Source organism: Bemisia tabaci, chromosome 1 (genome assembly GCF_918797505.1).
Source record: "Bemisia tabaci chromosome 1, PGI_BMITA_v3".
Taxonomy (NCBI): domain Eukaryota; kingdom Metazoa; phylum Arthropoda; class Insecta; order Hemiptera; family Aleyrodidae; genus Bemisia; species Bemisia tabaci.
In genome coordinates, this window is record NC_092793.1 from 48,607,508 (window position 1) to 48,751,686 (window position 144,179).

General features: G+C 37.0%; 5 protein-coding genes across 12 annotated transcripts; 2 read left to right on the top strand and 3 right to left on the bottom strand.

The window, feature by feature from the left end:
* Window positions 1–2,013: 2,013 nt before the first annotated feature.
* On the bottom strand, window positions 2,014–35,830 carry LOC109038829 (zinc finger RNA-binding protein). 5 transcript variants are annotated; one of them, XM_019054037.2, is made up of 21 exons: window positions 35,520–35,830; window positions 33,135–33,277; window positions 32,531–32,686; window positions 31,153–31,370; window positions 28,086–28,367; window positions 26,785–26,923; window positions 25,953–26,149; window positions 25,314–25,493; window positions 24,147–24,312; window positions 23,517–23,696; window positions 22,531–22,765; window positions 21,072–21,270; window positions 20,455–20,623; window positions 19,718–19,859; window positions 18,698–18,878; window positions 16,339–16,486; window positions 7,862–7,962; window positions 5,764–5,859; window positions 4,523–4,732; window positions 3,979–4,150; window positions 2,014–3,423 (listed from the first exon to the last, which is right to left on the bottom strand). In XM_019054037.2, exons 1-21 carry the CDS (start codon window positions 35,564–35,566, stop codon window positions 3,227–3,229), a joined length of 3,558 nt encoding a protein of 1,185 aa, XP_018909582.2. In that variant the 5' UTR covers window positions 35,567–35,830; the 3' UTR covers window positions 2,014–3,226. The 5 variants fall into 5 exon arrangements, with proteins under 5 accessions (XP_018909582.2, XP_018909583.2, XP_018909581.2 ...); XM_019054038.2 differs by having other exon boundaries at window positions 28,164–28,367; window positions 32,531–32,692; XM_019054036.2 differs by having other exon boundaries at window positions 20,455–20,620; window positions 32,531–32,692.
* A 2,251-nt stretch (window positions 35,831–38,081) lies between these two features.
* IntS3 (integrator complex subunit 3) lies at window positions 38,082–63,082 on the bottom strand. Its single transcript, XM_019054040.2, has 18 exons — window positions 62,889–63,082; window positions 61,316–61,483; window positions 60,517–60,779; window positions 59,451–59,722; window positions 57,824–57,969; window positions 56,702–56,933; window positions 55,708–55,787; window positions 55,226–55,418; window positions 53,835–53,975; window positions 52,745–52,874; window positions 50,972–51,118; window positions 49,589–49,789; window positions 48,792–48,873; window positions 47,222–47,381; window positions 46,271–46,481; window positions 45,439–45,623; window positions 42,177–42,508; window positions 38,082–41,499 (listed from the first exon to the last, which is right to left on the bottom strand). The coding sequence occupies exons 1-18, from the start codon at window positions 62,964–62,966 to the stop codon at window positions 41,425–41,427; spliced, it is 3,096 nt and encodes a 1,031-aa protein (XP_018909585.2). The 5' UTR covers window positions 62,967–63,082; the 3' UTR covers window positions 38,082–41,424.
* Window positions 63,083–65,211: 2,129 nt separating this feature from the next.
* LOC109038832 (diphthine methyltransferase homolog) lies at window positions 65,212–80,865 on the bottom strand. Of its 3 annotated transcripts, none has more exons than XM_072302282.1 (6): window positions 80,714–80,865; window positions 79,381–79,487; window positions 70,939–71,281; window positions 69,636–69,890; window positions 67,979–68,117; window positions 65,212–66,610 (listed from the first exon to the last, which is right to left on the bottom strand). In XM_072302282.1, the coding sequence occupies exons 3-6, from the start codon at window positions 71,279–71,281 to the stop codon at window positions 66,235–66,237; spliced, it is 1,113 nt and encodes a 370-aa protein (XP_072158383.1). In that variant the 5' UTR covers window positions 79,381–79,487; window positions 80,714–80,865; the 3' UTR covers window positions 65,212–66,234. The 3 variants fall into 3 exon arrangements, with proteins under 3 accessions (XP_072158383.1, XP_072158394.1, XP_018909587.2); XM_072302293.1 differs by having other exon boundaries at window positions 79,381–79,548; XM_019054042.2 differs by lacking the exon at window positions 79,381–79,487.
* Window positions 80,866–81,042: 177 nt separating this feature from the next.
* Window positions 81,043–89,682, top strand: LOC109038833 (uncharacterized). Of its 2 annotated transcripts, none has more exons than XM_072302300.1 (5): window positions 81,043–81,201; window positions 83,261–83,475; window positions 85,306–85,458; window positions 86,893–87,069; window positions 88,710–89,682. In XM_072302300.1, the coding sequence occupies exons 2-5, from the start codon at window positions 83,275–83,277 to the stop codon at window positions 89,118–89,120; spliced, it is 942 nt and encodes a 313-aa protein (XP_072158401.1). In that variant the 5' UTR covers window positions 81,043–81,201; window positions 83,261–83,274; the 3' UTR covers window positions 89,121–89,682. The 2 variants fall into 2 exon arrangements, with proteins under 2 accessions (XP_072158401.1, XP_072158406.1); XM_072302305.1 differs by having other exon boundaries at window positions 81,043–81,195; window positions 83,259–83,475.
* A 1,982-nt stretch (window positions 89,683–91,664) lies between these two features.
* On the top strand, window positions 91,665–100,558 carry LOC109038918 (uncharacterized). Its single transcript, XM_019054189.2, has 5 exons — window positions 91,665–92,013; window positions 93,576–93,798; window positions 95,008–95,154; window positions 96,348–96,521; window positions 97,886–100,558. The coding sequence occupies exons 2-5, from the start codon at window positions 93,745–93,747 to the stop codon at window positions 98,375–98,377; spliced, it is 867 nt and encodes a 288-aa protein (XP_018909734.2). The 5' UTR covers window positions 91,665–92,013; window positions 93,576–93,744; the 3' UTR covers window positions 98,378–100,558.
* Window positions 100,559–144,179: the final 43,621 nt, after the last annotated feature.

The window sequence follows — 144,179 nt, forward strand, 5'->3', positions numbered from 1 at the left end:
ACCAGTTTCTCGAAAGAAAAATAAAATTTCTAAGGAAGTCTGCAACGTCGCAAATGGAGAAACGTCGTCTCTCATTTTGCCCAAAAATATGTATGCATAGAATTGAAGGCATCATGACTGGCCTCTCTCAACTTATATTCGTCTGTAACGATAAGCAATGGGACGCGCTTGCTACGGCACCCAGATACAACTTTTGTCGAACGTTTGTCGATCGAATCAACTACAGGCATTATGCGTAGGAAGTCAAAACGCCTTCAATTTTTTGAACGCAATACGGACATCCGTCGAGGTTGTATAGTTGTATGAAGGCGCCGTAGCAAGCGCGTCCCATTGTTTATCGTTACAGACGAAATTAAGTTGAGAGAGGCCAATCATAATGCCTTCAATTCCATACATACATATTTTTGGGCAAAATGAGAGACGACGTTTCTCCATTTGCGACGTTGCTGAGTTCCTTAGAAATTTTAATTTTCTTTCGAGAAACTGGTCAACATAAAACTTAAATTCTCCATGATTTTTCGTATTCGATAGCAGAAGATTTGGTTCAAAATTTAAAGTCGTAAATTTGGATTGTTTTTCATGGATGAGATGAATTAAGAACGTAAATTTTGAAACACCGCAATGGAGATACGTGGTTTCGCACTTCAGTCGACGATACGGACATCCAATGAGCTTAAATAGTTGCATCAAGTCCCCGTCACCGCCGACCAACGCGTTTGTCGATCGAATCAACTATAGGCATTATGCGTAGGAAGTCAAAACGCCTTCAATTTTTTGAACGCAATACGGACATCCGTCGAGGTTGTATAGTTGTATCAAGGCGCCGTAGCAAGCGCGTCCCATTGTTTATCGTTACAGACGAATGTAAGTTTAGAGAGGCCAGTCATAATGCGTTCAATTCTATGCAAGAGACGAAACGATGATATTCGTATTCGAAAAACGTTTGAAGCACTGAGGAGTTTCTTAATCCATGACTGATTCCTTGATACTTTTCTAATTCTTTCTAATGACATCGAATATTCTGATATTTTCCAGGGTCTAGTAAACACCGGATAATACAGTCCGATTTCATTATTAATTTTTATTTTCATTGTTTCTACTGGCTTATTCATCCAACTTTCTAAATAGACTGATAGATGCAGTATGCAATCCTTCAAGAATTAAATTCCAATTTCCACAGTGCTGTTGCTCTGAAATAATAAAAGGAATTTCTCATCATTGGCAGCAGTGTTATAATTTAATGAAGTACACAATATGTTCTTATCAGCTCTCATTTTAGTGATGGATACGGAGGACTGAGGTAGGAAATTGAGCTATGAGAAGGTTTGGCAATATTCAACAGATCAAGTAAAAGAAATTCAAACAGAATAACTGGTATATTTCAGAAAGGATACAATGCTAAAAGCTACATCTCCAAGTGCATTTACTGGAGAATTGACTGAAACATATGTGGATACTCCTCCACTTAAATTACTTGCAGGTATTGTTTAAGGTATTCAACACTTCTGACAAAGAGGCAAAATACATGACCAAAATGTTTCCATTGGAAAAGTGCTCAAAAATAAAAAAAAGGAAAAAATAAAAAAAAAACCGAATAAAAAGTGGCAAAAAAAGAAGTTAATAGCAGGAGTTTTGAGGATAGTAAGATGACCTTCTTCAAAATACCTATTATTTCCAGGATGGTAAAAATATTGAGTAGCCAGATGTTGAGTTACTTTAAATTCTTAGGTTATGAAATCGGGTATAAAGCATACCTAATTAAACACAGCACAATGAGGCAAATGTGAGGTCTGAGTTGATTAAATATTGTTGAATCTTTTCCAGACGTTTGAATTTTGTCTATGAAAGTCCCAACTCCATAAATTTGCAAAGTCCAGGAAAAGGATACAGAAATGTTCATCATACCTTTAGCTCAAGATTCAAGTTACATATTCAATGAGTATGGGAAACTGTAGCCACAAAGAAGGTCAACAGTAAAGCAGGCTACGCTCAGGAATAAAGCAAAATTCAAGATTTCAAATAAAATATGCATATATTTCTTCTAATTGCAGTAATTTAAACATCCATTACAATGCTATTGGAGAAAAAATAAACAAGACAGGGGGAAAAACTTATAAAAAGAAAACGGAAGGAAAACGTGATTTGCCAAGGAGAGAAGAGCATTAAAAACATAAGAACCTTGCCCAAAATTTCTGTTCGCACACTCAACATAACACACTACAAATTAAACATACAGGACGCTTTGACAAACATAAGTTTTGCAAATGGACTGAGTGTGAATTAAAGTTTAAACTTGACTAAGACTAAATCTTTGTGTATAAATACTGAAACCAAAAAGTAATAATAAGAAATTCAGACGTCAACTAAGAAGCGCTTACAAATTACCAGGGCATTTGTACTTAACTTTAAGAGTTTCTCATCGATTGCTAATTTGAAATCCAGAAATTAGCTAGAATGCCCAGCCAGTGCAATTTGTATTCAAAGTGACTCATAGGTAGCTCTGAGACACTAAAGAGCACTCCAACTTCAGAATTCATTATTCTGAATGAGTTGCCTTACACAAAAGAGCGAAAATTGATGGATCACTTGATTTCGATTTGAAGCTACCTTTCACACTTGAAGTTGCAATAAACAATAGAATGATGAGGTAAAGCGCTCATTAGAAAGTATCCAAAGAGAGTGAGAGAGAGTTGCGTAAAAGACATATAAATGTGATAACTAAAATTTGATCTTTCATTTAGAAACCAACAGAGGAAAAGTTGTTGTTAATACCCATCTCCTTGTGCAAGAGTAACACAAAATTACAAATCCTTAGAGACATGATTCATATGAACCATTCCTAAATTCTCTTCATACAAGGAGTTATCTTTGATAAAAGTATTTGGCCATCCAATGCCAACATGGAGGTTACATAGTTATGATTCAAAATAAATAATAACAATTAAGGAAAATAATATGATAGATCATAGTTGTTGCTTGTTGTTTAATCAAAACTATCGATTTAGGGGAGCACGTCAACATTGATAAAAAATAGAAGGACATGGGTCAAAACTCAAGGGACAATACATATGAGTGACTACTAGAAAATAAATTTTTAGAAAATATTGATACCAAAGGATGACAGCTTAGAAACTGTAAAAAACATGAACAAAACTGAATACTTTGAGAAGTCAAAATTCAAACTGGTGAGGGATACTTATACAACTAAACACTATCAGATAGTTAATTACTTTTTCACTGCCGGTTTGGCCGCGGCAGGACTTTTAAGAGATCCTTTGGCAGCTGCGGGCGTGGCAGCTGGTGCTTTGGCGGCTTCAGCAGGCTTTGCTGGGGTTGTAGCTGCTGCAGGGGTGCTAACTTTAGCCCCTTCAACTTTGATCACTACATCCGTATCCTTCTTGTCCTTTTTTTCATTCACTCCCGCTATAACAAGAGTTCAACCAAGTCAAACATGATAACTAGCACAATGTAAAAATCATATTTACTAAGCTTCGTTCTACAGAACTTAAAAATACCAACTGAATCTCAAAAAAAGTTCTACGGTTTGTAAAGAAATTGTGTAAATGTTAGGTATTTTCATTTAAAGTTTACATGAATACTGCCCTTCAGATACCATGAAATCTAATAGACCTGGCAAAATAGTTCAAGCCAAAAACCTTCATTTGATTTAAAAAAAAATGCCGGTAAAAATAAACTGATGCTTAGATGAAATCAGCCATCTTTCCTGGGAAAAAAGTGTGAGTAAGACGAATCTTTATAAGAGATAGATCAGAATGCCAATTAATCTGGGTAACTGCAAAGAAGGATCAGCGCTTACAGAGGACTAGCAAAAAACTTGCAAGCCCAGCAGCGAGGAAACTTCAAACACAGATACTCATTCTCGTCATCGGATTCATCATTTCATTCAACAAGATCAAGTACAAAAGAAAATTCCAAATGCTTGAGATCATTCCAAATACCGGCGAAACAAGTGCTTACCATCTGAGTCCGTGTTTTCACCACTGGAATTATCTCGTCTGCGTTTGCGACCAAATCTATTGTAACCTCCACGGTTGTTGAACTTGTTGGTCGGCATTGGCGGAGGAGCTGGGAGCGGCTCCATTCCTAGCACCTTGTGAATTTGGCGGAAAGCCAATAATCGAAGCGCATGCTGAAAAAATAAATACATAAAATTAATAAGATTGTTAATGAAAAAAGAAGAATGGTCTGGAGCAAGACTTATATTCCTTCACGGTGGAGAGTATGATTCAATTTTTGAAAGATTGGAATTCTGTCTCAGTAACAAGGGGCGGTCACAAATTTTGAAGACTTTGGTCTTAAATTAAAGTTATCTGAAGTTCAAGTTGATGATTTGCACATCACATGACGATTTGAGTTGTACATTAACGTATGTACTGTGGATTTCTTAATATCCCAGGGTCTTTCCAGCCAAAGAATTTTAAAGATACACATTATTTAAAGTTCTGACAACCAAGAGTATTTACGATTAACAAATGCATTGAGATTTGAAAAGTTTACGTACCTGAGCAGAGGCAGTGATATCTTCTCGCTGCTGCGGAGTAAGATTGGCAGCAGCATCCACTGGCTCTTTCTCGCACGGATCCAGTATTCCAGGTCCATTCTGGAGTATGACTCCGCTGCTCACTGCTTCCAAAACGCGTCGTAATGAATCACCCGGAGAGAGCGGCATTCCAGCACTACTCAAAGCTTTCTCACACAACAATTCCATTGCCTGAAAAATCGATCATTTTACATTTTAAGTAAACTACTTAGGTATTTCCTTGACTTGATTATCAGACATCTCTAATCTGCGTGTATGCTATTGTTTGTCAACAATAGCACTACCTTATAGTGTGACAATGAAGTAATCCTGGAAGACTTTTGACATGCAAAACATGATGAGCCCTGGGCTTGCCTTACCGAAATTTCAGATTTAAATTCCTACATAATTTCAAAAGCGTATTTTCGTTGATGATCGGTCGAACCAAAATGGGTGGATCATTCGGTTTCGTATTTTGTTTTGACGCGATCATAATTTTTCGGAACAACATCGGAACTCGCCACACAGATAGAAGGTGGAATTCGAGCAAACATTGGGGCCAAAATATAATCCTAAAACAAGTAGGGTTTAGAAATGACCTGATGAAGATGATGGCATCCGACCAGCATCAATTTCGAAAGTCTAACCTCAAATGTTTACCAGCCCAAAAATTATCTCGCCGCCATCATTGCGGCATTTTGGCTCGACCGATCACTGACGAAAATGCGCTTCAAGACTCTCTTTGAAATCTCATAGCAATTGGATGCATTTGTGCAAAAGAGATCTGACTCCATAAAGAGCCTATGGAAGATAAGACTTTTATTTGCATAAGTTGGTGTGGGTAACTTGTCAGGGTAATTACTTGGTTTAATTAGACCTTTGAAGGGGGAATTGGAGGCTTTAGACAAGAAATTTGAATCATTCTGTGGAGCACCACGTACTAATATAAAAAATTTGATGATGAAACAAATTTAAATAACTGTCAGCAGGAATAGCAATTACATATATGAAGCTAAATCAGTCTACTTGATTCTAGTGCTCTTATGAGTTATTCAGAAATTAAAATACTGGATGTTCTAGCAGGCATCTTAAATTTTAGTGATCTTAGGAGAAAAAAGATTACAAATAAAAAATTAATCACTCAACTATCACACAAATTCTACTGCTGTTGTATGTTAATCTAATAAAAATTGAAAGAATTTTCGCACAGTAGTCAAACTTACCCAAGGACTAAAAGGCGCCCACGTAGGAACTCGTTGACATAAGTCTCTGAATATTCTGATAATCATGAGACAATTTTGCATGCCAGCGACACGAGCCTATATGGGAGGATGAAGAAAAACAAAAGAAATTTAAAAAGGAGCGAATTAATAATAATAATAATAAAAATCATTCTTGTAGACTCCTACTGGATATTTACACTTGAAAAAGGATTTTTAATAAAACACGGCCTTCAAGAGCAATGCATGACCCAGTTGGATTCTCATTTTAGAGTATTTCCTTGGAAAGTGTTGAACTGTTAATCTTATATTAGCAAACTTATCAATTAGATGAACCAAGACTTCCTCATGATTTCTAAGGATGAGATTTGAATAAGAAGACACCGATCAACTAGTTCTTCAACAGTTGTGGAAAGAGCCAATCAATTTTATTAACATTCAATGGACAAATCTAGATCATTCCTCAAGTTTGGAGGAATCAAACTGAAGGAAAGAATGGATCAAAACACAAACAGTTAAAGAACTAGCGGATTCACACTCTTCTTGGGATAATAGTCTCGTTTTTCAGTTGGTGAGTTGTTGCACCGCTCTTGTAATAATGCCCTCTAGATAGACTTTTAAAACTTTGAGGATTAGGAAAATATTACAGAATATCCTGCATGACAATGTTCATTTTCTGTTACTTCAGTCATTGACTGGATCTTCGATACAATTTCAACTGAATTAATTCAGAGTTTAATTCATTTAAAAAAGCATCAAAACTATCATCTAATCTAAATACAAAACATAACTTTGATTGAAAAAAGAAAATATCTGATATTTAGGAAGTGGAAAGATGAATGTTCTATTTTGATATCTCATTTTGACGGACATGATATCAGGCCAACTGATCATAACTGGCAAGAAAATTCTCAGTAGAATTCCAGGATTGCAGGATTGAATTTTGGGTTTCGTTGCAGTTTTAAGTGCAGCAGTAAAGGTGGTTGTCATCCTGGAGATTCTGATATGACTTTAGCTTAACATGTTGCCTACCACTTTGGTGATCGAAAAAATCCGCAAGCACCACGCCGGTCATTTCGAATCGATGTGGTCACTTGCATTGAACACTTCTATGAGACCAGCGTTCATCAGAGCTGAGTATAAGATTATGGCTCACAACTTGCACGGCCCAAAGCAGGAGAATGCACCACTGAAATTATTGGGGGGAGGGGGAAGACAAAACTCTATAGCATTAGGAAAAATATGTACTCAAGACACCATGGCAGGCAATGTGTTAAAGTGCATCTTCGTTACATTGTAAGCATGAAAACTTGCTTTACAAGTTTATGTTTTGGATGGCAATTTGGTGAAATTTCATTCTTGCATTCATGTCTTCATCATTTGAAAAATCAAAATAAAATATTCAGCTTGCCACAACTATGACTGTAGCTGATCAAAACTATAGAATCAATTGTTATAGATGAAAGAGGGAGGATATCTTATTAATAAGTAATGAACTGTGATTAAATTACAAGACAAACATGAGTTTTGTACGAACAGTGCCTTTTAAATTAAATTGATATCTAACTTAGGTTGACTTCACAGAGGAAATTTCCTGCTGCGACTATTACGAACTTCTAAGTATGTTCATGACACTTGGTTGTTCAGAGGTGTTGCATGAAGGGAGCTATCCATCAAAGTCTCACAAAACTTACAAGCTGAGTACAAAATGATCAAAATGTGAAAATGTTTTGGTTCTCAGATAAATATTTTTAATGTGCAGTTTAGTGGCTTGATATTTTTATCATCAACTCATTTAAATGATGGTTCTAATGAGCGGTTGATTTGAAACATACCATTGAAATTTATTTTGCCTCACATACAATTCTAAAGTTTTTTATCCCCCCCCCCCTTTAGCTGGTCGAGATATTAGAGTTAACTTTGGTTTTTTTATCATCTGTTAATAATACTCCTTTCTCATCCAGAATTAAATTTGAAATTCCAATCAGCAGATAAGCTAGCTATTCCAGCTTCATTAGGACGTTCGTGCAAAAACTCATGTTTGGAAGGACGAACTGGTAAAAAGAGAAAAGAAAAGGAAATTAATATTGTAGAAGCCAACCTGAAACCACTTGGCATGCCTCAAGGCAGCCAGAGCGTCCAAACATTTTTTCTTGTTGAGAAGATCGGGGGGATCTGGGGTCGACTGTGCTGCAGGAGCATCTGTCAACCAAAGGGTGTTTGACCATTAGATAGGACGACCACATTTTATTTGACAAGAACTTAATTAATAAACAGCAAAATAAGACCTTCACAAAAGCTAACATTTCGTGAAATGATTCCCCTTTAACTCCATTGTTAGATTGATATGTTGTCCACACATTGCCTGGCTTTCATGATAATGAATGGATAATCCTAACCTGCTATACTGCGCGAAAGACCTGTACCGAACAGATTTTCAAAACTGAGCTTTCTCCAAAATTTGACAGATGAAAGTCCTAAGAATAGATTTCAGTGGTAGGTACTATCAATTTCCACCATGTTAGACACTGTAGCAGTGCGTGTGGAGAGAGCTTACACAGAACGTACTTCCGTTTTGTGTGTTGTGGAACGCCTATTTGTCTAACTTACCCCCAATCATATTCATCAAAGAGAGCAGTATGGCACGCGTCTACTCTAGTTTGAGTCGCACGCAGCTATCCTCCCATTACTTCAAATAAAAAGGTTCTTGTTCTATCAGTTAAAATGAACAGGAGTGGGTGTAGAGACAGAGAAATCAAAGTTAAGTCACAGTCTTTGGTGCTCATATTCGTCATGAAGGGGGGGGGGGGAATATGATTTAAGTAAAATTTACCATTTTAGAGCTGCGCTGTTTAAAGCAACACAAGTAACGATCAATCAGAGAAGCAACTGCATGCACATTTCAGGTCTAGTTAGACCCATTATCAGTGCAATGCAGTAGAGCCTTCAGCATTTCTGTTTCAAAGCTCGAAGGCATCGTTAGGAAAAAACCAATGAATACAAGCACCGAAGGCTATGACTTTGCTTCAACTTCTCTATCTTTCTTCGTTGAAGGTGAAATCAACCAATTCTCAATGATAGTGACAATGTTTGAGCTAGACGCACCTAATTTTTTTGGTAAAAAATGAAGGATATGTTAAATATTATTAATCACTTAGATACTGAGAAGTCAATGCCTCAAAATTCAAGTTTTGTATGTACTGGACTCTTCGGGTGAACTCTTGCAATGATAAAAATATTCTTCCACCAACGACTAGTTACCTGAAGAACTCACAAGCACAATATCATAGAGCAGTCAACTGCTTGTTTCAATGCAACTGTAAATGTTCGTGTTTTCTGCTATTGAAAAATGAAATAATACTATCGAATATAAACTTCAAAACACATCTGCACCATTTGTTTGAAATGGACCTTTTTATTGTGGAATCAAAGACAGAATTTATAACTTTCTCCCTTCTCTTTTGGTCCCACATTAACACAAAATTTTCCTCTCCCCGGTTTTCAAAATATGGAAGTTTCAGACTAAAAAGTCTAAGAGAGGTTGTTGTATGTTTTTGGTATAATTTATTGAGATTCCTTATTCCCAAGTTGGGTTTCCTGGAGCTCCAGCTATTGATTTTCTTTTTCTTTTTCTTTTCCTTTTTTCATAATTTCTTTCTTTCTTTCTGGTTTCATATTCTACTGGTATCCTTTAAATTATTCATTTCATTTTTATTAAACGAGACCAGTTAGATTATTAAACAAGTCAAGGAATCCTAATTGTCCTATAGCCATTTGACAACTGAGGGCTTTAATGAGTGGCTATCAGAACAACTTGACAGAATTTAATAGATTAAATCAGAAACACATGACCCATGTAGAACTGTGTTGAACCTTTTATACCTGACTTAGGATCAAAGAGAGTTTGAAGTTGTGTGGAGATTGTGGTATGAACCATTTTCTACACAGTTAATGCTACATATTTTTCAGACTCAAGACTTGAATTAGTACTAAAACTTTCAATGATGGAAAAATAGTGATTTGATTAAATGAAAGAGAGCAGATGTAACAACCACATATAGATGGGAATCCGATTCTTGCAGTGAAATTAGAACATCAAAAAGACAGCCCCATTTTCATCAATGTCAACTCAACAGAAATAATGGAAACCTTAGGTGAATAGATCTTTTTTACATGGATGCATCCTACTGTAATTTTTAAAACATCAAGTAAGAGTTAATTTTTAGGCTTTCCAGTTGTGAGCGTTGGATTCGGAGACATTTTTAAAAAGGAACAAATTGTTGCAGTTTGATTTGTACCTATTTAGTATTTTAACCCTGAATTCCGAACTTTTTTGTAAGAAGCTGCCTTTCACATAAAAGCAATATTATCCAGTATTAGTGATGAGTCTACAACATTCCAATAGCACGCTTCCAATGAACAAAGGCTTCAGTAGAAAACTTAAGATGCAAGATAACCCGAACTTGTGGATACCTAGAATGTGGACACCAATTCATTCTTCAAAATGAAACAACGAGTGAAACCACTAATGGAGTGGTGTACCAAACTACCTTCGATAGGTACTACCTTATGTTAACTACAAATTCAAGTATTCGAGACGAAATTTACTGAAAAGCATGATACATTAAGAAACAAAATGTGATCCTCCTTAAAGGTAATGGAAAATCATGGTCAAAAACCCTTGTGTTACGCAAAAATCTCTTCGGATGAAAGATAAATTAAAACCTATCAACTATACAAAGAACACACAGGCACATGAAGGAACACAGTAAGTCACGAATAGTCTAACTTGCAGAATATGAATTACACGTCACCTGCATGATCAGTTCTGGTAGGACTGACCGATGGAGTTCTTGCAAGAAGCAGGGGTTTTGAGTTTAACTATTTTTTATTTTAAAAAATCTTTTAAGTGACCTAATAAAGCCACTGCTTATTTCTAAAATAAATTCTTGATGTCAAAAAAAGTTCATCAAGTATAGGCCGTGATCATGGAGCAACTCTATCTGATAACCATGTCCTGAAACCTTAAGTGGAAAAGCGTGTACCTCTGATTGCCACATTGCAACTTGCAGCTCAATTTTTACTTTTCACAACATAAACTAATCAACAGATTTTCTTGCAATTTTCTTCAATCATTTTAAAGTACCTACATACAGAAAATTAAAAGGAGGTCAATTCTCTTTAAAAAAATAAATAAAATAAATCTAATAAATTAACATTAACTGTCACATACTGCAATAGAAATACACATTTTTCGACTTTGGCCAGAAATAAAAACCTGCTCATGTATAAAGCCCTTCCTCTGAATGGAGGATTTGAATTCATTACAGGTTCTGTAAGAACTTTAGTAAGCTTGGAAGTTGCCTAAAAGGTAAATCAGAGACATCATTGGAATTCTCAAAAAATTTCACAGCAGAACAGACGACTGAAACAAAAAATTCTGCTGCATACAAGAGCTCCATTCCTTGAAATGTAGGCACAGGGGTGAAGGTTACTTTTTTGTCCACGCTAAGTTAACACCAAAAATTTATGACAACACCCAGCTAAAACACATCTGAGCGAGACAGATAAATAATACGAACATATTAAGGAAGAATGCTATATGAACATTCAAATTTTGCCAAACTTCCTTCACAAAAATGACTCTTTATTAGAAGAGTTATGAACATTATTCTTTCTTAACATTTTCGGAAACTCCAAATTCAATTGTGAGTATATTTCCAAAAAAAAATTCAAAGAAAAAGATTCATATGTTTTCCTAAACATATCACATTTTACGAGAGGAAGTTGGGAGAGAGTCCAAAGGTTCAAACAGCGTTTTTCCTTAGCACGGCAGTACATTCATCTCTACAAATCTTACACCCTGCCACTGACTTGTTCCATACAACAGAAGCTGAATGCTCTTCAGCAACTAGCATTTTAAGAATTTTATTACATAGATAAATGGTAAATTTGATGGAGAGGGTTACACCGTCCAATCCGATGAGAAATGTTTCTTTGGAAACAGCAGTGATAGTTTGGTAAATCATAATTTCTCATTAGCAATATAAAATCAGCCCTTGTTGAATTCTACATGAAGAGTACTCGTGACTCAAAATAATTATGCCTTTGGTTCGGATTAAAATATCATGGAATGTCATCAAAATTTACCATTGAGCCAGCCTTGAGTCTAGACGCAAGAGAAATTGGTACTCTGCATTATGCCACATGCGACAATAAAATAGGCCATTTGAATTAAGGCCATAAAACTGCACGAGATAGAGCAGTTGAAAATATTTTAAAAAACCGGCGCATGACTCCAAATAAATAATATTCGCCGAGCTGGCTGGTTGAACTGAGTCAACGGTAACTTTGACTCACTCCAGCCTTGTGACCAACTAAGGGATGAGAAAAAGAGAAATGCCGACACCAAAAGAGAGGGAAAAGAACGTGAATAAAGTAAAGGACTAGAGCAAGCACATCAACAAAACAGTGTAAAAACTAACTGTAGATTTGCTTACTGCAAAAAGCTCAGGATGGATAAGAAAAGACAACTCAAAAGAGGCAGACTTTTTCCTTCCTTTTTTTTTCTTTGCCATTGCAAAAGTTATTTGATATGTGTTACCTGACTGACTTGAGGCATTATTTTTTTTTTACTTGGGTACATGATATATAAGGCACAAAAGCAAAAAAAGATACACAATTTTTCTCAATTTTCCAAAAGATGACTTTAAGATCTGCGCCAATTTTCAGTGCTACTCTGAGGGAGTCGTCAAGAACTAAGTAAATTGCTTTTCCTATTTTTTCACCTCTCTCATACCTCATAAAACCAACCAAAACCACAATAAAAATGGTGTAACTTCCCATTTTCCGACTTTTTTCTGGATTTGGTCAAAAAATCTTTCCTCCAAAAAACTTGGCAATACTTGAACTTAAGAGGCTATTTTAGACCCTGTTTTCCATTTTTAACAAATTTCTTTGATGGCACTGCCCCCTATATTACACTCTCTATGGAAAGGTTCCCTTTCTGTTTTGTGCTCTTTCGGTTGTCAAGTCACTAGTGTAATTTAGGTAATCTGCAATTTTTTGACAAGAATCTGGCGAATGAAACCTGATAAAGGAAGCCATGAGCTTTCATAATACTTGGTCCTTCACTAATGCGGTTACGCAAAGTTTCGGAACAGTATGTTGAAAGTAATCATATTAAATCAATGTTCATTCTAGCATTTGCGTTGGTAGAAAAAAAAAAACGTTTCACTCTCCAAAACTGAAATTACAACCCCTTTGCACTGATTAAACATGCTGAAAGAAAATAAAATTCAGGACACTGAATTTTTTAACTGAGAAAAGGAGCGGAGGTTGACCCAAACACTGAAACTTCAAAGCTTACAAAATCATATTTTTCCATCAGGAATTCTCGTTTTCTATGTCAAGGGTAAAACTGAGATGACTTCAGAGTCAGCCCGACTGCATATCATGTTGCCACACTTTATCTCGTGATTTATTTTTTGTAACGGAGAACTGAACTAACTACTCAATTCTTTGAAACTTTCTGTGAATTACTCCTGGATTGAGGAGAATATTCTCACGAAAATTCTGTACTGCTTCGTTTTCTGCTTAAAAAATAAAACATCATAGAAAACTAGGCAACGTCTGATGCAGTTAGCTAATGCTAATTAAATTTGTCCAACTGGACTGCATTTGGCAATGTGGAATTACAATTCTTGACTCATGTGTAAAACACTTATCTGCATGAGAAAACTAGTGGCACATGTTATTTCTAAAATGAGCAAGACATTGTAGTTCCTGACTGCAAAATGAAGTCCAAATATTCTCCTACTATTCCATCTTCAGTCCTCAGAACAAATACCAAGTAGACGGTATCAAACTTGATTTCAGGTGTTTAGATAGCCTCGCGGTTACTGAGGAAAGACAACTGGACTTAATTTTGCAATTAGGAGCTACAATTTTTGGCTCATCCGTAAAAACACTTATGTACATGAGAAAACTAATGGTAAATATGTAGTTTCTGTATGAATCAGAAATTTTAGTTCCTACTTGCAAAATGTGGTCCAACCAAACGAGAAATGTAAGCACTTGCGTTTGTTATCAAACAAGAGCTAGCCAGACCTAAGTTTTCTAGTTTTTGTGACTGTAATATCATTAAAATACATTCAGAACTACTGAGCTCAACTACCAAGTTGAATGACCAAAATCTACAAAACCAAGTCTGACTATATTGCTCTCATGCAAGATTAGGAAATGAATGAAAAGAGGATTGCATACATTTGAACACACATTTTAGACTTGCTAAAATAAATGGTCCAAAATTTTCAGTGTTTCAATTTTGACTGAAAATTGTTTTATAGTATTATCCAGAGAAATCTTTGAGATGAGTAATTTTAACTTGCCCCATGGCAGAAATGATGCTTTAGGATTGAAGTCACAAGCTAAAAATTGCTGAATGGGATGCAGACACAGGAGGAAAAAATGTAGTGAGTTAATCCATCATGTCACAGAATCATGTTTCGATGGTTTAAGTTCGTGGATTTGTAAAAAGTAACTAAGATATCACCCCCTAAAAAACACAGTTGAAGACATTATAATTGGCATAAGTATGTACTACTTATGCTACGCCTCTTTTACAGATTGGCAAGACAAAAGAGGAAGACACCGCACGAGTTCTAATGCAATGGCAGGCATCATCAACTGTATTTTCCATCTCTGCCAACACTAAATCTCAAAACCTGGCATTCAGACTGATCTTGTTTTTTTGCTAATCTACAAAATTCAACAATCAAAATATCATACTGTGACATCCACAACTTCACTATTGAATAATAAAAAAATGGGCGAGAATACGAGGAATGATTAAGAAACAGAAAAATACAAAATCCCTTTCCTCCTACTCCTTGGCATTCTCATAATCACTGCTTTGGAGCCTCTGTTAAGAGGGCACTCTTTGTAAGCTAGATGAGGCGAATGAATCTCATCTCAGTTCTTGCACATTTTACAGGCTAGTACTGGCGCAAGAGGTTTTTGTCACAAAAGCCCGTATCATACGATTAAGGTAGAGTTCTCAAAGTGGCGTCACATGGGGTCACATGACCCTCCATTGCCCTCATAGATTGTCGAGACGGCAATCTTTGAGGGTCAGGTGACCCCACATGACGCCACTTTGAGTGCTCTACTTTGATAGTCTGAAACGGGCTATAGAGTCAACTGACAGACATTCACTAGAGGAATCAAAATCCACTGATGGCCTATTCAGAAAATTCCCAGCAATGATTTGAAAAACGATAAAACTTCAGAGGAACAAACTTGAACAATGCTACAAAAACAACTGAACACCAGACAGTCTTCTCATTAAATTAGTTAAGCAGTTATTGAACAAAATATGTATACGTTAGGAGGAGTAAAATGCCATTCTAGAAAAAGTTAATGTTCCGAGTCAGCAGTTTAGCAATTAATAATTTAAATAAAAAAAAAAAAAAAAAAAAAAAAAACCTCAGATGTACTTGCAATTAAAAAAATTTTGCTAAATACCCACTTCTCACACAGAATGGAAATACATACTAAATACTGATTAGGTAACACCATCTTTTGATACTTTTTTTGGGTGCATTAAAACTGCTGGCAGAAGAGTCGGATGAAATTGGGCGTGTTAAGAAAAACTGTAGCCAAAGTGATTACTACGGCAAGCATAAAGACTCTCATGATACAAAATAAAAAAAAATTAAAACTTGTGATTTACTTGAAATGGGATGCACTGCAAAATAAAAATAAAAAGCCCTTGACCTTGACTTCTCTGTTTTAACTGACAAAAAAAAGATAAAAAAAAAAAAAAAAAAAACAACAAAAAATGAAAAAAGGGGGAGGAAGTAAAAAAAAGGAAAAAAGTAAATACAAATTTTTGGAAAAGGGGACTATTCTTTTCATAAAAAAAAGAAAAAAAATAGAGAAAACAGATGAAAGTTGCCACTGTTCCTTCAAGAGACTGATAGAGATTTGAGTCATGGAAATGCATCACATCAATGAATCAGATAAAAATGTAGCTTGTAGAGACAAAAATTACCCAACTACCAGCTCCCTCAGTGCGGAAGGAAAAACTGGGGATGAACAGCGATGCATCCGTTGACATCTACTTCTTACAGAGCTTGTTTTTTAAAACTTAGTTCTTCCGAAGCTAGCCTGTTTTAAAGAATGTGTATCCTATTTATCAAGACTTTTAAAAAATATTACTTTTTAGATGCATGATTGCTTAGCATTGAACAAGTTTTAAATCCACTTGTTAAGAAGCAAGAGGATTGATTATAGAATTGATAGTTGAAGGATCGATGATACAGTTCACAGGAGCATTGAATAATATGAGCAGTCATTGTGGGAAGAGATAACGATTGTCAGAGGTTGGGTCTGCGAAAGAGGTATAAATATTTTGTGCAACTATCGCGCTTGAAAAACGAAGACTACATGGTACAGGCTTGCAATCAGTTTTTTTTCACTAGCATCATTGATAAGTGACTAGGGATTTTGTTGAAACATTGGCTTTGATTCGTCTAGTGTATGAATGAAGTAAAAGCAACGAAGGCAAAACCTTACCAGAGCCAGCAGCATTAACTTGTTCCCGGAGAAGCGGCGAGGTTAGGATGACAGAAACAGTCAGTTTTGGTTCCGTTTTAGTTTGGACGGTGATTGCGGCTTCCTCACTCTTCATGTTAGTTAGATATGAATCTTCCGGAGCAACAATCTGAAAAAGATTCACGCTAGAGTTTGAGCAAGCCGTAGAAAAATAAAAAATCAATGAGAACTCCATGTGGTTCAGAAAAAAGAATTAAATTTTAGAGTTAGGAAAATATCGTTTCTGGAGATATAATTGGTTTTTCATCATCGATTTGTTCAAGTTCTTTATCAGAGAGCAATGAACATCCTGAAAATAAAAAAAAAACAAAGGAAACACTTTTTAAATTTTGAAGGATGAATGTTAAATTTCAGAAATGAACGTGAGGAACAAATTTTCTTCATCTGATCAACATCCAAGCGAGCTGGGATTAGAGTTAGTCATCATATAAATTAACAGTCATCCTGTAAACTGTGTGAGATTTTTAAAGGGAAAAGTTCTTGAATTCCATTTTTTCTTAATAGATTAAATAGATTCATGTTGGAAAACTACAAAAACTTGGAGATTATTTACAAATCACAATTCCATTCTTGACTTATCAGGTAGGTCAATTGCAGATCGTTCAGGAGTGGAGTGGAGGAAATTACGATGATTTTAGACAGTAAAAGACTGTAATCAGAATGCCAAATAATCTTAAGTGCCAGTCCGAAAACCATCTCCGCTTGTGAGTCAACAAAAAACATGTAATTCACAAGGGAGAAAGTCTGATAGACAGGCATTCAGTCTCGTCATCAGGCTCATCATTTCAGTCCAGTAGATTAAGAAAAGCAGATAAAAACAAAAACACTGTGAGTGGTTTAAAAAATCCGTGAAATTCTGACAGGTTGAAAGGGGCAGATATTCCTGAATCTCAAAGAGCGTATGAAATAGCAAGAAAAACATTCGTAAAACAGCAAATAGACTACACTTTGCAATAAGGAACTAATACTCCTTGCTCATTTAGAGACATTGTGCGCACCATTTGTTCCCCTACCTAGCTAGGTGCTTTGATGGATAAACCAGAAATGCTAGCTCCTTGCTGCAAAATGCCGACCAAAAATGGGAATGTTTCAGTTATGAGGTGATATTTCTTCCAACCGGTAGTCACCATCAGTGTTAACTATAATTCTACATGTGCCTGTGAGCAGACCAAAAAAGCTCAACATCTTCTTTAATGTTTCTTCACGGAAGAAAACCATATTAAAGAAAGAAAAAAATTGAAAAGAGAGCTCCGATTTGCCGGGAAATAACACTGTTTCTCAGCCTTAAGCAGTCAGCCACTGAGTATCATTTATTAGAAATCTAGTTGATTCGGGAATAGGATACCAAAATTGGTGAAATAGATCAGATAGCCAAGTCATCTGGATATATACCAAGAATAATTCAAGTTGAGTGGATTAACAAAATACTTGCAACCCGCTCAACAAGAAAATTCAGCGGTACATGATCAGTCTCGTCATCAAATTCATCATTTCAGAATGAGCAGAGGAATTTAAACAATAAAAAAAACCTCCATGAGAAGTTGAAGATAAATATTCCAAGGAAAGAAAAAACCCGGATTAACAAACGCAATCTATATTTTTTCTTAAAAATGCAAGATTGAGCAGATACCTTGAGGTCATGACAATCCCTCATTTTCAAAAACGTATTTTCAGAATTTTTAAAAATCTCGAATAGGTAACAGTATAATGAGAAAATGATCAGAATAGATTGTCATCTAAGTAAAAGTCACCGTCGGTTCTATGCACAAAGGATTACAAAATACTTGCAGTTTCCTCAGTGAGAGAACTTCCACGGATAAAACTCAGTCTCGTCATCTGATTCATCACGTCACATTGCCGAATTACAATTAAATGAAACAAATTTTGATACCAAATCAATAGAAATTTAATACACTCGCCTCAGTTCTAATAAATTTTTAAGTCAAAGAAAATTATCTATATAGTGAATCGATCATTCCAAAGGAGGGCAATCTGTAATAAGGCTTGGCTAAATGTGATTAATTTTCTTCCAAGCCAGAATACTTTTGTCTTAAAATTCTACACAGATAAGTTTCCTTGACAACTGCTGAGGTTTCCATCAAGATATTTGATAATTTTACATACGAGGGACAAAATAGTACGAGCCAACGCTAGATTCGGTTCATTGAACTTCTGATGTTCTTACATAGCATACAAAATAAATGGCTTCTGCGTTTAGCTTTTGAGGATGCGGTACAAAAATGCTATTCATGAGAAGGGTGGTAAAATTAGCTATCATACAGGCATATAAAAGGGGAGACAATTTTAAAGAGGTAATTACCGATAGTTGTGAGGGTAAATTAGCTGCTACTTTGACAAGAAGAGCGCGGGTGGGCTTTTCAGAGCATAACACAACTAATTTAACATGTGTATCTCCATGGAGCAAAAGACCTTTGGCTAGGCTTTCCACACGCATCACTCCCTTCAAAACCCGTTCCTCTGTTTCTTTTTCAAAAGAGAACCTAAAAATGAAAAAAGGCTCGATGAAAATTTGAAATAGGTTAAAAAAATTAAAATGAAACTAATTTTAGTGTTAAAAGACATTATTCCGGTTTCCAACTTTTTTATTTTTTTAATTCCCCATGTTTTCCCTGCAGCGTTAGCAGAAAATAACTCTCTACTGAAACGCATCTATCACAGAGGTGTAATTTGACCAATCTGCCAAAACTCTGATTGCTAATGACTTGAAAAAGCTACCTGCCATTCGTAAAAATCTTGTCCAACTTCACTATTACACAATATTATTCTACATTGGAGTAGTTACGCATGAATGGACAAAACTCGCCGATTTTAAAGCAAAAATTTCAGAATTAACGTCTACTTCCGTGGATTTCTCCTGTAAATTCCCTCTTTTTTCAGTAGTAGAAACCTGGATTATTGTTTTACCTTCAATAAAAACGTTTGTGAGATTCTTCAGAAATGAACAGCGAAAATGTAGTTCTAGATACAACTTATCTTTTTTTGGGGAAACCAAATGAACTTAGCAAGTGTTTCAACAAAATTTATACTGTCTCTTGATATGCTGAATATTGATTGTAAAAGTTCAATTAATTTTATGAGAAGACAGGCGTATCAAAAATATGTCAAAATTAATATCAGATAAAAGCTTGCGAAAATTTCGAAGGTATCTGTTAACCATGTTAGGTATTGCAACTTTTTCGAGATGAGTTATCCCTCATATTTTTGACTTAGCAGCATAATTTTCCAAGTAAATGATTTTAGTGCGGACAACACAGCAATGTTTTTCTGAAAACATGGAATCTTGGCCTTAAAATAACGAGACAAAACATGCTTCACTTACAAACTGCCGTCGCGTCCATCTTCTTTCGTCTTTTGAGGTCCCTTCTTGTTGGGTGTCGCGTTTGGTTTAGCCGGTGACTCAGCTGTTTTTGGTTCAACTTTAACTTCCGTTTTGACTTCAGAAGTTCCATTCTTCTTGTCAGCTGTTAAGGTACAAAAATGAGAGCCTTTAGTTAGAAGAAAAGAGAAGAAAAAAAAAAAATCTGCCTGTTTGTTTGTGTGTTTATAAAGCGAAGATAATTTTCTCCTTCACACATTGTTTTAATAAGGAAAATGTACCCTTGAATCTGGCTTCTGAATTTTAAGATTTTTTTTTATTTTTGTTAAAATTACAGGCATTTGAATACTATTTCTCAAAACTAATATTTCCATTCTACACACTTGTTTAAAAAAACATTTCTGCTAAGTATAGAGAAAAAGTTGGAGAAATGTTTGCGAACGTACCAAGTCCTTGTTTCTTCAAAATGCATTGTATGCAGTTCATGTATGATAATAAACCAAAAATTTCATAGGTCTCCTTGCAGTGAGTAATTCGTTTTATTTTTCATTGCTGATTGTGTATTCTTTTCACGATTTCACAAGTTCAATGTTTTGAATCTCCTGTCATTTCATTCAGGCTTTGATTCATAAAATATGAGTGGTGTAGCAGGGAAATTATGGAATAATTGTATAGAGCAAAAACGAAGAATGTAATAATGTGGCAATTGACAATTTAAGAAAAACATACTCTGAACTTACTTGTAGACTGCGCATTCTCTGTTAGGAAGTCAGATACTAATTTAAGAGCTTTCTCAGTGTGCGATACAATTTTTTGAAGGGCCTTCAGTTCTTGTTCATTAGGGTAGACAGCTGCATGTCTCGCGATTACATGCCTGTCGTCAGAAGTATCCAACCTTCTAGGGAACTGCTGTTTTAACAAAAATAAACAAAAGGCGTATTAAAAATTGAGGTCAATATTCATTAATCCACAATACATGAAAAAAATAAAACCTTATTTTCCCTTGATACTTCGAGCTTTCCTGCAATAAGGTTGTCACCACATTGCATATAATTCTGGTTGCAAAAAAATTCAGCGTTCTTGTGATGGAGTTGGTTCCTCTAATAATAAATTCAATTACTTATCTGAAAATGTTAAAAAACCTAATGACATTTTCTTCTTTCCTATCTGTGAGGCTTCAAGTAAAAATTAATGTAAAGAGCTGGTTATATGAAAATTTTTAAAGAGCTGTGGAAATAATCCACAAAAAATTGCCGGACTCCTAACTGGGATGAAGGAAAAGGGGGTTTCAGAAACAGGAAATTTGCAATTCGTAATTTACAAACAACCTCCTATCTTACAAATAATAATTGCTTACGGGTGGTGGAGGAGGAGGCATGAATGGTGGCCCCATCATGCGTGGCCCTGGACCAGGTGGGAAGGGTGGCGGCATCATGCCCGGACCATGGAACCGTCTGCCCCATTCCATGAACTCCATTTCTTCCTCGAACCTCCGACGCTCGTCCCAGTACATACGCTCTTCCACTTCCATCATACGATCTTGCCAGTGCATATTTCTGAGGAACAATTAAAACAAGAACACTGGTAAAACAATCACATGTGAATGGTCGAATTGATACTTTAAAAAATTTAAAAACGTTCAACGTTAGCTTAAAGATGTTATATTAACTAGATTTTGGATTTCCTTTGGACAAGATATTAAGGGTTGGGATTAACATTGATACCTGATTCAAAGAACGTCTGAAATCCAGCAATCCAAAGTCTTTAGAAACATGGATGAAAGTGGTCATGCCATAAACAACAGTAAAAAATCAATGAATTTCAAACTTTAATGGAGACAAAAATCTCCCTCGCATCTTGGAGACATTTGAAACTGCGAGAAAGCACTTATCTGCCCAAAAGATCCTCTTATGAAAAAGCAAATTTACAGAGGCTCATCTGAAGGTTTCAATAGATGAATGCTGTACTTTCAAGGGTTTCGTAGATGTTCCATTTTATAAGTTCTTGACTTTTCACAAATATCTTATGGCATCTTCTGGACGCCAAAATTTTAAAACTCTTTTACTTTTCCCTGATCTTCAAACAAGACTTGGATACAGTTAAGGGTGTTTTTTTTTTTTTTTTTTTTTTGTGGGGGGGAGGGGGAGTTAATACTTCCTTTCATTAAAGTTGGAACAATATTTTAATTTTTAGGGGTTCAAATTAGGAAGCAACGCACTCAGAAATTGTTCTTCCTCACCCAGATGGCACCAACTGAAGTCAAGGTTGCCACAAAATTAACAAATTGAAATCCACTGCTTTTACTGACACATTTTGGTGAAATTCCTTGAGGATTGAAAAGGTGCCAAATAGTTAAATAGATATAATTTGAAATAGTTTTCAGGCAAACTTTGTTGTTCAAAACGTCAAACCCATTCTAGCAGTAACTAAAGGTGACTTAACAATTTTCTCCTGACTATTTAAGATCCCGACTGTGGCAACCCTTTAAAAATGTCAAACGGACACGCTACTTGTGAAAATCCCTGACTTCAGCCAGTCACTGCAAAATTTTCTGATTTTCATAGTTTTCCAGCCTGCCAGAAACCCCAGATTAGTAAGTAGTTCTAGATGCTTTTCTAGTGCGATCGTTCACAGGTTAGCTGACTTCGTTTATTCTGCTGCACCAGATTCATTATTTCCAAGTTAGATTTTAAATTTCATTTGTTTTTGGCATCATGTTGTTCTTCAAAATTGCACATCACCATATTTCGTTACGTAATTAATACCAAATAAGGATTTCAAGTGCAGGGAATGAAGGGACGTTTTATCAAACAAACCTTTGGTTGCCTCTCATGAATTCTTCTCTGGGCCCTCCACCTCCGCCAGTCCTCCTGGTCTTCTCTTCGAAATGTTTCTTTTTGTTGAAAGACGGCTTGACGTCGACTTGGAGGTTTGGATTCACTTTTTTCTTGAATGCTAGCCTGTGCCGACGACCTTTCATGTGCATTTCCTTTGCATTTGGATCATTGAATTTACACTCGCACAATTTACAATTGAAGCTCACCAATTTTCCTGAAATTAAGCCATCAAAAATCAATAAATTCACATAGAGTTAAAGCTAATCCGACAGAGTTCAATCAATTAATTAATTCTATCACTGAAAGACATAATTTTCTCTGAAATTTTCAGAGCAATGATCAACTTTGCCGGACAAAAAGATCTTTGTAATTTATCTTTTGGAGGTTGCTAAAATTTGATTTTCAAAATTTCTGTAATTTCTTCATTTTCCAATTTCCTGCATGCCCGACTTTATAATTTCAGGATCCCTCGACTCACAATCTAACCTTCACTTGGCTTTTTTTTCCCTCCATTTTGCTGACTTTTGTTTATGGATTCAATCTCACCTTCTAGAGTTGCAGGTTGCAAATTGAGGAAAATAGCACTTAGAAGTAGTTTCCGCTTTCTTGAATGCTGTCAGCAGAAGTTGTAAAGCTGACATGATCGCAAAATTCCCTTAATTTTTTAGGAATTCTAATATGCTCTGTCAATAGGTACCTTAACTATCCAGGTTTTCCAGATTGCCAGAAATCCTGATTTCTTGGAATTTTTCTAACTTCTCTCTGAAATCTAGCTCTTTGCATGTTTCCTAGATGACTACCAATTTAATAGATCTTTTCAAATTATTTGAGTTCCGGAGCAGGAGAACTTGATTCTCACCTAAGCAAATGTCGTAATGAACTCAAGCTTTCAAATTTAAAATACGATTATTAATGAATACTTAATACAAATTCATGATTCTTTCTACTTCTTTAATGACACTAACCAAGTTCATCCTTGATTTCTTCAACAAACTCATGACCAACAGGAGTTACTTCGTTTTCCAACAAAGTCGCAGCAGCCATTTCAATATCTTCAGTTTTTGGTTCCGGAGTGGACTCAGATTTTGTGTTCTCTTTGCCTTCAGCTTTCGGCTCTGGTTTCGTTGTAGTTGAGAGGGATCCAGCTGAGAAAGAAAAGGAACATTATGGAATCATACAAAATATTAATTCAAAACTAATTGAGGATAGAGGTTTTTTCCATGCTTCTTATACAGGACTGCTTATTGAGATAATTCAGGGCTAGTTATATTGACAATTTTTAGAGAGCTTTGGGAATAATTGGCAGAAAATTTTAAAATACCGAAAGCAACAGATTGAATAATACCGGATGAAATATTTTGAAATCTTTCCTGGTTTTTCCTCTCTGAAAGTAAAATATTTTGTGAAAATGTTATGCATTTTCATTGGATTTTTCCTCTTTGATGAAATAAAATTAGAGCACAATGAAATACTCCTTCTTGCAGTTGTACTGTTGATTTGCCTTGGCGTTGATCACATTCCTGATAAAAAAAGTTCCATACCAACTCCATAGTAAAACAGAGAGAGAGAGAGAGAGGAGAGGGAAAGATCCTTACATTGAACAAAATTGACTTTGGGAGGAACAACAACAGTTTTCTTTCCGTCAGGAGCAGTAGTGTTCTGATTGGCTTTTGCTGCAGCTATACTTTTGGCAACAACGATTTTGGGATCCTCTGGAATATCCGGAACTGGCTTTCCAAGCATTGCATGTAATTTCAAGACCTGCAAGTAGAGAGGACACAAATGTTTCACCGATAAAAAAATATTGATCATTAGATTTTCTTAAAATATTGACTGCCATCTTAGCCCCGAGGGTACATAGTTGCCACTTCAGAAAATGAAATTCCCTGATACATTTTGGTAAAATTTCCTGACAACTGAAGATGGAACAAAATTCATAACTTGAAATAGTTTTCAGGCAGAATTTGTTGTTCAAACAATCAAATTAATTCTGAAAAGCAAATAAAGGAGATTTAACAATTTTCCCCCTACCCTTGCATCTCCCTGAAATTTCGCGCGCAAAAAAGTCGGATTTGACTGTTATTAAATCAGATTTAATGTTCAAACTGAGCAAAATGCATTATTAGGGACCCTTGAGGGTCGCTGAGTCCAGAAATTACAGATACTTCCAAAAAATTCACGTTTTTAAAATTACAGCTCCGTACAGGACCACTGAGCGGCCGGTCGGCGCTCAGTGGGCCTCTAAAATAGCGCTACGGAGCTGTAATTTTAAAAACGTGAATTTTTTGGAAGTATCTGTAATTTCTGGACTCAGCGACCCTCAAGGGTCCCTAATAATGCATTTTGCTCAGTTTGAACATTAAATCTGATTTAATAACAGTCAAATCCGACTTTTTTGCGCGCGAAAATCGGTCGGCGCGCGTTGAGCGGAAACTTCAATCGATCATAACTCCGGAACCGTTCGGTTCCCCAGCTTATACGACCACTCGTTGGATGCGGAAAAAGACGAACAATTTAAAAAACTGGTTTTGGTTCAAATCAAAAAATGTGAAATTTTTCCAGGTTTTCCCTTACATATTCCCAGTATTCCCTGACTGTGGCAGCAACCCTGCATAAAGGAGGAAGAACTTTCTCAGCTATTTTCAATATTAAAGCTTTTAAAATTATTTATAGGGTTTTAATACAATTCCAAATCTATACTTGAAAAACATGACACTTGTCTTGGTATTACATAAAATAGAACTGTAGATGACATGAAATACCTTTTGATGCTTATTTCCTCTGATGTGCGCACCATACGCATCCTGGCCTGTACAGGTAACAGCGCACAGATCACAGTGTAAGGAAATGGGACCTCGCGAAATTGTTGGAGCCGGAGCATCGCTCTTCAGCGCTGCTTCCTTCTTTTTGTGCTTCTGTCCCTCTAGATGTTCCCTATATGTCTGCAAGAGAAAAAAAATACAATGAAAATTATTAATTTCATGTTCCAATAATTGGAAGCAACTTTTGGGACAAGAAGCAATAGTAGATTTATGTTGCTAACAGTGCTTCTTTTGGTAGTGACAGCAAATTCGAGTTTCTACTATATTTCAACTTTCAAATTCTCTGTGTTTTCCTTGTACTTTCCCTAGCTGATTGCATAAAATGACTCTTTAAAACGTATTTATCAAAGAGGTGTAACCTCTAACACAATCACTCTCCCGAGGTTCTGATAGCTGATGATTTAAAATGGTTTCCTCTGTCTTTAAAATTTCTTGTCCAGCTTCACTACCACAAAATTCTATGCAAAAAAAATATTGGACATAATAATATTCATGTTATTTTGGTCGAGAGGCCAAGTAAGGAGATATTAACATCTAAAATAGTCTTAGTTGGACTTTTAAAGTTTCCTAATCACTTACCAAAGGTCCAGCACAGCTGATCTTGCATACTTCACAATAATGAAGTTGCTGACTTTTGGGAGGAGCTTTTGGTCGTAAATTTTTAAGTCCTGATGCATTGTTGCCAAAACTCTTCTTGTAAAATGGTTTGTTCTGATTGGGGCCACTTTGCTGGTTAATATAATGAGAGGCAGCATTAAACAGCGCAGTGTCATAGCCTGTAACATATTCGAGCACAAGTAAGAATTGAATTCAATGGACATAATTGCCACAAAATAGCAAACCTTTCCAGATGAAGAACAATCTGAATAAATTGGGGGGATGATTGTATTTTTCAGTATGCCTTTTCTCTTTCAACATTGAACATTCACTGATTGATTTGAAAATATGTTGATTTCAATGCCTAATTTGGCCTACGGTGACTGTGGTTATCTAGCGAGCAGGAAGTTTGAATTTACTATTTAAAATGTCAAATACAAATGTTTATTTCTCACTAGTGAGTTAAAAAATGATTTTGAAAGTTTTAGATACATTCAACAAGCTCTGTATTGTATTAATTTCTAATACTATCCCGTGATCCGCTAAATAAAAGTCTATGGCAGATGGAAAAATTATATCTGTTTCATCCGCTTTTTTCTGGTGGTGTTTTTTTCTTTTAACATACAAAGGCAAAATAGAGGTGCTGAGAAACTTCTACTATGTTGGCAATTTAAAGTTTCCTTACACACTCTTCCAAACTGCTTCACGTTGACAAACTAAAAATCAACTTATGACTTCACTGGATCCAATAACTAATTCTCTGCTCTTCATCAATTTACAGGAGTAAGCCATGCGAAAGGAGGCAATGCATTACCTGGTTTTGGCTTATTGTAGTTGCTGTTAGTTGCTGCGGCTGTTGATTGAGCAACAAATGCAGCTTGAGCCGTCGATGGGTTGTTGACTTGGTAACTGCCAACATTGGAAACGGGGGATGCTTGATACGGTTTTTTAATCTGGGAAGAAGAAGGAATGAGATTCAATCAGTTTTTTGCGCATAAAATGTCAGACAGAATGAGGAGTAGTTTTTAGTCTATCTAGTCATGCATTTTCACACACTCTTCCAAATTGCTCCATGTTGACAAAGTAAAAATCAACAAATAACTTCCCAAGAACCAATAACTAATTCTCTACTCTTCATCAAATTACAAAAGTAAGCCATGCAAAAATTTGAAGTTAAGAAAATGTGTGAAAATGAATTATTAGATTGTTCAAATGCAACTAAAATCACCTCTCTTGCTGTCTTAGTTCAAAAGTTATAACACCAGTCTCAGTTGTTTTGGGACTGCTTTTGCACTTAATAACTGTCCCAGTTTTTTCAAGTCCTTATCACACCATTAATCTATACTTTATCTCAAGATCTGGAAAACAAAAAATTTAGAATGTCTCGACTTAGGAAGAATTTTGGTAGAACAGGAATAATAAAGTAATCAAAATCAAAATCTGAGATAAAAAAAAAAAAAAACAGCTAAACTTATACTACAACTACGAACATTGAAAACACTCAAACTACCACAACACGTCTAACTACAGCGCTATCGACAGAAACGTCCAACTAATTGAGCAAGTTGAAACTTTGAGATGATGGCTCACCCTGAAACAACTATTCTTTTTCAAATAAAATCATGGTTCTGAAAGCTACAAGAATAAAAATCAAGCACTTTTGAAGCACCTTCTAAAGGAATTTTAGAGCAATACCTATTTAAAACTTATTTAATTTTCCAGCATGCGCAGCTTCCTATCAACATTATAATTTTAATTAATGAGAACTTTGTCTTTTTTTTTTTTTTTTTTTTTTTTTTTTTTTTTTGAAACTTACCTACACAAACCGTGTACAAGCTCCAGAGCTTTTTCATGCCTTTCTTTCAAACCTAAATACAATGAGGTTTTTATTTACTGTGGTTGAAATTTTTGGGATCTACAAATGATTTAGAGCAGCCACTTAATTTAACGTTTCTTCAGATAGGAAAGCCTTGAAAAATAGTTTACCCTGATACGAAAAAGAAAAGTAGAAAAATCATTAAACTGATTCTTTAACTTAGGGCTGGCTTCAAAAGATCATCATCTCAAAGCCCATCTTACCACTGCACGCAAGCGTACCACAGGACAGATATTTACTTGCTGCTGTTGCACTTGTTGCTGTTGTTGTTGTTGTTGCTGCTGTTGTTGCTGGAGCTGAGCGTGTTGCTGTTGTACCTGTTGATGTTGTTGTTGCTGCTGCTGCTGTTGAAGCTGAGATAGTTGCTGCACTTGTGACACCTGTTGTGGCGGCGGTTGCTGTTGCTGTTGTTGCTGGGGTTTGAAAGGGTGCCGCTGCGTGTACTGGTAGCCAGTTGTTTGCTGCTGCACTGCCTGCTGTGGTGCCCGCTGAGTGATGGCGCGAGGCGCTGAACCTATTGCCTACAAATTTTTAAAAAGAAAATTGTTCAATTATTTGCCGACAATTTCCTAAATTAGTAAAGAAAAAAATTATTTACATTTTTTACTCACTATCAGTTTGAGAAAGTGATATAGTTTTTCCACTGGTGTCATTTGGCATGGAATGCCCAAGAAAATTTAAATAAAACTGAAATTAGCTATGCACACAGACACCTTGTTCATAAATTGTAACCTTATACCAAAATACAGAAAAAACATGGAATACAATAGGAAGGTTACAAGAGGAGATCTATTCACAAATTTTTGATGTGAGCCCTTGGTAAACAGTTGTAACGTGAGAAACAAATTATCTACATCTGAATGAGCATCAAAGCAAGCTGGGATTAACTGTTTGTCATCATTTTTCACAATACGTGAGTTCTTTTCGTATCAACTTGAATTAAAAGGAGTCTCCTTTTGCCTTGCTAAATAGTCAAAGAAAAGGGACACAAGCGATCTTTTTTGAAAAAATTACTGAGAAAACTGTCATTCATCAGTTGAGAACGTGAGGAACAAATTCTCTTCATCTGAATAAGCATCAAAGCGAGCTGGGATTAGTTGAATGTCATCATTCTGAATAACAGTTTTCATTGGAATTTCTTTTGGATCTCTTTCTTTAGGGACGGAAACAAAAAGAAAAAAAATTCATAGATGGAAGATGAGGATGAAAGAGAAAAGTATTGTTCAGTTTTCAATGAGAGCTGTTTCATATCAGTTGAGAACGTGAGGAACAAATTCTCTTCATCTGAATGAGCATCAAAGCGAGCTGGGATTAGTTGAGTGTCATCATTTTAAAAACAGTTCTCATTAGAATCTTATTACTTAGAACTTTCCCTTCCAGCACAAAACGGAAGAGGGAAAATTTGTGACAAAGACAAGAAGATAACAGAAGGAAAAATATTTGATGAGTACTGTTGCGTGTCAGTTTAGAATGTGAGGAACAATTTCTATTCATCTGAATGAGCATCAAAGCGAGCTGGGATTACTTGGGTGTCATCATATCAAGCAACAGTTATTAAATTTACTCTTCGGGAGCCTCATTCCACTTTTGTGAAGATCCAAGGCAGGTGCAAATGGGAAGATACTGAACAGAAAGTATTTGAAAAAAGTAATTTGAAAACTGTTATTTTCATCAGTTAAGAGCGTGAGGAACAAATTCTCTTCATCTGAATAAGCATCAAAGCGAGCTGGGATTAGTTGAATGTCATCATTCTGAATAACAGTTTTCATTGGAATTTCTTTTGGATCTCTTTCTTTAGGGACGGAAACAAAAAGAAAAAAAATTCATAGATGGAAGATAAGGATGAAAGAGAAAAGTATTGTTCAGTTTTCAATGAGAGCTGTTTCATATCAGTTGAGAACGTGAGGAACAAATTCTCTTCATCTGAATGAGCATCAAAGCGAGCTGGGATTAGTTGAGTGTCATCATTTTAAAAACAGTTCTCATTGTATAATCTTAATATTTTAGACCTTTCTCTTGGATACAAAATTGAGGAGGGACGATTTGTGACAGACAATTGAAGATAACGTAGGGAAAAGTATTTGATGAGTACTGTTGCATGTCAGTTTAGAATGTGAGGAACAAGTTCTCTTCATCTGAATGAGCATCAAAGCGAGCTGGGATTAGTTGGGTGTCATCATATCAAGCAACAGTTATTAAATTTACTCTTCGGGAGCCTCATTCCACTTTTGTGAAGATCAAAGGCAAGTGCAAATGGGAAGATACTGAACAGAAAGTATTTGAAAAAAGTAATTTGAAAACTGTTATTTTCATCAGTTAAGAGCGTGAGGAACAAATTCTCTTCATCTGAATACGCATCAAAGCGAGCTGGGATTAGTTGAGTGTCATCATTTAAAGAACAGTTCTCAATTGAATCTAACTACTTGGAATTCTTCTCTTGGGTACAAAACCGGAGAGGCAAATTTGACACAGACAGGAAGATAACAGAAGGAAAAGTTTTTGATGAGTGCTGTTACATATCAGTTTAGAATGTGAGGAACAAGTTCTCTTCATCTGAATGAGCATCAAAGCGAGCTGGGATTAGTTGAGTGTCATCATTTTAAAAACAGTTCTCATTAGAATCTTATTACTTAGAACTTTTCCTTCCAGCACAAAACGGAAGAGGGAAAATTTGTGACAAAGACAGGAAGATAACAGAAGGAAAAGTATTTGATGAGTACTGTTGCATATCAGTTTAGAATGTGAGGAACAAGTTCTCTTCATCTGAATGAGCATCAAAGCGAGCTGGGATTAGTTGAGTGTCATCATATCAAGCAACAGTTATTAGATTGACTCTCCGGGTGCCTCCTTCCACTTCCTGAAGATGGGAGGCTAGTGCAAATGGAAAGATACTGAATAGAAAGTATTTGAAAATAGTTATTTGAAAACTGTTGTTATTATCAGTTATGATCGTGAGGAACAAATTCTCTTCATCTGACTAAGCATCAAAGCGAGCTGGGATTAGTCGTTTGTCATCATTTTAAACAACAGTTTCCTTTAGAGATGATTGGTCAGTATTGACTGGCTTCAAAGCCATTTTTACGACTAATCAAAGTATTTTAATGTATCATTTTAGGATTCATTTTTTCCATCAAGAATTGAATAAGAATCCAAAGAGAAATTTCGAAATGATGATAAAAATTAGAGAGTTGTGCGCACTTGCTCAAATTAAATTAGATCAATCAGTAATTTCCAAGATGACATCTCAAAATGGTGGAAAGAAGAAAAACCATGAACATCATTAATTAGAGCTACAATTAATTTTACCTTATTTAATTGAGACGTTGGCTGAATGCTTGCAGGCGTGGAATAACTAGCAGTGTAGCTGCTAACTGCTTGAGCTGGTGTCTGCTGTTGTTGCTGAGGCGGCGCATACTGACTGTACTGAACAGCTGAAACTGCAGGCTTGGGCGGTACCACTTGCCTCTGAGGAGTTGTTTGAGTAGAATACGTAGCACTGTACTGCGGCTTCACTATCGCAGCTCCTGACAGGAAATGCAGTACATTAGCCATGCTCCAAAGTACCCAAGTCAATCGGGTCATTCTCAATATAACTCAAGGGGCAGCAATAAGGATTTAGGAAAAACAATTAAAACTGATTTAAAGAGCCCATTCTGAATCTTGGTGCTCAGGAAAATCCAAGTATGAGTAAATTGCAAAAGAAAATCTGATCATGATTATTTCAGAATTTGTCTTGAAATTTGAGCGGAGATAGATAAAAAACCGAATTGGTGCTTGAGTCTTCATGAGAATAAACAGCAGAATTTCAAAAAAATTTCCACAATTTTGAAAGTCAATTTTGTGGTATTTTATACCAGAATGGGCATCATCAATACTTAGAATTGTGAAGATAACTAATGCTATTTCTTTGGGAGAGTGCATAGAACCTGATATGCAAAACATTTTCATAAGGAAAAATTGATTACGGTATTTAATTTCTAACCCTGTTTAGCAGTCAATTAGACTATATTTAGCAATTCAAAACTACAATTTCTGGCTCAGTTTAGAAACAACGTACACAGTATTCGTTTTCCTATGGGCATGAATGTTTTTACTGATAAGCTGGAAAACGTAGTTTCTGATTGCAAAATGAAGTCCAAATAATGTAAACTGCTGAGATTTCATCAAATGATACTTGGATGAAATATTTAGGTACTGCGGTGATTTGAGATATGCGAAAAAAATATGATTTTCCTTCAATTTTGCGTCACACCATACACCTACTTAGGAGTTTGAATAATTAAGCCTTGATTTTTGCATGTGAACAGGCAAAAAATTATGCGAGTTCCATCTTAAAACACAAGAAATACGCAATTTTTGCAGCATGGCCGGTTGGTAAAATTGAAAAAAATTAACCGTTTTTCGTCTTGGTATAGCGAGAGGTACGCGATTTTTCCAGCGATTGTTAAAGGAAAATGAGAAATTCCTCGAAAATTGTCGGATTATTGCGGCAAATACTCATTCTACCTCGCGGTTTTGTAAACCATTAATAATTACACGTTGTTCATCTCCATTTCGCATCACTATCGCAAATTTTGCAGTGGATCATAGAAATCAAAAGAGATTTGACTGAAGTGAAAATTCAGTATCGCCAAAAATACACTATTTACAAAACTGTGCAAGCATAAGCTAAGGAGTTTATTACCTGCAGTTTGATAGTCCGATGTTGAATATGCGGGTGTTACAGGAGTTGCTGGAGTTGCCTGTTGTTGATAATACGCCTTTGCATCGTAGGCAGTCGGAGACGAGTGTGCTGTTCTTGCGTAACCGTAGTCATACGTTGTAGCGGTGGTTGCACCAGCTGGAACTGAATTCCCACTCACTTTAACAGTATAAGACAATAGGAGTCTTCCTATTCATCCTAACTCGCTTTCTCATGATTTCATCAAATTTAAAGATAAATTTAAGGGTTACTTCCATTAATATTTCCTTGTTAAAAAAATAGAATTCATCTAGAGTTTCTTCAGGGCTCGGTGCTTTTTTTTTCTTTTTCTTTGATTATTTTCTTCATGCTCACGAGACACTCAGGTAACTAACTGAGATCAAACTATTACGAAGAATTTATAAGAAATAATTGCAGAATAATACCTACATAGATTTTTACTTAAACCATCAACAAATATCCTAAAAGTGCAAAGTGCAAATTTACTTGCAGAGTTCACGGTATCACTTGGAAAATATTTTCTTAAATTCCTTTGAAGGGTTACTAAATGTAAATAAATAGAGGTCAAACTGTAAAGAAACAATACCTGCGTAAGCAGTGGGGGTGGCTTGTGTCTGGTAGGTTTCATACCCAGTTGCGGTTCTCTGAGTTGGATATGCGGCAGCAGTTGCACCAGGAGTTACTGAGTATCCAGTTTGCTGAGTGGGATAAGTTGTCCCAGGGGTTGCACTACAAAAAAAACGATAAGCATCAGTAAAATCATGAAATAAAAAAAAAACAACAAAAAACAATTTTGTTTTGGAGTTTTCTTTGATGAAACTTGCTGAAAAATTCCTCCAAATCATTGGAATCCTTATCAAATTCGCTTATGTTCATTAAATATAGTGTGACGGAGGATAAGCTGATCTCAGTTAACCATTTATAAAGTAAGTTAAAGAATCAAAATGGCGGATTATCTGCCACACTCTGAAGAAGCATAAACTTCTTTGGCATGGACTCTTGTAAAAATGCGATACTGAACATGTAGTGTTAAACTTTAAAATGAAGAAACTCATTGTAAGAATCATCAGAGAAGATCTCTCTGGCAGCCTACCCTCTAATTTTTAAAGCTTTTCTAAAGTTTACTGGAGCTGCCGGCCAATTATTGAAATTTGGTGTTTGTCAGGCAGACAAAGATGACATAGGTTAAACGGCAGAGCATGACTGGATGGCTGTGTCTAAACGCTGCTTTGTTGTACCTTTGTCAGATGGAATAGACAACATACTGTCGGAAACTCAAGAGGTGTGGATAGCTTGTCATGAATTCCACCTGACAAAGCAACAATAAGACGTAGCCAACCTATGACGATCCTCCATTTAACCTAAGTCATCTATGTCCATCCGACAAACACAAAATTTCAATAATAATCTGTCGGCTTGGGAGAGGAAAGATAAGACCAAAGTCATTTCAACCTGAACGCATCCATCATTAGTCGGTCCATTGGTTAGCACATGAATTTATGTTGAATGGTGCCATTTTCTGATGTGACTTTTGCCCTATCTTTTTTTCTCCCAGTTTGATCAAGATCACCTCTCTAAGATTGTCATGAGCTGTCTATTCCGACCATCATTATCGCCTAACCTGTACAGCCGTTCGTAATAAATAGCCTTCACCTAACAAATATCTAAGTTGTCAGAAAGCTACGTTTCTCCCCACTCATTTTTATATGCCAGTGATCTCTGTTGTAAGGCGTCCTGTCCACAGTCAACTGAGTACTGTATGTAGATTGTTGCTTTGTAATATATTTACTAATTTAAATAAAAAAAAAAAAAAAAAAAAAAAAAGTTGTCAGCAATCTGAATTTAGCCACAGCCGTCTTTTTTAAGTATTCTCAATACCTCTGAGATGCTGCAAAAAATTAAAATGCCATTAAGTTCCGAACTTTGTGACATCCATTCCTCAAAATCTGACTCCAGCCTGGGAGTGGTGGATGTAGGGCAATTTGGAACACATCAATGATCGTAATTGTCAGTTGTCAAGTTCAGATTTATGATTTCATTATTTAGACTTAATTTGATTCTTTCTTTGCATTTAATTCAACTATAAAACCAGGATTAATTTCACCCTAACTCGAGTCTATAGGTTTTAAGTGCTCTTAATGCAACTGCTGGTCTACCATTCAGCCAATAAGTAGAAAGTGACCATCAAAATATAATCATTAAAAAAAGACACTCACAGATGATCAAATATGCAATCTCAGCAATATGTAGATCTCTGGAATTTGACTGCATGTTTCAAGTCAAAAGCCCTCAACCTCAACAAGGACTACTTTATCATGCTACCGTATGTCAATCATGAAGATAAAACCGAACAGAAACAAATTCGTCTTCAGGTAAGTCTCTGGTACCCTAAAGTAAGAAATGACAAGGAGAGCTCCATTGACTTTGCTTCCAGAGACACACAGGCATCTGATCTTAGAAATATAGTGAGTCTGTTATGAAGGCCTAAAGTGAGAAGGCTAACGATTGCTCAGCCGATGCAGGAAGAACACAACGTCTGAGCTTCCGATATATTCTGCTGGGGAGAATATGGAGACTCTTACTGTGAGAAAGAGGCCTAGATGACATGAAAACCCGATCACATCAAAGAATACCAGAACCGAACTCAGTTTTCCAATACAAACTGAGGGTTGATTTCATGGGGCCGACTCGGGATTGGGTGCTTGCACCGGACTTACCCATGAATGGAGCCTGGCAGAACCCCCAAGAATGCGTCGTAGAGTTACGGAATATTAAAGAAAACTGTGAGTTGCTGACGGAGAATACGCGATCAAGTATGGTTTAAGGATTGAATGCCCAAGGATAGGAAAAAATGGATGGTGCGAGAGGAGGGGGTCATCATGCTATGCCGCCGGTGGAGAATGCAGGCGTCGAATTGCGGTGAGATAGAGAAAAATATCCTAAAGAAGGTCAAAATGTGTTAAAAACTTACGAATACTGCGTGCCGTGTGTGAAACCAAAGTAGTTATTGGTCGTCATCTCTTTTGGAAATCCCAAACAAAATGGCGAGATTGCCTAGACGTCTTCGATTGAAACTCAAGGTTGCTTGCTTATCGATGGCGAAAACTAGCGTAACAGTATGAAAGTCATAGGCTGGGAGGGGAGAAAATTAGAACTTAACTTTTAGAATCACTTATTAGAAGTTATTTCACATGTCAAACTGTAGAAAAGAACTCCGAAAGGTTTCCCGAAGAATTTTGCCGACGATGACGACGAAGCCGGTTCAGTGGTTCACTCAGAAGCTCCGTTTGCGGTTTTTCAACACGGAACGGTTCGAAATAGGAATTGAAACCGAATTGCGGAACGAAACTTTGAAACTAGGGATTTTGAAACATTGCAAAAATATTAATGGTTGCCAAATTGGCAGGAATATTTTGTATCACCCTTTGCTTACACAGGAACACAGGAGAGTAAATTCCGGGATTTCTCCATGAATTAATGGCTTACCATGGCTAACTTTGAAAATTTTAAGATTCCTTGTCTTACGACGACAATATCGGCATAAGAAATGAACACTGATCCCTAACATCTGGCAGCGCAGTTAAGCAATTCGGTTTATTATGAAAAATGGGGCAACATTTTAATTCTTAATTGGCAATGATGAAATATTTAATGATTATTGCCTCTCTGCCAAGAAACAGCCGGCCGCTACTCTAGATTGAGCAAGAAAAATTTATCTCTCAATACCATGTATAGACGAACACGGTCACTTGCATAAATATATTACCATCGACAAATTTTCATTCCGACAAAATTTAATTTCATCTCACTGTAGGTAATACTCCCAGCTGTTATGTTACAAGTCTGCATTTGCAAATTGATCACAGAATAGTGAATAGTGATCTGTCTGGTCTTACGTTTCACTTTGAGTACATCACTGGCTGGTATTGCTGGTAAGGTATCTTTTGAAGTCAGGCTTGGTGACTTCATGAAGATAATAACAGTGGATCATTTATAGGTACGGCCCCTTGGATGAGATTTTGACACTCCCCCTATCCACAAGTTTACCCTTGAGGCAAGAGATGTCCTTGCAGGTTCATTGCCAGAAATAATGAAGGTAGCTACTCCAGATGAGAGCATACCATTTAAAAATGATTTTCCATTGAAATTTGAAAGGGATATAATGAGCTAGTTTCCTGACTCAGCTTCTGCTTTGAAGGCAGTTGACCTATAGGTACATTTGGTAGATGCATCATTTTCACCAGGACTGTCTAGGTCTAGGTACATCCTACTTTGGTAGATACACACCTCTTTCTCAACTGTTAAAATTGAAAAATACTGATGAAAATTCAGAAACATAAATTTTGCAGGCGGGGTTTCAGAATATAAGTATGCATCTAATTCTTTTTAGAGAGAAACAAACCAAAATTGCTGTTCCACAGAACATCCTTTGCAAGCCCAAAAAATATCCGAAGGTGTGGGGGAAAAAATGTGACATTAATTGATGGGCTTGGAGGACAAGGCGCATAAGTGCAATTTTAAAAAAAATTGAGATAGGTTTCAATGATTTTAAGTAAAACTAGTCTTAATGCACATTCTATGAGAAATTCGCTCCTAAATTACAATTTTTAAGCATGACAGAGTCAGTTTGAACTTTCTGACTGCAATGAAGAGCCATTTAATTTCGGAACTCTAAGTAAATACTTTTTCTCAAAAAAGCAAATACACTGCACTTATACGCCTTGTCTTCCAAGCCCCTCAAGTTTACTATAGCAAGTGGAGAAAAATAAGACAAAAAAGCCCAGCAATTTGAAAAGTTGACAGACTTCAAAAGCTAATTTGGAGATCGGTTGTTGTTCTCTCTTCCCTGAGCACTCATTTACTCACTGGACTAAGTTCTTGTCTCACATTTTTGTTCGAACTCAAGAATGATTGGAGTTATTTTATGAGGTGAAATTAGCTTCTCTTATTTTTTGCTGTAAAGTTGGGAATTCAGCAAAAAAAAATTTGAACAAGAGTCACTCTAAATAAGACTACTTGCCTCTAGTTACTAAGGTTTCCGTCTTGACGACTCTTTACAACAATGTAGGAGTAGCAATAAAAATACATGAAATAAAAGAAACTTTTTCCCTCAGTTTCAGCGACCCGCGATTATAATCAAAACTTACAGCTCTTTAAAAATTGAAATGCTTTTAGTACATTAAGCAGATTCCTCTACATGAAATTCATCTACCTATCTATAATTTTACACAGGATAATGAAATATCCTTCCAGCGATAAGCTGAGAGGCAAGCCTAGTGTTACAATAACCTACATTGCAAGTCTTGCATGGATTATTAAAATTTTCAGCTTTCTTAAACACTGAAAGTTCTACAAACAGAAACTTTTTTGAAAAGCTGCTTTGAATTTTTTGACTGAGTGGAAAACAAAGTCTGTAATTTTATTTTTGGACAGCACTTGTTATGTCTGGAAGGTAGAAATCCGTGCAGGATTAACATTTACAGAAACAGAATAATTTGGATATATGAAAGCTTGGAAAATAAGAACGAAACAATTTCCACAGAAATCATTCATATATTTGATACAAAATAAGTCATAATTACAAAATATCAATTTTGATGTTTTTATTCATTCGTTAATGTATTTTTTATTTTTTAATTTTTTTTTCTTCTTACTGAAACATACAGAATGATTTCAGCTAAATTGACTCGACTGTGCAAAAAGTGAATACATTAGGAACTCATTACTCACTGAGTATGAGTATGCTAAGTAGGTGCAAAACTTTCTACTTAAAGAAGGTAGGGCTGTGACATCAAAGCTCTGACATGGAATCACCCTGCCTTGAAAGAGGTTGAAAGAGAGGTGTTGAAATGGATTATCAAGGTCTGCAATATATAAGGGGAAAAAAGGGAGTAAAAGAAGGTGTATTTAATGTGAACTCTCAGAAATTGTCAATCGCAAGTCAAAAGATCGTGCATAAATTCTTTCATTCTGAAACGTGGACCTGAGAATCATGTGCTACTATTTTTTGAGGTGATGTGGGGCAAATGCCAAACTTTAGGTTCTCACAGAAAATAAAACTTTTTGATGCACTGAATGTCGTTTCAACCTAAAAATTGTAACCTCTCAAATCGAAATATTTCGGTGACGCAACGACTTATGGAAGAAAACAAAGCCTAATGAAATTTTTGAGAGGACACGTGACAAATACAAAAAAGGGTAAAAAAATGTACCGCTCTCTTAAAATTATCCTCAAGTTTAAGGAAAAGAACAAGGGACTTTTGGAGTTTCTTGCGTGCAGGGATTCAAAATGAAATTTCATTTTACTGAGAAGTAAAAATTTCATTTTCTACGAAATTTCAACAATTTTACAAGTTAGTATGTAGTCATACTGAAAATTGACGCAGCACACTCTTTCAGAAGAATGAAAAAGTAAACAACTAAATAAAGTTGCTAATCAACGGAAAAATACAGACTGTTGTACCTTAAAAATAATTGAGTTGTTTTGATGTACCAGCAGATGCTGATTATTTTTTGCCCCATGCCAGGGAGAAATCATCTATGTAAAATCTTTTCGATGATTTCATTAATAATATGACGATCCTAAAAGTTAACAGCTTAACAAAAGGGATTGTATGTTACATGGCTGATAAAAAATCTTGGAGAGTGTTTTGGCATTTAGAAGCGATGTAAATGTAAAGACAACATGAGAGTTCCATGAGACCGTAAATATTTGCTTTATTGATGAAGAAAGCACCTGCCGTGAAGGTTGCTCAAATAACTTGGCCAGGATATTTCAGCAAAAAATTCAACAATTACCAAAATAATGTAAAGCTAAAAAAAATCTGAACAAAAGCAGTGAAGGTATGACAGATATCAGGCGAGGCAAGGCAAGGCTTGGAAGCAGCTGTTTTGAAGGGATTTGTAGCTGTGGTTTCAGGTATAGCTGATGGATGTGGTTTTTGTCGTTGGGCCCCCAAAATTCCCCAAAAACATGCCTGAAAATTTCCTTTGATAATCAATAATCATCAGTAGTATGAGGAATAATTGTCTGCCTGCTGCATATCATACGTAGATGGCATGGCGGATCAGTGCTTGCTTTTAGGTGGAAAAGACACAGGTTTGAATCTCAGGTTAGCCTTTTGATTTAAAAACTACCTTTGGATTATACTATGAGTATTAAAAATAACCCTCTTTCCTATGATCCTCTCCTCACAAGAATAGAATTCAATAATATTATCATGAGAGAAAAGCTTCTACTAGTTTACAAAAATTAATTATAATAATTGCAAGTTCCACAGGTGGAGGCCAATCAAAAGTAAAAATTCCACAGAATGTCATGCTCATGGAAAGGAGCCAAAGTTTGAACCAAAGTTTCTTTTTTTTATTATTATTATTATTATTTCCCTTTTTTTTATTAAAACTTAATATTCATAAAATTTGAAGGTAGCATTACAAACAAAAGCCCTGCTGCCTGATTGTTGAAATTTATGTGGGCAAGACAGGAATCGAAAATCGACATATTACACAGCACAGATAGAGCTATGTCTTGTCTTATCGTGCCAACAAAGTCAGTTAAAGTTTCAACAATCCGGCTGCAGCTGCAGATTCGAACCTACAACTCCTGTGCCAAAAAGCGAGTGTTAAGCTGTTGCATGGCCACTGAAAGATATACAACAGGCTTTTTAATATTTCTGATACTGGGGTTATCATCAAAAAGGGCTGATCGAAAAAATCTGAAAACCACAGCCAATAAATTGTCCTTGCACTTACTATCGCTGCAATCCACATTAAAATCAGAGGCGGCCACTTCTGAGCCTCCCACTATGAATGGTACGACAAACAAGATTGATAACCAAGCTGAAAGTGAAAACATTGACTTTTACATCTACAGACTTGAGTAAATACTTTTCGTTTGCCATTCAATTACATTCCGTCGTGATATTTCTGGAACTGGGTTAAAAATATCTTTGAGATTTTCAAAAAATATCTGCATGAATGTATAAGAGGTTATTACGGGTAGTTTGTGATCTTTTTTTGAATTATGTATTATGCATCTTGAATAGTTTATATTTATATCAGTCCTTTTGACTGCCTAGCTTTGTATTAATTTACCTAACAATTTTGAAATGCCTGCAATTGCCCACTCTGTCATCTGAGTCCACGTTAAAGTACTATTAAAGCTTACATCTTACAACGACAATAAGTTTTAAGGTCTCTGAGGTTCCACACCAAAGTAAAATGCAATTGTATGGCTCTTTAGTGAATTTTTTCATGCATTCATAAAACAGTATAAAGCAAATCAATACAATTTATAGAATCTAAATAAAATTGTTACGGACAAAATGTACAGCATTCTTTATCACGGCAAATCGAACAAGTGTTTGAGTGGACAAATAGTAATTCAAGAACTAAGAGCAATTGAAAGATGTTAAAACAAAAAAAAAAACAAAAAAACAATGAAATTGTTAGTTAAAAAAATTAAAATCACATAACAGACCGGATTCACTAGGAAATCGTAAAATAAAAGTAACAATCATTGCTTAATCACTATAGTCATAAAAGAGGGGAGGAAATATAGTCACCAGCAGTCAAAATAACTGAAATTCATTCCTCTCATTTTCAGGACTTGATTAATTCAAAATCTACACTACACACAGCTTTCAGAACTTCTGCTTCTCTGCGGAAAAATGCAAAGGCAAACCGAAAGAAGTAGCGGGCTTTGCTAAGTTAGACCTGAGGAGACCTTGCTGGAAGTGCCAGAAACATCGAAAAAATGTTCCGTTACAAAATTAAAAAAGGAGAGAGGGGCGTGGAACTCTGTACAAAAAACCAATTTCATTAAACCTATTGGTAAACAAGTTGTAGATCAAAATCTAGGAATTACTATACATAACTTAATCACTATCTGAATTCACAGGATTCACTTTTCGTCTTTTTTTTGTTTGCTTAGGTTTAACTATCTCTTCTTCCTGAAAACAAACGATGAAAAAACAAATTGTATTAAAACCCGACCAAACAAAATGAACAGAGAAAATTTTGAAGGAGAAAAATACAATTTTTGAAGAAAATTTTCAGCTGATAGTAAAAATAAAGTCGCTCTACAACGCACTCTGGCGTTCTACGACACCCAAACGCCACATATGCCTGTCTTCCCAGAGATTATCGGGCAACTGACACCGCAACATCTCTTTGTCAACGCCCTGCCGCCAACCCTTTACGGGACGTTCCAGTTTTCAGCTAATATAAAGTTTAATTTATGTCTAATACTCAAAAATGTTAAGTTCTTGATTTTTTTTCAAAAAGATTGCAAGAACCGGCTGCAATTTTTAAGTGCTTGCGTTTTTGACTATAGAAAATGATACTGGGATATTTTATCTACCAGATAAGAATTCCAACAACCAATGCATTGGTAATTCACCCAGTTACTTTGTTTTCGTTGAAACAAATAAATTAGGAGCGGAGATTTTTCAACATCGCAAAGGCGATACGTCGTTTGGGAGTTTCACACTCATTATGCTTCTGATTCAATTTTATTTTAAAAGTTTCTGGCGAAGGTCTAGCGTTAGCAAGGACTTCAATGGCTTTGAGAAGTTTTCTAATTGTTTCTTCTCAAACTACAAAGGCAAGGAAAAGAAAAAAAGGTTACCTCGCTTGATTCATCAGAGCTATCAGAGAACTTGTTAGATCTACTGGATTTCGATTTATAATTGCTACTGTTGGTCTGTGCTTTCCTTCCTCTCCCACTGCTCTTCCCTCGATCGGTTGTTTTTGTATTCTCTGCCGGCTCTAGTAATGCAAACAGGTTACTATATAAAGACCTCTGCGTTTCCGTGCAAGCATACTGGGCTGTCTGTAAAGCCCGCTGCATGGCATCAACTTTCAGTAATGATTTGCACGTGCTGTGGACCCTATCTAGATGTCCCAGGATCTTTTCTGCACTTGGTGGCGATGTTCCACCTTTAGCACCGAGGCCTTGCCCTGAAATACAGCATGATAATAATTCTCAAAATTATAATTAAATTTAGCAGTTTAAATTTTAATAAAGAAGTTTAAACTTATAATTAAATTTACAATTTAACCCTCTTATCAGGCACTTAATTTATCAAGATTTTATCAGTCCTCAGATTTTTACCTCGAATACAGAAGCAAAAAAAAGGGGGAAAAAGGCCGACAGAAATGAATGGAAAATCTTTTTCTCAGCTAGCACTTGATTGAATAAAAGTGGAAAAATGCATGCATTTTTTTTTTTTTTTTTTTTTTTTTTTTTTTTTTTTTTTTTTTTTTTTTTTTTTTTCACATCACAGTCAAAATATGAATTCAAAAAAAAATTTTCAACAGCCCCATTGTTCCTGAGATCCCCAGACTCCAAAAACAAACAAAAAAATAAAAAAATCAAGGAAATAATTTGCAATATTGTACATATATGAAGTCACTCCTACAATGCATTCTGGCATTCTGCGACACCCAAATACCATTTATGCCTATCCTCCCAGAGGTTATCGGGCAACTGATACCACAACATCTCTCTCTGCCGCCACCCCTTTATGGGACGTCCCCGTCGCCTCTTCCCAGGTGGTCCCCGTCGCCTCTTCCCAGGTGGTACCCAATCCAAAACTTATTTTGGCAACCTCTCTTCTGACATTCTTTGCACATGTCTATACCAGCATAACTGCCTGGACATGACGTCGAGCACGATATCTTTTGAAACCTTCATCACCTGGCGAATTCTTTTATTACGGACACGGTCCCGTCTCAAAATGCCGGCAGATCGCCGCCAAAAATCCATTTCAGTTGCCCTCAACATTTCTTGCGTTCTTTTCGTCAAAGGCCACACTTCATTACCATAGAGCACGATACTTTTAACAATGGCGTCAAATATTCGGTGCTTGTTTGCCTTTGAAATGCTCTGATCCCAGAGCACCCTGTTCATCATCACAATGGCTCTCCTGCCCTGGATGATCCTTTTCCATTTGCAACATTGCCAAACAAAAATATCGACCGAGTCACGGCCAACAACTTGGGAAGTTTCAGTTGTAAATGACAAGACGAGAGAAATAAAATAATTCAGGGAGCCTTGCTGTCTAGTATAAAAATTGTTACTTGTAAATTGGACTTATGCATATTTGCTTTTAGGAGGTAATTTACTGAGTTTCTGAACTGACAAAAGATAATTTAAAAAATACCCAGGAACTAGGACTGTAAAAATTTAAATGATTATTTGGAAAAAACATTGAGTTTTCATGAAAAAATAGAAGAAAGAAATAAGAAAAAGGGTTAGAGGATTACCAGAATCAAGAAAAGGAGAGGGAAGACTATCGAGGGGATTAATGAAAGGGGGGTAATGGGTGCGACTGGGAAAGAAATTAGAAGACCAGAGAGAGGATTGATAGTCCATCCACAGAAATCCTTTGAAAATAAAACAAAACATGCAAAATGACGTGCTAAGGAACAAGAAATATATTAAAGAAAAGAACAAAAAAAGAAAAATAAGTCGTATTTTGTTCGGAGACAACACTTGCAACATGTTGTGAAAACATGCAACAATCGCATTTTGTTCGAAGTTGTATTGTGTCGTGGGGACGGGGCTTATTTTCATGCTCAAAACTTGGGAGCCACTGAAGCAACATTGCTGCGCAACGGCTGCAATGTGCTCAGAGCAAGTCGTTTTTATGTTGTTGCCCAAGAAAACGCTGTTTTCTTACCTAAAATTCGAATTTGCTTTCTCATTGATTGTTCAGAATTCGTAAAAGAAACAAGAAAAAAACAGAAACAATTTGTTGTTTCGAACAAAATACGTCTATAAATGATTCACAACCAAACGGATTTAATCAAAGTCAGCCTAACTGCATTTCACACTGCCTAATTTTTCTCATGTTTTTTTGTTTTTTTTTCTTTCTTGTTTACCAACAAAGAACTAAACTACTTAATCTTACTTACTTAATACAAACTAACATACGTTTCTTCCTACTTAACCTTAAAAACTTTGCGTGACTTCATCGTAGATTATAAAGAATGTAATCACAAATTTTAAGTTTAATAAAGTGTTGCTCAGAACTTTGTTTAAATAATAAAATGCAGAGAAAATTAGGCAACGTCTGATGTGATTGGTTTCATGTGGGTTAAATCTGTCAACCAGGCAGTACTTTTTTTTGAGATAAAAGCAACTACCCTTAGATTGCACTCTGCTGTGACAAAAAATTTGCAAAATGGGTCACTAAACTAAACACGAATTTTGACCTGCATATACATTTTGGGTAAATGATGCGCACAGGAAAGACGTGAAAAAATAACTCAGAAACTGAGAAATACTCGGTTCAAAAGGCACAACTTTTCCGCAAATTTAAAACGCTCCGGTTTTGCGCCCAACCAAATGATGTCATCCGGCATCAATCAGAAGCTTAACTACAACTTCCATCAAATGTTTTCCTACTTTAAACAGAAAGAATTGAATCTTACTTATCTGTAGTAAACAAGCAACGATTCCACATTGAAATACGTTTTATTTGAACAAACATCAGTGGAAAACGAGAGGAGATAGTAATTTTACTGCTGTAGTGCATCATTTCCCTGACATCCCTGGTCACCTGTGTAGGAATGCATATTTGTTCAGCAGAGGCACGGTTATTTTTGAGAAAACACGCTTTTTTTGTCAGACAGCTTAAAAAATTTGAGGGTGCGATGGTCTAAAATATTACCTTCCACAAGTGTAATTCTAAAAATGTGCACCACAGAGCTTTGCCTGATATTTCTAACTCAGCACACGTCAGGGATGTGCAGAAAATGAGTGGAGGACACCTCATAGGTGGTTAAGGAACAAACAGGACTCAAAAGTCGAAATGTATCTTTACCCATGTTTTTAAAACACATTGTAAGGCTTATTATTTTGTAGAGAGTCAATAGAAACAAACCTTGCTGTCCTCGCTTTCGTTTGTTTGGTGACACGGCTGGACACCTAGAAGAGAGCAGGTTCCCGATGATATCCCCCAGCGTTTCATAATCACGGGACCAGTGTTGTAACATAGTGACGGTAAATAGATCGGTCAAGGGTCGTGTTTCCCGACTCAGGACCTGACGAACTAGTTCTGAGGTAGGCCTGAAAAAAGGGGAGATCAATAGAGTTTACATACAGTAAGGCCTCGATTTATCAGATTTCACAGGACCGGAGGCCGGATCCGTTAAATCACGAAATCCGCTAAATCGCTCTAGTCGGTCCTGCTGAAGGGACCGGAGGATCGATCCGTTAAATTGCAGAATCCGTTAAATCGCAATCCGATAATTCGAGGTCTTACTGTACTTAAAAAGGAATACTAAAAGGGTCTTCTACACATTGCATAGCTCCTCTGATGCAATGGCGTATCACTGTTTTTACATTAGGCTTGAAATGCATCAAGTTATGTGGAGAGCAGGACTCCCACGGAATTTAGATTTACCGAAGAATTATTAATATTTCTTGGGAAGGAACAATCTTTTTGATTATGATTGTTATCATTTAAAAGCATTTCTTTTGGGAAATATGCTTTAGAACGGTTAATCATACATTAGAGAAATTGACAACACTTCAGAAGATTTTATAATTATTTCGATAAGGCTGTCTTACATTTCTCTCTTGCCAATCTTGGTTCTCAGCAAATAAAAAACAGTGCTACAAACATTAGAACTGCTATGTGCGTTAAAAACGTTGATAGTGTTGGAGAGTTAAAATAGACAAGAAGATGTGATTCTTGGTTTCATTTTACTTACTTTTCACGTTTTAAAAGCAGCATTATTGATGTCAAAGCTTCTGAATGATTTTTGTAATCCAGCCGAGGGAGGACAGAAAGAATATTCGTTAGAGAAACATTATTATGAGCTAAGACTAACTGCCAGAAGCAAAACTGCTCAAATGTTTCCCAATTCAAAGAAGCATTTAGTATGGGTATGACCGCATCCCCTCGGAACAAAACAAGTCGACCTGCAAAGGAAAATGCTTGAATGAAAAATTAGCATAAATGACATTTAAGATATTACGCTTGATGTAGTAAATCATGCCAAATATTTAGGTTTTCCTGGGCCATCAGTTTTAATTAAGTAAAGCACTTGAGACTGGATAAAAAAGAAAAAAGAAAAAATTTCGCAGGTTTTGGATATTTTACCTCGAAGTTCGCCAAAATCATAGAATATTTTCTCCTACATTTTTTTATTTCTTCAGGTGGCAAATCATACTAATCTTTTGCAAGAGTCTATTTTGAAAATCACACTGTTGAATTTCACTGGAGATTTGTTAAAAAGGTCCTTTTAATGGTGCAATATTGATGATCGCCTTAAACTTCCTTTTATCAAAATGTGGACCATATGAAGCTTCCCAAGGAAAGGAGCTGATAAAAAAAATGACTTTGAGTATGGCCCAAAGTTATTGAAACAAGTGGATACTTGATACCTTATTAAAATTTTTGCTCGGTGCAACAGCAATTTACGTTTGACATCTGAGCTGGGAAGGGTAATAGACAGGGTACATCAAATCAACTTTTAAATGGGCTGCATTTTGCATTTCATATCAACAATATCTGGCTCAGGTTAGAACCGATCTATGTAACATTAGTTTCCCTGTGCACAGAAGTGTTTTTTTTTTTGTTATTTTTACAGATGGCCTAAAATTGTAGTTCCTAATTGCAAAATTTAGTCCAATTCTTTATGAGAAAACATGTATGATACCTTGAATTATTAGGCAGACAAGCTCTTGCAGTTGCCTAGAATCACAGCACGATACAATAAGGTGAACTAGTTCTTTGTTGTTCAATGCTATACTATTGAACTGCCAATATATGCTTGGGGCAAGCCAACATAATAAACTCGGCTCATAATCTTGACAGTGCTGAAAAACATAAAAGGATGCACTTGAAAAAACTAAGGAGTGAAAATAATAATCGATCAAAAGTCTTTCAGAGAAATGGAGAATTAGAATAATTGCTCTTCGATTCGCCAATGATATCTTCACACGCATGATAGTTCACTGCCTTGATGAGGTTGTGTAATACCATCTAAGCATACCATTCAACGAGAGGTTAGTTTTGAATTTCTTAGTCAATGACACTGCACTTAAGTGTAAAAAAAAAACGTAAACCGCAGGCAAGAATTGATGCAAATCTCATAAACTGTAGAAATGCACTTTGGCACTTGTACTCTGGATAAGAATTGTTGTCACACACTAAATATGTATTTCACACATTTCACAACAAACCATTACAGCTCCTTTGAGCAGGAGAGCTTAACTGTTGTCCATGTCTAAAATCAAGATAGACACAATTTACCAAGACATAGAATTTAGAGCACGCTCGATATTATTGAAAATTATTCAAAACCTAAAATGTACCGCTGCTTCTTCAAATGCTAGGGAAATTTACCTTGGGTTGAACAAAAATACCTTTGTTTTTGACCAAGAGATTCTAACTTTTGTGAGTCTTTCTCATCAGTTTTTGTCAGCAAAATGGAACATTGAGATGATATTGAATTATGATTTCTGTACTAATAAGTTCATCGGTTCACATCCATCATTTCATCAGCAAAGCTCTTGTCTGCCATACTTGTGCCTCTTCTACAGCATACTGGGGTATTGAAATTCATTTAGACACCAGTTACTTTCTTATTTAGTTTTTTCTCAGACTCACTAAACACTTGATTTTCACTAAACTCTTGATTATGGGATCATCTGGATCGATTTGGCAAGTGCGCACCGGTGTGTAATTGGACTGCATTTTGCAATTAGGAACTAAAATTTCTGGCTCAGCTATAAAAACACATATGTCTATAGAGAAACTAATGGTGTAAACATTGTTTTTAAACTGAGCCAGAAGTTTTAGTTCTGAGTTGCAAAATGTGGTTCAATTGATCTTGGGGCAGTCCGATTTTTTACAATATAAAGGATGCTACTTTCGAGTGAAATTTTCTATCATATAGAAATTTTTTGGTTCTTTCACATCGAGGATGGAGAAACGCGATGTTTTAGAAAAAGAATCATCTTCTTGATTACGTGATGTGCTTTAATTTATTACTGTGAGTACGTAATTGAGTCTTGTTCCCTCTATCAATCAACCATATTTCTTCCTTATCCTGATGGGTTCGACAACAACAAGAATACTTAAGATCAACCTAAATATGATATTTTATCGGTCCATTGAGACTTGTTTTAACCTTGGGACATGTGCACGTTTAGGAGAGAAATTGGCTTAATTACAGATCGAGCGGAACATGATAATGCAAAAACACATGAGAAACTTATTCTTACCGTCAAATCACCGATGAGACATGATTCTAATTCCTTATCTAATATTTCACAGAATTGTTTATATACACTGGCTCTTTTGGATCTACAACATCAAAAAAGAAATTTAAAAACATTGATTAATACAGCAGGGGTTTTTTTTTTAGAGAACAGTTTTAGATAGGAAGGTAAAACAACTTTTGTTGTCGATTAATATGCTCTAACGTATTTCTTGCGAACTCACGAGGAAAACTTCTATTTCTTTTCATTCATTTAGGTACTTTCATGATGTAGAATCTCCTTAATTTTAGTACCTATTACTAATCTCAGTTGCTGAATATTTCATAAAAAGCAAACAGCCAATTTTGAGACTTCATTAAAGCTGTATTTCTTTACATTGAGAGTTTATAGAAATTACCTTGGATTCAAAATTAGTTACTACTTAACAAATACTTCATTTAACACAGATTTGTTGAAAGTTGGTTTATCTGCAACTGGCAAAATCAGTCAAAATCAGGGCAGAAATGAAGTCGTGGAGGTTTCCAAGTGAATTAAAACCAAATGAGACACAAGACAAGGTATGAACTAAGATCTTCCGCCAAATAATTGTTCTACAAAATTTTAGGTAAAGTATGATTCACCTGACAGGAAGTTTGAAAACTCACTAATTGAGAGGATATAAGTATTTCTGATTAACATCAGTTAAACTTTGAGAGCACAAAGGACATCATTGGTATAATTTGTGCTTCATTTGATCAGTGTTGAGTGTGTAACAAAGGTAACTTCAGGGTTTCCCAAATTTACAGGATGAAGGCACTTACCCACTGGATTTGCTCTCTAATTGATCAGGTGGCGCAGTAGCCTGGAGATAATACAAAAGAAGATATCCTATTTTTGGTTGGCTATTATACATTTCACTAAGCACGGTCAGCAAAGGCTGCCTTCGAGAATCCTCATCAGAATACTGTGTTAAGCTGCGATACATCACAAAAATAGGTCTTTCTAGGCTATCTTCTATACTCCTGAAAGAAGAGAACAATACAAATTAAAACTTAATTAGTTTATTAACATAATTGAATTTTTCCGAAGAAAATTTCTATCATTTTCAACACACCTGGAAAGAATGAAGGAGTCGATAATCGCAGATCGGAGTCAGATATTGTTTGTAGTCCTTTGACTATTTAAATTTTTAATAGTCCACAAATAGTTTGCCATTGATTAAACTCTTGAAAGTCACAAATCACCTGTAGGTTGATTATTGGAATTCATGGACAAAGCAGACCTAAAGTAAATGAAGCGATCCCATTGATTGAAATGGGTGGTTGTTATAGAAAAGGGGGAAATTGAAGGACTAACTATAGAGTTCCTTGTGAGTTGCTGTTAGTGAGTCTATTACTTACCTCCTTATTCCATTGCAACCAACCGTTTCTGTTGATAGGATTGCTCCATTTTCCCTAGGTCTTCTTAGTCTAGGATTTTGTCTATCAATTTCAATGATCAGCTAGCTGGTAAAGATATGAGTCATGAGTGACACATGAACTAAAAAAAACGCATGTCGGTTTGTGACGTTGCCAACTTCCTGTCCTTCTTTATTTTCTACACAAAAAACTACTCTTATCTAAGTTATTTCTTGAAAATTTTAGTTGCTTGAAGAATACTCGGTAAAAATCTCAAGCTATGATGTTGGTTTGGTTTCTCTTGAAAAAAATAAGACAAGAGCTGAGATTTTAAAACAACTTGAACAATACGCGCATTTTTGCAGTTGCATTGTAGATTTAGGTCATGGTTGATGACTGTTCAACAAACTTAAAATCAATCACTATAGAGTTTTGAAAAAGTTCCAATGAATTTATAAAAACCGTAGGGGAAAAAAAGAGATAGAAATTCATTTGACTAATTTAGAAAGAGGTAAAAAGTTTTCTTAAGAACAGTGGCATTTGTAAATCAATTGAAGGACTACACATGGAATACCAAGAAATTTGACGCCGGCTGAATTTCGATATTAATAGATATGTTGTTCAGTATGACTATTTAAGCACCATGAGCTTTCCAAAATTCAAATTTTTTAGCTCTCTTGAAATATTGATGAATGTGAGAGAATACCGATTTCACATTAACTCCTAAAAAAGCAGTGCAATGATTTTTAATCCTTCTTATTGAATGAAAGTAAAAACAGAACAAAGCTGCGTTTAGAAAAGTCTTACTCTTTGGACAATTTTTCAGGTAAAGTCGGCCTGTCAAACTGTTCATCTAAAATGGTGCACAAACAAGTGCTGAGGGCCGTCAAAGTTTCATTCTCTGCATCCTCATCTTGCAGTAATACTTGGATCAATTTTTCCATTGCTTCACACCTTGAAACCAATGAAAAAGACAAATTAAAGGTGATACAATTTATAACACTTCATTAACAATTAAGCTGCTTCGCTTGTCAGCTATGGTTTTCTTGAGAGGCAATATTTCTGCGGTTATCTAAAATATGGATTTGTTTAACACTAAGAAAAGGAGGTGATCATTTTTTATTTGGTTTTTTCTTTTCTTGAAGAACATTCTGTTTGATCGGTGTTTTATATTTTCACCAAAGTTAGAAGAATCGAATCAACTATTCTCTAATTTGGCATAATACATCTATGAATCCCAGAAATTTAAAAATCAAGGTTAAACTTAATTTGTAGACTATACTGATTCAAAAACTGGATGCGTAGATTTTACGAAGATTTATTTTTTTTTAAACTTTTCTCAGATATTTTATTCCTTGATTTTAGTAGGTTGCATGACATTCAAAATTTCTAAAACAACTGATTCACTTTCCTGGTAATGAGAACTTAATGATGAAAACTGACTTTTCCTAAAAATTCCTTGAAATTTCATATAAACTTCCCAACTTTGCAAATTTCCAGACTGTCAGAAACTTGCTACAAGCCTGAAAACTTTGCTATGTTGTGATTTTTCAGTAAAATAACTTTGTTTCACTGTATCTGACAAAATGCTGTCATTCTTATGATAATACGGATATTTCATTCATGTTTTGGATGTTCATTTCAGTTTAAGATAACATGTATAATGTCGTACGTTCTGTTGATTGATTTTAAGTAGGGCTGTGCGAATATTTGAGTTCAAATAATTTTTCCGATATTCGATTTGAACTCGAACGTAGTAACCTCGAATAGTCAAATTATTCAACCACATTGACAAAACTTTGAATATCTAGAAAAGAAGACCGAATATTCTTACATTCAGCCATATTGATGACGTACTACTAAGAACTCGATCTGGCGCGCAGTTCAAACTACTCGTTTTGAGGTTAGGTAAACCAAGGCCAACGTTTCATTGGCTAATACAGCGCACAGCACTCACACTAGAAGGGTCAATTCAAAATTCACGCCACTTGAGTTCCACCTACTACGTCATCAACATGGCGTACAAATGGGAGAATGTACTAGCCTCCATAACCTACCCTCCTCCGCCTCGCGCGGCACAATAGCCTTTACAATGTTGCTAGATTGTCTTTGCGAGATCAGCATTGAGATGAAGTAAAAATGAATAAAATGGATTTTCGGACAGTAAGCAGCAGTTTTACAGTTCTACGACAGTTCAATCAAATGCTCGTCCTTAATTAAAGGAAACAATTTTCTCTCCTTTCTTTTCTTTCCTCAGCAAATCAAAATTTATGCAAAACCATTTGATAATTAAATGAATTTATTTATTCTTATTCTTTTGCTCTATAATATTAATTTCTTTATTCAAAATTTGAATGTTAGAAAGAAAAAAAAAATTTATTCAATTTTTACTTCCACCAACACAAAGGTTGGTTTTGGTCAAAAATAGGTAAAAACTAAAAATATTCGATTCGATTCAAAACTTTTTCAAAATATTCAATTCAATTCGATTCTACATAAAAAAAAACCATATTCGCACAGCCGTTATTTTAAGGAAGCTAAAAAAAAGCTAAATCATGCACAGCAAGATGAAGTACCTACTTTTTATCATTATCACTTTCAAGATGTAAATTTTCAACTGCTATTCTTAAATTGCCTTCTAGTGATGCAGCAATGTCTAGTTGAGAATCTGATCGACTAGGTGAAGATTCGCTTTTTAACCTCTTCTTAGCTGGAAAAAAGAGGACAAAATCAGCGACATACAGACAAATAATAAAAAAATAAAAATACTTCCAACTAGAAAAAAATCATTAGAGGATTCAATATTGGAGGAGTAACAGTCAATGATCAACATTGCGGCCGGCTAATTGAAATGGTCCGGCTCATTTTCATTCGTGAAGTTAAGAGGAACTCTGTCTTATTTTCCATTCTTCTTTAAAAACCAGATTCAAAATTACAATGAGGCATGGGCAAGGAATTTTTGCAGGGTTGTACTATAAATTTACCAACTTTAAATATTGTGAAAAAAACCGAAAAATTCATTAAAAACTTTAAGCTACCCAAAATTAAACCAATCAAAAGTTGAAAGTTGAGTTGACACAGCAAGGCAATTCCTGAGGCTGAGCTCTGCCGATTAGCAAACGCAGTTGCCTGGCTGACTACGTCAACAAAGCCTCTTAAGACTATCGTTTTAAACAACACTCATTTAAGACATTTTTGAAACAAGTTTTCTATGCCATTTAGGGATAAATAAATCTGAGGGAATTCGTGCAAGCTCAATTTACTACAGAGTAATTTTAGAAAATAAATTTAAAAAATTGATGCCACTGTTAAGGCTGCTCTAGGTGCCAGTGTTAAGTTTTCAGTTTTTTTCTTTAAAAAAAAAAAAAAAAAACTGAAAACCTCTCCATTCTCGTAGGCAACGAGCAGGCAAATTTTTTTTCTTCCTGTGCAAAATTGTGGTTAAAATCACGTCCAATTCACAAAGTTGCAGCAATTTATAAAAACAGAGCCATAAAAAATTCAACTTTTTGAGATTTCTGGGGAAAAGGGGGCTCTTTAAATGGGTAGGCTCAGAACTTTCAGCATCCCTGAATACTTGGATTTGAGATGACGGATTTTAATGTGTACAAAAATAAGATGACACAACTTTGGCTGACACAGGAGACAAGAATAAATAAAGGCTACTTACAGAATATGGATTCCTCTTCGTCATGATTGGCAGTATCTTCTTCATCGCTGAAAGTGGGTTCAGAATCCGAGTTGATTCGGAAAGGGGTACCTGGTATCACAGTAGATTCTACAGTTTCTTTAATACATTCAATTTTGCTGCCTGAAAGTAAAAAAGGCAATGAGTTCTGTGACGAATTGAACAAAAACAGACTGGTAAAAGTGATTACCAACTGCATTTGTCACTTTGCATTACAACATACAAATAAAGAAAATACGAGGGTCATCCAAAAAGTAAGTTCACCCCTTTCATATCTCCAAAACTAAAAGAGATAAATCAAATCGGTAAAAAAGGACTTCTTACTTATATCCTCAGCTCTTCATAGGTACCAAGATTTTTAAATTTGGACCACTGGTTGCCGAGATATTCGATTTTTACGTGAACAACTCCCAGCCAGTTCCGTCCACCAAACGATGCGCTGCGATTCCCGTCACGCTACCTGAATTGACTGTGTTCCCCACACACCTACGTAGGAATAACCAACTCAAATATTCTAAGATTGGCTTTAAAACAATCTTACCTTATTTTTCGACGTAATTTCCGTTCCTATAGATGCATTTTTCATATCGATTCTGAAGCTTCTTAATGCCGTTTTCAAAGAACACTTTTGGTTGACTCTTGAACCAGCCATTGACTGCTTCCATCACCTGCTGATCGTTCTCGAAGCGCTGGTCACCTAGGTGCTTCTTGAGTTGCGGAAAAATATGATAGTCACTCGGGGCAAGGGCTGGAGAGTATTAGGGATGAGGTGACATCTCCCACGCAAATTTGTCCAACAAATTTTGGGTCTCTTTCGCCGTGTGAGGTCTGGCATTATTGTGAAGGAATAGGGGACCACGAGACAAGAGACCCGGTCGTTTGTTTCTCATTGCCAATCGCAACGAATTCAATATTCCACAATACCGTGGTGCATTGATTGTACACCCTTTCTCCAAATAATGGACGAGAAGTACTCCTTGAGAGTCCCAGAAGACAAAAGCGACGCTACAGCGCGCGGTGCATCTCATATCAGCGCGTCGTTTGGTGGACGGAACTGGCCGGGAGTAGTTCACGTAAAAATCGAATATCTCGGCAACCAGTGGTCCAAATTTAAAAATCTTGGTACCTATGGAGAGCTGAGGATATAAGTAAGAAGTCCTTTTTTACCGATTTGATTTATCCCTTTTAGTTTCGGAGATATGAAAGGGGTGAACTTACTTTTTGGATGACCCTCGTACAAATACATGAAAATAAAGAAAGAAATACTTGGAAATATAAATTGATAAAATTGATCCAGAATAAAGTTTTTTCAGTTATAGCACAGAAACAGTTTCAAACTGCAAATTCTAGGGTATAACTAGCCATGAACATACCTTCTACTGGTGGTGGAAAACAAAATTCAAGAAAATGTTCACGCACGCTTGCCCTCAACTCCTTGTCTAATTTATCACTATCAAATATTGGACATAAAGAGGGAAGAACTCTTTTCTCCAGAATCTGCCGTAAGGATGAGTAAACACCGTTTTTCACTTTTTCCATCAGCGGTGGATAGAAATGAGGAATGATCTGAAAGATAAAATAGAAATATACATTATACATTACAATGTTTATATACCTTCACATACTCAGTAAAATACCATTAACAATAAATTTGTATAAATGTGACTGTCCACCGGGAAAAGAAACCTCCCAGCCAAAAAAATCAAAATTATAATGTCATAAGGGAGAACTTTGAAACAAATTTTGCACAAGAAAATTCACCAATAAAGGTCAGATTTACAGGAATATTAGTGGGGACTTATTTCTAAAAATTTCTTTGTCAAGAAAAATAGTAAGACCGAAGTATGAAACTTACTCGACATAAAAAGTCCAATAAGGATGCAGTGACAGGGGGGTGGTATTTCATTGAGTGATGCATGACTAAAATGGCAGGTTCTAAAGAAAGAGAAAACAAAAATAATCAGACAATACAAGTGACTACATAATCAGGAGAAAAAGGTAAGATCGAGAGGTAAGAAAAATCCATTTTTAGCGACTCATTCTGTCCACATCATCACTGCATATTGTATGCTTTGCTCATTAAAATTTTATTTGTAGCCTATCAAGAATTGGGTTGGACCTACAAAAAGTCATTAGAGCGGCTGAGAATATTTACTTACAAAAAAGGAGAGGTGAAAGTGTTACATTTTGTACTCAAAATGAGTGAGACTTTTATTTTAATTTATGTGTTATGTATAACTCTTGAGTGGAATACTTGCAGTAGCTTGGAAGGAGACTATTTTGGGGTTCATCGAATATTTATATAAATGATGAAACAAAATTTGCGAAGTGGGCACTGAAAGGGATGGAAATTTGAAAAGTTTTGATACAATAAAAATGAGTCAAAATCTAAAAAACAAGACTGAGCTTAAAGATTATTTTTGCAAACATTTTATAGAATCCCGTTCAGGATTGCCACAGAATTTTGAAAATCAAATTTCCTGACATTTTCCTGATTTCTCTAACTCATTTTGGTTAAAGTTCCTGACATAGATATGCCAGATGATTGGAGAGACGAAATTTAAAAATGTTTCCACACAAAATCTGTTATTTGGAACATCACACCTACTCTAGGAAGCGAATGAAGGTGGCTTTACAATTTTTCCTCAACACTTTTTTCATTTCCCTTGAAATTTCCAGGTTATCCCTCATTTTTTAAAATACCCTGACATTTCCGGGTTTTCAAATATTCTCTGACCGTTGCAACCCTGCTCAAAAGATGTGAAGAAGAGTAAATAGGAGGAAACTAAGTTTCTGCAGGTTTTTGCATTCTTAGTCATGACGATTAACAAATAAAGTCTTACACTCACCGATATTCATTATGTTGTCTTTTTCACTATCAAAAAAAAACCAGTCGTAAAACAAAGCCAGCTTAGCGTTTGCGGCAGCCACAGTAGATGTGCATGTGGTTAAAAGCCAACCTATGATTGCCCAGCGAGGAATAATATCTGAGCACAATAATTCATTCGTGGGGTGGATCACTCCGACGATAAACCTGATCAGATCGCATCTAAGTGTTTGCGATTCGGGGGTGGCTAAATACTGTTGAAAAAATTGCAAAAATATTAAAATCAAGAGATAAATTACATCAATCCTTACAAACTTAGATCATATGTTACACAGCATTGCTGTATAGTCCTTAAGGTTTATGGACTTGAGTTTTGAAGAGGATGAATTACCTGCCATTGGTCTGTCAAAGGTATATTGGCAGAGATGGAAAAAATTGAGGATCACCGATTTTTTATCTTCAATCACATATAGAGACAAACTGGGCAAGCCTTTGACCTCCTTAGAAATTAAGAGCGCACTTTGACAATTTGGAAAATTTCATCTAATTTGTCATAGGGATCCAATTTTACGAGATTTGCTATTAGTTGATGGACTTTGATAACTGGCTTTTTTACGAGAATCGGTTTTTTTACAAGAACCTGTAAAAATTTGGAAGGCAAAAACTGTTCAACCTGACCAGTTGCCTGACCAGTGCAGAGATGGAAAAAATTGAGGATCACCGATTTTTCATCTTCAATCACATATAGAGACAAACTGGGCAAGCCTTTGACCTCCTTAGAAATTGAGAGCGCACTTTAACAATTTGGAAAATTTCATCTAATTTGTCATAGGTACCCAATTTTACGAGATTTGCTATTAGTTGATGGACTTTGATAACTGGCTTTTTTACGAGAACCGGTTTTGTTACAAGAACCTGTAAAAATTTGTAAGGCAAAAACTGTTCAACCTGACCAAAAAATTAGATGAAACTAAAAAAGAACATACAACTTTTATCCTAATCAGTAAAATCCATTCAATATAAAGGCTTATTGTAACATGCTCAGCTGACACACTGTTGTACTTTTTTAAAATATTTTACATATGCCACTACTTATAAGTGATAAGCCACAAGTGACAACTCAGATCATTGATTTCTTGCTTACCTGTCTCTGATACCAGTCCTGGTACCTCTTATGATTGCCAAACCTCACCGATCCAGAAAGAAAACATAGTTTTCGCTCCATTTCAGGCGTTAGCCTTGATTGTAAGAATCGTCTTGAGGTTCTCGTTTGAAGCAGCTGAAGTACTCCTAAAGGAAAGAAATGAAACATTACTACCTAAGTTGCACGTATGAATGAGAGTTTGAAAGACGTTTGAAAGGAAGAATGTTGTAATTTTACTGGTAAACTTAATTTTAAATTCTTAAAAAGACTATGAATCAAATTTATAATCCCTGTTCTTGTGGATAATTATATTGTCTAACGTTACTTTTGATTCTTAATTAACTTAATTGAATATAATTTTAAATCATGTAGATGGGTACAATACATATTCTTGCAGTAGTTACTTTAATTTTGAATACCTACAATTTGTAATAAAAAAATTTCGTTCATCAACCTATACCTGGTCAGAATTTTTACAGGGTTTGATTTGTTCTTACACAATGGCACACTAGACAAGGTCTGAAATGGAAGAAAACATTACATGTTTTCTCTTCAAAATTTTAAATTAATAAAAACAGTTCATACAACGAAAAGTTCTGAAATCAACCCCTGAACGAGGTATGAAGAAGTCTTTTAAACGCAGGTCAAATGGAAGTTTGATTTTACAAACAACATCTTTTGTATTTTTGCCACTTAACCAATGTTAGTAGAGAACACTTGTATCTTATTCAGGGGTTGATTTTCAGACTTCCTGTTGTGGGATTCATTCTCCTTGTGGGATTTTGAAGAGATAACATGCGGCATAGGGCTTGAATTCATACCTTGTAGAGCTGTACCATTAATCGAACGTTAATTGTAATCGCCATTAATTTGTTTAGTCGTATTCGTAATTGAATTAAAAAATAGATCGTGATTGGGTCAATTCATTTGACTTCACGAAGTTTTGAATTTCCTGCCACGTTTTGACTTTGAAATTCTGCCGCACTCGTTCGAATTTGCATCACTAGCGCACTGCTAGCCACCAGTGGTAGAAAATTGCAATAAGTGACAATCCCTTGAAAATATCTGCACTGGGCGTATTCCATGATACTTTTGATGGAAAAGGCTGGCGGTCCATCAAAATAAAAAAAAAATGTATAAAAAGTAATACCCAAGTTGTTTGCGGGTGGACCAACATGCCCTGTTGCAAATTTTACTATTTTATTATCATCAATAACTTTCTCCCTCGTGTTATACCTTTTTTCTCTTCTCTCAGAGCCAAAAAGCTGGAAAAAGTCTAGAGTTTATTTTCAACAGAATGGATCTTTTAGAAGAAAAGACAATAAGTCAACCTTAACAAAAAGGAGATAAAAAAAATATTTCAGGAAAAGTAGTCAAGTAGAAGTTCAACTTTCGCAGTCTTAAGGAAAATTCTTCAAGAATTCATATTTGATCACAAAGACTAAAGAATAATGATGATGACAAAAATGTGATCATTTTTTACTTTTATCATAATTTTAATGCAAATAGTGCAATAGACTTTGAATGTGATTATCTTTATTTGAACCTTTTAGTTTTTCAGATATTTATTCTTGGCACTGGAGAATGAGTGCACCTGAATAGGTTAAAATGAAAGATAACGACTTACCAGTGAAATTGGGACTTAAACTTTTGGGATTATGTAGGATATCTTTCCACAGCAGTTCAAACTCAGGAATTTTGGCGACACTCTGCAACAGTCTGACTAGATCTCGGCCAATAACTAAACACTCATTGAACTTATCACGGAGTAATGGTACAATAAAACTTATTTCTTTTTGCCTTAACGTAGTGAGACCAGGATTGAAATGATCTTCAATAAACCTAAGGTAAGAATACACGACTGATGCAAGGAGCAGTGGGTATTTTTCTAGCCATGGTCTGAAAAGGAAATAAGCAAAAGGATCACTTACAATACTTTCAATGAGCACAAAAAGACAAGGTGTAATAAAGAAAAAAAAAACTATGTGAGGTAATAAACTCACTTATTTATGGGTATCCAAACTTGAAAAAGATATGGAGAAATTTTCTTGAACTCATTATCTAATGGCAATGTGGGACTGTTACTATCTATGTATGTGTAAACTCTGCACTGCATGTTGCTATCATTATAGGGAATTTGATTTTTTTCATCTGTCTTATCTTCCTCACCAGTGAAGAAAAAAAAGCACTTTTCAATCATCGATCACATGTTGCAAAATTTCCACTAGATGGTGCATTAAAAAATTCTGAGAAATTCACTATTCAGCCCGCTTTACTCGAGATTGACAAATAAAATGTTCCAATTCGAAAAGTTCATACTGCTTAGGAGGTTGTGTAGAACATCATATCAGATAATATTGAAATTTAGCCAGCGCTTAATTTCTTGGTAATATGTGCGTAGTCCTCTCTGCTCATATTATGCAGGACAAAGTGTTCTGCTTCAATGCATATCAATTCAAACATATGATGGTCAACATATCATAAAAAAAGATAAAATACAATTGTTCCTAGAAGAGAAACAACTAAGTGACAAAGCAGGTCATTAAAGAAATACAGTTCCATTGAAGAACTGTAATAAACTTATCAAGTCTCACTTACTACTAACTAGAATATAAAGTCTCACCAATTAACAAACTTTCATGCTGTTGGCTGGAAAGAGCGAGTATACATTTATTTAATTACTCACAACTCACCTGTTTTCTTGAAATATGTCTAGAAGGTGTTCTACAAGGAAGAGATTTCTGGGAGAGATATCACCGCTTGCGGCATGCCGTAATATATTCCAACATAAAGTGTCAGTGCCAGGCACAGCATTTCGAACAAGCTCTCTGATTAACCAGAGCAACTGAGCTCTGACTCTATCCTGAAGACGACTCCATCGTTCAATGATTTGGGAAACGTGGGAAAGAACTAATGCTAGACCATCTCTTGAGACCAACGTGAGATCTCTGTACCCCTGCAAAAAAAAAAAAAAAGTCTTGGTGACTGGAAAAATGAGACAAACAAGTCATTAAGTATGGTAAAATGTCAATAATCTATCTCTCATTAATGATAAATCACATCATTTTCAGTCAAAGTATCAGGAATAATGCAATAATTTCGACTTATCTAGTGTCAAAATTGCAGAAAACCGAAGGTTCACTTGAGTTTGAGAACCTAAATTTTATCAATATATTGCAAAGCAAGAAAACATAACATACTTCTTCACTTTTGTATTTTTCAATTGCTTGCTTAGTGGACCCCATCCTGAAAACTTTCTGAATCCTACCAAAATGCTTGTTGGGTTAACTTACTAAGGAACCATGTTGTTCCTTTTGAACCACCTTCCCACTAGAGTGGATTCATCAGAGAGACAGAAGATGAAGGAGATGCATCTTTAAACAAGAGTATTCAAGAGGAATATCTTGACTAAAAAAGTTAATGCAAAAGATATCATTCTTCATTTGAACCGGAAAAAAAAAAAAAAGAAAAAAAAAAAAAAAAATTAAGTACCTTCGCCGCATTCTGGGGCTCTGATAAAATTATCACCAATAGCCCGAGTGATACAATTTCTTCATGTGCTTTGTCTTTGCAAATAGCAGAAATCAGGGCATTTTGCGCTTCTTTTTCAGAGAGATTATTGACAATGCCCTGAAGTTGTTGATAGCATCTTTCGCATTTCTGAAAACAAAGAAGACAAAAAGAATTAAAAAAGGGAATATCCTCAGAAATTCAGAAAATTTCATGGGCAGGTGCCTATTGTCCCTGGTGCTCTTAAATAATAGCAGTGAAATGGTTTCACTTGATGGCCTTTGGATTTTACTTGTGTGATAAGGCAGCTTTTGCAACCCTAAGAGTAGGTATTTAATGAAGGAGTGATACCAGTGTAAAATAGAGAGAAAAAAAAAGTTCATAATTCAGTATGATAGGTACAGATGATAAATAAAGACCACCATTGTCCTGTCCTCCATGTAGATCTAAAGCACTTAATATGAAACTTTCATCTCCTTTACATTGAAAAATATAGGAATGCATTTGACATTAGAGGTGAGTATCTTGCATTTCAAAACGTATGGCGTGCATATGTGGGACCACAATTGCTGGCATTTACTTTTCCTATGTTCTGATTTGCATCCATCGAAGTACTTTAGGGTAAAATTGGGAGTAAGTTTTCTTCTGCTACCTTAGCCCATGAAAAATTATTTAGTGGTGTTAATGCAGAAATAGTTGGGGATGTGCACAGAGTACATAGAGTCGTAATGCAAATGGGAGAGCTGGCGCCATGTTCTGCTCGACGAATTCCGAGCCCGGTGTGCGCCGAGTTCGGGTCGCTTTTTCAATACATTTTCGATCCAAAGTGACGGTGTGAAATACGTGGTGATTCCTATCTCCTCTGTTGTTGTTGTTGTTGTCTTCGGATGGCCGGGTACCCGTGTATCGCAAACAATCGATTATGTATCGAAAAAGTGACCCGGCGTCACACAGGAGTCTCGGAATTCGGGACATGGAAAATGCTTAGAAGTGGCGCCAGCTCTCCCAATTACATTACGACTCTATGTACTCTATGGGGATGTGTCCTACTCAATGGAGAGTTTAACCGTAAAAGGATGAAGTGCATGACTTCATAGGCAGATTAGTAAAAAAACTGTTCTTCTCCATTAGAGTAGGGCTGTTTTGAGAACTCACAGCTATTAGGAGTCATGATCTTCTAGGCAATATCCACCAAAGCTGCGTAGTGCATTTATTATCGTTGAAAAGAAAGCAAGAGAGGGACCTCCCTTGAAGCGCTCAATTTAGTCTACCAGTATCACCGTTGAAAATTTCTCTATTTTATTAGAGTGATGAAATAAAACTGGTGAGCTAATCAGAGTACACTTCCGTACTTATAAAAATAAGTTTTTAGTGAAACAAATGAGGGAAAGGTAAGCAGTAAGAAAGGGTAAACAGTGGGGAGAATCCACATTTCAAATTAACCTCTCAAACTTGATAGCGCCCCGTTGCGGATTAGGGGCGAAACACCTCCGGGAACTACTTTATTATGGCTGCCTCTGTCAACTTATAGATGAAATGAAATACACGCATTTACCTCGTCAATTTCATCCTTTTTGGGATCTATGATTGTAGTGTTGAAAAGCCTCGATGTACTGGGTTTCACTTGATCCATTTCACAAAAAACTAAGCACTTGGTCACCGAAAACTGACAATAATTTCACGCACCCTAGACATGGTGCATACATCATTTCACATTGAAATGCATCTACCAATGGCGTATGAATATGAGCGTGGTGTCAATAGATGCGTTGTTAAAGTCCACAACTGTCCAACGAAGATTACCCGCTGAGCGTTGAGCTCAACAAAAGCGTTGGTAAATTCTGGTGGATTTACCCGTTTTCCAAGATGGCTGCTCAGCAAACTGCCCAACAGCTCAGCGAAGTTTTTAGCTGCTGGGGACAGCTGCCGAGTTTGCTGGGTTGTTGTTATGTTATTTCTTACATCCATAACCACCATTTTTTCGCACTTCTTCGCCACATGTTCGTCACCAGACTGACTTGCAATTGCTTATAATCGTTTATTGCGTCAATTTCGTAATAATGTGGGTGTTAATAAGATTTTTAAGTATTAAAAATCTTAAATTTCAATAAAACTTAATCTCTTGATGCGTCTAAATTGAGCTGGCGTCGTCGTTGAGATGACGTCAATCCTGCTGAGATTCGGTCATTTTTGTTGGGCAGCAAAAGTAATTTAACAACGCACCTAATGTACAATTCGTCCAAATCAGGTCACGAAAATAATGAAGACTTGATGGTCGTTCGAGGATTTTGAGTTCACGAATGACGTTTCCAATGCTCATGCTGGGCATTGGATGATGTTCTCCCAGTAAGGAGTAAAATCTCCGAATACGTACTTCAAATTAATTTCTTTAAATGATAAGGGTTTGAAAAAATGAATGATCATTTAGGTATTCCTTTGTAACTACCACAGTCCTATTATAATTATTATTGTCCCAGTTTGATTTTTTATGTCGCCATCTTGAAGTTTTGTGACGCCAGGCGGGTACCACTTTTGCCAGGCGACTACCGAATCGGTAGCGCGTAGCCGGCGTAGCGCGCGTTTCAAATCTTTGCCTGCTCTCATCAAGATGAGGATGCGAAGCATTGTGTGATGAGTGAGATGACGATGAGATATAAATTATCTGTTCAAGCTGAATTTAGTTTTTTATTTCTGAATGATGAAAGAATCTCAAAGGATCGAAATATGACTAATTCTTACCTATAGCTTGCAAGATAACACCCTGAGTTATGAATTTTTCCAGTATCGTTGCAATATCAGTAGAATACCTATTAGCGGCACTCAGTGTCCCAGTGTCACAGTATGTCATACATGATGTAGGTAATTCTCATCCAAATAAGAGAAGAATAAATATTTACCTTCATTACCACCAAGTAGATGAAAGTTCCACTGTGAACTTGGTTGGCTAGTAAAAATGCAAACAATGAAGCAATTTCTTTTATTTCCTGACTCCAAATGGTAAGAATAAGGCATAGTAAAAACTGTATTTATCATTTCTCAATTAATGCAAGGTTGACTGTTTGCATGGAAATGACAGTACATGTATTTTCATCATTCTTAAATTACCTTTGCTTTTATGAGTATTTGTCTGGCAAGTAATATTTTTCTGCATTTCAATTTAGACATGTGCGAATTTTCATCTGTGAAAATTGTAAGTTAGTTTCGAATCTCAAAAAATATCTATTTTTAACCATACTGCAAAACTGTTAGTATTTTCTAATTTTGAAGCCTGAAAATAAAGTATATTCAACATTTGCTTCAACTTTTTCCCATAATTTCTCTTCTGTGCCCAAGAATGGGTTGGAGTCATGAAGTCCCAATTTTTTCTGGTCATTTCAAGTATAATACCTATTAACTTATGGATACTGTTCATCTTAGGTTTTTAGTAGAGGCAAAGTTACTGTTTTTTGCTCTGTCTTTTTCTTGTTTCATTTTCTTTTTCCTCTTCCTCCTCTCTGTTGAATATTTGTATTTTGTATGAGTTTGTTAGTTTTATAATTAAGTAACTGTTCCCAGAAAGGAGAAAAATCATTCATTAGAAACTCATACTCATTTTATTGTATCGCCATTTCTTTCCTCCAGTTTCTGAACCACATAAGTACCTGCTGTCTCTAATTTTTGGTCAACTAATGAGATAAATCACTCCAACTTATCTTTCCAAGTTTTTGAGATGAAATTCTCAGTGAACACCTCTTTTTCAAATAGTGTTCAGAAGTTAAGAAGTGATGAAACTTAGAAGAAGTAGGTATATTTCATCATTTTTGAATCCCATTCTCCTCTCAGGTATTCTTTACGTCTCCAAACTTTAATCTGGTCGCAGGACAAAATGATTCAATCCGTTTAAAAAAAAACCAATTCTTTATTTTCATTAACTTTTGAGAAAAAGTTGAACTTTTTCAACAAGGCATAGGAAATTCCCAATCCAAAACTTCAAAACATCCCTTCACAATGGGAACTAAGTATCAGAGATTCTAGCTTCTTCTGATGAGAGTAACCCTTCCTTTTATCGTCTTTGAAAATTTATTGTCCTTAAGCCAACTAATACACTACCTCTAAACGCAAAACGAAAACCAAGTAAGCATTCATCCATTCATTTTTTAAAGTTTACTCCCAAAAGAAAAATGACTGAGAATCTCTCGCAGAGAACAAGCACGAATATGCTCTTCTAGAAAAAATAGATACTTCCAGTTTGCCAAAAAATAGAAAAAAAAACGGTGATTGAACCTCCTCATTTTTTGGTGCTAAAAAACAAAATTCGATAAGTAGTAATGATAGAAAAAAGAGTGGAATGAAAATATGTTATCTGTTTTGAAAATATTTGAATTATCCTTTTGAGTAATAAATTTTTAAAAAAAAACCAACAAATGAATTTTTATTGTCAACCAGACATATTTATGCATATTGCTCATCAAAATACTACCCGCCACATAGCAACACTTCTGAATGCGTTCAAATTTTCATCTCAGTAAGCGCAAAAAACAGTTGAGAGCTACTCTCTACCCCTCTGCTCTGATCCAATTTATGGCGCACTCAAGGAGGTACCCTAGTGTATCCCTATGGAGACTCTGGTGTGTCCTATCAATGACTGAAGTTGTAAAATGCATTACTCAATTCCAAGATTTAAAACTTTCCAATAGTATTTTCTTTTTTTCCAGAAAGCTAATCAAAATGTTTCCTTTAATTTTGTATGATTTTTTCAGAATGCGTGAAAAGATTAACAGAAAATGTTAATACCTAGAAACTGAAGGTTAGTTTCCACCTACAAAAATCTAACATGAGACCTACAATGTCGCAATCTCAGGTACGGATATTGCAACTTTAGGGATTGACATACGTTCAACAAATGCAGGTAAAGCTCGAACTCAGCTTTCAGGGCTTCCAATTTTGTCTACATTGACAGAGGCTATGAACATTTTATGGTCATAGAAAGAACACATTGCAAGAAGATAATACCGGAAATTAGTATCAAAATTAAATTTTCTTTTCATTTCCTCTTTGCCATAATAGCAGAAATCTATACCATACGCTATGCTGCTGTTTTCTTTGAAAGATGTAACCACTTCCAATTTGTCACCATGATCTGCGACAAGATGAAAATTATTGTACATACAAGCTGTTGCTAAATTGACACCACTCTCAGGATCCCACTTGATTCTCCAAATGCCGCCGCCTAGATTGATGGAATTTATCGGATGTTTCATCTTCCGCACATCCCAAACTCGAAGTAGTTCATCATAGCTGAAACAAATTATTGAAATCCAGATTCACTTAAGAGCAGTTCTCTAGTCATGGCGGCATTGATCTCATAGCATTTCTTAATACAGCAAGTCTTGAAAATAGGCAACACCAATTTCCATCCATTTAAATGTTTGTAAGGCAATCGATTCTTGGCGAGGCAGCTTGCCTCACCTAATATCGATATTATCAGTGGATTCAAATTGAGGAAAAACAATGATGCCAACTGACTGGACCACTAGCCACGGTACAAGGTTCGGTAAGTGCTGCAATAATTTCTTATCCCTTATCAGTAATACTTGTGAAATAGGAACTTTCCAAATTCAATTAATTCATAAGAAAATAGTTTTATTTTATGTGCATCAACTCACACTTCCCGCTCACGAAACACGAAAGTCTTCTTCAGTCAAATCCAGTACTATACTAATTTTAGAATTCTTTCCGATGAAAGAATTTTTCCATATGCTGATTACTTTAACAAAATTAAAGGTACCTTGTATCAGAAAAGGAAGAAAATGTGTGTGAAACCATGCTCCAGTAATTTCCCTGATATGAATTTATTGATGGACAAAGAACTCAAATATCTTGAAAAATGAGTTACCAGTAATTCAGTTCATTTTTATGGCCATGGAGAGCATTGAGTTGTATTTTAAACGAACAATTCTGAGTTTTAGATATGGTAGACAAAAAATTTAAAAAAATTGTTCTTAAAACTTCATTTAACTCCATTTTCAATAAATATGACTGGTTTGATTTGATATTTCGAGCGGTTTTTGTGCTAAAATTGTCATGAGGACATGCAGCAGGGGTGAAGGAAGTTTTTCAGAGCAAAAGTTAGGTGCAGTCTCAGCCTCAAAATTCCCTCACTAGTTAGTAACAAAAACAAAAATTCTGAATTACTCGTTCTGCACCTTTGTCTTTAATTAATTGCGTTTGGGAACTACTTATGCAAATTGTTAAACCATATCAGGAGAGTGTATGGGAATGGGATGAGAAATTGTTAAAATTCAAACTCTTCAATTCTTCATGGAATTAGAGAGAGGATTTTAAAAGTTATTCTCCCTCTATGGCAAAGTTATTTAGACGAGCGTCAACGATGCTCATCCTTGGAACACGGGAGAAAAAATTTACTGAATTCACACTAAGGATGTTAAAATTCTGCACGATGACTCTGTACTGTCGACATGAATGCTCTGACTATTAGCACAATATCCTAGCAATGTTGACTGAACAGCCAGAGCATTCAAATCATCATTTCAGAGTTATTGAATTGAATTTCAACATCTGGTTGTTAATTCAGCAACTTTTTGCTGAAAAATTAAAATTTAAAAAATACCGATCAGAATGTTCCTCAAAGAAACTGAAATTTACCTGCCAGAGGCAAGATATTGATTGCTGATGGGGTTACAATGCAATGACGTGACACCTGCTCCATGAGTTTTACAAGTAAGCTGAGCCTTGTAATCTGTGCACCTTACATCAAAGATTTTAAACAAACAATCGTCACCACCTGAAATATTAAAGAGAAAAAATTAAAAAAACAAGTCAGGCTTGGAAGACGAGACAAACTAAATTTGATTTTTTGTGCTTTCTATAATTTGTATTTTCTTGTAGTGAAAGTTGAAACGTTGTGGTCAGTGCCTGGGGCTAGTGTCTAATTTTGACCTAGTTAAGGAAAAAGTACAGAAAATTGGGCATTTTAATTGTTGGGAGAGGAGGAAAAGGTTCCCTCGTACAATTCTGAAGTTTCCTCCACTCTTTCCTCAGGGTAGTAGGGGCTGTGCTTCTCTGGAGAAAATTTTTTACAACTGTTATTTTCACAAAATTGCACCAAAGTTCTTGGTCCAAGTCAAGAAAAGCATACTGCATGCAGTGGAGAATTTGCATGTAAATTTTTTATTGCTTCATCTGAAAGTGCTTAAAGAGCTGATTTCACAGTATTTTTTATAATTTTTTTTCAGATATGGGAAATAGTAAAAGAATAGATTTAAAAATGAGAAAATACACCGCCTCGTAACCTCATTTCCCATTGAAACACATATATTTTAGAAGATTAGATCATGTCGTCATATCTTCTCCAATAATTGTTTAATTCATGAACTAAGGGTATCCTCGTGATCAGTTCACTCAGTAGTTTCCACTTAAACACGAAATTCATCGAATTTCAAACACCTGCAAATTCTCCATTGAAGTGATAGCATTTTAAATATGAACTATGGTTTAGATAATTTTTTCTGGGGAAACCAAGATCAATCACACAGGTCAGTCATTGCGCAGCTTTTTTGAAATCCACTCCCCCATCCGGCCCTAACTCGCAGCACTCAATGCTACGTCACAATGGGTGCTCCCATAAGAAATACATTGCAGGCACTCAATACTACGTCACTGCGCAGTAGAGAACCAAAACTCGTCCTCGGGAATGACTGACCTGTGTGGATTGGTCTTGGGGGAAACCATCAATACTATGAAATGCCTTTTTGCACTGGAGCTTTTTTGCTTCCCAAGGGAATCGATATGCCGTCTGCAATTTGGAAGAATAACTTTGTTTTCAACAGAGGAGCATTGGCTAACTGAAATGCTGAATATTAAATGTTATCCTCAAAAAAATTGTTCTAGTTCGACAAACCATTGGAACGAATCATTCAAACCGTAGGTTCATATCTTCAAATATTCTAGAGATATAGAAAAAAAATCATTTTTTTAATCTTCAGCCACCCTTGCGTTACACTGAATTCAACTTTCAGAATTAACTTGCACTTTATTCGTGAGAAGACCAGGAAGTGGGCGTTGTTGAAAAACTTGAACTCTTATTTGGTCATCCTATCTTTGAAAAACATTCCTCTCCTGCCGAATTCGCCTCTAAGCACTGGATTCCTTTTTCTGGTGAAAGTCATACCTATCTTATGGTAATATCGCATTTACAACATGAGTTGCGTGCAGATTAAAATTGGCATGATGTGCCTGCCTATTTTGATAAATTACAAACAATTGCATCTCATAACTCTATTTTTTACTCACAATTACATACCTGAATAAATGCGAGAGGAATCACACCTGTCAAAACAGGTTATCCAGGCCTCATGACCATGAGCGTTCCAGTGGTTATCTTGACTTAATCTGTTAGAATCTAGGGTAAAAACGGTTAAGCCTCCATGCGAATCACTGATGACAATTTGATACACACTAGGATCTTTATTCCAATCTAGTGAAAGGCCTAAAATTTCCTTCTCCGATTCTTTTTCAAGCTTTGCTCTTGCAAACAACTTCAGCTCACAAACTTTTCCTGATAAAACAAAAGAGATATAAAAGGAATCAATCTCGTGGGAAAATTATTGCTGATTGTTTCACGTAATCAAAATGAGAAAAATAAAAACAGATTTGGTCCTTAAATTATAAATAAATAAAAATAGGATAAAAGAAACGAGTCAAAGAATTTTTAATTATTTCGTAATTTTTCCTTCTTTCCTTGGTCAATTTTTTTCAAAACAGTGATGAAGATAGGACGTTAAAAATTAAATAGGTACCCAATGTAAGTTTTCAGGAATATACTTTGCAGCGCTTTAAAAAGTGAAAAGAGGCTAAAAAACTGAAAACTAGGAGGAAAATTAAAAAATTAAAATCGATCTACTTATTAACTGCAGGAACTTCACTTGACTCTTTTTCTGCCCGGAAAGAAGTTGGTATTCTTTACCTTTCGAAAAATCAAGGAAAGATAGAAATTCCAACAGATAGTTTTAAAATATATTGCTGATATAAGATTCACACCTTTTTCTTTAACAAAGTAAGGTTTCTCTCCGCAAGCAATTACCGACAAGTTGGACTAATTTTGACCTCTTCTTTTCCTTCCTAGGATGCTAGGGGCGGGGATCAAATTTACAGCAAGGTGCAGGGATTGCCTTCTTGTTCTGGGAGGTAAAGCAAACAACTAGTCAAAATAGTTGTTTTGTAACTTAACGTCACATTCCCACCAGCGGTCAAACTGAAACTGCAAACCTTACCAAAAATGTGTACACTTGGGAGTTAGACCTGACATAACATCAGTTAAAATAAATCATCTGAGAATTGCCTTTGGAGAAATATTCACAAAATGAAGATGTCGAGTCATTTTGTTTTATACTGATTTTCAGCATAAAAAAAGACACTTTGATTTCGTACAAAATTTTCAAGGGTTTTCCAATTTTCACATTTTAGCTATTTTTTTACATTTTTTACTCAGGACCTTGACGACTTTTTCAAGTCAGTACCTGGTAGAGCAAAATTCACGACTTTTGTTCTAAAAATTTGCCCAAAAAATTTCCTACTTGAAAAGAAGGTTCCTTTCGGTAACAAACCTGGTATCAGCTGATAGATATCCAGTTCTCCCGCTGCAGTAGCGACTCCCAAAGCAGGATGCCCATTGAGTAAACGATCACACCACTTCATGTCCAAAATTCCTGCAGTGATGAGACTTTGATCCACTTTTACAGTAAGGTTTGTTTTTATTTCAAGAACGTAGATACACCCGACACGTTCTCTGCAACTTGCTCCACCATCTGCTTCTGCTGTGTCACCTTGATCTCTCTGTTGATACGTACCGCAGACCAGGATGTTCTGGAATTGCAGTATAGGGCACCACTCCACTGAATCAGCGAACAGTATGGTGTCCATGCTGGTTTCTAATTTCAGGGCTTCCATCTGAAATGATTAAGCAGTTGCATCAAGACATACAGTTCATGCATTCAGTATGGAGACAAAAATACTGATGAAAAAAATTCATGTGGAGACAAATGTTTTGCTTTGAAATGAGATTCTTATGTTTAGCGCACAGTATTGCACGTTTGTTCAATGTATTTTAAATTTTTAGAGCCTATGCTTGGTTCATCGAAACTTCAGTCTTCAGATCAATTTTCAAGAACAATTTTTGAGCACTAAAAATCGTCAGACAAACTTTTGACAAAAGGTCAACGTTACCAGATTTAAGAGTGCCTGAAACTTTTTGGCCAAATTCATTGAATGTGATTTTCAGTCTGCTTCCGTAGGATAAATTAAAAAGAAAAGGGGAAAAAGGAACATTGCTAAACTTTGAAAAAAGAAAAAAAAATTGTATATAGATTGGAATATTTGCTTTCTAGCTTTAGACACAGGCATTTTTAGGTATTAGGGTGATTTTAAAGAAAAATAGAAAAATTATTGAATTACAAAAGGAAACTTTATTATTTATAAGAAATAAAACTTAACAGAATTTACTGTGGGAAATAAATAACTTGGCTGCAAGTGATGCTTTTACATGAGGAAAAAAAAACTGTGTGAAAAATGGCTTTCAGAAATACTTTCTGCACAAATAAGTAAGTTATTCAAAGCAAACAGAGCGAGAACTCTTTGTTGAAAAGGGGGGGGGGGATTAAAAAGATACAATAAAAAAAATAAATTACTACAAAAAAGAAAGAGGTGTAATCATAGGTACTCTAGTGGAAAATGTCAACAGTAATATCACAAGAGGGATGGGTTGTAAATTACGTAAAAGATTAATTAATTAATTACATAAAATTTTGCACAGTAACGTTCAAATCATTTCCTTACCTAACTTAACACTGATTAAATCTAAACAAGTATACACTGAACATTAAGAATACAAATACAAATGACCTGAAATTTGAGGTAGAAACAATTACTACATGTACTTAATTCCTAAATCACATACAAAGAGCAACAATATTTTAGGTACGTGAGGCGCAGATAAACATCATAAAACGCTGAATAGACTTTGATTTAATTCAAACAAATTTCAACATAAAAACTTAACATTAACTCTCTCATGGTGAATAGAATTACAATTTTCTTGCAAATACCCTAGATATTTCTACATTTTTTGTGGGGGGGGGGGGGGGGGCATTTGATTGATGCATGAATATATGTGATAGTCCCATTAACGATGTACTATAAATGCCACAGAAATCTGTGAAAGTAGAGGTTTTCTAAGAGCTAGTATCTTCCCATTTAATTTGGGATGCAGTTAAGCCACCTTTCAACTGATTGCCCTCTTAAACGCCTACTAGTAGAAACCCAACCCACAACCTTTTCTTGGCAACCTGGTATTGGCCATTCATTGCACATATACCATATCAGCTGTTGAGCCATGGTTTCTTTCAAAATACCCTCTTCTATGCCTCAGCTGTTTTGAATATACAAATAATGTTTGTACCTTTCACTTCATGATAAGATTAAAAAATGGAATAATGCATTTATTTGCTCTCTTAGTCTGTAAAATAGCACACCCTGAACATGGACATGACCAACATGAACACCCAGGGGCAATATAGGTCTGTCTGTTTGCTTGTTTTTATTTATTTACTTATGGTATCATATTGCAATGAATAATATTTTTACTTAATACATATGGTATATTACATGATACATGTTACGTAATCATATATTTATGATACAATCGAATTTTGCACTTAAGGATACAGAAACTTATTAGATTGAAATTCAGTTATTATGTAGTTAATTTAGACCTAAGCTAAATTGAGAGAATTAGAACCGATTTTTTTCAAAACGATATCAATGGAAACTAAATTCAAAGTGAACTTTGGACACATAAATATAACTTACTGAGAATAAAATGTCCTAAAATTGCTTTTTGGAAGATAAACGTAAGAATGAAAATTAATTTATGCCAAATACTTTTGAGATGACATAGGATTAAATACAGTTGAGTGGTATGGATCAGAACACTTAAACAGGATTGCCACAGAAAGTAGTACACAAAATTTCCTGACACTTCCGAGTTATCTTTGATTGTGACAACTCTGATGTAAGGAACATGGAATATAGCTGATCGACATAACTTTGTCTTAACATTTTTTTTCATGGTTAACTAAGCATTCATACAAGTTGTCTACCGGTTTTGTTTTTTTTTTTAAATTTTTCCTTCACATGTAACCATCAACATTTATTATTTTCAAAATTCTTCTTACTCATCAATGTTCCTTTAGTTTTTAACGGGATCTTAATATTTCAATGCAAAACTCAAAACTCATGACAAATTGAAGCGATTAGGTTGGGAGGAAAAAGGAAAAAGTGTCAGTAATAATTTCGCAAATCAAGAAAACTGAATAAAAATAAATAAAAGGCATTTTGTGGCACTAAGCACCTAAACTTACATTTCTTACCCAAACAACTAGTGCATTGCATGAATAACAGCTTAAAATGTGTAACAGCTACATCCACGAGAAGCAAATTTGTGCAAAATAGGCATGGTAAATAGGTAGATGTTAAAGTACTCATGATTAACTAGGACTAGATTTGTACAATAACTAGTACACCGGGACGGATAAGTGTAAATGAGCACTTATGGACGTGTACTTATAGATCGAAATCAATTATCGAGTATCTAAATTTAAAAATGTCAGATTATTATACTAGATTCTGTGCATTATAAATACATGTATGATTTATATATTTTAGAGCTCTGTTCAAAAAATATTTTAAGGATGTTCACCACTGGAAAAATGACTACATAATAGTGGAGTAAACACCATGCCACAGACTTTGAAGAAGCATGTATGCCACAACTATAGTGGTACATCTGACCAGTCTGAGGTCATGGACATTAGCCTGGTCCCTCTCTATCACTTCTACGTGAGGATTTAGAAAATTAAAGTCATGCCAAGAGCAGAGCAAAGTTGGGAGGAGAGATATTTAATCATCTCCCATCGCCTCAGATTTTTGTATTTGCTCATTATTTTCACATTGTAGTTGCACCATTATTTGGCCATAATTGAAGGGGCACGGGTTTGGATTTTAGCACTTAGCTTGCAAAATAAACAGGTGGTAGTGCAATCAGCAGTGCCTAATTACTGTAGATCAAAGATGACAATAACATGTGACTGATCTCACTACTGAGATCCACCAGTGACATCTAAAAATCTCTATTTTCTGCTGAAGTCATAGGTGACTTTCTTGGTTCTGCTAAGCAGGGTCAAAGAAAACACCAATGAAATGAACAGAATGATCTTCTTCATGATGCATACAAATATTCAAAGTTGATGATCAGTTTTAATTTCTGGCACATTCAGAAAGTAGGAAAGAGGGAAGCAGCCTGTCTCTCAGATTTGACAACTCACAAAGATCTAATCTAATTCAGACGATACCACATATTAAATTAATCGCATCTGTTGAGAAGAAATTGTATGGATTGTTAAGGAGTTCAGACCAGCAAAATTTCATTATTTTGTGATGTGGGTTTGCACAAAAAGTATTCGAAATTAGACATCTTGTTGCAAAATTTGAGGTTAGCAGGATTGAAACAATTTCCTTTCCTAGCAAAAAGAAAAGTCTCTTTGATTATAAATTTAAAGTTACAATATTTGTACTAGCAATGCTGGCAAATTTACTTTTCAGTTCAGCGTTTTTCAAAATTGGCACACGAAAAGTGAAATTTTCACAACTTGTGATGCTAAGGTCACAAAGGAATATCATAGAACAAAGTAACAAAATTTAGCTAGCGCTGGATTCCTTCAAACACGCCGAGGTTTTCTTTTCTCGAAACTTTCAAAAGCTTATATCAGCAAAAAAACAAAACAAGAAATTAAAACTACTTTCGCCATACAGCTATAAAATTATCTTAATTCTTAAAAAATTCATGTCATCCATATGATTTTCTGATACAAAAAATTTGCATTTCAGTTACCAGCTGTACCTCAACTAACAATATATCTCTTTTTGAATTTTCTTTTAATTAAATCATTTAAGAAATGATTGATTTCATTCATCTAGATAATAGCTTGATTTTTCATTTACAAAAAACTCATTGCACAATTTAAATCTTCTTTGCTGGGCCCTTAGCATAAGGGGGAACATTAAGGTCATGATGAACAGTTAAAAGTCGCAAACATTGATGAAACTGCAAAACAATAGATCTATACATCAATGTATGAAAATTTGCACTCATTTTTTATTTTCCAAAAGAATGCTTCTCAATATTTTTGCCCTAAATTATCACAGGATATTTTAGAGAGAACGAAGAAAAATCTAACAAAATTTTGTGTAAAAGTAATGATCAAACTATTTTTAAAAGAATAAAATGAGACAGGAAAGTTACGACGTCACAAACTGTGAGTAACATGGTTTGGTGCTCTCACCATTAAAATGCTGTTGAAGATAACCAATGAATAGAAGTTTCAGTTAGATACCATCAGGCACAACTACTATCGTACACAAATTACTTGCAGAAACTACAGAACACTTAAAAGGAGAAGTGCTGACTCAAAACCATTTTAGGAGACTTGCGATACGGAGTGGACCCTCAACGTAATAATTCTTTGGGCCCTCCAACAGGTGTAGAGGAGAGGAATCTCTCTTGCTTGGTCACTTAAAAATGTAAGAGGTTCTATGATAAATTGCATCCAAACAGAAATCTAACTGACCTACTAATAATCTACCTGCCTAATAATTTTGTTCAAATAAAACAGTGTTGGTTGCACTGAGCTCATTAAATTTAGTCCCCTAAAAATGGACTTTGTTATGTTAGATTGTTCACTGGACTGTCCCAGAATAAGTGTTTAAGTCACAGCCATTTGCCGGAATTGTAGCAAGAATTTTACAAATCGAAGAGATAACTGAAGCAGTAATCAAGACTGGCTGCGCCTAACTGTGGAGATTTAAAAAATGCAAAATGCAGTAGCAATGCTACAGATGCAGATTGAAATGTTACTTGTGGCTGAGGATGATTTTGTTTCAAGTAACCTTCATTGGAGAGGAACCGACAAAGTCGAAAATATATTTCATTAACATTTTCAATAATTAATCAAGGAAGGAAGAATTGATGGCAATATGAGCAAATACTTGAGCAATAAGCATGAAAAATATTGAGCAATTCATTTCGTAGATACTTGGTTTTTCTTCCAGTTAGACTTAAAATTTAAGAATTGAGGATTGGGAGCTTCAATGGATCACTGGAAGTAGTAAAATCTTTTTGTGGATTTTAGAAGATTTGATAAATATTTTTAGAGTCCTGGCACTGTATCGATCAGAAAATTTTTGATTCTAAGTAAGTCCAAATAGATTATTCACTTTTTTTACTGCCTTAGAAGAGTTGAAAAGTTGATAGAGACCATTACAGATAACTTGCCCTTTTTCCTTGCATACTCGGAATAAGGAATTCTCTATTCCTGGCACACAGCAAAAAAGAACAAGTTATCTGAAACGGGTTCTACCAGGGAAGCAGAAAGTTCCAGAATGCTGACTGTTCCCTGCAATCAAGCACTATTGTCTGGAGGGCAGATGTCCACTTTTAAGGCAAAAGACCTGATTTCACAATAAAATGTGCAAATTGCCCCACTTAATTAAAATATTGAGAAAAAATAGTTTTTTAAGATCATCCAAAGTTATATGAAAAATTTAAAAGGGTTGATCAGTTTGAGCACTAAATCCAACGACATCAAGTTTATATTTGTAAATTATTCCACTGAAGTATTTTTCCCTCTCCTCTTTTCAATTTGTCAAACTACTGTAACCTCTTTTTCATAAAAGTTCATTAAAAACTTCAATTTACTGTTTGATGTTTGGTTCAGTTTCCATGATGCACTGCCGAATCAAAATTCGGGCGAGGCCGATGCTCCTCCGCAACCTTTCAGCAGAGCTTTTACTCCCTGAATATGTTGGTCGAACGTCTTTCCCGATTTCTTCAATCACGTCAAGTAACTGCGAATACTTTGAATTACCAGGCGCCGGAGGTAGGCCTTTCGGAGCATTTTGATTATCAATGTTCTGACTGTTAATGCAACTGGGATTGGTAGGTTGGTAATTCGGACTCCCAAGACTCATGTTCATTGGATTACTTTCAAGGTTGCTTGCAGCGTTCAAATTAAGCGGACTTTGATTGTTGATAATTTGTGGACTACTGACCATTAGATTCATCGGGACGGTGGGATTTTTGGAGTTTGAATGAATGCTGTTTCGGTTGGCATGTTTGGGAGCAGGAGGTGGAGTCAAGGGTTTGGCAGGAACTGAGACAGCTGTGATCGTTATGTCTGGAGGTATATTCAGACTCGCAGCCAGATTTGAGGCTAGCATTTTCTTGCTCTCCATGTCCAAGTAGATATCATCTCTTTGATCCTTCATTATCCCTCGCCGATGGAAACCTGCAGCACGAGAAGTGAAATCAGTCACAGAGAAAAAAACCACCTCCAACTATTCTGTTATTGAAAAAGACCACGCATACTTAAGCCGCATGGACGGATGGCATACTGTGAAACAGTCACATGTGCTGCTTGGTAGAAATAGCACTGCTACAGCACTCCGACCTGGCAACCGTGCTGATTCAACTCGAGGCCTGACTCAAACCCTTAATAACACCTTTCACTGGTTGTTTTAATGTAAACATAAAAGGCTTGAGATTTTCTTCATACATAAACATGCCTCAAGTTCTAGTGCATTTTTGCTACTTTAAAATCAGCGAAAATTTTGTGATTTTGATCGAAGATTCTAAATCTGCTTCAAATGTTAATGAGACTTGGTTCAAATACACCTTGTTATGCATGCTATACTTGCATTTCCTTATCCTTGTCTAATAAAATCTTCATGAAGTGCATAAAAATGTGCCATAAAAGGTTATAAACCATAGGGACACAATGAATGAGGATGATTGATGCTAATTAATGAGGATACACTACTGTTCTACTGCGTTTCTTGGGCAAGCAACTTTTTCCTTTTCTTTTTTTCTCTTGACAGCAGAATTACTAGGCCAATGGTACTTGCTATAATAAACAATGATAGTTTCTTATAAATCCATAAAAGTATTATTACATAGTAAATTAGTAGAAAGTAAAATAAATCAAGCGTAACATCATGGAAACGATTGAAAATTATGACTGGGTAAATGCAAGGATTTGAAACAGGCCTCTCAGCTAGTGCTTCATGCCACTACCTTACCTACTTTAGAACTGTTACAAACGGAGTGCTATTTTGCCACTTCAGAAAGCAACTAAGTATAACCCTCTTTGCCACCTGATAGAAAAAATTTTATGGGTCTTCCAGGTGGTCCATGCCCGAAAGTGGCTAAAACGTCCAATAGCTTAATATGAAGAAACTTTTTGCCACACTTCCATCAAAATCTAAGCGAGATGCTGTGTGACCTCGAATTCCTCCATGGTCATGTCAAGTGAATTGAATAAAAGCTAAATGATGGCATTATTGATGGTAGAGATCACAGAATTAAACACTTTGTATGGATTACAACTTGGAGGGGAAGGAAGGGATACCATAGGCAAGAATCATGGTTTTGAATGAGAGCATGGTATTTAAATAGAAGACTTGGAGTCGATCATTTTACCAGGTGAACGAATTACTAGCTTGGAGGACGAGTGGATAGATGCAGTTTTTGAAATAGTTGAGATATTAACTAAGGATTTCAACTAAGACTAGTCTTAGAAATATTCTGTGAAAGTTCACTACCAGAATTCAATTTATAAGCATCAAAAAATGAATTTGAACCTTTTTTGACGTCTTGAGGGTCCATATGATTTTGAAACTTTAAACACTTTCCTCTTGAAATAGCGAGAACTACACGTATCTCACTTGTCCTCCAAGTCCTTCAAATGTTCGTCTGTTGGGTCAAAATAATCAGCCTAGGTAGGTACTGATAGAACCACATTTTTTACTTCAGTTTTTTCCTAGTAGTCCAACAAACTACTTTCATTCTTGCAACTGATCCTTTTTTCCCTTACGTTATACGAAAAAAAATTGTCAAGATTAGGCCAAAGAAAACATGCTGACAAAGCTCAAATACTTACTTCGACAATGACACCTGCTGAAGGGCTTCTGGTAATGATGATTGATGATGGTTCAGTTCAATTTTGGTCAACCACTTTTTTCAGTGCAAGTAGAATTTTAAATCTGGCTGTAACAGTTATTCAGGAGCACATCACAAATCTGTTATTTTGCACTTTTTCTGCAATTTCCTACAAAATTTTATCATTGAAAGTGTGAAAGATGATGAACTAAAACTCCTGTTCAATATATGATAAAAATTATGGGTAAGGTTACACATAGTTTTTTAATTAGGCTGGTTGGGCCCTGAGAAATTGCGATTGCAGCAGGAAGTAATCCTACAGAGGTGGCAAAGGATAGTAGTTCTGGAAAAGTAGCAGTGAAGCTATGTTTTGAACCGTTGCTTGATTAGCAGAAAGGCTGTAGTGTGATAAATTGCTGCATTAGTGTAACTTATAACTGTGATAATTATTCTAAACCGTCAGGAACTGGTGTTCATAAGTACAACCATGTCCTCGGGTATATCTATGATAAATTGTATAATCACAACTATCAATTGTAATTTTCTAACCATTTGAAGAGTGATGTCTTTATAGTTTGAACTGTCAAGAATCACTATTACTTTTAGCTATGGTTTGTTAGTGGCAGTAACTGCTATCACTGTTAGCCATAAAAGGACACTAAGCACATGCCTAGTTTGTTGAGAGAAAAGTCAAACAAAATTATTAAATTAGAAAACATTCAATCCGTTAAATGGTTCTGGTAAGACACTAATCAACTAAAGATCAATGTTTGTCTCAAATTACAGTGAGCTAACTCTCACAATGTAAAATAAAAGTTACACTTGCAGCGGCAACTGAGCACTTCCACAGTAGAACTGACTTAGTAAGAGGAATCAGGCAGGGCAGATACTGCAATTTCATTGATGCAGTCTTAAATGGTCTGATGTATAATACATTGATGGCAAAACGCAGAGACTACATAGCTTCTTCAGTGACGTTTACTTCGCAGCAACCTCACATAATTGCTAATGAAAAACTCATTAGCATATAGATCCTGATTTGGCTTCCCTGAACAACCCTGTGAAAATTTCATGCAATAAAGTTGGCTCCTGTCGGTTCAGCATATACTAAACTTTCGGCAATATACTAAAAGAGGAATTAATTCAACATTGTGTGATCATGACTCGTTGTTTCAGAATTTGACTGTTAATACATACACGCAATTGGCTTAGGTACAGATAACAGCGAACCGAGCATCTTTTGATTTAGTAAGAACATCTGTTCTACGACTGCAAACCCTGCGAAGAGGGAATAGGACAAGGATTAATAAATTATGAAAAACAAAATTTGTTACCTATTATGGTCACAGTTGCGGCAACGAGTCACGAGTCTGTCAAATTGTAAAGAACTTTGTCAATTGTAAAGATTAGAGGGGTGACAAACACGAGACTATTGCACGGTATTATGGTATTATAAACAAAGCATCATGGCAATTTTATCATGGTCGTGCAGCAGGTCGTGTAGAGGAGCAGTAGGAGCATGGTGCATGGAGCAACTAATTTGCACCAGTCAACATTTTGCGAAATCATGAATTTGATGGCTGTTGTTTCTGCTGAGTCCCCGAAAAAAAAGTACCATGATTTTCAACGTTTATTTTTCGTTCTAGAAAATTCGCAGAACGGTTTCCGTTTCCGGGAATCCGGGTTTGGTTTGGTTATTTACGTCAATCTTTTTTGTGTCTTTGTTTCTTTTATCAGTTTTATCACCGTCTTCTGGGAACTGTGAGAACTCAGAAGCCTACCAATCGTTTTCATTAATCAAGACAGACATTATACACTTAAGGTAAGTTTCATCTCCAATAAGTCAAGGTACTAATTTGTCCAGCCGAATGGACCAACTACTTTTCTTTCAGAACTCATCACTTTTGTTAATATTCACATTCACAATGCCTCTGGGCTCATCATTATCTAATCATTACATCCATGCCTACCATATGCGCAAATGAAATTTAAGGTAAAAGAACCCCTTAAATTTGCCTCCTTGCATACATATCAATTTTCAGGCAAAATTCGTCTGAGACAAGATTATGTCCATACTCTGTGATACTCCCTGAGAAGTATTTACCTTGCCATATGCCCTTGACTGCAAGCCCTCACAGTTTGCACTGTCATCTCAGTTTCAGAGATAATCCCTGAGAATTTGGCCCATTTCAGAAATGGAGGCTGAGTTTTTCGCATTGCAATTCTAGGTAACAGCATTGTAAAGGTTTGACATACCTTTAAATACCCATACTCTATGGCGCTATAACTCATCATTGAAAGTTGAGATGAAAAGAATGTCTTGCCAGAGACGATTTCTAGGTTAGACGATGAGGTTTAGTATGCGACCAGTTTGGTAAACAATAGCTAATAGACGCTATTAGTGCCACGTCACAGTCGGTATCGATTGTATCGAACTGGATCCAAACAATCAAACATAACCTTACTATTCAACATGTAACGAAAGAATTTCAGAGATAATTCGCCCAGTTTGAGGAAAAAGTTGTGTTAGAGACAGTGTTTTAATCACGGAACGTTCCTGTATTTTTAAGTTGACGGGATGAAGCAGGTTCAGAAAGGTGAAAATACCCACGAGGGCGACCATGATTTAGGCTACTCCTATGCCACTCCAGTTTCTTGGCTTTTGACAGTGTAATTCTGGGAGGGAGGTGTCAAGATGAGGTTATGTTTGATTGTTTGGATCCAGTTCGAAACAATCCATACCGACTGTGACGTGGCACTGATAGCGTCCATAGAATTCAATGTAGAGCTGCGTTTTTGAAGTAAACTGTTTGGGACTGTTGGGTAACGGAATTACCCGATTCCTAACGCTCAGCGTTGTTGGCTACGCTTGGATCGCCCGATGTCCTGGACTGTTTACCAAACGGAAGTCAACAAGTCATCGGTCTTAGGAGGTAGTTAAGAGCGTTGAACTAACCTCTAAATGTAATTGTGCACTCAAAGCACAACAGTTTTTAGTCAACAGAGACAACCGACAACGCGTTTCACAACTAGTAAGTCAATAGACACATGATATCTGTTAACATTGAGCAGCCAACGCAAACTGAACGTTTACTCCGACAACGCACCTCAACTCAAGGATGGGTCATATACCTAACATAAGACCCTGAATTCTCATTAGAGCCAATGTTTCAACCCATGAGCAGTGAGCAGTTATACTCTTGCTGTCTATGAAACATTCTTAGTTTTTATCCTTAACGTCACAACATAAGATAGCAGCAATTTTTCACAATTGAAACGATGATAAAAACAATCAAAATCCAGCAAGAAACGTACTCTTTCGGGTGCAGACACCTAAGTTTATGCAGACTTGGTGCGCTTATGTGGTAAATATGTCCCTGGATCAACACTAGTTTTTGCGTTTTTCTGAAATGATACATTTTAGAATAGATAATGCTTGTAACCGGATTGCTTAACACTTGACATAAAGTGTGCTCTATTTCTAAATTAAGAAACCCATTCCTCTCATATTCTTATTGACACTTTTTTTTGGAACAGTAGGACTGACAAATGGATTTCATCTTGTAACAAGAAATTAATATTTCTAGCGCATCGATGAGCCACACAGAAATACCAATGGCATTTACATTATTTCTATAACCAGCCAGAAATTTATTACAAAATGATGTCTCAATATTTTCTGCAAAGTCATTACAATATCATTACATACCTGCTACATTGTCAAATATATCAGAGATCAAATTACAAAATGTCACCAGCCATAATCGGCGGCAAAGCTGTATAGTAGGTTTATTATTGCGTTAATCCACTGCATGTTAAGTTTGTAGTTAGTTTTAAATATTTAAATAATAATGCCAATTACGATTTAAAATTACTTTCAGAAGTTCCAAGCAAAATGTGTACTCCAATTGTATCACACCTGAATATGGAGCAGCTGCTCACCTGCCCTTACGAACCTGCTCACAGGATCCGTCGTTTCAAAATGTGTCTGCATATCAATAAATGCCGGAGGAACTATGAGAAGAACAACCCAGAGCAAGAAATGAAAACCTGCATCTACAATTTCAATCATGTTGTCCCGGAAATGGAGTGGGAAGTGAGTATTGTGTCATCCATTCTTGTATAATTGACGGTCTTACAGGGGTTGTACAGCCTTGAAAAGTGCTTAAAATAATGTTGATCTTTAAGAGAACTCCCCGGGTTTTGAAAGTACTTGATTTTTTTGAAGATGCTCTAGCGATTGAATTTTTCTCCTGACTAAGTAAATGTCTGCAGCAAGTAAATGCTTGTTTTATATTTTTACATAAGATTGTCCCAAAAGTACTGCACGTTTTTTTTTTTTTTTTTTTTTTTTTGGGCGAACGGTAGCAGATATCAAAATGCGGTTTGTGTAGTCTTAAAGACTGAGCAATTATCGATAAAATAAGACAAATTTGAGCTCTCTAAGTCAAAAAATGACCAAGTTACAGTGTTTTGAAAATGACTTGTAGAGGTGACCCCTCCAGGATTTTTAGCTTCTTTTATGGAAAAAAACAACGATTTGATTAATCAAAAATTCTACAGAGAAATCGTCGCAATCGAATGAAGTTGGCAACATGGTATCAGCCCGGACCGCGCATCCTGCGATTTTTGTTTATTCCCCATGTTGAATAAGGGCTTAAGAGGCAGGAAGTTTAACTCCATCAACGAGATAAAAAGAGCTGTTGAAACTTTCTTAAAGAACATCAGGCAAGAAAAATTCGAAAAAACATGTTTGAAGAAGTGGGAAGAACAGTTGTGGCACTGTGTGGCAAGTGATGGAAGGTATTTTGAGAAGGAAACTAGTGTCCAGTCGTCCAGTGAAGAAGAGTAAATGCTAGTAATCTTGGTAAAATTCTGTAAAATTGATCCAATAAAACCATTTGAATCTTTAATTCTTTGTTTTTTTTTCTTCCAGAAAAGAAGCTATAAATCCTGGAGGGGTCACCTCTACAAGTCATTCTCAAAACACTGTAACTTGGTCATTTTTTAACTTAGAGAGCTCGGATTTGTCTTGTTTTATTGATAATTGCTCGATCTTTAAGACTACACAAACTGCATTTTGATATCTGCTACCATTTGTCCAAAAGAAAAAAACGTGCAATACTTTTGGGACAACCTATGTACATATATTTTTTAATAGGTATTTAAATAAAGGGGGGGAAATATTCCAAGCATTTGAAGTTAAAAAGATCATGAGGAAAGACATCTTAGATCATGATAGAAATTGCAATTCATTATCAAAAGAAATCTGAAGTAACTAAACAACATTTAAAATCTAAGTCAAAGAAAATGGCTGATCACATGCAAAAGAAATAAATAAATAAAAATGTAGAATGAAGAAAAAATTGTCAAGGGTCAAAAGTCAAAGGATCAAAAAAGTAAAAAGTTTTCATTTTGTAATTTTGTAGAAAATATCGAGGAAAGTAGATGAGGAGGATGTGGGAAGATGGAAAGCAGGGGCATGAAAATTTAGAAGCTTGGAAGATCCTGTATCCCTGTTCTTACCTTAAATTTTGTTGTGTACTCTCTACTCACCCAGCAAAATTGAAAATTTCAAACAGAAATGTCGAGCAGTTTTCCTGTAAAAAACAAAACATGAACGGAAATTAGCAATGTTACTAATGGAGGTACCCTTTTGTCAGCCTTAGTCATTGAAGTACTCCAACAGGCCACAACGAACGCTCTGTTTTTATAATGTATTAATGCATGGTGTTAGCTTTTTGTGAAAAGTTTCGCCTCCCAGAGAGTAGATTTTCAATTGCATTGCCTTTTTTTTTTTATGCACATAATAGACAACATAGCGGTCTTATCAAAAAATCATCTTCCACTGTTGGGTCAATTATAGACAGTGAAATTTTGTATTACCAAAAGACGCTAAAGAATGTTTAATTATTGATTGTTTCAGTATCACATGGAGGAATGTGATGATAGGATCAAGGGTGACAGAGTAAGGTATCAAATTGAAACGGATCCAGAGCCTGCTGTCGAAAACACAAACCAGATACCTGTCAGTGACATCCCTCATGTTGAATGTGATGATGACTGGAACCTACCTACGGTATGCCTCCTATTAACACTATTGTTGCCAAGGAAGAGGCTGGCCTCACTGTTTGCATTATTTCCTCAAAAAGAAATGACAAACCTGTATTAGAACTCTTCTTTCGGTTGAGTTTAACGTAATTTAAGTCATCATTCAGAAAAAAATTTCTTCAGGGCCCTTTAAGATTATCTTCTAGGTATTTATCTCTGGGCAATAACTAAAAGTAGGTGACACTTTGCTGGAGTCTGCCAGGGATGAATACAAGAATAGACAAGAAAAAATTACTCTAAAAACGTGACTTGAAAACTTTTAGTAAAATATGGCTGGTAGAAGAATACTGGATTCACACTATTCTGTGGGAAATCAAGACCTGGTTTTCCTGCAGAGTAGTAGAGACCACCTCTATCCTCTCACCCGGAAAATAAGTAGAAAGAAAAATCAAATTAATTTTTCAAGTAATTCATATGTTGTTGATAGTAAGTAATGAATGAATGTCACAGAGGAGACAGACCTGATAAGAAGGGCCTTCCTGAATTCTGTATGTTTTTTTTTTTCTTAGTTTTAAGTTCAAATTCATCTAAAAATATTTTTTTCAGAGCCGAGCTTTGTCTGGAAAAAGAGGCCCTTTCAAATATTCTATTTATTAATTTTTTACTCCTTTATACAAATCAACAGTCAAAATCCCAATTACAAAATAAAAATCTCTCCGTCAGGCCAAGAAGAACGGGTAGATTTCATATTCGTACATTTCATATTTAGAAATAAGTTTAAATTTTTGGTTGGCCAATGGGCCAAAGAAACTGAAATCTATAAAATTTCTGCTAAAGTCGATTTAATTCTGAAACACTACAGAATTTTCTTGGAACACATGTGCATTATTATGTGCTTATTTTAGTGTGCATATCTTTGCAAAGGTCCATTCATTTCAGATGGGTCCTGCAGCACATTATAACTTTGCGTGTAACTTATGATGCAGAAGGTTTCATGTTTACTCTAGCACTAACTAAAATTAAAAATTCATGATCAGTGCCCCCTGAAAACGGACTAACAACATCCTCTCCCCCAATTAATATTTTCCACCCCTACAAGAGCGTAAATCTGACACAGTTGCACTGTTTTTTCCTGTTCTCATGGGAGCTCCCTCATTTTGAGCAACCAGTACAGTCGGGTTGGGAAGTTTGTACACCCATGATTTTAATGGTCTAGTAGTCTTAAGACTTAGTTTCTCTAACATGAACAAGCAAGAAACGTAATTATTTGCTGGTGGAAAACATTTTGTGTTGTTAACATTTGCCTGAAAAACTGTATTACTAAATGATGACAGCCATTTTACAGCCTGTGCAGATGTATAGAAGAAGGCTGACCCATCTGTTTTAAACAGAATTCAATTGTCCATGAGTCATTCATTTTCATGAAATTTTGTTTGATAACTCTTTTCTGTTTAAATTTCAGACTGTAGGGTCAGTCAATGCCAATATTCAAGCCAGCTTGAAGGAACGCAAAGTCATCATTCCGAGGCAAGGAGCTACAAAATCCGAGCGCAAAGCTCACTACATGGAGGAGCGGAAACGCCATAATGTATTCGATGATGTAAATAAGCCATCCACCTCGTTTGCCTCTGCTCCTATTGTGAGTATCACCAAGTGGACTTCATTTTTCAATTAGGAACTCCAATTTCTAGCCCATCCATAAAAACACTTAGGTGCATAGGGAAGCTAATGGATTGTGGATGGTTTCGAACCTCACCCAGAAATTGTAGAAATTATTTAGAAATGACCTCTGTCGCGGACTCCTCCTTGGGTCAGTGGCATGGCTTGCTTTGCAATGTATCGATTGATCTGCCATTTAAACGTATGGAGAAGGATGGATTAATAGGTTTTTTGCAAGGAACTCCTCAATAATAATCAACTCTTTACCATAGCTTCAAATGGGAAAATATCGATAATCAATCATTCATGCTTCGTCACTGTCCAGGGTTGATTCTTGTTCCATGTCATAGCTCACGTTGTGGCAATGTGATCATTGTCGAGTGAAGATATATTACTGTACAGGGGAAAATTTTTCTGTAGTTATTTCGCCAGGTTGGGCTAAAAAATAGGTTAAGCCCCAAAAAAGACAAATCCAAACTCGGCAATGTCGATAGCCTTATTTCAGAACAAGTTATTTTTTTTTAAACTGCAAATTTAGTCGTATTTTGTTCGAAACAACAAAATGATTCCGTTTTTTTCTCGTTTTTTTTTTACACGATTCTGAACAACCAATGAGAGAGCAACTTCTAATTTTAGGTTGGAAAACAGTGTTGCTTTTTTGAGCAACATAAAAACGACTTGCTTTGAGCACGTTGCAGTTGTTGTAGAACAATGTTACTGTGGGAGTTCCCAAATTTGGTGCGCGAAATTGCCCCACCCCCACAAACAACACAGAACAACTTTGAATAAAATTTGGTTGTTGCTTGTTTTCACAGCATGTTGCAAGTGTTGCCTCCGAACAAAATACGACTTTTCTGACCATCATAACTTTGTTTTTAGTCCAAAATCTTGGACGTGGACAACTTTATTGTGCTTAAATGGTTGTTGAATATTCTCTAAACAGTGGGATCAATTTTGCAAATTTAAGCTTTTAGTCTAGATTTTTGCCAGAATTAGATTTACATCATTAATTTTACACTGACAACAATAATTTCTTGATGTTCAGCCTTAAAGTATCAAAGAAATGGAAAATTAATTGTCAGCTTGATAATCCAAACATCATGAATTACAAATCTGAACTTGGGTCAGTGTTTGAAACACACGCTGGCCGAACAGCAATCTGCCGGCAAGCAATCGCCTTTGACTGCTAAGGAATAAAACTAGCAGTCAAGCCTTGGTCGCTAAAAAAATTGTTGTTAAACTCATTTTGGGGATTTTTTGGCGCATTCTAGAGGGTGTCTTGTCGTGTCGTGTTATCAATTTTTCATTTTGGCCCCTAAGAAATCTGAGATAGCCCCTAAGAAAACAAATTGCAGGCCAGATGGCTGCTAAGACTGTATGTGTTTCAAACACTGACTTTGGCTTTACTCTGCCAAAAAAACTATTTTTTCCCAATAGAATCCAAAGTCAATGGAAAAAACCTCAGTGCTTTCATCAAAGAATAAACAAACTTAAAAATTATAGCAATTTTCTCTTGACAAGCATCAAATTCTTTAGCCGCAACGATCAGAATTCTCACTTATATTCTATTTTACATTTGTGCCTAACTCATCATTATTTCTATTAATACTTCTGTTTCAGGATAATAATCAGCCCTTACGAAAACCGAGAACCACATCCGTTCTTTCTGATTTTCCATCGACTGCATCTTCTTCCACTCAGCAAGCCCCTCCAAGCCCAAAAGCGAAACAGACTGAAAAGTCGAAAACTGCCGTCAATGCTCCCCCACAGGCCTTTCCCAAAGGCCGCGGCCGAGCTCCTGGTGACAATGTTGTCTCAGCTCCTAAACCTGAGCCTAAAGTTGGCTGCCGCCTTCCAGGTACAAGCAAAGCTGTTAATCCTGCGCCCACTCCTAACATTAATGGTGTGTCCCAAAACATGGCAAACTTAAATATTGATCCCCTCAAATTTGGTGGCATTGATGAAGATGGATTCATCAGTATTCCCATCCCGAATAAAGGCCGTGGGCGCAAGTTAAATCCCTCTGCGTAGCTGTGTAGCTGCGTAGCTGTGTAGCTGCATAGCTGCGCAGGTTGATCAATTCCTAATTCAAGTGCTACTTTAAACTAAGTTGAATCATTTAACTTAGTGTTTTTTGTAATTATGTACTTTATAGTCAAGTGTGAAATCAATAAATTTATCAAGTGCTGAAGGTTGATCCTCAGCATATCTTTATCAGTTTATCTCCAATTATGTAGCATTGATTCCTTACTGACCTAAGATGGAGACCATCTTATCCAACTTTCAACTCTAAATGAAATTTTAATTTTTTAACCCAGCAGATAAAAAATTTAGAAGTTCACTGTTTCATATCCTGATAGAATGTTTTTTGAATTTACCGAGAATTTGAGCTGTATTTGTGACCTTTGAGTATTGGGTGTGTCTAGTTTCGATTTTCGTGTACGCCGTAGTTATCCTTCCTTATAAATTTTATTTATGTGGTGTGTGGTAAATTTATTATTCTTGTGAATGATTTGTAGATGTATTTAGCAATTTTTTCTGTATTCTATTTTTTATGATCATAATATTAATACATTCAATATTCATTATAACATCCATTCATTTTTTCTATTTCTGTAATTGTTGTCGTATGCATAGATGGCTAAGTGGGGAAACTGAGTATCTCAATGGCAAAGTTTAAACATTTCTGATAAAGTTTTGTTTTCCTCAAGGAAAACTAAACAGAATGTTTCCCTGCTATTTTGAGTGATTTTTTTGTAGAATGACAGTAAAATTCACAAAAAAATGTCTGCAGAAATTGTTTGTTAAGTTTCCTTCAAAGAAACAAAACCGAAGTAGGGAGTTACAACACTGCAATCTGGGGTACGAACACACTTGTTTACCTTAGCCGTCATGATGAGATTTCCTCATAAAAATTATAAAAATATATGACCAGAATGAAGAGGAGCAGTTGCAGCATTGTAGGCTACGTAGTTAACTCATTGAAAATATGTACATTTTTGTGATCATTCACCTCCCAAGCAGCAAAATATAAGAGTAAACAGTTTTCCTTCTTACAGTATCTTCCTCTGACCTCGTCTAAAAAAATGTATATATTTTCTGAGCTTAATATATTGACTCACGGTACTTACAAAGTACTTCAAGGATTTTGCAAACTCAATTTTTTTCAAAATTTACTGCACTTAAGCTCCAAGCCTCTCATTTGACAGTTTCTTCAAAGGATGATTATTAAGTCCTGTAATTTCTATTATTCTTTAATATTTTAAAAATTCTCTTACTAAAACTCTAAAACTCCCTTAAATTTGGAAAAGAAAAAGTTGGGCTTTCAAATTCTATTGCAATTGTTAGAAGTCAAATTATGTGTGCACTGAATCATTGAATGACATAGCACAGAATACCTTATTAAGTTCTACATGAATGGACCGTTTGTTAACACCTTCACAAGCTATTTCTGGAACTTGTCTCTGCGCATCGAGAAGTGGAAAATCAATGAACTGCACATCGAAGGCCAAAGTGCGAAACCTCGTATCTCCAATGCAGTGTGCCCCTATTTTATTTTTCTGAAGATGACCAAGCCAAGTTCATAGCTTGAAATGAATACAGAATATTTTGCTAGCTGAGGAAAAAATCAAGGAAGTTTTCCAAGAATTAAGTAAGTTCATTATTTTCTTAAAAAAAGAAAAATGACATGAAGCCTGCAATGTCGCCAACGGTGGTACATGGTTTCGCACTTTGAGTAGCCATCATTATGGTAGAAATAGGGCTAAGTAGGTATGTCCTGTCTCACCTTGCCGACAAAGTAAGGAGTTCTTTCCAATGATCAATTGGCTTGCAAGATGACTTTACTTTTTTACCTCTTCCTGCATCTAAAAATCTGATTCTCTTTTTTATCACTAAAAATGAATAAAACTCTTAAATATTCCTCATTAGATGATCCATTTAGATCTCCATAAGTGTCTGATTTTAGAGACTATTCCTCTAACAACATATTCATGCGTTTGCATTACGTAATGGAGACTGCTTTCAATTATCTGAACATACTTTTTGTCACAATCAACTGAGTATCAGCCATGTTGCAACATAGGAAATTTATCTAGACTTTCACCTCCTGTTTGCAACTTCATCGGTGTTAGGTGGCAATGAATTCATTGTCCAATATCTATTGTGCTCTCTTGTGTCTAAAATTTATACCTTTCTACTCAGCACTAATTGACAAATTAACTAGTGAGAGTGCAAAAACATGTATCTCGAAGAGACGCAAGAAATGACGGTGTGTTTTTTTACATTCAAGAAAAAAATTGTGACAGGAAGTCTTTAAAGTCGCAAATCGAGATATGCGTTTTCGCAGTTTCGCAATCAACTTATTAAAATATGAATCCGGAATTCCTTGCATCTGGCTGACAAGATGTGGAAAGTTGACATGAGGAGAGGGAAGAACGGCCGAGGTTTATTGTTGATTTGAATTTGGCGGGTAATAGCCACGCATGAGATTAGTGCTGCAACCTCGCGCAAGATCTTCGCAACTCGTCGCTGGCCCATGCTTGTTTGTTTATATTTCACGTTATCCTGGTCTGTAACTGCAACACTCTCAAGATTTATATTTGACTCTTATCAGGGAGCAGGGACCACAAGAACTTTCTAGAACTTGTCCCTGCCATCATCTAAAGATCTAATCTACTGCTAGATCCTTGTTATCATCATCCAAGATATTTTCTCTGTGCCTGTGCTCTACCCTACTCAAGCAAAGTGACACCTGATTTTTAAAAGTGCATGTATCAAAAATAATTTGAAAGATTACATTGGCTGTGATTATTTTCATAATAGTTCTGTTTGTGCCATCCTATTTGCTTGCTTCTCCCTTTTTCTTCGCGCCAGTGAATTCGTGGTTCAGAGATTTGTGTTACTTACTCATCATTTGTCTGTGGTAAGTTGAGTCTCCTCCAAATTACATACCTGTTAATGTGTACACCATCAAGAATGAAAGTTATTTGGCCATTGTAGCGCCCCTAAATTTTGGGGTTTTATTAGAACCAATTTTGTGCATTGAGGATGCGTACAGAGACGGAATTGGTCTGGAGGGGATCAGAGCTATTCCTCCATTCACTTTTCTATGTAGCGATTTCATTCTGCTCTTTTCCAAGAAATATCACCAAACCTCTCAGGACCTCATTTAAACTTTTCAAAGAGGTCTCATGCAAGAATCTATTTTGACCTCTGAGGAGTCAACAAGTACTTGGAAAATGAACAATTCATTGTTTATGTATTTGCTTCACTCAAAGAGCATGGAAATAGGCCGTCTGGAGGTTTTTTTGAAAAAGAATTTCTGGGGTACAGCTCTGTGCTCTACGTAGAGTACCCTCTAAAGGGTCCTAAGTGTAAGGAGGGCACCAATGAGGCATAGAGAAAAAAAAGGAGGTGTTTGCATTTCGGGCATCTTGGAATTTTTTGATGACTTGATGACGTAGGTGGGTACAGTGTGAAGGGGACGTCCCTGTACCCAGCTGTACCCACCTACGTCATCAAGTCATCAAAATATTCCAAGATGCCCAAAATGCAAACACCTCCTTTTTTTTCTCTATGCCAATGAGGAGGTTTCCTAGTATTCGCAAGACAGCCCTGACAGTAGCACTTATATTTTGAAACTTTCCAAGATGCATGCACCAAGCTAGCTGTCTCTGAACAATCCATCATGGTTTGTTTTGATGTCATGGACCAAAGAGAAAGTTCCTGCTTTGACCAATTTTAGAGATGAGAATTCATTTTATCAGTTGGCCATTCCTAATTGATATGTTCAGAAAACCATAGCCTTTTAAATTATATCTAGATATCTACAATACTTACATGATTTCAGCTCCTTACATTTGCCAAAAAGTTACCTCTCACGAAGCATTATTGTTGTAACCAAACAGCCGTATTAAGTAGGTATGCACTGAACATAATTTATTGTTCTTTTTCAGACTTAACGGATGAATATGTTTTTAATATTTACTGACCTGCATTTGGATCCTAGTTGCCTTCCAAGATGTCCATTTGGAGGGGGGGGGGGGGGGGGCATCAGTAATTCCTAATATAAGAATTCAGGGAGTAAATTACAAAATCCCGTCACAGTAATGTCCTATGTACTTGCTGAAAAACAGGCCTAAGTGCCTAACCAGATATCTCCATTTGGGATGTGACAGACTTCCAGTCGTATTTGATTTTTTCTATGAAAAACTTGTCGACGTAATTTCTTGAAAACTTCCTTGGTTTTCCTTCTATGTTAGCGAAATAACTTGTAGACATTTTAAGTCATAAAAATGACTTATTCTTCCTAGCGAAAATAAAAGAGGAGCAGAGATTTTGAAACACAGCAATGGAGATAAGTATGTTGTTTTGAATTGTCACCATCAAAGTGTAAGTAAGTACTGGTTAAGTACTGTTTGTCACTGCATTTTAAGTTTTAAAATAATAATAATAACCTTGACTCAATTGTAAAATTACTTTCAGGAGTGCAGATTCTTCCAACCAAAATGTCTACTCCAATTGTATCAATGTTGAATTCAGAGCAGCTGCTCACTTGCCCATATGATCAATCGCACAGGTTCCGTCGTTTCAAAATGCTTAAGCACATCCGGATTGCCGTCTTAAATACGAAAAGGAACACCCAGAGCTAGCAATGAAAGCTTGTCTCTACAACTCTGCTCATATTGTCCCGGATGTGGAGTGGGAAGTGAGTATTATTTGATCAACTTTGGTTTAATTGGCAGTGTCACCTAAATGAGTATTTGGCCTTGGTAAAAATGAGTATAGTAAATGGGTATAGCGGAAACCTTGCTCAACTTGTTTTACTTAGGTAAGTGTTCCCAAACTTTAAGGCCCAGTACCACATTTCTGGACCCAGAATGCTGTTCCTACAGGGCAGCCAGGCTCTTTCCACAGTGCTAGGAGCTAGAACACTCTTTTGTGATGTCAAGAAATGTGCATTTAAATTTTGGAAAATTGTATGACTCCTGTCCAAAATAAACTGAAAACTTAAAAATATAGGCAAAAGAATAAGTCCAGCAGTCGTTTAAAAGTACATCACAAGATAAGTTTTATTCAAAATGGCAGATTACTCCATTTTTTCTTGAATGCCTCTTCATTTTTCATCTGAAACACTCCTTTTTTTTCTCTCATCAGACACAAGCGCTTCATCCCATCATCTAGTTACGAGCTTGTTTTCTCGGTGTAATTTTCCTTCAGTGTATCTTCATCCTACTGTCGTCAAACTAAAGAGTGTAGGGAGATTCAAGCTTCTCCCCATTTTCAACCAAAATTGAGGAGTTTGGAAGATGAGGCGTATATGTGCAGTTTTTGCTATTTCGAGAAATATGTGTTCGAAGTTTCGAAATTACATGGATCTTTATGGCGGAAAGTAAGTTCAAACTGACTTTTTGATGCTCAAAAACTTGAACATTCGAGCAAATTTTTCACAGAACATGAATTAAGACTAGTTTCACTTGAAATCATTAATACCTATCTCATTTTTTTCAAAAACTGCACTTACTCATGAGCCTTGTCCTCCAAGTCCCTCAATTCAAAATCAGTTTCTTGCAAGACAGGAAAGAAGAAAGAAAGAAATAAACTAAATCTTTTTTCCTTAACAAATTGGACCTTGCTAAAACGCTGTGATAATTGAAAAAGATCAATGAAATTTGATGGGATTCCACCCTTCTTTCCCATTCTCCTATAGATTCCTTCATTTCATTGAGATGGTGGTCATGGTCAGAAATGTTGTGCACCCCTGGTCAAACTTAAGATTCACTGAAACAAAATTGTATCCGCAGTACCTAGTTATATTGACTACTTACCAAGATACTAATAGATAAACCTGTATTGTACCCTATGAATACAGAAAGACTCCAAAGAATGTATACTTAATTATTATTAATTGTTCCAGTATCACATGGAAGAATGTGAAGATCGAATCAAAGGTGATCTTATGAGGTACCAAGTAGAGAGGAATCCTGCTTTTGAGAATAACACTGTAATTCCTCTCAGTGATATTCCGGATGTAGAATGTGATGAAGACTGGAATCTGCCTCAGGTATGCCTGAAGTGGAGGTTCACTTCTCTTTCAATAGAGATATGTTGCTTCGCTTTTTTACCATTGATATGCTACTCTCCTTATCATTCTAAACAAAACTCTCCTTTTAAATTATTTTTGTGATGTTCACTCCTAAAAATCAGGTGTGACTTCGCTTGCATGGGATAGAGCAAAGAAGAAAAATAAATAAATAAATGATAAAAAGAATACTAAATCCATTGTTTCAGTGGTGCAAATCATTGTAAGTGGTACTAGATAGATGGCAAAGAGGGAAAAAATGTGAAATAGACTGGTTAGAACTGATTCCTCAAAGGATTTTTTACTGCCCATAATAAGTGAAAGGCTCTTTGCAGTGAGAAGAGATTGTGGCATGATTAGGAACTTCAATGATCGAGTAGGTAATGTTTACACTTTAACCCAGTCAGCTCTGATTTTTGCCAATTTGTGGAGCTGATATTTTTAAAAGAGCTCATAGAATCTTCAAGAGCTAAGTTCAACATATGCCCAAATTGATGATAAGAGGAATGTATTGTAATTTTATTAAAAGTTGATTAATACCTGATTTGCACACATACTATTTAATGCCGCAAACTCATTCCCAACAGTAAATTTCTAAAAATTGGAGAGTATTTTCTGGAAGTTCATTAATTGCAATTCTGGATTTTCTTTCAGATTATTTTCCTTCCTTTGAGCTAAATTTTTACATTCGCAAGAGGGATGCATAAGTTTTGAATCATTATACATAATTATTTACGTAAAAACATCTTTTATAAAGTTTCCACACATAAGCCAAATTGTCATATGTTCACTATCTGATTAATGTAGACACCCTGTATTTGCATCAAATGAGACTCTTAAAGTTTAACTTCTTTGCTCAAAATCCATAATAGCGTAGACATAGGACTTAGTTTCTCAAACATTTAGAAAATTAAGTAATGGTAAGAAAATACCTCCTTTTCTCAATCCTGATGTGAAACATAAGAGAATATCCATATCCATTAAGAAAAAGTTTTTGTTGTTTATGTTCATCTGAGGAACTGAATACATGATGACTGCCATTTTTCATTTTGTGCAGAGGCACCAAAGCAGGCAAACTCATTTTTATAAGTAAATAAAAAAAAAAAAAAAATGGTCTTTTTAATTTTTCTCTGTCAAAATTTGTTTTAAAATTCTTTTTACTGGTCAAATTTTAGAATCCTGTCTCAATCAATGCCATAATTCAAGAAAAAATCAAGGAGGAAAAGGTCCTTATTCCATTGATAGGAGCTCCAAAAGCAGAACGTAAGAAGTACTACATGGAAGAACGCAGACGACACAATACATTAGAAGATGCCAAGCCATCCACCTCAAATACCTCTGTCCCTGTCGTGAGTATCCATATAAGTTCTCTTTTTTCAATTAGACCGAGTTTATCCAAAAGGAGCCAACCTGCATAAAGTTGAAACTGAGAAAAAGGAGTTTCAAGTTTTATTTCTCCATGAGACTCAATGTAGAAAATAAACTTTTACCCCTCTTTTAACAGACTAAATTTTTTTTTTTTTTTCCCCCGACTTGGAGTTTTAAGCAGGAGGAAATATACAACTAGCGGAACCCAAAAAGATTCCTAACTCAATTTTTTAGCAAATATGTGTTGGTTCCTTTCTGATAAAGTCGCTTCAATTTACATCTCATCTCCACCAAGAAGGTTTGGTGACAACGTACAAAATTTTAAAAAAATGAGCTCCTGTTGCAAATTTTACCTTCAACAGCTCCTGTATGATGTTAATGCTCATGTTGTGTTAATGTGATCATTGTTGAGGAAAGATATTTTACCGTGTAGAAAAATATTTTTCTTAGGTGATTTTGACAGGTTGGGCTGAAAAATCGAAATTTGAGTTTTTAATGGATGATAAATTCTTAGTAGAGATATTAGGGTGGGGCTGTCTAAAAAATATGAAGCCTCCTAATGCTTTTCATTTTAAGATGCATAGTTGGGAAGAGCGTAAAAATGTCAGACTTTTTGCAGAAACCACAGGTGTTCATTGCCATCTCAAAATAGTGGTCAAATAAAGTTAAACGTTTTAAAAGTTTAACAGGTGGCAGATTTGAAATGGTAATAGACAGAAACAGGTAGGTAGGTTTTTTTTTTTTTTTTTTTTTTTTTGCAAAAATCTCAGATTTTTTTACTATTTCAAACAATGTATCATTAAACGATGGTTGCATTTTGAATATCTCAGCTTGACCCCTGTCCCTGCACCTCTAATTATGTGGGGGGGGGGGGGTGTCGTTATCTCTCAAATGCATTTTTCCCTTTATGCATGGGACAATACTTCAAACCTGAACATTTCAACATAAAAATTGAAGAATTTTTAAGCACTTGTTTTGCATATCCTGGTTTTAAATTATTATTTTATTGCATCAATTAGTTCTTGGTGTGGAACTTCAAAGCTACAGAGAAATGAAAGAACCTAATGAGATTGAAAATCTAAGTATTATCAATTACAAATCTGAATTTGTGCTGAAGAGTCAGCTGAACTCAGAAGAAAAAAATAGTCTTGCCCAATAGAGCTCAGAGTCAATAAAGGGAACTTCAGTGATTTCGTCAGATCATAAGAAACTTCAGCTATTATAGAAATCATGCTTTTGACAAACATTGGATTCTCTAGCTGAAAATATCAGAATTCTCACTTCTTCTCAATTTTTGGTCTATGGCTAACTCACCATCATTCCTAATAATATTTTTTTCTTTCAGGACAAAAATCAGCCCTTGAGGAAACCGAAAACTATTTCTGAACTTTCAGCTGGGCCATCATGTGCACCTCCTTTCTCTCAGCAAGTTCCTCCAAATCTAAAATCAAAAGAGACAGATGAACAGAGAATTGACGTTAATGCTCTCGAGGAAACTTCTGCTCTGGTGAAAGGAACAGTGAAGCCTTCACGAATGTTTCCCAAAGGCCGTGGTCGAGCTCCCTGTAATAATGTTGCTGCTAGTTCCCAACCTGAGCCAAAAGTTGGCAGCAGTGTTCCAAGCAGCTGCAGAGCTGCTGAACCCATTCCAAGTGTTTGTGATGTGTCTCAAAATATGGCTAACTTGAGCATTGATCCTATTAGTTTTGGCAGCATTGGTGGAGATGGATCTATTAGTAATCCTATCCCTAACAAAGGCCGCGGACGCAAGTTTTTAAACGATCTGCGTAGGGAGCACGCTTATTTTTTTCTCCAATGGCAGTCGATAAACTCTTAATTCTCGTGTGTTCTTATTGTTTGAACTTTTCTGGTTTCAGTTTTTAGAAGAGAATATTCTTGAGGTTAAAAGTGAAATCGAAAGATAAGAATAATGCTGCAGGAAATTCTACAGAATGTGATTATCAGCTCAATTCCGTATATCATTATCATCTGAGTTCCTAGGTTCTGATCTTCTAACAGGAAGGCTATCTTGCCTCACTTTTAATTGATTTTTTTTTTTTTTTTTTTTTTTTTTTTTTTGTCACTCTGAATTTAGCGGATGAAAAAGTGTGAACTTGAAAGAATGGAAAGGAACGTATCTTGATTGCATCATTTCAGTATTTGTCACCAGCATTTAATGTTTCATTGGAAAAGTGTCACATGAATTTGACTGTAATTGCCAACAATTATTCTTAACTCTTGTGAGGAAAAACACCAAAATTTTTGGACAAATTCTTACGACAGTTTTCCTATGAAAAAATAAAATGATAGATCCACTGAAACAGCACAAAGGATATAAGTTCTTTCATGTCAGAGACAATTTTTTGTAATGTGAGCTACACACGTGAGGCGGTATCTGTAAAAAAAGTGAATGTTTACATCAACCATTTTTGCAGATAATGGAATTTTAAAATCTCCGTACCTTAAAAAATATTTGCGCCAATTTTCAAACTCTAAGCTCAATTCTGTGGTGAAAAATGAATAAAAAAACACATGTTTTATCCCAAAACATAGATGTTGAATTTTAGAATTCCTTCCAAAATCACCTTGTATTAGGCAGCTCATTTACATGTGGTACCATTCGACATTGTGTACTCACTAACTCACTTGCTGCCTGTTTTTAGATGATTGACCTTTGCTGAATTTTTTTTTTCCACTAGGAAGACTAATCATTTTTTTTTATTATTTTAGAGGACTGATAGATAATTTCTCTCTATCATTTTAGAAGACTGATATTAGTTATTTTTCATAATTTTAAAAGACTTTTGTTTGTTCCCTTTCTCTCAAGAAGTTACTGAAAGTCTTGTTTTTTCTTTATATAAAATTAGTAAAACTCTAATTAGTGCTCATCTCTTGGGTGCAATATTTGTGCCTTTCAAAAGTTAACTCTAAATTGCTTAAAAAAATTTGTCTGTAAATTCGACAGTCGTAACATTTTCTAAAAATGTCTGTAACGCATTCACTTTTAACTTTAACGAAAATGTCTAAAAAGTATGTTTAACCCAAGAGTTTGCTCCTTAGAAGAAATCCAAGCAGAATATTTTTGGTTTAAATGGTTTCTAAACGTAGAGCTTTGAAAACTTAAATTGCAATTTTCTCAAAATACCCAAACCACACATCCGCTATTTATACATTTAGCGCCTTTTATGATAATCTCTGTGCAATTTATCCTTTGCTTTGAGGTTTGACTTGTTAAATTGAGTGTCAGAAAGCTTGAAATTAGGAACTACTGTTTCTGGCTAACTCACAGGAGCACCAATCTTCCTAGAAAAACTGATGGCCCTTACATTGTTTGTGAATTGAACGAGGAACAGTAGTTTCCAATTGCTAAGTGTAATCCATATAAACTAAAAAAGTTGCCTAAATTGCACCGGTTTAGTCGAGCGTGTTGGTTCTTCATTGATTTTTCCTAAGATCCCCTTCGTCAACTACAAGAGAGAAATAATGAAATCAGTACATATCCATACATTAGATGGCGATTTCTAATATTGCTCATTACCTATAAGATATTTCTTTTTTATCTGCATGTCCTAAAAACATCAATGCACTTCCAAGAAAGGAAGAGAAAAGCAATCGATCAGTTTTCTCATCCAAATTGTAACACAATGTGTTGCTGATTTCTCATTCTTTTGTTAGAAATTAGAATTTCCATCAGCATTGCCTTTTATGTCACCATTGTGATTAGAGTTCAAACTTTTTCAGGAAAAGTGCAGGGAATCTTACGCATTTCTAGGTTATTTTTAGTGAATTTAGAAATTCACTAAGTGGACTGACGAATTTTTTGGAGTTTAGTAGTTTCTTTTTCTTTAAGTCCTTTTGTTCCTCAGGTATGCTTTTGAACCAGTTGACTTCTATTAGTGAGGTTTGTGAAAAAACTACCTTTAAGTAGTTGAATTATAAAAACCTCCAGCAGTTATTTTTATATTTTATTTTCATTACTGTAAATCTAAATGTTTTAATACATTATTTTTCATCACAATCGACTTTTTGCCTCATTCTTCTGATTCCTGTTTTAAATATTAGAATTTATTTGAAAAATAAAACAAAAGAAACTTACTATACTTTTATAGAGAGAAGGAAAGAAATTGCAAAATCATAGGTTAACAAGTCATTTCTTTGTAGATTCATTTTTATGGCCATTCTCTTTCAAAGCAGTAAAATATGAGAGCATACAAATCTCACAGTTCCAAATCCCCCCTCCCCCCCCCCGAAAAAAAAGTAACTCCGGTGAACTTACTGTATCAATTTGAAGTACTTCAAGAGTATGGAGGTACTCAAAGAGTTTACCAGATCTCAGGCCAGTCGGCAGCATAGTCCAGTCAATTTAGTATTTTTCTGGGAAAATCAATGTGTATAAGGTTTCTCTGCGGTAACATGGTGCAATTGTTGCAATCGGTCACCACACCAACGTATTAAGAGTTTACTGAAATCGGCTGTCCGCTAAGGCCACCATCTTGAAAAAAGGCCGACGGAGGGGCCAAAATACGCCGCCGGCGACCGGTTTTTCGCCTATATCTCAAAAACAATCCATCCTACGGAAAAATATCATCGGAACTCTTAGAAAGAGGCAAAAAGCACACAATTTCCTATTAGGAACACTGTAAAGTGTTCCTAATAGGATATGCATACATTTATTAATTTGTGACTTCTGGTTTATGAGATGTCGCGGTAGTCTTTCTCTGCGGCTAGAAGGTCGAATTTTGCTTGAAATCGCGCTTTTCTCGCGAAATCTTGCTTAAAAACGGCGAGTTAGCGAGAAGAAACAATTGTTCTCACTATGGTAAGGAAGAACATTTCCAATAGAACAGTGCCTATTATTTCACTAAGGGGTCCTGCTTCAAGACCGCAGGAATACTTCACGTATTGTTCTAAACACAATGCAGTCGCCGCGAACATAAGAGCGCCTACAAGACTGCAGGAATATTTCACGCAATGCGCCTAAAACAACGCGGTCGCTGGTCGGCGCGACAAGCAAATTAGCGCCTACAAGAGTGCGGGAATACTTCACGCATTGCGTCTAACACAGTGCGGTCGCTGCCGCTGCTGGTTGGCGCGAAAAGCAATTTAGTTTAATAAACAATGCATTTTTTGATTTTACATAAACAAGATGCGTTTTCTAACCGCAATATTTCGATAATATGCTGTCATGAAGTTTCGATGTCACAACCGTCATAGGTGTTTTTATTTGATAAAACGGCCGCTAGGAGCAGGCCCGCCACAAGGGGGGGGGGGATACTGGATCCCTGGCACCGGGGCCAATTATTGGTCCCGGAGGGGGCCCGTGTTACCCGTGAAAAACCACTACGAATTCACATGCAACCCTTGTTTCGTAAGAAAAAGTGAAAAATTTACCCTTAAAATTTCGCAAAAGGTGAATAGATTTTCAGAAACACGCTGGGGCACTGTAGAATTCTTCTTAAATTTTCAAAGAAGTATACTTCCTGGAAAATTTCTATCTATTTTCAAGATTTTCAGTAAAGAGGGATATTTTTAGTAACTGCGTTTCATTTTCTTCCGTCGTCAGATGCTAAGAGTCTCCAGTCTGGGCATCCTCGACTTCAATGGCTCATGGCTCAACTCCCTTGCCATAGACAAACGAAGGGGGAGTCCAGGGGGGCCTGGCCCTCTTAGAACTGAAAATAGTATCATATGCCCACCCCCCCCCCCCAAAAAAAAAAAATAAAAATTTTCCAGATGTTTTGAATGCAACAATTCGCAAGTATTTTGTGCTGAAAGTAGAAAAAAAAACATAATTATTCCGCAGAAATTGATGGAAAAATTCTTTATGGAAGCTTCAAAATGCGTCCGATTAGTCGTATAAATTCTAAAATTTCTCGGGGGATGCCCCTCGGACCCCCCCCCCCCTCTCCGTGCCTGGGGTCCGGATCTTAAAACTGGTACCAGGGCCGGAGATGGGATGTGCCGAGCCTGCATGAAGGCTATTTCCATTGTAATCTTCCGTCGCATTTCTAAGGCGCAATGATACAACTATTTGAACTCTCCGGAATGCGTGAGGTATCACGCCGCATTTGAAGGCGTTTTCAAATCAGCCAATTTCCGTTATCGGAATAATCGTTTTGCATAGTTCATATTATTTTGTTTCCATTTCTAACCTCTTGTTTAATTATAATCCTCCTATAAAACCACCCATTTGCTAAATACAATTCTAGCTGAAGCGCACTTAAGCGCATTCATGACTGCAAAAATGTTAACGGAAATCGAAAAGGCCAGCGTGCATGAAGGCTATTTCAATTGTAATCTTCCGTCACATTCTTACGGCGCAATGATACAACTATTTGAACTCTCCGGAATGCGTGAGGTATCACGCCGCATTTGAAGGCGTTTTCAAATCAGCCAAGTTCCGATACCCGGATTATCGTTTTGCATAGTTCATATTCTTTTGTTATATTCTGTGCCACTTGTTTATTTTTAATACTCGTGAAAAACGACCCATTTGTAAATACAGTTCTGGAAATCGACAAGCCAAGCATGTATGAAGGCTATCTCCATTTAAATCTTCCGTCACATTCTTACAGCCAAGTTCCGATACCCGGATTATCGTTTTGCATAGTTCATATTCTTTTGTTATATTCCGTGCCACTCGTTTATTTTAATCCTCGTAGAAAAACAATCCATTTGCTAAATAAAATTCTAGCTGGAGCGCACTTAAGCGCATTGTCTTGACTCCAGTAAAATCCGAGAATTAAGCTCGTTTGAGGACTAGGTTTAATTTATTTACAATTGTATGATGCCAATTTTTACAGGAACTCCTCATTAACTTGAGAGAATAATTATTTTGTCTAAAATTAGCAAAATAATCAGAATTTCAATCCAAATAAGATTATTTGACTAGGTATTTGCCTAGGCATTTGACAAAATGCCTGATTTGACGAATTTCCTGCGACCGTTAATATATTTCGATTTTCGAAGTCTCTGGTCCGAGGATCCGCGTGAGTTGGCAACGCTCCCTGGGGCATTCTCGGATGAGGTCCTGAGCTGCGAGGGGGGTTAGGGGGGTTGCTGCCGTTGATCTGCGCGGGAGCACTGCGCAGGTCCCCGACGGGCGTCGGGACACGATGCCCCGCCGGGGCCGGCTTCCCGAGTAGGCCCAGCACACCACGCCGCCGTGCCACTCCTCTCCTCAGCCTCTCGCGCGTTCCTTGGATCATGACCTACGCGACCGCGACTACCGCGAGTTCCGTCTGACCGCGCTCTCGTTCCATTGTTTGTTTTCATCCACCACGAGGTTCCCGTCCTTAACTTCGGCCCTATTTGACCCTTCTCTTTCGGCAGGTAAGATCCACTCTTTTTAGACTCTTTACGGTGTCTCAGGGTTGCCACAGTCAGGGAAAACCGGGAAATGTCAGGGAATTTTAAAAATTCAGGGAAAACCAGGAAATGTCAGGGAATTTCAAAAGTCGGGGAAAACCTGGAAATGTCAGGGAAAATGACGAAAGTGTCAGGGAAAATTTGTTAAATTACCTTTATTTGCTTTCTAGATTGGGTTTGAGGTTTCGAACAACAAATTTTGCCTGAAAACTATTTTCAATTATGCCTTCTTAACCATCCGTCACATCGTCAATTGTCAGGGAATTTCGCCGAAATGTGTAAGGGAAATGTCTGGGAATTTTATTTTCTAAATTCTGTCGCAACCCTGGTGTCTGCGGGACCTTTGAAAATGGGAATTGTTGCGGAAATTCATCGGGAAGTGGAGGGTATCTGGGAGAATCAGGGTCTTTCCCCTGGGGGCGGACCGGGACCTGAAAAGTAACCGGGAATACCATGTACTATTTTCGCTGCTTTTTTTTAATTTTCTGCCGTGCGAAGAAGACTGATCGGTTCAAAATCATTCTAAATTACGATAGGGACGCAACACAATAGCCCGACGCAACAATAAAACACAAGAAAAATACATTGGGGGAAGAAAATGAGTATAACCAGGCTAAAGGAAAATAAACACAGTCAGGACATTTTGGGCCAATTACACTCGATCAGTTGCATGTTCGTGTTCTTTTTTGGTTCCTCTAATTTTTTTAAATTTGTAGCTCTTGTTCCAATTGAGAGAGGGCATGTGATCTGACCGAAACGCTCTGGCTGTGCTTATTTTCCATATTTAGCCTTGTCATCATGGGCGGAACTAGAAATTTTCTGTAGGGGCACTAGAAGGATATAGAACTTGGGCCAATGGGGGTCAGCTGCAGAAAGGGGGCCTCCCCCCAAAAATTTTTGAAAATTGGAACGTCTTGAGAGCAATTTTAAGCCATTCTCAATGACAAATTAAATGATTACAGATGACAGAAATTTCGCTGACTTGTTTTTAAAATATCATATCTTACTGTGGGTTTTAATTTAATTCATCTTAATTTAACTCTTATGAAAACAAGTATATTGCGCTAAAATGCGCGGAAAACCACAACTGGATACAGTCAAACTACATTCCACGTTCCTTACTCGGAGGAAACTGCTCTCTTTGCGAGAAATTTTCATCTTCTGACATCTTTGATCGATTATATTAGGATTAAGCTCATATTTATTACATTCCCTATGCCTTTTACCTCAAAGCTAATTATAGCAGCTTGGGTCCTTGACAATTTTTGGTAGGGGCCGAGCAAAATTGTGAAGAGGGGACAGGCCCCCTGCCCGCTCTCCCCATTTCCGCCCATGCTTGTCTTACAAGTGTACAAGTTTTATAGTGTATTTTTCTTGTACTTTATTTTCACCCTAAATGGTCCGTGTTAAGCCGAAAGGAACCAAGCGACATCAACCATTCCCAGATGTAACTGGGCAATTTCATTGTTTACACAAAAACGGTTGTGCGGATTTTTGTGCAAACGGTGAATTTTCGCACAAACGTTCTTTTGTAAAAAATTAAAGTGCCCTGTTAAATTTGGCAACAGCTGATGTGGCTCGGTTCCTTTCTGCTAAACGCGTTCAAAATTTTGACCGGCATTTCTAGATTTTTTGGTGTGCTCTAGCCTGCCTGTCCCACCCCTGATTTGCCTGAGAAAAGCGCTCGGTACGAGATCATTCAGACTAAGTTTAACAGGAAGGAACCAAGTCACGTCTTGATCAAACTAAGACAGACGTGTCTCGAGGGGCACAATAAGTACGCACTGGCGCACAGTGGATCTAGTCAATCAGAGAGGTCGGACATATAATTTGTGACCAAAACTGCACATTTTGATGTTTAGAACTTAACATTTTTAATTTGGAGGGGTGGTTCTAGAAGAAAATGTCACGAGGAAACCAATGGAATCACTTTTAGAATCTCAAAGTTCTGATTTAATGGAGTCATAAACTTTTTAAAATCCCAAATTTTGTCCGACCTCTCCCATTGACTCGATCCACTGTGTGGAGTGGGGAGCCAATCGCAGGGGCGCCTAAATCCTAAATTATCCGCGTTTCTTTTCTTCAAGTAATTATCAAGAGATTCTATTGTTTCACTTGTATTCCTTTCAAGAATTTCGGACGTCTATATCCTGAACCAATAAGCGTGCTGCGTCGTTTTTGAAATTAAAAATGGCAACCCCGAATTGTGATAAAAGATAATGCGCTATTCCACTCATTTCAACTGTGTGGCTAACAATAATACTTAAGGTCAGAACTTCTTTTAAGTCATGTTTTCCTAAATGTGACCAGTTTTTTTTTTTTTTTTTTTTTTTTTTTTTTTTTTTTTTTTTTTTATCAGTTTAGTCTATTTTTTTTAAAGAACTTCGTCCCAGAGATTCGTCGCGAGATGCATGATAACAAAAGCGAGATGGCGCGACGACAACGATGTACTCTGTAAGGCGTTTCGTGCAACTATTCGTGCTTTGCAGATGTGCTTATAGCATAACTAAAAAACTGAAGGCACTCAATCTTCTCATACTTACCCTTTCAGCGACGCGCGTAACGTGATGCCTACGCACTCGATCAAAAAAAAAAATGTGAAGTTTTGGATTGAGACCTTGACTTAACTCGTCTTTTAAGTAATTAATCCCTGATCATTCAAATGAAAATGTGAGTTCTTAAAATATAAAATAAGAGCAGAAATTTTGAAACCCAGCCATCGGGGTAAGTGTTTTCCTAGCTCCATCGTCAACATGCATCATTCTTTGCCTGACGCAAATGGAACAGAGCTTCCTCATTTGTGGGATAGCTTCGTGTTGCGTGCAACTATGCAAATATTCCATAATTGACGACCTACTCTGATGTGTGCACCGTTTTCCTTTTTATATCATGGGAGAGCGTGCAAATTTGGACTAATTGATACAGTCCATCCTCGCATTCCAAATTTTCCTTCTATTCTAACACCGGTGATCCACACATTTTGTGCGCAACATCTAAAACCCAACTTCCCAAAGTATCAATTCTAGTTGTCAGCTTTAATCGCAGCGGCAGTGGTGTTTTGATCGTAGACTTATTAAAAAACTCTACATTCTAACTAAAATTAGGGAATATTGATACATTTCAATATACTTAAAGCAAAGAGAGACCAAGAGTTTAGTCGAATTTTGACCGACTAGCCATGTGATAACCTCTCCTTTACAGGGAGGAGGGTCTCCTCCAGCGATTCTCAGTTAGAACGAAAATACACCAACTCGAAAAAATAAAAATAATAATAATTTGACACACACACCCTGGTAAAAATTGGCGATAGGAGCTGCGTTTCAAAATACCATAGGAGTTCTTATAGCCGACTGAAGAAGGCGATAGACAATCATATTGCTGGCTGTAGAAAGTGGAAAAAATCATACAGCCGGGCTACACGAAGCGATAAAAAATTATACAGCCGGGCTATAGTTCCTATCGCCGGGCTTTACACTTTATCGCCTGGCTGTTGCTTTTTCGCCATCGGCTATAAAAGGCTATGAGAAATTGTGTAGAAATTCGTGTGCTTTGTAAATCCTTAAGTTTGTACGGAATCACCTTAATATTTACAGAATGCACATTATATTTTCCTGTGCTACAAATGTTTTTTCATCAATTAAAATGAGAATAATCCATACAGAGTGTGCAAACATTTCAAAGTCATGAGTTGAAAAACGCTGACTCCACGAGATTAAATATTAGAGCCTAACACAAAGCAGAGCGGCGGCGCACTGGCGCCTACAAACCTAACAGGATACTTCACGCATTGCGCAATGCGTAAAGTATCCCTGTTAGGTTTGTAGGCGCCAATGCGCGTTTCGCGCTGGCTGCCCGCCCGCCGCAGCGTACCACGGCGCTTGAAGCAACTATTTCACACCAGAAGTATTGCACAGTATCATACGAAATTGAAGGCGCTCCAACATATTAGGAATGGCAGGCATCCTTCAAAAGTACGGAGCTTTCCTCGCAAAATAAATCAAGATACTACGGCTCAAAAAGAGAGCGGTAGTCCAAAAACTCACTAAGTCCTAGTATCCGTACGTATGTTTAGCATACACTTTATCGCCAGGCTGTTGCTTCATCGCCATCGGCTATATAAGGCTATAAGAAATTGTGTTGCCGGCTATAGAAGCTATTGGAAATCTTACAGCCGGCTGTAGGTCTATGGTATTTTGGAACACAGATTCTACTGCCAATTTTTACCAGGGCAAAACTGCAGAGTAGGTGAAGAAGTTAGTCTAAGAAAAATATGTTTGATGCCAAAAAGCAAGTACTTGAGGACACTTAAAAGGTGCAAGTTGAGACAGATGCGCTAACTTCAATGACCTGCTTTATGAAAATTGACTGTCTTTCATGAAAATTGAGCATTTTTGAGTTACGAGTTGGTGTGTTTTCGTTCACACTGATTCAATTTGTAACAAAAGGCAATATGTACATTTCTGACCTCTCTAGTTTCCCACCTACAGTTTCGCACAATTATTGATGGAAGTAATAGTCATGAGAATGAGATGGACAGGAATTCTTGTGAGTTCTGCGTCTCTGTAAATATATCGTCCCTGCTTCCGGTGTTCGGCGACGTCGCGGCGTTAAATTGAGAGTGAAAGTATGCGTGCACTTGCACTAGGTGCAGAAGGAAAGGTCTACAAGGAAAAAGATGAGGAACGGTCGACTAACTTGGTGGCATAGTGAAAGTGCTTTAAGATAGCCCTTCGTGTTTTATCTTGTTTGGCACTCGCGATAGTCCAATTCGATCGTACCATAGCATCTTGACCCGCGGCCATCATTTGAGAAGTTTGAATGCAAAAAGCTCTGTCCACGCCAAATTGCCACCTCGACCTATTCTTGAAAAACTGAAGGCCGAAACATTTCCATGCAGGAGATGGATTGTAGAATCTTAGCAACTGATTGTTACTAACGATGTTGTGTAATTGCGTGATTTGGGCTCGCAAGCAACATATTTTAAAGACTCGGAACCACGGGTTCAATCATCGTTGGCAAAACTGGAAAGCTTCAATAGTGGGGCAAAGTACCCTCGTCCTGGTCCTTACTGTGCCCCCTCCCCCTTTTCCCTGCAACACAGGAAAAGTCTTTACTTAGCTTTTCCATCACAAAGGACGAGGTTTTGAAGAAAAACGATTATTCGCTAAAGGACAGTAATGGATGGAGCTCGATTGAGTTATTTTAAAATTACCGTTTTACATGACTACCTTTGCCTACTGACGCTCTCATCTAACTGACTAGTGCATTCATTGCATATCTGTTCTAGTGGGTATGAACAATATAAAAATGGTTACGACAGCAATGCAGCATTGTTGAATAATAATCGAAAATATTTTTATCATAAAAGTTTCATACGTGACTACGATCAGAGGATTAGGTAGGACCTGAAATCCGAAATGATCCCATGTTACAATTAGATGCGACGATTCTTTTTTCCGTGATGAGACAATGTTACGAATAAGTTCATCCTCTCTCTATCTCCCCTTTTCCCCGCCTCTGCCCTCTGTTTCTTTGGGTCTGTTTAATTTCAAAGTCAAATCTGTTCTTCCAGCGAACCTCAATCTACCACCCACACTCTCAGCGATTCAAAATAAAGAAGCTATCATGGGCGCGCTTTGTAAAGCCTCCGTCTTATGCGCAACGTGAGTTCTGTTGGTCGGATTGGAATTTGCATGTTTACCCTCGGTTACCGACATATCCGAGCCAATGCTGTCACATCGAAGCATCCCTCCTTAAAATTTAGCGGTATTTTCGATCGAAACTGACAACCCACCTCGAGAGTTACCACAAATAAATCGTATCTGAAATACTACGGATCGATTTGCTGACTTAGCAGTGATCGAGGTTGCCGATTTCGCGGATGAGGCCCTAATTCTTCTGTTCTTGAAACTTGATTCAACGCCACGATGATGGAAATTCCGGCAACAATAGTTGCCACTGTGGTCTCCAACAATAAACAAACGAAACTTCTAAGCCGTTGCTCTTGAATGAGTTTCGCCGAGTACCTAAGTATCCTCAGATCTGCTGTGGAAGGAATATCGCTCGCTTGCGCATCAGAAATATTAATCCGGAAATACGTGTGAAATTAAGCTAAATGTCTGGAAAAAAACGACAAATGGCACTTGCCTTTGGAATAGATCTGACACTGAGGTCTGTGCCAAATAATACTCTATCAATGTCAAAAAGATGGAGATGCGAGTGCCTTTGATGTTAGCCTTATGGATGGCAGTTCAGTGTTCATGGAAATTGATATCAGTGCTGACCACTGCTTATTCTAAGATTGTGCACCTAAAATTTTAACGACCGAAACATTTTTTTTACTCAGATGATTTTCATCCCCGTATTTTTTTACGTCATCAATGACACCGTTACCATTCTTAAAATTATAAAAAAAACTCATTTGAACAACCTAAAACAATTATATTCTATAACAAAATCATTAGAGTGACTCACAACGCCTAAGGCGCGAAGCACCTCAGAGGATAGGCCGCGAAGCGGTCAGGGGGAATAGTTCCCTAGTTCTTTTTTTTAAAAAAAATTTTTAGAAAAAATTTGTTTAACCATTTTCAGAGAACGCATTTAAAAATTAAATACCGCACATCATTTGACCCCTTTTTGCATACTGTGCGCCTGCTCGCTCAGTAACGATGACATTGTGCTACTAAAGAGCTGGATTCGAGTGCACTCGATAGGTATTCAACCCAAGACTCCGCCACTCGTAACTAAAACACTTGCAATACTCGGCTTGAAAGTTAGTTGTTAATGGACAGCGAGGCAGTGGATTTGCATTGGGATTCGTGTAACGGCCGTGTCTTTGCAGAACTTCCCGGGCCTCGAGAATATCTTTTTTTTTCTTTTTCTTTTTTATCGGCTTTTGTTGCCAAGTGACACGCAATATCCCCAAGATCACCAAGGAAAAGGTCGGGGCTTGGGTTCAATTCACTCGCCACAACAGAGTGGAGCAGATGAGCTTTCGTGGCGCGGATCTATTGGACGTATTTCTATCAAACGGAACTATGTGCATTAAGACATGAGCCCTGAGACCCATGAGAATACATTCATAACAGGGCTCATGTCATAATGTACATAGTTCCGTTTGATAGAAATACGTCCTATTAAAAAGCTCATTTTCTCGAGTAGATCCATGTATAGATTACATTATGATCAAGGGATTTGGGCTCGATTTTGGTTGTTCGGCGTAGAAATCTAAGTGAGAATTTTTTCGGGCCCGGCTAAAATCTACTTTCCCGGGAAATTTTTGACCCCTGGAAAATTTTGATAAACAAATATTGTTGCGAACGCTCTGTTTTCATATCGTCGTACATAAACCCAGGTATCAATTCGGTAGTAACGCCAAAGCTCAGCGTCTCAAGTCGTGAGATTAAAATATGTCATACAGTTGTAATTTTCGAGATTCAAATTTTATTCAGATGAAAAATTATTGTTACCACTTCAATTAAGAATGATGTGTAGCATTTTAATGGAAGCAAGTCAAATACACGTGGCTAAAACGTTCAATTACATTGGGATGGTGTACAATAGAAGTTAAGTCGTGGGGTCATTTTGAGAGCATTCCTAGACGTGCGCCTTCAGGTTTCCGTGATACTTTACGCTTTGTCGTGAAGTTAGATTTAGCTGCCTAGCTGGCCCGAACTCAATTTTGATCCTCGAAATTATAAGGGCACGATTTTAGCTTGAGGCACCTTCTTTTTTACCCAGTATTTTCTAGTCGCGTGGACCTTTTGCTAAAAATTGCTTGCAGAATCCACGATATTTTCGACGAAATGAAGTTGTTTTTGGTTTTGAAACGAGGACACAAAATTATTCCCTTATTGGTAGGTTTTGTGCGCAGTCTTATCAGAAGAGGGTAAAGAGTCCAGTTAAATTCCACTCTCCAGGATCTCTCACTTTTTTGAGGCGATTGCACTGTAACTGTAAGTTTCCGCGCAACTTTTTAGAGGTAGTTGGCATGTAAATTGACTCAGCTTTGTGTGCCAATTCTAGTTTTTAATTAGAAATTCGGATTCACGCAGATGATCAACTTTGAAAGTAATATTTTGGATTTTAAATTGATTTTCTAGTATCTACGTAGGAACCAAAACTTCCTCTACTATGCTTGTGAAGCCTTTCCAGTTGCAATCAATTGCACATTTTGGCAGGCGCAAGGGTGAAATCCAAAAGTGGTCGATTTGAAGTCAAAAATTAGACACCAGGTTCATTAACCCCGCTGTAGCGTGTCTGCTGCGAAGCAGCACGCAAGATACTTTTCGTCGTTTGAGCCAGGAATCTTATCTAGCTCCCAAAAAGTACATGAAGCAATCGAAAAGGCCCCTGATGACATATCACTCAATTGTCCAAAGTCTTTTGCAACGTTTAAAAATATTTGTCAACTTCAAATTTTCGGCTTGAGAATGGCCGTTGATTCTAAAATGTTTGACCCCGAGGTCCGTGTTACCCCAATTTTTTCACAAATGTTTGTAATTTTCCACGGTTTCTCAAATTCTCTCTAAGTTGGATATTTCAGATTATGCCAATTTTTGAGGCGAAAGACGTTGATTGTGCCCCATCTTGTTGACGGCCAAGCTACCATGAGACAAGAACGCTTCATAGGTCCATTCACGGAAAAAGCCACCTAATTCCATGGAAGCAAAACTTTCGGTAGAAGAGATTTTTATCAAGTTGGGTCGACCATAAACAAAATATTATTTTGAGTTAAATTTAAAAAAAAGTGGCCTTGATATAAATTTATGAAATAAATTTTCGAAAAATCAAAAAAAATTATTTACGCGTTCTCCAGAAAATCTTTGTTCAATCAGGATAAATTTGGCAACGTGCAACATACTCAACGGGTGTTTTTCCGAACCCGGAAACGTACCCATCAGGAGTAACACCGCACCGGTGTAACACAAAAACACCGGGAGCCAAAGTCAATGTCTACAGGCCTAGGACAGCCGAATAAGCGGCCTTGATGCTCGTATTGCTTTTCGATTGGCACAGATTCACGTTTGACGTTTATCGGCACATTGCCAGTCCGTCGGAAATTTCCCAGCTTTCCCGCGCTTTTCTCGTTATGATTCTCAATTTTATCGGGAAATTAGAGCTTCACCCGGTGCGCTCGGGACCATGTAATGCTGTTGTGGTCTCGCCGCACACTGGAACAAGCCAACGTGGAAAAGTCAAACTTGAAATTTTTAACTAAAATCGTAAATTTTTATGTTTATTCTGTCGTGCGGAAATTTTAAAGGGGCGCTTCGTAAGGAAATTTCATGAAAAACGACATTCAAACCACTATGTTTTGTGTTAATATAATCTCTTATTTCAACATTATGTCCGACCGCTCGTATTGACTCGTTCCACTGTAGCCGGACAGCAAATTGGGTCTCGGTTTTGATGATTAATGACTCGCTTTATGTCATCGGATACCGGGATTCGTCGTTAGGAAAGATAGAAGCAAGGAACGTAAGTTTTCAACGTCTTCTCAGCGAGACAGGAGTATCGTTCACATGAGCAAGGATGAATATTGCAAAGGAATCGAGTTTAGTAAATAGAAACCAATTTGGGGAACGAGGGGGGGGGGGGGGGGCGCTTAAGGGGTCTGAATGTTGTGATATTTCTTCTTTATTTCTTAAAAACATTTTTTTGTTCCAAAATTTTAATTTTGATAAGCCTTTAAAACTTCATTTTATCTGACAAAAAAAAAATCAAATTTGCTGGATTAATCTTCGTTAATTTTTTAACTTTCAACCTTGAATAGCATATGGTTCCCCAATTCTGAATTCAAACAGAGTCAAATCACTAAAGAGAAAGGAACCAAATGAGTAATTAGTCCCAATGGCAATAAGTAGCAGTGGCGTGGCGTGAAAAATCGATTATCGATATCTCGCCATTTGAAGCTATGGTAAAGAATCGATTACTAAGGTGTTCGCTGTGAACACCCTGATAATCGTTATTTTTTCATAGGTTTCAATGGCATAACAATCGATATATCGCAATTCACGCCACGCCACTGATAAGTAGCGATGAATCGATTGATCTACCATTTAACTTCATGGGAAAGGATCGATTATCAGGGTATACCTTAATAATCGATTCTCTACCGTAGCTTCAAATGGAAAAATATCGATAGCTGATGATCAACGCTTCGCCACTCATTGGTTTCCACTTGAGTTTCCTACTAGTGAAATCAATTCAGAGAAAGGAACGAACTGCATAGTGATGCTTATGGAGTTCTTCCAAGCAACGTACGAGCACACCCCTCGCTTGCCAACAATATTGGCTCCGTTCTTTTAAACTTGATCCAGATAGACTGCGGTCGGGTCAGCGAAAGGATACCGAGTGAAACGGGTTTGGTCGGAAAAAAGGGGTCGTTTGTAAATTACTTCATGCTGAATTCCGGAATTACATGTCCCCTTCCTCCGTTACGCAGCATCACTCAGGTTTTCACCCTCTCCAAACTTACATGGCATTTTGGAAAACTCTATCTAAATAGATGGAGTTAATAAATAAGAGTCTCGCCACTGTAATTTCACTAAAAATAATCGTTAAAAAGTAACATTTCTTGGAATTGAGAGAAAACAATGTTCCACCACAAAAATTTACCTTTGTAGAAAAATTTCAATTTTTACTTTCTCGCTTCCCTCGCGGGTAGAGGAAGTATTGTCATCGTCCAAGAAAGAAAAAAGAAAAAAAGTTGAAATTTCATCATTTCGAGGCGTTTTAAGGTGCCTGGAGTCAAAATAAACTTACATGAAAAATGTATGTTCTTCCGTTAGGCGTATTTTTTTTTTTTTTTTTTTTTAAATGGAAATTTTTGTCAGTGGCTTACGTAGTTACCTCTCTGGGATAGGCAGAGTTGGACCGCGTTAAACAGAAAGGAACCAAGCCACATCAGCTATTGCCGAATTTAATTGGGCAATTTAATTTTTTACATGAAAACGGCCCTGCGGATTCTCGTGCGAATTGCAGTGAAAATTCTCTGTAGTTTGAGGCAAATTCCTTAAAAATTTCAAAGGAATCCGCACAAACGTTCTCTCGTAAAAAATTGTATTGCCCAGTTAAATTCGGCAATAGCTGATGTGGCTTAGTTCCTTTCTGTTAAACTCGGTCCAGTTAATAAAAGTGATATGCCGTGGTACTCTCGCATAAATCGTGGTATATCATCCACCACGGCTCGTAAAAACCTCTCACAGCCTCGTTGTAAAGGTGCACTAAAAAAAAACCTATCTCATTAGCCGCCATATTTCATGAGACAACTGCTCTCACGAGAAGGAGCGTGTCTCGCCGGTCCGTCCCGTCCTTGCACTTGACTCGAACGCAGCCAATGCGCGCGCCCTGCACTTGCACCGCAACGCATCGTTGTCGCACCGGCGGAGGATCCCCCGAATTTTCACTGACTTTCAGCGGACTCTACCGTGAAAAAGACAACGCGATGGACGGTGTCGTAAATTTTTTCGCGCTCCGATCTCACCAGACACCAGGTGCACTCACCGCTCAACAGCCACCGGGAATCGCGTGATCGCATGCTGCGCCTAGAGTAGGGTACCCTTACAGGGAGAGTGTTGTCATGTAAGTGCTGTTCGCTGATTGGTTTAGGTTTCTCATAAGAGGACGCAAGGAACTATAATCAGACGGCTTCTACCGGAATCAGCGGGTCTTATGACCTCACCCGGCGTTGTCAAATTTACTTCGCCGGTTTTTTTTTTTTTTTTTCATTGGAAGTTTATGGAAATTGAAGTGTCTTCTGCAATAGAGAAAAACTATGTCTGACTCAACCATAAAAGCATCAATCTGTATAGGGAAAATATGGGCACAGGCGTTGTTTCTAAAATAATAGCAGAAATGGTCATTCCGTATTCAAAATTCAGTCTTTAGTTTTCTGCAGCCTTCCTCTAAAATAGTTCCGTAGAAGAATAGGGACCTTAGAGCTTTAATTACGGCAATTTGAATTTCCCGCGTCCCAGCATGCCTGGTTGCGGTCTTAGTGAGTCACACGCTATTTTTGATGGGCTGGACCATCCTCATGAAAGCGTTTGCTGTTCTTTGGTATTTTTAATGTGCCATAAAAGCTGGGTTTGGCATTCAGGTTTGTTTGTTGGATATAACACGCGCAGTACAGCAATTGTGACGTCGCGTAGAATGACACAAACTTTATTTGCCGGAGAACACGCGACGCGATCTGCAAATGGATTACATTTGGCAATTATAGACTACATATTCGACGGTGAAACTACCAAACCACGTATCTCGTTTGGGTTGTTTAAAAATCTACGCTCGCATTTTATTTTTTTGAAGTAGACCAAATCAATATCATTCCTCGAAATTTTCACAGAATTTTTTCCGCGCGAAGAGGAAAAATCACAGAAATTTTCAAGACTGGACGTTAAGTAGTTTTTCATTTAAAAAATAAAGTATGACAGGAAGTCTGCGACGTCGCAAACCGAGATACGTGGTTTGGTAGTTTCACCGTCGATATTGCGATGAAGGACCACAATTTTTGACTCATCCGTATAAACACTTATGAGCATACGAGAAGTAATGGAATTTACGATGATTTTAAACTGAGCCAAAAATTGTAGTTCCTAATTGCAGGATGTGTTCCGAATATGCCTGGCTGTGTGGTAAAGTTTGACTTCCCTAGTAAAAATTGGCGATAGGAGCTGCGTTTCAAAATACCATAGGAGTTCTTAAAGCCGACTGAAGAAGGCGATAGACAATCATATAGCTGGCTGTAGAAAGTGGAAAAAATCATACAGCCGGGCTACACGAAGCGATAAAAAATTATACAGCCGGGCTATAGTTCCTATCGCCGGGCTTTACACTTTATCGCCTGGCTGTTGCTTTTTCGCCATCGTCTATAAAAGGCTATAAGAAATTGTGTAGTTATTCGTGTGCTTTGGAAATCCTTAAGTTTGTACGGAATCACCTTAATATTTACAAAATGCACATTATATTTTCCTTTAATACATATTTGTTTTCATCAATTAACATGAGAATAATCCATTCAGAGTGTGCAAACATTTCAAAGTCATGAGTTGAACAACGCTGACTCCACGAGATTAATTATTAGAGCCTAACACAAAACGGAGCGGCGGCGCACTGGCGCCTACAAACCTAACAGGGATACTTCACGCATTGCGCAATGCGTGAAGTATCCCTGTTAGGTTTGTAGGCGCCAATGCGCGTTTCGCGCTGGCTGCCCGCCCGCCGCGCCGCAGCGTACCACGGCGCTTGAAGCAACTATTTCACACCAGAGGTATTGCACAGTATCGTACGAAATTGAAGGCGCTCCAACATATTAGGAATGGCAGGCATCCTTCAAAAGTACGGAGCTTTCCTCGCAAAATAAATCAAGATACTACGGCCCAAAAAGAGAGCGGTAGTCCAAAAACTCACGAAGTCCTAGCATCCGTAATTAGTAACATTTGGTATACACTTTATCGTCAGGCTGTTGCTTAATCACCATCGGCTATGAAAGGCTATAAGAAATTGTGTTGCCGGCTATAGAAGCTATTGGAAATCTTACAGTCGGCTGTAGGTCTATGGTATTTTGGAACACAGATTCTACTGCCAATTTTTACCAGGGTTGTTCGAGGTGTATCCGATACTTTATGACGGCCGTGAAATTAAGACATTACCGTTGATAATTAAGGATGAAAAAAATTGTTTTTCTGATTTTCAGTTATCAGATTGAAATTTCACCCTTCAATTATTATCCCGTTTACATTATGATTCAAAATCAGAAAACGACTAGTTTTTTGTATCAGCTCATGACCCTAAACTTCACTGGTGCTGCGACAGAATTTCTATCAGTAGTGGATCACGCGGAAGATTATGTATTTTTATTAATATTTAAAATTGGGAGAATAAATCAGTGACATTTTCTTCTGCGACAAAAATATCTGCTATTGAGACAGCGCTTCTGACTCGACTACTGCCGTGCTAAGGAAAAACGCCGTATGACCATTCGAGAGTTGCCAAATATCCTCCGATAAAATGTTTATTTTTGAGGAAAGTTATCAATATTTTTCTTTGACATTTTTACACTGCTTGAATAAAATTACGAACAAAATTCTCTGAAAAATCGGAACACAAATGCTCAGTAATATTCCCAAAAATTCGTGTTTTATCAAGGAAAATTTGGCAACGCCTAAAGGCTTATACGGTGTATTTCCTCAGCATGGCAGACTAGGCGATTAACGTAGGCGAGTGCGAATGGAGATGGACTGTGTCCCTCGATAGGAAACCAAGAGACATTGACTGTTGCTAAATTCCAATGCTCAATTTATTTTTTCACGAGAATACAATTGTACCGATTCATTCAAAACTTTTAGCGAATTAGCTCTACGCCCAGGAAAAAATTCCTTGCAACTTTCAAGCAACTCGGTACGGTATAACCGCTCTCTTGCAAAAAATAAGTTTTCCAATGAAATTCGGCACCAGCTGATGTAACTTAGTTTCCTGCTGAAAAACACCGTCCGGATGAGTTTATTTAAGTTTGAACCAGGGCAGTCAATTAAAGACCCACACAGTTTTGCGACGAAAGCCAATATTTTGCTCGTCAACATTTTGGAAATTAGGTGGCGTTTCTAGATTACAACATGATGTTCTTAGTTCTCATATTTAAATCTTAGGCGAAAAATATTGATGACTTTCATTTGAGAACTTTCAGGCGGCGGGAATAATTTGTCGTTTTCAATATTTAATATATATAACCGACCAATATTTGCAAATGTAGACCTATGAGTGATGAAAAATATGTACTTTTTATAATTTTTTTTTTTTTTTTTTTTTTTTTTTTTTTGTTTGGGGGGGACAAAAAATAATGTAGTGCCTGACCTTCCAAACCGTTACCCCTCAATAAAACCGATAATCAAAGTTAGAACGTTTTCAAACTGAACGACTCAACCGAAGCCTGGTGTTCATGACCACTTAATTCGTGTTAATACTCAATTATTGAGTCATGTCGCGTCGGATCCTCGGCGTTTGACCTCGTTCGGGGGGCAAACTCGCCGAATACAAAACCGCATAACTGCGTATAGAACTGCTGTCGGAGTTACGGTGTTCTCGCGGCTGAGCTTCAGCGCACTGCGGAATCGACCGAAGATGAAGAGAAGATAGACGTTTGGCCGCCGATCGGAAGCGAGTTTTGGGACCTTGGCTACTCATTACCTCTGCATCCCGAGCTTTGAGGACAATGGATTATTTGAACGTAATTATGCTACACGAAACCATGTGCAAACAAATTGAATCAAAAGGAGCTATGTGCAAGGGATTCCCGTGCCTCCTTATTCCTTTTGATTTTATTCATTTGTACATTGTTCCTTTTAGCATAAATACGTCCATTTGCATGACATGTCACATTATCTTTAGGAGTGCTCTACTATCACCCACAGTTTATGTTTTTCCTCTCTACGCCCTCAGTAACGAATCCACAACCAGCTTCCCCTTTCATAATTATGTAAAGGTGAACTGGATTACCCCAAATTTTCGATAAAATATGGTCAATCCCCCCCCCCCCTCTTCCCCCAATATCAGAATTCACAAATTTGGATCCTCGTGGACAAGCTTGACTTTAGTCCCCACCCTCCTCGTAACGTATTGTGACTTATTAGACTGAATCTCACTCTATAAAAGAAAATCAATAGATTAACGCGTAACGCATAACGCCTTAGGCGCGAAACGCTTGAGGGGGGGGGGGGGAGTTGGACCGCGAAGTAGTCAGGGAGCCCACTTTTTAGTTAAAATTAAATAATGAGCTGAATTCACTGATTCCTACTATAATAAAATAAAAGAAACAATATAAACAGAAGAAAAAAAAGAAAATGAACGACTGAAGTGAAAATTGTGCACATGGGGCTTAGGGGTGATTTCAACCCTTTCTTGCCAGGAATCTTTCCGTACTATATAACGTCACACTGCCAAAACTCCCTCCTCCCGCCATGAGGAGAGGGAGAGGGGTCTTCTTTCGGTGAACGGTAGCAAAGCAAGGCAGGGCCCAGCTAAATGGATAAATCAGGTATAGATCAAACAAACGCAAGATAACTCGAATAAATGTATTCAGTCGATTAGTGAACACTCGCCCAATTCCAACCTTCGAACAAATAATTAATGTTCTTTTGGATTATGGAGTTTTCTTGTTCAGTTTAAGAGTGATTTTGTGAATGGCTCTGGATAGCACAGAGAGTCCAAGTTGGACATCGATTAGCGCGAGAGAAAGTAAAATAATCAACAGAAAAATGAACTGAAACAATCAGGTGATTTTATCGGTGGTTACGAAAGGGAAAAAAGCAAACGGTACAACTCCTGAAGATTGACGGCCGAGTCTAATGTTCATGATAAGAATTGATAGGTGGAGTTTGATAGGAGAAAGTGATCGAAATAGGTCAATTATTAAGGAATAGCTAGCTACCCTATAGCTACCTGGTACCTGAGATTCCCTGGAGAGACTTGTAACACTAATTTATACGGCGTTTTTAAGGTTACTCAACTCACACCATCGGCTTTTAATCGGCAGTTTAATAATTTTCATCCTAGCGGAAAGCCACAAAAAATGTGATTGTTCGGAGATTGCTTAAAACAGCAAGAATTAAGGAGGAAGTACTTTGTAGTTAGTGGTGCGTGAATTTGAGGTATCCCTTATGTTCATATTCTCTCTACCCCCAATTAAATCTTTCTTAATTATTTTATGGGAATTTGCCAGGTTTAGATCACTGCAGTCATTGCCTATAGAACGAGCAGTGAGATTTTCTTTGCAAACTCCGATGAGAAAATATTGAACTAGTTTTTAACTATGTATATTGTGATTGTTAGTGCGGCACACATTAAATAAGCTTTTCTCGTATTCATTTTTTTGCATTATAGAGACTAACCTCGCAGAGTTATCATTCTTTCCTGTGATACCTGGTGCCTCAACCTCCTGATAACATGTTTTTACCATGCGTACATAATATTTTCTCACATGACCCAAAATGTGCAGTCTGTTCACCTCCGCAAATGTGCCCGTTCCTCCTCGGTAGATATCGGATGAATGATAGGGAGATGTTATTTTAAGAACGATAGAAAAAACGAAAAGGAGGGCGAGACACAGCACTAGGCTTTAACTTGTTGCAATTCAAGCGCATCTTTTTAGTCGGGGAATTTTCTCAGCGATACTTTGTATCCGTACGGTTTCCAGTGCTTGGAGGGGTGTTGTGTACTCCAAAGCAAAAGAAAAATCATGCACCGGCACCACTCGCATATTGCCTATTAAAATATTGAAAGCGGACTGAAGTTAGTGAGTGAGAAACAATATGAATCGATTATTAAGCCGCTACAGGTATGAATAAACCGTGTCATTGTGGTCAAATGCTTCAAGCAACTATTACTGCTCTCAAGCCGCTCACATTGCCTATCGAGATTTTGAAGGCGAACTAGTCTCAACGCGTGAGAAACAACGTGAGTCAAGTATGAAGACGCCACAGCTATGAATAAGCCAAGTAAACGTGACTGAAATGCTGCAAGCAATTATCATTGCCCCCAAGCAGCTTACGGTGCCTATCGAGGAATTGGAGGCTAACTGGTTTACCGTAAGAGAGGTATTATAAATCCACTAACGCCAAAGTGGGGTCCGCTAATTTGAAAATTGAGCCCCTAAAGACTTGCAATTGACCCGAGACCTTAAAAGTATAGTATTCAAAAATTTAAATTGAACCTTGAAAAGAATAAAGGGGCCTCGAGAATCAAAACTGTAATAATCTTTATCAACGCGCCTCCGAGGCCTCTACTGCCGTACTAAGGAAGAACGCCGTATGAGCATTCGAGAGTTGCCAAATTTCCCCTGATAAAATATGTATTTAGGGGGAAAATTATGCATATTTTTCCTTGTAATTTTCAGATATTTTAGATTAAATTGCGAACAAAATTGTCTAAAAAATTGAAGGAAGAAGATTAACATTTTACTGGTCAGGGCCGGATTAAGGGGGTGGCCACATGGGCCGCTGCCCATGGCGGCAAATCCATAGGGGGCGGCAAATTTTGCAATTTTTTTAAATGTAGGTATAAAAAAAAATTCGGATTTAAAAAAAAATTACAAACGAGAAAAGGCGACAAAATCTCTAATTTTCTGAGAGTATAGTTATTTTACTTTGTTCGTCTTTCAGTGATACAGGAGACAGCACCTTTAATTAGTCGAGTTAAGAGAGAAACCAAACACGCAATTTGGCCTGGCACGGCGCGACTTACCCAGAGAGAAATGATGACGAGGACTTGAGATGAAAAGGAGAAGCCTTCGGCGCGGCGATCGGCATGTAACACATATTAGCGCCTGCAAGACTGCACGAATACTTCACGCATTGCATCAAATACAGTGCGGTCATTGCGGACAGCGTAAAACGGATAGCGCCTACAAGAATGCATGAATACCTCACGCATTGCGGCAAACACAGTGCGATCAGCGTGAGACGCATAGCGCCTACAAGACTGCGTGAATACTTCACGCATTGCGTCGAACACAATGCGGTCTGCGAGGCGCGGCGGCGGAAGTTAAAATCATTAATCCACATTTATGTTTGTTCTTTCATAATGTTTTCGTTCATTTCTTATGAGTGGAAGGCCTTGTCCACACAGAGATAGGTTTACGAAACTTAACTTTCGCGCAAAGTTCCGTGAACTTTTGCTAGTGGTGTTGACAGGGCTTTCCCAAAGAATGTGTTCAACACGAGTAAACGCGTCTTATGCACCCCTCCCCCGCTGGCACGTTCATTTGATGGTTTTCATTGATGTTTCAAAACGAATGAGAAGGGGGCGGCAAAATACTAGCGGCCCATGGGCGGCAAGTAGGTAAATCCGGCCCTGTTCCCAGTAAAGTCGTGTTTTATCGAAGGAAATTGGCAACGCCCGAGGGTTCATACGACGTTTTTCTTTAGAACGGTAGTCTAAAGAGTGGGATAAGAAATCTTGCTCTACAGTCTCAAAATGCGAAAATCTCGCGCGGGGTGCCAGGAAGTGCCGATAATGTCAGGCTCATCTAAATTGAGAATACTTTTTATTTGATTCAAAATCAGAAAAGCAACCCTTGCAGAGTAGGTTGGTGGTTTCAAGTCTCTAATAGGAGATGTTATAAGACTATGAGATGCTCATTCAGAAATCAGTGGAAACCATTTTTGGCTCCTTTGACATTTCTAGTAAAGCATACTTAAGTACACTCAGTGAAAGATCCGATACAAATGTAACTTCGGAAGGACATAACACTTCTGAAAGACGCAAATGAAGTTGACCGTGCCATGCATACACGGCTTTCTATTCTTCTAGAAACTATTCGAACATGGTTTTTTTCTGATTGATCATTGCGCTTTATCTTCTGATTGCCGTTTATGCGAACTTTGACATCAACTCAGGGCTGTCAGATTTTGTGGCACCTTCTTTTGTTTTTTGAGAACTTACGTTCTTACAAACTTATCGTAATTTAATACCGCTTAACCTGGGAATTTAATACTCGACAAATTATAGTAGAATTTCGACTGCTTGCTGGTTTTGATTTTTCCCCGTGGATCTCGCAGTCACACGACGCCTTATAGAGTCCTTGAATCAAAACAATTTAACCTTTTTTTGCGCTGAAAGAGGTTTGGATATTAATGACATGAGTTTCGAAAGTTAAAGTTTGATGTGATTTTAGACTGTTCCATAGTTCGAACCCATTAGCAGCACTTTCAATGATCCGTTGCGTATGGTAACGCGTAATCTTCCATTGATTTATGAGCCTGGCAATGCTGGATTGTAGGATCCAACCTTTGATGTGCACAAATGTCAATATTATTTTTATTAACGCAGGCGCGTCTCTGAATGCGGCAGTATCGCTCGGGATTTTGGACCGAATCCGTCCGTCTTAGTTCCTGAAAAGTATTCTTTTCACAATAATTTCGGTTGTGATTTTTTTTTGGTGTTGAAAAGTTACCAAATTATAGGGTTTTAGCTACACTCTCTTCAAATTTAAATTCGAGTTGTTTTCGTGGAACATAAAGTGTTCATGCCGTCATTAAGTGCTCAAAAATTTTTTTAGAAAAATCTTCTCTCTGAGTGTGCGTTTCTTACCTTCAGCTTTTCCGAGCTGAGGATTCACGCTTAGGGTAACAGTTCTTTTAGTTAAGTTCTCTTTTTACCCTTGGACTTTATCGCCAGTTACTCTTCATTTGGAGGCAGCAACTCGCTGCTATCCCGTTAAATTTGGTCTCCCTGTCGTGTGAGTAAAAATAATTACATTTTATAAGGAATGCTTTAAAGTTTGAAGAACTTCTCATGCATCCGATTTGTAGCTGAAAATGTACTACTGAAAGCGTCCTACAGGCTAACTATAGTCTAATTCCTTAATAAAATTATCTTGGCGTCAATTCTTCATGAGGCGTTACTAAGAATTCTACCGATGCTCGTATTTTTACCGAAGGCTTTCGTGATCTGGACCGAAGTTATAGGTTTGTACGATCAGACCTGTAGTCCCCTGGACAGAAAATGTTGATGTTTCATGTAGCTAAGGTGTCTTAGATTTAATCAGTGGGATTTCAGAGGGCGATTCTTCAGGCGAAAGTAAGACTTCATTTCATAAACATGGGCCCTGAAATTAGACCCCACGAAGCTACAGCACTCTAAGATTTTAAAAAGAAATATCTCTTTGAATCGAATTCTGGACACAGTTTTAAGTCGATCGTCATGATAACTTGATGTTAGGAGTATTTTTTCGGCGCCGAATTCAAATACTTGCGGTATGATAAATTATGTTGGTTTAATTAGTTTTTACACGGTTTTTGGAGAGCCCTTGTAGGTATTAAAATGTGCTAAATTTTGTATTTGCTCTTCTTTTAAGTTGAGGACCTCCCAAAAATCCCTCAAGAACTGAACCAACATTAATCACCTTGAATTTGAATTTGGCGTTAAAAATTTGTCTTGGCTTCAAATTTTCATGACGATGGGCCCAATATTGTGCTCAAAATATGAAGAAAAAACGGATATTTTTTTAATGGAGAGCTGTAGATTCATGGGGCGTAACTCTAAAACACAATCATGCTCATGCTCATGGAAAAAAGTCTTATTTTCACCTCAAAACCCGCCCCCTGAAATCCCGATGGTTGAACCTGGAACACCCTATACCCTACGTAAATTGAAGTTTTTCTCAGAGTACGCTAGTTCTCTCTAACAGTCTAACGTACGCACTTTGAGCTTTGCACCGAATGCAAGCGAACTCGACGCGCGTTGCAGCACGGTCATTGCTCGGCAGGCTTGCCATTTCCCAGGAGAACTCCTCAAGTCTTCATTCATATTACGTTTAATTTTCGAATTTTATAACGAAAGCTGGCAAACGTTTTGCTCGATCTTGCACTGGGGTTGTCAGATTCGTATAATTAATCGAATAGCCCAGCCTCTCCCGGTATTATATTCCGACGATTACGGGTAGATGGCAGAGCTGGAAGCATGTTTGGCTTCAGCACGCCCGACAATGAACTTGTCTAAAAATATTTTTCGCATCTCGATATTCCAGCAGCCGACGGCAGAGTTCCCTGTCACCCATCCAAGAAACGCGCCCTGCTCCTAAGAAAGGTTGCCGGACTGGTTCGCTGATTTATCGGACGTTTTTCGATGGCTTAAGTGCAAAATCACGTATCTCCATCGTGGCGTTTCAAAATCTCTGCTCCCATTTCATTTTTTTGGAGGGAAACGGATCAATTATATGGCTTGAAATTTTTACGGAATAGTCTGCTAATAAAGAGGAAAAATCAAGGAAGTTTTCAAGCAATTAAGTTGTTTTTTTCCAATGAAAAAAATAAAGTATGACAGGAAATCTGCAGCGTCGCAAACGAAGATACGTGATTTCGCTTTTTGGCCGTAGATTCGAAAATTCAAAACCAGATAAGCGCCATCTGTTGTCACTAAGATTGTACTTTGTCTTCGTCACTTCGGAATAAGCTGAAGGCCCTTGACCCCACTTTCTCCAAATTTCGTTATTTCTTATCCTCAAGGCAGGAGTCTTTTTCTCAAGTCATTGGATTCCTGTTGAGTAAGAAAAACACTCGCCCGATTTTAGTAATACCTAATGGCTCATGCCTTCTTAACTTCAATCCCTTCTTTTTCTTAGATCAAATTTTTTCGTACATATTAACTTTTTTGAGAATTTTCTTGAAAGGGTGAAATTACACATGTGCATTGAAGATATTCGAATTTTCTTGAAAACAGAAAATTGTGACATAAAATCAACACGGCCGGAAAGCGAGATACGAAATTTTGGAGGAAATAGGACGGAATATAGTAGGAGTATTATGTTCCTTAGTCATCCATGGATACATTGAAATTAGGAAAGATTGCAACGTCAAATGCAGATAGGGTGACTCCAGCCAAAGTCATGAAATTTTGATAATTAACATTTGTGCGGAATTTTCACATGAACACAAGTCATCGCATATTCTCAGGCTTGTTGGAAACACTTCAGTTTCTCGTATGTAGTCTTTCTTTTATTTTTTGTTCGGTTTTTATCACTGTTGAAACTCGACAGACGCATGTTTACTGCATTGACGAAGGCTGAATATCAAATGCATATAAAACCACATGGCCTCTCGAGGCTTTGCTTATCATCAAGCGTGGACTGACTTCATCCTTCATCATTGGAGGTATTAATAGTTCTGATCCCCACAAAAAAATCAAAATTCCTACCATGCTGAAATGCCAAAATTCACCTGCACTGCTGCCGAAAATACGGACTTTAAAAGCGTTGCGTGTAATCGAACTTTACTATCAGAAAGTTGACCTTACTGTAGAAGCGGTTTCGACCTGCAGACTTGCTTATCCACATAAAACAAATGAAATTCCAATTTGTAAATTAGTAGGTAGCTGACAGATTCGTCTATCAAAGAGAAGATTGATTTCTTTTTGGTTTCCAGCCAGTGAGCGTTGACTGCGAATCAAAGTGGAAATTTCATGTACCTGAAGTTTCGACGTTCACGTGTGACAAGTTTGGCCGTTTTCCAACTTAAATGACGTCGAATTGTTAACGTTTTCAGATTCTTTGGATGCGAATATTTGCGGATGTATAAAAAAGATGCGAAAATTAATTTGACACTATCAGGCTTTCAGATGGACAAAAACGCCGAATGAGAGTAAGAACTATGAAACCTATTCAATTTCAGATTCGTTTAAATTCCACCACGTACCCACTTTTACCTCGGATTTTTAGGAAACTTTGCAGGCCCCGGAGTGAAATTCACTTCGGATTAACGTTTTTAACAGTTTTGAGTCGGAAGTATCCCGACTTTGATTAAAAACTATACGAAATTTAGGGTCTGAGTTCGAGACACTCGAGGATTTTTCCAGTTATGTAGAGCTCCGAATTTGTTTACAGAAAACATGTGTTAAACGAATCTCTCAGAGGAAAACAATTTGGAATAGGAGATTGCGCAGTCGTATTTGACGTTTAATTTCCGGTATCGATGAGCCCGTGCTCCTTGTTTGATGGATTGCTTTGAAGAATGCTGTCACGGTTTAACTAGGTGTGAAATAGTTAGATTGACCGTGAATATTTGGTACATCATGGGCTCGAGCAAGATCGATAATTCGTAACAATTTTGCAACGTTTCAGTTTCGGATACATTTTTTTCTTACTTTCACCACAAACATGCGAATTTATTTACTTACATTTTATCTTATTTTGCTTTATTTTTAAAAAATCCTTTATTAAAAAGCTAAAATCAAAACAGAACAAAGTAAAAAATCAACAAAAAAGTACCAGTCGCGCTTAAAAACCACCGTTGCAATTCTGGTTGTAATTTAAACGAATAATGCATGAAATATAACAAAGATAAATAATAAGTAATATCTAAATGTAACTAAGCTAACATAATAAAATTCTACTGCGTTAATTCAAATAAAACATCTTTCTAATGCTGCAATGCAAGAGTCGTTATAGAGATTTTAATCGTTTATAAACGGAATTGCCAGAAACTATCACCTGATCCGGTTCCTGTATTCAAAGTTGTAGGATTTCAAGCAAACATATAATTATATTGCGACTTAACCGATAAGTTTTGAGCTAAGAAACTGTGTTCACGGTCCTTACAATCTTTTTTTCCTGAGTTCGGTTTGGTTTGAAAGAACAGTTTGCACAACTCAATTTTGAGCTTTTGCGGGCTGGGACCTTTTTCCCTTCAAACGGTCATTTACAACTTCTTATGTCCTCGGTTTCAGAAATATTTCGTGTTTTCATTCAAAATTGGCATTATTTTTGGAGTTTGAGGAGTTGAGGACTCTGCCGCGCAAGTGCGGGTGCATCTTCCTTTTGCCCGACCAAAAAAAGGCTCAATGAGTGCAATAGTTCATTCAATTATCATTTGATTAGCCTCCCAGTTGGTTCCGAAATCCTCTAGTTTTAAATTGATTTGACCTTGACTTCATCTAATCTGCATCACGATTGCATCGGCGCCGCCGCCCGCTTTTGCAGTCTCGTCGCTAGCGTTTGAACTTTTGATAGCGCCATAAGTTCAACAACTTCTCAAGCTCCTATCTAACCCCTGACCCCGCACTCTCTACAGAATCCGCCCAATCGTCGGTAATTAATATGTGTAATTATAAATCGACTTTCTTGTCTTATTGATCTCGCTTTTTCTATTCCTAGCACAATAGGTTGAAAGGTTTCGGAAAATTTCCTCTGAGTTTTTACTCAATGATTATGAAGAGTCAGCAAATATGGACGTTTTTACATCAAAAGGAACTATCATCATCGTTACCTAAGCTTGGGCACTCATAAAAAATCAAGCATGCAAAGGTTAATGACACCAGTAAAAATAAAAGAGTTCTGAAACACAATCAGCAGAGATTTGTAGCTTTGTTCTTTCGATACCTAGGTTTTTGTCGACTTTCAGTATAGACGTACCTCAAAATAAGTTTTAACGCCGAAACCGCAAAGAAGCGCATCTCTACGGTATTTTAAAACCTCTGGTTCTATTTGATTTTTCGGAGAACGTTCCAGCAGTATTTCTAGAAAATTTCAAATAGAGAAGAAGAATCGGGGATGCTTTGAAGGAATAACGTAGCAGATTTTTCCATTATAAATGAAGTACGACAGAAATCTGCTGTGTCGACAACCGAAGTACGCTTTTACCATTTTCTCAGTCGAGTTTTGTCTGAAATTGTTTTATTCGTGTTTTTAAGAAACGTTTGTATAGCCCCGGCGGCGTCACTTTAGAAGAGACTTTTTCAGATTAAGACTTTGAGAAGAAAGATTTGACAAGAAGGGGGCGTGGAAGTAAAAACAATTGCTATTTCGCCTTCAATCTTCGCGATAGACCAGGAAGCATACACCGTGCAGCAAAACTTATATTCAATGCCAAAATGGATAAATCAAGACACATATCTGGAATCCAGATATGTGTCTTGGTTTTAAATCTTGCCTTGCAGTCAATTATGTGCAACTTCAGATGACGATTTTCATATCAGATCTATCATTCTAATCCAATTCTACATGGCTCAAAGGGGAAAATAGTGCAATTTAAAAATAATAACTCTCCTCCAAATTTTCTTGGCGAAACATTGCGATGGCCAAAATGCGAAACCACGTACCTCCGTTTGCGATGTTGCACACAGACTTCCTGTCACACTTTATTTTATTTTTGGAAAACTAGCCAACGTCATTTCTTGAAAACTTCCTTAATTTTTCTTCTTTTTCAGCAGATTATTCTGTGTACATTTCCAGCGCAAAATTATGCCAGTTTCTCTTTGAATACATAAATTAGACGCGAAAATTTTGAAACACTGCAATCGAGATGTACTTACGTGTATTTGCACTTTAGCTATCGACTGCCTCCTAGGCGTGCTCCCATAAGTTAGTTTGTAAGATTTAGGCTGGCCGGAGCGCTGTCCTACATCCCGTACTTATTCATTAACCTCTTTATTAACATTAATCAAAGTTCAGCGGACGTAGAACCTTCTCGAATAGGTTTTTTGGTCGGGAGAACACAGCAGCTTCCTATGAGCAAGAGATCTAGGAGTTGTTTCTTTTCTTTCAAGGTTCACCGGACTGAAACCTTTTGCCATATTGTTACGTGCGAAGTGATACTAATAAAGCGATTGGAATCGATCAATCAGAGACTCAGTTGGTAACTTATAACTCGTTTAACTTTGTGGTCACAGTGCTCATAAGTTATCGATCATTTTCTAATTTTAGGGGAGGATGATGGATTAATATTTTAGAAAAATATTTGTTAAAAAGCGCTCAGAATGAACCGTTAAAAAAATGGAAGATGAATAATGCTGATTTTTTTTACGATGTAATGATTTGATTACGTCAAGTTTTGATTTTAGATACACATGATCAGCCTTTCAAAGGCAGGAATACAAGTGAAAGATCTTTTTCTACATTTCATAGGTTGCAAAGTAACTTAGCTCATTGTTAATTAAATTGTTTAGTCTTTTTCTTCTTCTCTTTTTATAGGGCAATGCAATGTCATTTTCATCGCCTTCAATAGTACAAAGTAAGTTCTAATCTATATCTTCCTTTGTGATCATGATACCATGAAAAAGATGTTATCATAAAACAAAGGCTCTTTAAACTATGCTTTCATACTTCCGTAGGGACCGGATCAAATGTATTATGCACACTATAACCAAAAGCTAAAAGTTAGGACGTAAATATCTTGAGAATTTTATGAATCGTCTGTGCTCAAACTTTGAGCATTGTTTTCTCATCTCATTCCACTTCTTGGTACTCAAGATTGGTATACTGACTTCTCTCTGTTTTAATCTAGGAGTTAATCGAATATGAAATTTTTACAGCATACTGAGCGTATTCATATCCATCGTTGTAAAAAATGGAAAATCTGACAAATGACTGGTATCACCAATGCGAGTGAAAAATTCTAGCATACTTAAAGTTAAGAGCCAGTAGCACGAACTCATTATTTTTCGTCAGCACTGACCTTGAGCAAAGTAAGTTCATTAATTTTCAGCCGCTTAGCAAACAACCATAAAATACAACGATGCAACAGAAAGAGGAACAAGTGTGTTTTCACCTAAGTAAACGAAAAACTTCCTAACGGATGAGCGAAGTGAAGGAGCTTTACGTTAGTATGCGATGGTGCGGGGTGCTTATGCATGTGTGCGAAATCATTAATTTCAGTCCTGTTTTTTCTATTTATTCGGTTCAATCATTCCATCTTTCATTAGCTGGAAGTGTTGAATCGAGCTCCTTTTTCGCCATACTATCAACCATAAAGTGTAAGTTTGTAAAATATTATTACAGTGGAAGCTTGCTAAGTCGAAGCGTGTAGGGACCGAAAAAAAATTCGACTTAAACGGCGATTCGTCAAAACTGATTCTCCCTTTAACTTATGGACCTGTCTAGAGACCGAAAAAAAATTCAACTCAATCGGGATTTCGTCTCAACCGTAGTTCGACTTAGCGAGCTTTTACCATATTTTAAATGTTTTAAATCTCACCCTTTTAGGTGTATTTAAATATGAATCGGAACCATCTTATTTTTAACCCCTCCCCCTTTACCCACACCCACGTGAAATGTACAAGTATCGCTTGTCATAGGACCGCACTTCATGTAAAATATGAAGCTGAGCATCCCTTCCTCTATCTATCTTTTCATCGGGTTTTCGGCGAAATATCTCTGAAAACACACACCACTCTGCGCCGAAAACGTGCAATTTATTTTATTTTTCACCATCTGCGGGACAGAAACCACCATACATTTCAATGACTTTAGCATTTCTACGGATTATCGAGGCTCTGTCAGGGTGGCAAAATTTCATGAAAAGTCAGAAATTTATGAAAGATATTGAAAAATACCGGTTCATTTTCATGATTTGCAAAATGTAAAAATTATGATTTTCTTCTATTTTTGTATGTTTGAGTGCGGGTTGCATACTCTAGCCCCTGAAAAATATGAAATATTTTATAGCCTCGTGAAATTTCATGAAATATTTCACTGAAATTTCTAATCTTTCATTTCTTTCATACGTTTCATGCCACCCTGCTCTATGTATGATGTTTGATGTACCTAATGATTTTCAAGACTGAATTATTTGAATTTGTTTGTTGCAGATCGAGGATTACGCGTTCGCGATGAGCGGGGTAAACTCGCCGGTGCGTTTGATCCGCGTCGTGGACAAGAATGGAACCGAGGAGGGGGAGAAGGGAGGGGGCGCGGGTGCTCCGCAGGGGGACAAGGAGACGGCCAACAACTTGTACAACCGAGTCCTCAGCGAGTCCAAAGCTCCTCCCCCCCTCTCCATGCTCGGCATTAAGAAGAACTCCAAGACCTCCCCTGCATTCCTCACCGAGAAATGTAAGTCCAGAATCTCCACTATCCACGCTATCCACCATCGATGCCAAATCAAGGGGCGCACTGACCAATAATGAGAAAATCATGCATCCAAAACGAATGGATCGTATTCGATGGTGGTTCGATGCATCGTTTGGTTCAAAACAACAGAACATAACCTCAAACCAAAATTTTAGGATATAAGCAAGAAAAGCTGAAAATGAGGAATTTTGGAGCGATTTCACTACTCCTGGCCAATTAGTACTCATTCAAATTGCATACGAATCAAAAATCCATCACAAAAAACCCGTTCCGTTAGACTACTCAATTGACTTTTGAGGCTATGTTTATGTTTTGAACCAATCGATATCGATACAATCTCGCGCGTTTGATATATCGAATACGATCTATTTTCAAGTTGGAGCGGATATCGATGGCTAAAGTGCAAAACCACGTATTCATATTGCGGTGTTTCAACAATTTCGCTCCTATTTTACTTTTTTGCAGAGAATCAAGTCAACTAAAGTACCTGATTAGCGAGAGTACAGACATATCGCTTCTTGGAGGGCTTAGGGCCCAAAAGGGCACTTCAGTTCATGGTTTTCTCATTGGAGAAGGGAGGGAAGGTTAATCGCTCTGTTGTATCTTATTTGCCTTTGATCCCTCTTCAGATTTGGCAACGATGTCTAGATGCATGTGCATGTCTGTAATTATCATTTTTGCTCCTTGGCAATTTCCGAGCATTCAGCTGAAGATGGGAGGGCGGGATAGGCTGGAAAGGTAAGTCAGTTGATCCCATGCCTGGAATACCCAGAGATAACCAGGATTCGTTTTGCTAAAATTGGAAGAGGATCGGAAGTCCAGGCGCCTGGTAAGTCTACCTGGAATTTTGGGTACACAGCGATTTTTTTGGCCTACTTTATGTTTTTTGGGTCGCTGAATCCGAATCTGAAGTTTCCGCACGCGTATCTGGTGAGCATTTTCCGCTATTTTGAAAAAATGGCCTAAAAAGGCCTTTTTTTGCGGTTTTTTTAATATAGCGGCTACGGATGAGGAAAAGTCCCGGATTTAGCTAATGTTTTGAACAGCTGACATAATTTGGAAGAAAATGGTGTATACATATGTTAGGTTTGCTTAAAAATTGAGGAAGATACAGCATCGTGAACATCGCGCCTATTCACGTTTTCGCGGCGCACCCGTCAACGCGCGATCCGGCTCGCCGCGGTCAGCCAAGTTCCGAAGCGTTCTAAAGTTCCGAAATCCGAGGTTCCTCAATTTTTGAGTAAACCTAGCATATTCATATACCATTTTCTTCCAAATTTTGTCAGCTATTCAAAACATTAGCTAAATCCGGGACTTTTCCTCATCCGTAGCCGCTATATCAAAAAAACCGCAAAAAAAGGCCTTTTTAGGCCATTTTTTCAAAATATCGGAAAATGCTCACCAGATACGCGTGCGGAAACTTCAGATTCGGATTCAGCGACCCAAAAAACATGAATTAAGCCAAAAAAATCGCTGTGTACCCAAAATTCCAGGTAGCCTCATTTTTAGCTACCAGGCGCCTGGACTATGTACATTGCTTAAGGCACGGTGAGGTTAAATCTACAACCTAGAGCTTTTGTGTAGATCCTCAAACAACGACATAGGTTCATATCTGAAGCAAAGTTCTTAAGAAAAAGTTGCAAACATATTTGGAATGAAAACTCCGAGATAATTCTTCGTAGCTCCAACTGATTTTCATAAAGGGGCTCGACTCTTTTACCGAACTTTTTGCGTTCTGCAACTGTGCAACGAAACGAGCCACACGATTCACAAAGCTGTTAGTTCTGCCGTATCGCACTGAAAAAACGATCTCGGTGTATTTACTAAGAAAAGGGTAAAATTACCAAGAATTCAGGGTTCTATTTAATCCCACTTTTTTCTTGGTAAAATTACCATTTATGGAATTGGTAATTTTACCGAGAAATCTCGGTAAAATTATTGACTTTCTCGGTAATTTTACTGGACCCGGTAAGAACGCCAATATTTTTTATCGACTGTGGTAGAATTACCGAGATAAAATGGCAAAGTTCCCGGTAATTGATTACCAATAAAAGTGGTATTCTTACCTGAAAAAAAACAGAAAAAATACCGGTTTTTAGGTAAATTTACCAGTCTGTCTTGGTCGAATTACCAATAATTGGTAAAAAAGTGAAATGGTAAAGGTACCAACGGACCTTGGTAAAAACGCCGAGAATTTTATTTCAGTGCTTGCCGGCCGAAGTAACTAGGTACTAGAATGAATGGAGGCACTACCCGCATAATCAGCCATCGACGCCGCCGCGCCGAATCAATGCAGGGCAATCGCGACGTCTTACATCATTGTTTCCGTGGTCGAAATTGTAATTCAGCCGTGATTGACTCTTCGCCCGTTGAAATAAGTCAGAACATCGAGGCACAGCCGGGCACCAACTTAACCTTAAACTTGAGACCAGGACTCTCGTCCTTCCCATGCTTGCCAAATTTCAGCCAACCGACGACAAAACTACCCACAGAGAGTCGCCTATCTGGAGATATCTCTATGCGAAGTCTCCTTAGAGTACCGGTGCCTTACGGCCTCCCCATCTAGGTCCCGGAGCATGGTCGAAATGGCGTGCGATATATCGTATGGATTAATAAAAAAATCTCGACAGACTTGGACTTTTTAGTGAAAGAAAGGATCCCTGGTGCATAAGTCGAAAGAATTATCCTCTTCCGAAAACATTGCAAAATTAAAAAAAAATCCAGCCAGGGTTCTTTTCGGGAAGAAACCCCTGCTTTCAAATCTGTAAATTTGCCAATTTTTCGATCAAAAATGATTCTTTTGTATGCGCAGGAGCCTTTTCGTGGCTAAAAAGTCAAAATCTACGGAGACTTTTTACGTATATCCCGAGGCCAGGGTAGGACAGACGAAAAAGGTCCAAATGATGCTCTCCTACTTGGGAATCGCGCCATGGACCAAAACAATACATTTTATAATACGTATTATTACATTTATAAAATGTAATCTCTTGGACCATCCCCGTGCGAACCTCGCACCGTTAGGTCTGGGAAAATTGGAGTGCCCACCATGGAAAATGGAATCCGAGGGTCAACCTCCGCATCTCTGTCAAAATCATCAACCGTATAGGGAGTATTTCTTTGTTTGATAATGCGCGTAATACAAATTATTTTAGAGAATTTTCGTAAACTTCTCTACCGGAATGTTATCGTATTTTTATTTTTTGCGAGAAATTTCGCAGCTTATTCTCATCTTAATCGCCTTAGAACTCACAGTGTGGCAATTTGACCCAAAATGTACATAAATGCACCGCAACAAACACAAAAAGAGAAAAAACTTTAACAGATAAATTTTTTTCTTCTTTAAAAAATCATACATACCCTTGTTTGTGTCTCGAATGCGACAAAAATCTGACTCAGCCGGATAAATTCACCACTCGATGCACGATGTCTCAGTTTTTTATCTGTATCTTCTCTCTTTCAATATTTAAAAGAATCACGACAGTTTTTTCAGTTGAATTTTGCGAAAAAAGGATCGTTGCAGTCGCATGCTCGCACGAATTTTCGTGGTTTTTGAGCAGACAAATATGGGTTTTAAATTCATGTACCAAAATTGTGAGTCACCTCTTTGAAAATACCATACAAATGCCATGATAAACACTTTTTGAAATTTTGACTCCAGATAACACATAGACATTTTTACTATGGGTAGAACTGAGGGGTTTTCCAAAGAAATTGGAATCTGAAACGAAATTTGAAATAGAATATAAGTGGGATGGCTTTTGTATACAAGTTGTATTCAGTGTATTGTGCTCTGTCTTACCAACTTGGGTAGAGTTTTCAAACTTTTTGAATTTTTTTTTTTAAATTTCGGTTTCATTCCCGCTTCTAAGCTCAGACCCATCGACTTTCACAATCACAGTAGCAACCGATGTACAAAAAGCTCTTATTTCACACGACTTTCCAACTAAATTCAACTCTCTTTGTTTCGAGTCCTTTGCAACAGCCTCTAGTTTCTTTTGCCTCTGAATTTCTCGTCTAGTGGCCCCACTTTTACGTTTGTGTATCGGAGCCATAGAACCACGACCTTCACCGCCCCGCAAACTTCAAATTTTACCGATATTAAAATATATTTCACCCGATAAATGAAGGCAAACTATTCGAATTCCCTACAGACCGTCTCAACGACACTCGACTCGGGTGTATATGACTTTACGTTTGGGTGACAAACTAGAACTACCCGAGAGGCCACCCTAACCGTGTGAAGAATCCCGCCAAACTGAGCGTGTTATACAGTTCAAAAGTGAAGAACCCCTATTAGACTGGACATAACAAATGAGTCACAAGTTTTAAGTTCCTATCTCTAAGGTATTCTCAGAAATTTTTCTCCGTGAGGTGACGTCACCAATGACACCTATGACACCGAAAGGAATCAGTTTTCAGTGATAAGCGCCTACATAACGAGCAGATCAGGTGCAAACCCGACTCCCCCGCGGTCGGGGCTCCTGCGGGCTGATTATTTAAATTAATGGACAAAGCTATAGACTAAGAAACCAGAGGAAAAATAGAGCGATCCTATTGGGTAAAACGGGTAGTTGTCATAGAATAAGGGGGAAGTGATGTACTAACTGTAAGGTCTCTCGTGAGTTGCCGTTAGTAAAGATGTTACTCACCTCCTCTGTCTATTGCAACCACCCGTTTCCACCCACTTCCTTCAGTTTAAGGGAAGTAACTTTTACTTACTTTTTTTTTTTAAATTCGCCTGGAGTCTCAAAAATCTTCATACCTAGGTACCTACATTAGAATTTCGTTCCCCTATTATATTTTGACTTGCTCTTAATCAGTTTTGCAACAGCGCAATGTTGAAGAGCGAGGACTCAGACCATAGTTCCATCGTATTGAATTACACGGTCGCGGAGAGAAATAGCCAGGCGCAGGCGTCGAGATTGGTGCGGTGTTGTATTTGTCTATGCGAGGTTGCCAATTTCGCCGGGAAAGTACTAGGGATACAAACTGCCTCTCCTGTTTTATTTATTATGAGGGAACCCATTTCAAACGAGAAGCGAGGGCGAAATAGAAGTTGAGGACTATCGAGATCGGGAGGAGGATCCGGTTCTCTCCTCAAACAATGCCCCCCCCCCCCCCCCCGATTATTACTTGCTCTCGTTTCAGGAGGGAGGCGTTGGTTGTCTTTTTCGAAAACCTAATGAATTTTATATGATTATTTATCATATAATTCTTCTATATTTCTGTGGTTTTATTTTTATCCTCTGAATATTTGCGTCTATTTTAACAAACTTAAGAGAAATTTACACAGAGAGAACTATCCGAATTAATTCATTGCTATCAACAGTGGCGTGGTTGGAGGGGGGAGGAGGTGTGTAAGGGGTCTTATGCCACTTTCTCTGAAATCTACAATAAATTATTGTGACTATTTTGTGGAACAGAAATAAAGAGAGAGAAAATTCAAATGAGCACCTCGTTATCATGCTAGAAACTAACAGTAAGGGTGCTCAAAAAGCTACATTTATTATACATAACTTGTTGGAACAAAAATAAAGGAAGAGAAAAGTCAAGAGAACCAAGTCAAGAGAACCACCCTAGAAAATAAACCATTCGAGAAAATGATTTTTTTCCCCCACTATAAAATTGTTTGACTTGCTGTACGCCCTTCAGTGAATTATGGTATTTACAGAGGTGGCGCGTAAATTCACTTACACTAATACCTTAAGTTTGATACGAATACTCAATTAGCCCGACCCGAAGTTCTTGCGAGAGTGAATGCAGAAATGTGACTATTGTTGCGTAGCAGCATATTTGAAGGCGCTTTACAAGCTGTGGACATCCCAGCATCGATTATGTTGTATTTACGTACGGGGTGTTTCAGATTAGACTGCTGCACACCCTGCAACACCCTTCCAAAGCTGCAAAGCTATTGAAAGCATGAATCTATTGTTCCTTTTTTAGGTTTTTTCCCCATTAACATTCATTGTAAAACTAAAATAGCTTAAGATAGCAAAAGAAGAAAAGAATGTAAGGCTCACTTAAGATGCCATCGTTTCATTTCATTGCGCTTTGTTAGAAAGGCTCCCTTGTCGAATCTTAAATCACACAAAAGAATCCAAATCAAGAGAAGGGTGTTATATACACTATTATACCTCTCATTCTCTATTGCTAATGATTAACATATGTATTATTCTACCTCTCCTTCTCTATTGCTAATGATTAACATATATATTATTCTACTTCTCCTTCTCTATTGCTAATCACTGTTAAATATCTTCCTTTCATCTATTGATTTAATATACTTAAGTGCTGTTTTGCATGTACATACTACCTTATTGCAATTTTACCGTCGCTTTGCTACCCTTAGGAAACGAATGCGAATACAATTTTCGTGTTTTTCAACTTTGCATTTGATTCAGTATTGCCATTCAAAATATTTACCCGGTGGAAAGGAGGCTCGTCATGATACCTACATTTGGACGCGTTTATGCTAAAAGGAACTATGTTGCAGGCAAATCCTATATGCACATAGTTCCTTTTAGCAAAAATTCCATTCGCTATTCGAGAATAAAGCTCCATTAATAATTCATCGGAAAATGTGCGTGCGAATGGAGGCTTATTCAAATGACTCCCGGCGGAAATCAAAGAGTCCAGATTGTCTAGCTGTTGTAAACCAGTTTAATCGTGAGCGTTCGCAGTGCATTTAGGTATCACATCACCTTATTTCTAAAATAACCCCAACAACGGTGTTTCCGTGTTTTTTGTTCGTTTTGAAGTGTTTTAAAAATCAGTTCAGAGAATTTTCGGTCATTGAAAGTTTGAAAGAATGGAGAACAGTGCGACCTCTTTGCCTCCCAGGAAAGAGAAACGACGTGAGTAATGACTTTTTAGAGTATCAAATAAGTAGGTGACTAAGTCATTCATTGAAACGCTGGAAACACAGATTGAAAAATATACCAGTGAAACACTGAGAAACAACTACGGTGGCAATAATTATAGTGGTGCGCCGTATGAGTTCTTAATTAGTAGCAGGAATTACTAATATACCGGTATTTTTACCATTGAGAAATTATCACTCAATGGTAATCCTAATCATACCACTTTCATTGGTTATGCCTGCTACTATAAGAGTGTAACACAGCGCGATAAAGGATCAAAGTGGGCAGCTTTCCTATCATTGTTGCCACGTTTGCCATAAAATGTGGATATTTTACTAGGGTCAAATGAGGAAAGTGCTGATTTTTCAGCACAATCTGGCAACACATTTTCCTAATACCGAAAGACCTCACTAGGAATCTACTTTTCCAGAAAAGATTTTACCTTTCTTTTTCTCTTTTCTTTGATGAGGAAACGCATGCACACAGAGCAAAAAGTTCCCGGGGACTTCCTGAAAATTTTTCCGTTATTCTGGTAGTTAACAGGAAACTTTCTTACCAACAGATTAGGATTCTAATAATGAAAATCAAACGATAACAACACGTTCGCTGATATGAAAACATTCGCTGATATGAAAAAAATTTATTTTCGAAGGCATGAGCCAAAAGTGACTATCTGTAATCAGGAAGAGAATGGTGGAATAAAAATCGAACAAATACTCATTACCATTTTTGTTCCATTGTTTTGCAATCAATGAGTGAAACGTTTAAAAATTCGGCAAATCATCGATATCTCCTGATCATCGATCATTTCTGATATATGGTCGATTTCTGACGAATTTCAAATTCAATTTAGGCTCTTGAAGTTTGAACTTGCATTTCTTCATTTCTCCCTCTACATCAATTTCAAAAAGTTGATAATCATTCAGTCAAGATATCAAGCCCTCAGTTCCTCTGAATGCAACACAAATGTCCATTGAACCCGGAAAGTCGGTTTCAGGCGTTGCGATCATTAGAAATTTACGTATAATGTCATATCAAACACGTTAGACAAGGCAAATCAATTAAAAACGCCTTCAATTCCTCTAGATGCAACGCAGATAGCTGCAACTCGAATAGTCAAGCCCGAATAGCTACATTTAGGTGTTGTTGTCTTTGAACGGCGCGGCATTTTTACACGAATCAGACAAGGTAAAACGCCTTCAAGTTCTCTGAATGCAACATGGACGTCCATCAAATACGAATAGTTGTATGTAGGGGCTTCCATCATATAGCGTCGAGCGTCGCGCCGGGTAATCTGCAGTACCTTTCAAGCAATCGTGATGACACATTGCTCATCCTCTATTGATGACGGAAATTATTTTTTTTTCTTTCCTCCGTAGAGCGGAGACTGTAATAATTCTTCTAGTTGAAGAGAAAAACTGCAGGAATCTGTATGAACACAACCGTGCCACGAATACCGTGAGTAAGGAACAGAATGGCGTATCATCAATGCTTTAATCGTCCAAATTTAAGTTTAATAGAGAATATCAACACAATACACCATAAAGAAGCTATTATGATTCTGTTATGTGTAATTTAGTAAATAAGACGTAAAAAATCATAATTGACATGGACCACGAAAACATTTACAGTTCACATACCTTACAGGAAGTACACCATTTGTAATGATAATTCCAGCAGTTAGAGATCAGTAATAGAAGATTGTTGTATTATTACCAAAATCGAAGACTCCCATGACTCGTGTGATATCCTTGCCCTCTGAAAATCGATATCCGCCTACTTTCTCCCTCCTGAGACAGGATTTCCAACTTTAGAGTGCCAGTTATTGATAGGCTAATGGCTCATGATACTATACAATATCGATCTTGTGAAACGAATAAAAATAAATAATAGTAACAATAAATTACCTCAACGTTTCGGAAAATGATATTAATCCCCGGATATCGTTGCACGGTAGAGCGGGTCAATGGAAGTGCTCGGAAATGCATAATATGAAAACTTTAAAAGCTTACATCTTCATTTATGCAAAATGTAGAAGATACAAGTTACTCTTTTGATTTCCGTATAAAATTCCCTAAAGTAAAGCGTAATAAAATATAATAAACATAAATATGTGCAGTGTTAGTCAAAGATTTCATGTTCAATTCCTCCCGATGGCTCGTTCCATTAATTAGGCTTATGCAGCATTCGTTCACTCAGAGTGTCACGAGCTCGTTGCCAAATTCTTCCCACAAAACATGGTTTTCAATGTTAATCTCAGTCAGTTTTTCATACATTTGACAACAGTGGTGCACAAGTTACGTTGCGACGACGGCATTACCTAAAATTTTCACACAGTTGCATGTTGAATTTAACTACCTAAATCTCCTTCTAGAGTTTAAGAGGAGGTCAGGTTTTTGTCTGTAGTAAACTACCTTTCCTGCTATGTAATTATTGGTCTAGTCTAGTAGATAGTTGATCGGTCACTTCGGAATATCAAAGGTTTTGACATGCTAATGTATTATCTCGGATGACAAGAATATTTTTAGTGAACACACATCGAAGCATTGAATACATTAAAATCATACCTGCATATAATCCTTGCAATATAAGATGAGCATACTTATACGTATTCATTGCATTAAATAATGTGCTTCAGCATACCAATTTTGCTAAGGATGAGGAATTCTTAAAATGTTCATCATTTCAAGTAGGGTGACCTTGATATATGCATTGGAAAATATTGAAAAATGTATTTTCTTCGCTAGAACGATGATTTTTCGATGATATGGCTATGACTACTTACGTTTATTTTAATAAGAAGTTCCACTTCGGTAACAATTCTAACCCTCCATACTAAATGTCAAAAAATGTGTACATCACGCGAAAAAATGGATTGCTGATTTAAAAATTTAATTGTTAAAAACTATGTCCGACATGTATCAAATGTTTATTTTACAATGGAGGGAAAGCTAATTTAACCACGGTGGTGTTTATTTTAGCCTTTTTTTCTATCGTAAAATCTACATTGAAACATGTCGGACACTCATTGTTACTACAAAATTTTTAAATCAGCAATTCCATTTTTTCCGTGAGCCCCAGAGCCAAAACATAATATCTTCGACAGGGCCACACAGGGTGGCCACATGGGCCGCGGCCCATGGCGGCAAATTTTGGATTTTTGTAAATGTAAGTATAAAAAAAATCTGATTCAGAAAAAAAAATTACAAACGAGAAAACGCGACAGAATTTCTCATTTCCTGAGAGAATAGTAAAATTTTGACGTCTTTCGGTGATATAAAAGGCAGCACCTTTAATTAGTCGAGTTAAGAGAGAAACCAAACACGCAATTTGGCCTGGAACGGCGCGCGGCGCGGCGCGCCGCGCCGTTCCAGGCCAAATTGCGTGGCGTAGAGAGCAATGATGATGAGGACTTGAGATGAAAAGGAGAAGCCCTCGGCGCGGCGGTCGACATGTAACACATATTAACGCCTACAAGACTGCATGAATACTTCACGCATTGCATCAAACACAGTGCGGTCAGCAGCGGTCGGCGTGAAACGCATGGCGCCTACAAGACTGCATGAATACTGCACGCATTGCGCCAAATACAGTGCGATCAGCGCGGCGGAAGTTAAAATTATTAAACCACCTTATGTTTGTTCTTTCAAAATTTTTTCGTTCAATACCTGCGTAAATGGAAGGACTTGTCCACACAGAGATAGGTTTACGGAACTTAGCCTCCGCGCAAAGTTTCGTGAACTCTTGCTAGTAGTGTTGACAGGGCTTTCGCAAAAAATGTGTCCAACACGAGTAAACGAGTCTTATGCACCCCTCCCCCTCCGGCACGTTCACTCGATGGTTATTCTTGATGTAACAAAACGAATGAGAAGGGGGCGACAAAATATAGGCAGCCCATGGGCGGCAAGTAGATAAATCCGGTCCTGATCTTCGATTACGTTTTTTTTTCTCTCTTTTTTTTTCTTTTTTGAATAAACGAAATATCTCCACAGAACGGAACTTTTGCATACCTGGAGGCTCAGCGATTTTTGTGTTTTTTCTTGTGTTTCATTAAAGAATTTAACAAGATGGAGAAATGGTGCTGGGTCCACTCCAATTCGCGGGGAAAACAAAGCCAAGAAGTTCCAAAAATTAAAATTAGAGTCAAAATTAAAGAATTAAAGAATTTACGAACTTTTATCGTTACATTACTATGAAAAATAGAGTATCTTATTAATCTCTATGTTTTTCCATTTCATTTGCTACAATCATTCACATTTTTAGGCCACCAAAATTGAAAATCCGGCCATTTTTTTGACGTCAACGATCGCTTCATCACACTTTCGACAGGTCGGCAACACGGCCGGCTGCGGCGCGGGAGGCCAGCTCGGCGCGCGAGCCGCTCGAAGCCTCTCGACAAGTTTGCGAGCTTGGCGCGGCGGCGGCGTTAAGTGTTTTCGCTAGATCTCCAAGATAACGCCGGGACGGAGAGCTTTCCGCGCCGGCTCCGAAGATAACGCCACCTGCCGCTCCTGTCTCCACCGCGTGGGAGCCGCGAGCTTTCCGCGACAAGTCGCTCGCCCGCCGTCGAGCACGCCGTCCAACACGCGTCCGCCCAGTGACGTCATCCGCGCGAATCCCCGAAACTCGTCCGTGATTGCGTGTGTGCGTGCGTGCGATTTCGCGAGTGAGCGCTGGGAGTGGTGATTGCGTTAACTTGCGAGGAGCTCGAAAGCCAACTACTGAAGTCGGAATCATACGGATGAGACATCCACTCGCGATTTGTGCAAGAAGTGAAAATCTTTTTTCCGTTTCCTTAGGTTTTCAAGAGCTATTCCAAAGTTCGTCGTTTCCCGACGAAAGAACGTATCTCCATTCCGAGGTCGCAAAATCTACTTACTCAACTCTCGTTTTCGTACGAAGAATAAGGCGCGATTTCTGTCCAAAATTTCGTTGATTTTTGACGACAATCTGTACGAAAAATCTGTGAAATTTTCAAAGTAAAAGCACAAAAGTTTCTGAGGGAAAATGAAAATTAGAAAAGGGAATTTGGCAACGTTCGAATGTGGTTACGCTCTTTTAACTGGGAAACG

Excerpts from the sequence above, each read along its gene's own strand:
- LOC109038829 (XM_019054035.2), bottom strand. The coding sequence starts at position 35,566 with ATGACGACCAATAACTACTTTGGTTTCACACACGGCACGCAGTATTC. Across the intron at positions 21,271-22,530 it reads TTCATGAGAGGCAACCAAAG|AAATATGCACTGGCAAGATC; the intron begins GTTTGTTTGATA and ends ATTGTTCCTCAG. Across the intron at positions 18,879-19,717 it reads GATGGACGCGACGGCAGTTT|GTTCTCTTTTGAAAAAGAAA; the intron begins GTAAGTGAAGCA and ends TTTCATTTTTAG.
- LOC109038918 (XM_019054189.2), top strand. The coding sequence starts at position 93,745 with ATGAAAGCTTGTCTCTACAACTCTGCTCATATTGTCCCGGATGTGGAG. Across the intron at positions 93,799-95,007 it reads TCCCGGATGTGGAGTGGGAA|TATCACATGGAAGAATGTGA; the intron begins GTGAGTATTATT and ends TAATTGTTCCAG. Across the intron at positions 95,155-96,347 it reads AAGACTGGAATCTGCCTCAG|AATCCTGTCTCAATCAATGC; the intron begins GTATGCCTGAAG and ends GTCAAATTTTAG.
- LOC109038832 (XM_019054042.2), bottom strand. The coding sequence starts at position 71,281 with ATGGAAGCCCTGAAATTAGAAACCAGCATGGACACCATACTGTTCGCT. Across the intron at positions 68,118-69,635 it reads TTCCTCTCGCATTTATTCAG|GTGGTGACGATTGTTTGTTT; the intron begins GTATGTAATTGT and ends TTAATATTTCAG. Across the intron at positions 66,611-67,978 it reads CAATATCTTGCCTCTGGCAG|CTATGATGAACTACTTCGAG; the intron begins GTAAATTTCAGT and ends AATTTGTTTCAG.
- IntS3 (XM_019054040.2), bottom strand. The coding sequence starts at position 62,966 with ATGGATCAAGTGAAACCCAGTACATCGAGGCTTTTCAACACTACAATC. Across the intron at positions 46,482-47,221 it reads TGTCTGCCTAATAATTCAAG|GTCGACTTGTTTTGTTCCGA; the intron begins GTATCATACATG and ends TTTCCTTTGCAG. Across the intron at positions 42,509-45,438 it reads ACGAAAGCGAGGACAGCAAG|GGCAAGGCCTCGGTGCTAAA; the intron begins GTTTGTTTCTAT and ends GCTGTATTTCAG.
- LOC109038833 (XM_072302300.1), top strand. The coding sequence starts at position 83,275 with ATGTGTACTCCAATTGTATCACACCTGAATATGGAGCAGCTGCTCACC. Across the intron at positions 83,476-85,305 it reads TCCCGGAAATGGAGTGGGAA|TATCACATGGAGGAATGTGA; the intron begins GTGAGTATTGTG and ends TGATTGTTTCAG. Across the intron at positions 87,070-88,709 it reads CGTTTGCCTCTGCTCCTATT|GATAATAATCAGCCCTTACG; the intron begins GTGAGTATCACC and ends CTTCTGTTTCAG.